General features: G+C 41.9%; 1 protein-coding gene across 1 annotated transcript; it reads left to right on the top strand.

The window, feature by feature from the left end:
• Positions 1-50,512: 50,512 nt before the first annotated feature.
• On the top strand, positions 50,513-92,513 carry LOC126161831 (protein takeout-like). The gene is made up of 6 exons (XM_049917934.1): positions 50,513-50,637; positions 64,891-64,983; positions 70,025-70,172; positions 75,988-76,121; positions 82,014-82,166; positions 92,241-92,513. The coding sequence occupies exons 1-6, from the start codon at positions 50,544-50,546 to the stop codon at positions 92,396-92,398; spliced, it is 780 nt and encodes a 259-aa protein (XP_049773891.1). The 5' UTR covers positions 50,513-50,543; the 3' UTR covers positions 92,399-92,513.
• The last annotated feature ends 51,666 nt before the right edge of the window (positions 92,514-144,179 follow it).

Here is a 144,179-nt window from a genome sequence, read left to right on the forward strand (position 1 = left end):
TTCTTCTCGAGGTAACTACTGCAACCTACATGTTTCTGAAACTATGTACTGTATTCATCTCTTGGTCTCCCACCATGAATTTTACCCCGATTCCACCCCCATCCCCCCCGCTTCCTCCACCACTAAATTGGTGACCCCTTCATGTATCAGAATGTGTCCTACTAACCGAATCCTGCTTCTAGTCTGGTTGTGCCACAAATTTCCTGTCTCCCCAATTCTAATCAGTACCGCCTCATTAGTTAATTTAATCTTCAGCATATAATCTCCAGCATTCTTCTGCAACACCATATTTCAAAACTTCTATTCTCTTCTTGCCTAAACTGTTTGTCATCCATGTTTCACTTCCATACATGGCTACATTCCATACAAATACTTTCACAAAAGACTTCCTCACACTGAAATCTGTACTCGGTGTTAACAAATTTCTCTTCTTCAGAAATGCTTGTCTTTCCATTACTCTCTACTTCGACCATCGTCAGTTATTTTTCTGTTCAAATAGCAAAACGCATCTACTACTTTAAGCGTCTCATTCCCTAATCTAATTCCCTCAGCATCACCTCATTTAATTCGGGTACATTAAATTATCCTCGTTTTACTTTTGTTGATGCTCAGGTTATATCCAATCTGTTCAGCTGATTTTCAAAGTCCTTTGCTGTCTCTGACAGAGTAACAATGTCATCGGCGAACCTTATAGTTTTTCTTTTATACCTGGACTTAAATATCTGCTCCAAATTTTTCTATGGCTTCCTTTGCTATTTGCTCGATATACAGATTGATTAACATAGGGCATAAGATAAAACCCTATCTCACTCAATTCTCAACGATACTTTGCTTTCATTCCCCTCGACTGTTATTACTGTGACACCTGGTATCTTTTCAAATTGTAAATAGCCTTTCGCTCCCTATATTTTTTTAAACCCTGCCACCTTCAGAATTTGAAAGAGAGTATTCCAGTCAATATTGTCAAAAGCTTTCTCTAAGTCTACAAATGATAAAAACGTAGATTTGCCTTTCCTTAATCTACGAGGGTAATCCCGAAAGTAAAGTTTCCTATTTTTTAAGTACATAGACCTGTTTATTTCTATAATGGTTTACATCAGTTTACAGCTTGAACATTTAGATATTTTTCGACATAATAACAATTTCTGTTGATGAATTTTTGTAGACGCATGTCATACCAGCTCGCCGCCATGCTGTTCAGAACGTTATGAATCTCGTCGGAGCTGAATCGCTTTCCGGGCAAATTTTCTTTTAACCTAGGGAACAGGTGATAGTCACTTGGTGCCAAGTCAGGACTATAGGATGGGTGGGTGATTGATTATGTTCCACTGAAACTGTTGCAGGAGAGCAACGGTTTTCCAAGCGATGTGTGGGCTAGCGTTGTCATGGAGAATGTGAACGCCCTTGCTCAACATTCCTCTTCTCCGGTTCTGGATTGCCCGTTTGAGTTTTTTCAGAGTCTCACAATACCTTTCAGCGTTAATTGTGGTCCCAGCGATTCAGCTTCGACGACGAGGTGAAAGAAGCGGTTCATAACTTTCTGAACAGCATGGCGGCGAGCTGGTATGACATGGGCATACAAAAACTGCCACAGCGTCTACAAAAATATATATCGACGGAAAGGGTGATTATGTCGAAAAATAGCTAAATGTTCAAGCTGTAAACTGATGTAAACAACTGTAGAAATAAACAGGTCTACGTACTTATAAAAAACTAGGAGACCTTACTTTTGGGATTACTCTCGTATCTTCTAAGATTAGTCGTAGGGTCAGTATTGCCTCTAGTGTTCCAACATTCTTACTGAATCCAAACATATCTTCCCCGAGATTGGCTTCTACTAGTTTTCGCATTCATCTGTAAATAATTCGTGCTAGTATTTTGCAACTGTGACTTATTAAACTGATAGTTCGGTAATTTTCACAGCTGTCGACACCTGCTTTCTTTCGGATTGGAATTATTATATTCTTCTTGAAGTCTGTCGGGGTTACGTCAGTCTCATACATATTGCTCACCAGATGGAAGAGGTTCGTCATGGTTGGATACTCCGTTACTAAAATTTCGACTAATTAATAAACGGTGCACGGTACTTAAAATCTAATGGCCCAAATGATTAGAGGGTGCTTTCCAGATGGTTGAATTTATTCTTATAAATTTATTTTCGTTTTACAAAAAGCATATGTGAGCTCGAATTTCGTTTTATTTATATCTTTGCAACACTGTATTGCTAACGTCTTAACAGGTCGCAAAATTACCACAATAAATGTAAGATAATTTTAATATAATCGCACACAGTGTTGGACAAAACTGTGGAAACACCGCGAGAAATGTATGTTTGAACACAAATGCAGATGCCAACCAAGCTTGCAAGTTGCGCTTTCGTATTTGACCAATAAGGGAACCTGCACAATGCTCTCAATACGTCACAAGTGTCAGTAGAGGTCAAAGCAGTGTCCTGTGTAGCTGTGAGTGCACTGCGTGGGAGACGAGTGAATTCGAGAGCGGGCAAATGGTTGGACTCGTATGGTCAGAACTTCCGTACCCTGTGTAGCCGAAGTGTTTGGTGTTTCGAGAGGTACCGTGTCGAAGATTTATATGGCATACCTGGGAAGCGGAAAACCATCATACACTAACTCACAACGCGGATGAAAGTGCGTGATCGTGACAGACGGGCAATGCACAGGACTGTGGCAAAAAATGACAAGACGGGAGCTGCAAAAGTGAGCTGGAATTCCAAAACGACTCATCAGCGATGAAACGCCCGTAACAAGAAAACGCCGAAGCAATAACACCTAACACTAGTGTGGAGCAATGGCATAATGTTATTCCATCGGATGACTATTGCTTCACACCGGTTCCAACTTCTGGCCGAGTTTACATCTGAAGAGTGAAACATAGCGGGGCTTCGGTGACGATTACGTGGCCATTTTGGCTGATTAGATCCATCCCATGCTAGTGCGACAGTGGCGATGCTGTGTTCCAAGACAACGCAACCCCTGTTCAAACAGCTCGCATCGTCCTCGACTTGTTTTGTGAGCACGGGGATGAATGGTCGCGCCTCCTCTGGCCGTCACAGTTACCATATCTCAATATTGCTGAGCCGCTGTGACCTGCTTTGGAAAGAAGGATGCATGATCGTTATCCACGTCCACCAACCACCTCTAACGTTGTTACCTGAACTAGCGTCTATTTTACATTAAGAATGGTATCAGATTCGCTTGAAAACCATACAGGATCTGTGTTTGTTCGTTTAGAGACGAATGGAAGCTGTTTCGAATGCCAAAGTTTTTCCTACAGCGTGTAGAACATAATTATGTGGTGTGTGGTTTTGGTGTTTTCATTTTTTGTCCATCCCTGTACGTGATAATAGCCTTAACCTTGAACGGTGGTGATTACTTAACTTGGACTTTGTAGTATTTAAGTGTTCGAGTCGGCAGGCTTGTGGTGTGTTTGGTCTTTGGTGGGTCAGTGTGTGTTTGCAGGAGTTAGTACCTGGGGAGTGCGCTGCGCGATTTAATACTTTCACTGTTTCTGGATACACAGTGTTGAACTTTGCGTAATTACAACTGGAGGGGGCTCATGTTTTACCTTTTTGCAGGGCTTATAATATTCTATACGCAGCTTCTCTGATTTACTTTGGAATGCTTGTATGAACTTCATCATTGAGAACGTGATAACTTAAGCAGCAGGGAACTTACAACATTTTTTTACAGTTTACTTTAGTAATTGCGAGTCATAGATGTGATTGTTTCCGAGAGATTCTAGAGCAATGATCAATAACTGACTTCATGCTTAGTGATAGGTAACAGTTTGGGGAATCCAAAGGTTTGTTCGTGGGTTTCGATACTTAATATTTTCAGAAACACACTCAGCATGCACGAGTTTCACTTTTATGCTGTATATCGTTAGTTATTAGTATGTTATTAACTTTTATATAGATATGCTCTAATTTGAAGAGAGGTTTGGCTAATTTCTGATTAACATAAATAATTATTTACTTCATTTCAATAATAATTCTGTAGTATTGGTCAACATTATTGATCCTACGATATTCATTCTAACAATTTCTTTATCGAAGCACGATACCTATGTTCCAAAAAAAGAGCTCGTGAAAATGCGATTTTCCAGGTTTCTGGGGTTGTATCGATCATAGAGATAAGGTGTCAAATGGTTTGGACAGTTCTTGGCCTAACCACCATTTGTACAACCACCGGAAGAACGAGCATCATGAGCTAACCTACAGTACAGGGTCAAAATTTAAATATTACACACCTCCTCCAGCCCAGGCAAAATGGGCACATCGGTTCGTTCTTTTGCATTAGATGTGGTCTAGAGTGAATTTTATACAGCTTATAAAAGCGCCATTTGTTTATGGGCGTTTCTGGAGCAAACCCCGAAAAGCGATAGTTTCTGGGTATGAAAAGCACCAACCGTGGGGATGGCCACTTCTATAATTTCTGTTCATGGCAGACCGTCGAAATTCTTACTGTGTTATTAAGATGATAACTTTTGTCGGTATTATTCTCCGTTACCAAGATCCAGAATTTCAGATTTACCGTAATTATGCAGCAAAGCAGGAAAACCAGTTTGTGCCGTTATTGAATTGTGGGCCGTTGTTATCTAATCCGCTGACTATAGCAAATGGTTCAAATTTTAACTGTATATCTTCAGACATTCATAAACAAACGTCAATTTCATTTTTCGGAAATCTGTAGCCGTTACCAAGATACATACGAGAAATCACGATTTTAGGGTACTAAATGTATCAATTTTGGGTATGGCCACTGCTTAATTTATATTCATGGCAAATCGTCGAAATCCTTACCAGCTGTTATTAAGATGACGTTGTTAGGGAACCTTGAAACTTTTTCGATATCATTATCCGTTGCCGAAATCAGGAAGTTCAAAGCTACCGTAATTACGCACGTAAAATCCAGTCTGAGACGTAAATGTGGTTTTAAGTGACGCAATGAACGCATGGCAAGGGTTATACGGTTGCCGTAAGGTTTATAAGGTCACCACCAGCGTGACAAAGGGGATGCGAGGAGTGCGGTCAGCACTGGATACCCGCTCCATGGGGGTGACAAAACTTTCTACATTCTATGACAAGAGTTGTCAAAGTATTTTTTAAATAGCAGCCTTTGTATAGATCAATGGTCACAATCATGTACAAACACACGCAATTGTTTCAATCTTGGGTACACTTTATAATTCTAATTTGATAATGCATTTCGGCTAACTGTTCTCATCGGATTAAATACTAGAAAAAGTGTAAGCACCCACACTCCGTACGAGTACGTGCTAAGTGACGATATACGTTGTTCTTATGTTTTGTTTCGTCTTTTCACTCCTGACACTTACGGGAGCAGGCGGCCCAGATAGCTTATGGACGGGATGCACTTTACCGCTAAAATATCATGTAAACAAAACAGTGTATTTTCTTTTACTGTCCATATGTCCTGAACGGTGTAATCGGAGTCATTGCTGCTCTTATTGTTTCACATTTTGCGTCTGACCCGACTGTTTGCACTCTTCTATTATTGTGCGTGAGCGGATGCGACTACTTTCGTTGGAAAAATATAGCTCAGGGAAGGTCGAATAAATTATTTATTGATTTGTAAGCGAGTAAATGGAATTATTTACAAATATTTTTGTGCATTATTTTTTGTTCTCATAGTCGTAATGGAGGGACAAGGTTTTTTTTTCTCTCTGCAAAACGCCTTTAGGTTCTTTGGGAATCACTTTGCAGTGATGACGGTGATGATGATGATAATGATAATGATAATGAATCTGTGACATATTTCTAACCTTAAACATGATAAGGTTTAAAAAGGTGAATACGACAATTTTTTGTGATTACACTTCTGACTGATTCGATGTGGCCTGCCACGAATTCCTCTTTTCTGCCAAACTTTTAATCATAGTGTAGCAACTGCAACTTAAAGTCTTCAATTATTTACTGAAAGTATTCCAATCTCTGTCTTCCTCTACAGTTTTTACCCTCTACAGCTCCCTCTAGTGCCATGAAATATATTCCCTGATGTTTTAACAGATGTCCTATCATCCTGCCCCTTCTTCTTGTCAGTGATTTCCACATATTCCTTTCCTCACAGATTCTGCGAAGAACCTCATTCCTTACCCTGTCAGTTTATCTAGCTTTCAAAATTCTTCTGTCGCACTACTTCTCAAGAGCTTCAGATCTCTTCTGTTTCGGTTTTCCCACAATCCATGTCTCACCACCGTACGCCACTGTGCTCCAAACATACATTGTCAGAAATGTCTTCGTCAATAAGACCTGTGTTTGTTAGTGGCAGGCTTCTTTTGATCAGGAATACCTTATTTTCTAAGCTAGTCTCCTTTTGATGCCCTCCTTTCTCTGTCCGTCACGGGTTGGTGCCTAGGTGGCGGAATTCCTTAACTTCATCTTCTTCGTGATCCCCAATTCTGATGTTAAGTTTCTTACTGTTATCATTTCTGCTACTTCTCATTACTTTCGTCTTTCTTCTTTTTATTCTCAATCCATATCCTCTATTCAGTAGACTTCATTCCATTTTACACATCGTATAATCCTGTTTCTCTTTCACTGAGGATAGCAACGTTATCAACGAATCTTATTATTGATATACTTTCACCCTGAATTTTAATCCCACTCTTCAACCCTCCTTTTATTTCCGTCATTGCTTCTTCGATGTGTAGATTGAACAGCAGGGGCGAAAGATTAAAGTCCTGCCTTACACTCTTCTCAATCTGAGCACTTCGTTCTTGCTCTTCTAGTCTTATTGTTCCCACTTAGTTCTTGTACATAGAATATATTACCCATCTTTCGTTATAGCATTCCTCTATTTTCTAGAATTTCGAACATATTCCACTACATTACATCGTCGAGCGATTTTCCAGGTCGACAAATCCATTGAACGTGTCTTGATTTTTCTTCAGTCTTGCTTCCATTCTCAACCACATCGTCAACCTGCCTCATTGGTGCCTTTACCTTTCCTAAAGCCAAAATAATCATCATCTATAGTTCAATTCTTTTATCTTGGCGGTTCGCGCATGCCCGCCCAGACGCGGGAGATTGCTGCGTTGCCAGTTGTACGCGCCAAGAGAAGCAGCGCCATAGTATAGTTCGCAAACTTACGTTTAGGGGGGAGCGCGCAGTTCATGAAGTAAAGCCACCACGACCGCATTAACCCTTTCGCTGCTACAGAGACGTGCTCCCCGCATTCCGCGATGTGCACGATTTTGTCATCATCGCACTGCTCGCCTGCGCAGACACATGGTGTTTCGACTGCTTTGACACATTTTATCATTTGATTTCACAAAAACTATTTGGCCCAAAAATTTGATTTTTACACATCTTCATGACTGATACCTTCCCCCCATAAATGACTTAATTTTGTTTCGATGTTCAACACAGTTATTATGCAACATTAGATGTAGTAAACCATTGCACGAAATTTTGAAGAGTTTGCAGAAGTCCATAGCGTATACTTTCCACACGGTCGATTTTAGTTGCCACTAGAAATTTCAAAAAATTACGTTCAAACGAATAAAATTCATCTTGAAGTAAGACACTGCGATATTGTTTTCAAGTAAAGAAAATATTAAGCACCGAACTAGTATAGAACTCAGAACCTTTCGCTTTGCAGCCATACAGGTTAACCGTTACGCTAACGCAGCTCGTCATTCAATACATCGTCCAGAGGACTTTAAACTATCACGCAAAATGCCGACAAACACTGTTGGTAAGACTATGAATTACTCACGTTTCGTCGAAGTGCATTAGGAAATAAACAATTATCGCTGTTCTTTATTGCGAAAAAGCGGTTAGTGAGAATGATACAAACACCTTTCCTTGCTATCGCCTGAATTAGGAAGCTTATTGCTAGTTTGGTTTAATTAATTAATAGAATATGAAGTAATTGGTACAAAGAATGCTTTTTCCAAACTTTCTATAAAAGAAAGTCTGCTATCAAGACATTGCTTTTGTTCAGTTACTTTATTTATGACTGAACGTTTCTAAAACTGAAGACACTCGTCCATGCTCTGCACTGCAGTCGAGATCTGGCAACGTCGTTCTCTGTTCATTGGCTGACTGTGTTTTGTGACGTCAGATGCGCAGAACGAACCTAAACTCTGCCGCCGTCATAAATGATGCGCACTTTAACAGATCCTCAGTTTAATTGTCCATTCGTCAGTATATTAGTCTTGTCAGCAACCTCGATGCATGAGCTGTTGAGCTGATTGTGCTATAATTATCCATTTGTTGGCCATAGTTATCTTCTGAATTGTGGGGATGATATGTTTGCAGAAGTCTGGTGGTAGATAGCTAAGTCTCATTCACTCTACACATCTGCATGAATAGCCGTTCTGTTGTCACTTACCCCAATGATTACAGAAACTCCGATGGAATGCTATGTATCATTTCTGCCTTATTGCATCTTAAGTCTTCCAAAGCTCTTTTAAATTCTGATTCTAATACTGGATCCCCTATATTTCCTATATCGCCTCCTGTTCCTTCTTCTATCACTTGTCAGACAAGTCTTCGCCCTCACAGATACCTTCAATGTACTCTTTCCACCTATCCGCTCTCTTCTCTGCATTTAAGTTTGGAGTACCTGTTGCACTCTTAATGTTACCATCCTTGCTTTTAATTTTATCGAAGGTTATTTTAACTTTTCTATTGCTGAGTCTGTCCTTACAACTGTCATTCCTTTTTTAATTTCATCACATTTTTCATGGAGCCATTTCGCCTTAGATTCCCTCAACTTCCTATTTATTTCTGTACTCCTGAATTCCCCTGAACATTTTTGTACTTCCTCCTTTCGTCAATCGCCTGAAATATTTCTTTTGTTATCCACGGTTTCTTTGTTGTTACATTCCTTGTACCTACAGGTTTCTTTCTAATTTCTTTGACTGCTCTTTAAGGAGATGTCCACTTCTCTTCCACTGAACCGCCAACTGAGCTATTCATGATCGCAATATGTGTACCCTTAGACGACTAAAACCGCATCTCTTCATTCATTAGTAATTCCATATTCCACTTCTTTGCGCATTGATTATTCCTGACTAGTCTCTTAAACTTCAGCCTACTCTTCATCAGTACTAAATTCTGATGTGAGCCTATATCCGCTCCTGGCTAAGCCTTACAGTCCAGTATCTGATATGAGAATCTCTGCCTTACCATTATCTGAATTCTTGCCGTATCTCCCGAACTTTTCCGAGTATACATCCTCCTATTGTGGCTCTTGAACAGAGTATTCGTTATTACTAACTGATATTTAGTGTAAAACTCAATTAGTCTTATCCCTCTCTCGTTCCTACTACCAAGCCCATATTCTCCAGTAACACTTTGTCCTATTCCCTACCCTACAACCGCATTTCAATCTCCAGTTAGTACTAGATTTTCATCTCTGTTTACGTACTGAATTGCCCTTTCAGTATCTTCATATATTTCCGCCTGCGACGTCGGCATGTATACCTGAACTATTGTTGTCGGTTTGCTGTCGATTCTGATGAGATAATCCTGTCACTGAACTATTCACAGTAACACACTTCCTGCCCTAAATGGAAACAGCATCGTTAGCCGGGAGGCCCCTATTTGGGGGAAGTTCGGCCGCCAAGTGCAAGTCTTATTTCATTCGACGCCACATTGGGCGACTTGCGAGCCGTTGGTGAGGAGGAGATGATGATGATGGGAACAACACCCAGTCCCTGAGCGGAGAACCGCTTGCATGGAAGGCGAGCACATTACCATCCAGCTAAGCATGCGAACTGCCTGCCCTAACTTCTTATACATAACGAATCCTGCTCCTGTTGTACAGTTTTCTGCTGCTGCCGATATTACCCTATACTCGTCTGACCAGAAATCCTTATCTTCTTACCATTTAACTTCATTGACACCCACTATATTTTTACTGAACCTTTGCGTTTTTCTTTTCAGATTATCTAGCTTCCCTAGCATGTTCAAACTTCGGAAATTCCACGCCTCGACTCCTAGAACACTATTCCTTCCTGGGCCATTCAATTTTTTTCTCATGGTCACCTCCCCTTGGCAGTCCCGTCCCGGAGATCCGAATGGGGGCTTGTAAGGTATATTTTGTTAAAAGAGATATCATCATGACACTATTTCAATTACAGGCCACACGTTCTGTGGATATGTATTATGTGTCTTTAATGTAGTGCTGTCTATTGCCTTTTGTATCCTCATGCCGCTGATCATTGCTGATTCTCCTGCTTTTAGAGCCAGTTTCCCACCACAGTTGCAGGAGTGTGCCCTGAACCTCTGTTCTCCCTATTTGAGAAATTCGTCGGCAGAACGAGTGTGTCCTCTGAAGCTGGAAGTCATCGACTACCCTTGTTGCTGATTATTAACCAAAATATAAGCAATGGTGGGGTTCGAAACCGGGAGCGAGGACGTTCTTATTACTAGTCAAAGACTCTATACCTAGACTACAGGTGCAAATAATGTATCTATTCAGCATTTGTTGCTACTTTTAGTTCTGAAACGTTAGCTATGACTGATGGTTCCTTTTTTTACCGAAAGTAAAACCAAAGGAGCGAAGCAGCCATTTAACCACAGAAAGCCTGCTAAAAACATAATATTACTATCACACATTTACCTGGAGCCAGGGTGGCCATATCTCAGATGTGCAAAAGCAGGACCTTATCGTAAAAATAGTCCAGCATAAGACCAGAGCTGTTTACCGCCATAGCCACCAGCATGGTACATTGGGTTGTACAGTGATAGTAAGACATTAACAATTACAAAAAAAAATACAATATTTGACATCAGCTAGTGGTGTCACTCGATATTTACATATTAAATATGTGATTATAAGACGAAGAACTCCACCTATTGTTTGTTTTTCGTGGATCTCTGACCCTCATAGGAAAAAAAAAGTGAATCATTTTCTCCTACAAAATATATGATGTTTGACGAGTAACTGATTCCATTTAGGGTTTTTCCTCGTTTAAGCAGTACTGGAATAAAAATCAAAACAAATTCGGAAATTAGTTGCTGTTGTAGAATATAAAAATTTATATTTGCACACATTTGGCGTGTAATGCAGTCTGTCGGTTCGTTCAGGAAGTGTATAAACATCTTGTTACTCACATAGAGGACTAGGGGAGAAAAAAAAAAACATTGATGACTGGTATATCAGTGTCCCACTTGCAAGAACCTTAATCAACTTAAAGCTGACTTTAATGGGAATATCACGAAAAATTAACATGACATTCTTGCTGAGCACCAGCCAAAGAAACACAGAGGTGTTGATTTCAGGTTTGCTTGGTTGTACGAGACAAATATGTATGAGATTTCAGGTTCTGAGGACGTCCCGATGTTTAATTCTAAGATAAACTATGCAAACTGATGACAACATACATGAAGATACACGTAAAAATACTATTTTCTATAACTGCCCTGAGGTAAGATTGGACACGAATAAAGATCCCTGTAACAGGAACAGTGGTGGGCTCAAGATACGCATATGACCCCTTCCTATTTTCTATTTTTTGAACGCCTGCGCATTAAACACCTATAGCATTTACAAAATTAAGACCGTTAAAAAGACACAAAGACAGTTACTTCTCAAGGAACTTAAAACTAGCTTATCGTGGAGAACGTTGTCAAGAAACTTGTAATAGCAGTATAACCCGAATTATAAGAGAGAATGAAGGTGCTTGTGATACGTAGAGGAATAGAAGTACCAACTTAGCAGCAGTAGGAGGAGCAACGTTGCAGAAAATGAAGAGACGTCACATCTGCCCCAGCACAAACGTTAACTAGCATTCAACATAACGTGCTGCTTGCAAGAAAAGTGTGTGTCAAATCCTGTCCAGCGTTGTATGTACAAAATTTTTAGCTAACTGTAGTATTTCAATGCTGCAAAAAATGTTGTGCTATAACTATCTGCGGACTAAGTAATATTTCCCTTATTTTGTACGTAATAATTTCAGTGCCATTAAGTGACGATAAGTAAATGCTGCTGGTACTTAATGAATTACTAGTTTATGTAAATATTTAGTTTTTATCAATGCAAAATTGTTGTTACTGACTAAATTACATAAATTTTTAGGAATAAATGTTACTTTTTGCAGAAATATAATTTGAAATATATACATAAAAATGTCAAACATCGTCTGAGTGGAGCAGAGGAAAGGAAAAAACAGAAAGCGAAAATTTTGCAAGACCAGTCGCTGGTCAACTCGGGGATGAAATTTGTTAAGCCTTCAACGTCAGTACAAAGTATTCAAAAGACACCAAAGCAAAATGACATGGAAGAAGATGTCCATCTCACTCTGAGAGAGAATTTGTATATAACGAAAAAACTGCTAGAAGTAACAAAGTGAAGTACCAGTAAGAGAGGTAATTCTCGAAAAAACTGAAGAGCTAAAAGAAAATGTCGAAAATCTTGTCGATAATTGTGATGTAAATGAAAACATAGTCATCATTAGCAGCTGCGGCTAGCACATTGGAAATTCAGTGATGATCATATTTACAAGCAGCACTGGCTCATCGCGATGAATGTAATCACCTCTCCATAACATCACAATGAGGTTCCACCTGGGCCCTGGGTAAGGTACAGTTGCACAACAACTTCACTTCTGCTCCAAGCCTGATGAGCAGTCGCAGTTTAGAAGTTGCAAATTTGGGTCAGTTAACAATTATTTTCTTCAGGAGCTGAACTTTTCATCATATGCTACCTTGCACAAAATTTGTCAACCATAATTCATTTCAATTTTTTTAAAATAAATTATTAATGTTGTCACATTGGAGTAAGCTTTTACTGGATAACTTGACAATTTATGCTAATAAAGTTACGGATTTATCTTACCTCTGAATTCTGTTTACTCATACCTTTGCATAATTAAAGAAAATTTTCGATTACTGCTCACCCATTGATCCATTTCTAGGCCGAAAACTAGAGTTTATTAATCCGTTGTGTACAGCTTGGTTAGAGTTGTTCCTTAAGCAAGGGTATAGATATTCCAATACAAATGGGGGAAGGGGTTCACATAAATTTGGCATACCATGGCCAGATTTCGATTATTTCTGTGATCATTTATGAGGCAGTTACGTTAGAAAATTTCAACCGATAACATACATTTGATTGAAATAACTGAAAATTGTTTTTCATTGGAAAGTTTGAGATATATTAGAACCACATTCCTATCAGTTTAGATTAAGTTGCTGGGACCAGTACTTAACAGCCAAATCTTTCTTACAGCTTTTATTTTGTATTGTGGATTCTGTTCCACATATTGCGGTTATCGGTGTCGATAGCATTGTAGTAACTTTTGGGTGTGTTTATGTTGCATATGTGTGATAAGCATTGTTTTTATCCCTAGTTTTAATACGGTAGGTTTGCTCGAGCATATTTGAATAGTTCGTGGTTTGAATGAGAACGACAAGCCAGATGAAGTTAGCAAGGGATCAGGCTGAAGGTAATCAGGTAACAAACAGGCTCAGTATAAGGAAGATGTTGGTACTGGAGGGAGGAGCAAACAACTTTTTCCACCAAACACATGACTCACAGAGCATCCAAAAAGAAACATAAGGGGAGGAGAGAAAGCTTGAATTAGCAGACACTGTCAGTTATGATAATGAGGGAGAGTTCACTGTCGTTTCAGAAGAAGTTTACATTACATTAAAAATGATAACTCTGAGGTGGAGGAGAATGATAGGTCAGACATTCCAGCACAGATGTGTACTCTGTTCGGTTCGTGGGCATCAACCCCAAGTAGAACAGATGAGTGGGGAAGCACAGTTTGTACTACATTGGAATTTTTGTGGCAAATAGATGAGAGGAGCAGTAAGGCTTGGAAGGCGGGCATCAAGAAGCTGAGACAGAAACTGAGGTCAGAAAAGAAACTAAGAAAGAATAAAAATGGAGGGTGGAAGCAAAAGAAATTAGGAACACGAAGAAGGATGAGAAGAGAAACAAAGATAAGGGTAGAAGAAATATGAAAAGAATCTGCAGAAGAAGCTAAAACAGTTAGAAAAGAAATGGGGGAAACATGGATAATAGCAAACTGCAGAAACAGAGAACGTCAGAAAAGTAGCGAAGGGAGAAAAAGATGAAGATACAGAGACTTACAAAGAAGCGAAAGTGGGTAAGAAGATGACTAATGAGAAAAACAAGAGGAGGAAGAAAAAAATGTTCAATTAGAACAACTTCCAGTCATGGAGGAGATTAGCGATAAGCAGGAAGAGCAAGAGGAACTGATAGGCAGGACAGAAGAGTGGATAAACAGCGCAAAAGAATCCATCGTCAGCAAAGTAGAGGAGGACACCTTGTAACCTCCCAACAGAAAAATATAGCTATAATATTCACAGTTAGTGTAACCTCCCAACAGAAAAATCTCGTCTAAGTTCCCAATAGAAAAATTTATTTACAATAATAAAATTTCATTTTTTAATGTGACCTTCCATTAAAGACTGACGGCATGTCGAGATTAATAAGTTTTGACGTCAGCAGCGCTGCGTCTTGGCCCTGTGAAATCATCCTGAATAAACTGAAAAATTCTTACCTCACAATGATGTCGCTGGATAACGCTATCTATATATCTGCTCCTATAATAAATTTTTGGCACAGCCCACTGCAATGCTAGCCACTAGATTTTCATTTGTAGGAAAAGAACAGATTTCCTTTCGTTTAATCAATATGAGTATGCACAGGAAAAATTCGTAAAATCTTTAAACTCAGATAAATGACTGGCAAAATTTTTCTTCAGAACAAAAGTTATTTTTGAAACCTTACTGCAAGGAATTACATGGGACTGTGGTTAAATCAGTTGTGGCAATTAACATATGTGCACGGCAACAGAGAACAATAATATATATATATATATATATATATATATATATATATATATATATATATAATTTATAGTACATCGCTCAGGCACTGCCATAGTTCTGCACTACCGGCGCAACACAAGTCAACCACTGGACTGCCCTGTCTGAACTCCAGAACTCAAGTGTTCTGTGGGAGCTACAAAACACGACTGCTCTCTGCGAGCTACTAAACTCGACTTACTGCCAACACTGCTCTGACCTGCAATTCTATTGTAGCATAGATATTCCACATCGCTGGCAGCAAGTGAGCAATCCATCGAAATTACAGCTACTCAAGAACGCTAGCGGATAGTGATGAACCCCTTACAACCTAGAGTTGCGTAGTCAGGAAAATATGGAGAGAGAATTGTACAAGAGAGATATAGGGCCGGACAGCTTAAATGAAGATTTGTTTGCTAGAAGAAGTCCAACATCTACGCCAGTTCAAAGTGGCACAAGTGCAAAGATGAGATGTGCTGATGGTTAAGAGAACAAGTAACGCAAGTGCTAGGACTGGTGGCAAATCCGAGGGAAAAACACAACCATGCACCACTGAGAATGAACTGTAAAGGCGAAATGGATGAGTTTAACGGTAGAGCAAGTTGCAAATGCAAAATGAGAATAAATGAACATTGTTACCAGTAGCAACTAGGATGTGTAGCAGAGAAGATGAGGCATCTGATTAACAACAGTTCGTTTGTTTTGGATTTCACATGTATAAAGGCAGTGGGAATGTGCTCTGCTCCTAGGTGTGGACATCTCAGTTTTATTCGTCATGGAGAGGGGAGGGGAGTGGAGTGGAGTTCCTTGAGGGTGACCCACATGTTTTCTGACCCATAATTAATTGATCTATAAAGTAATTTGCAGAATTAACTTGATATTAAAATTAAGTCAGAACTTCCTTTGTCCCACTACTAGCGTATACGCCATGGAGGCGTTTGGATGAGGGATACTGAGGAACATAAATGGGTATTCTTTTGTCCATGCTGAGAGCATAAGGACCATATGATGCATAATGATGTTGGTATTTAGGGTTTTCACAGAAGGTGCAGGAAAATGTAGGTCTGATAGATCAACTTGAAATGACAACTGCCTAGTGTGCATGGCTGAGATTTCGACGCACACCAGTCGAGAGCCACAATTCAGAAAGACAGAACGTCAATTTTAGTAAGGGATAAGTTGCCTTAGTAAATTTTACCTATATAATGTTGTGACACCAGGAAAGCAGCGACAGAATTGATGAAAGACGTAAGACTAATTCAAGGATAGTATTGACACGACAAACAGGATACACCAAGAAGGAAGCTGTAAGAAGGGAATCAAAATCAGTATAACAAAGTACAGAAAATGATCAGGTAAGTGCACTGACAAGATATGGAGGCTTATATCAGATGATAAGTATATTTTTCGTTCCAAAAGAATAGATGTTACTAAGAATGAGAAGACAATATTACAAAATATGTGTGTCTCCTTTTTAATTTTGCTTTGGATAAGGATCTCCACAGATTCGAGCGATGCGCAGATGGAGCGGAAAAGCAGGAAAGATAAAAGGATGATAGTTAGAATATGATAACCCATGGAAAGTCGTACGATAGATGAGGATAGAAAGACGCATAGGGGAGTAATGCTAAGGATACGACGAAGGTTTCCTATTCCTGTACAGTGTATTATGTTACCGGTAATTAGTATAGATTAAAGTACGAATTGCACGATATGAAGCATGTACTTGAACTTAAAATATCGCATGACAAAAGAAAATGATGATGCATGGTCACTAAGAAGGTGAAAGGACTAGCTTTAAATACTCAATCATATATACATAAATTTAATTTGTTTGAGTAAATATCTGGTAAATAAATGATAATACAAGTCACATTCGTCATTAGGTCACTTAGGATTAACTCACCTCATACTCATGGAGCACTGTTCAAATTAAAAGCTAATTTCGTTCTGTGAAGATTTAATTTTCTTTCGAGAGGAAACTGTTCTCATTGTAAAACATTTGTAAACCTTTCTAAAGTTGTCACGTTTACTTAACGTTGAAACTTCCTGGCAGATTAAAACTGTGTGCCGGACCGAGACTCGAACTCGGGAGCTTTGCCTTTCGCGGGCAAGTGCTCTACCAACTGAGCTACCCAAGCACGACTCACGCCCCGTCCTCACAGCTTTACTTCTGCCAGTACCTCGTCTCGTACCTTCCAAACTTAACAGAATCAGGAGAGCTTCTGTTAAGTAGTAACTGGAGGACGTAAGCAATGGATGGATTGAGATTCATGCAGAAGCTCCTGATAACGGAAGGTTCTCTCAATTTTTTGACTACTTTGTGGATAACTGGTTAGAGAATGAGGATATCGCAATAGAAATGTGGGATTGTTACGGAAAAAGGCACCGAACGACGAATGCTGTTGAAGGGTGGCACAAAAAAATAAATAGTATTATTGGAAACCCTCACCCTAAAATCAACTATTTGGTGCAGTGCTTGAAAAAGGAAGCAGAGCTCACAAACTGCATGTACATGAAATTGGAAATGAATCTTGAAGGTAAGAAGAGGAAGGAGAAGTACTTGAAGCTGGACGACAGGGTAGAGACAGTCGTAAAGAAGTATGAAGACACTGGCAACATTAGGCTTTGCTTGAAAGCCATTGCCCGTATTCAGAAACTGGACTAAAATACTTTAAAAATAATGTATTAAAAACTATGAAGACCACTGAGTCCTCGCAGGTTACTGAGATAAAATTATTAAAAGATTGAAGCAGCATTATCGGAGCTAATATTAAGTTGTAATTGTAAATAGAGTGTACATTAGTTCAGCGTGTTTAGGTTGATTTTACACACGCCAGAATGGTAGATGGTCATTTATCATTTTCACGATCCAAAGCCTGTGCAAAGTGCGATGCGAATCAGCCTTTACTGTAAAAATTAAAAAGTGTTTCAAGCCTCACAAAAGTATCCCTATTGTTGTCACGTTAAGATAACTTTTTTCTACCTTCCAATATTATGGCCATACTATTAAATAATCGAGAGTTCTGAGATAATTTTTTGAAGCTTCAGAATCGCAACTATCACCTAAAATATCATGGTTTGTTAAACTGATAGTATACGTTTCCGTAAAAGAAAATGGGAACTGAATCTTTGAATTGCACCTAAAATTGACATCCCAAAACTGATCTGATGCTAAGGTTGACAATTTTGGCACCTCAAATATTTTTTATGTAAGTTTAGCTGCAAACATTTATAGCAGATGTAAATCTACTTAAGTACATTTAGATATAGTCCTTTAAAAATTAAAGTTTCTTACTAAATTGTTGATTATCTTCAAACAGGTCAGTAAAAGCAAGGAGCTTACTACTGAAAATTAATTATTACTAAAGAACATCAGAAACAAATGTATTAGACCTACTTTTCTTATCATTAGACACTTTTTGAAAAGATATTTGATCATTTCCTCTGTCACTGACAGTGTAATTTCAGTTGCTTTGCAACACCAGGGATATCTACTTCTAAATTACGTTTGCAGCTGTTCTTATTTCGAATTCTGGAATATTTACTTCGTCTTCTTTGGTAGCGGAATTTCGGAAAGTGCATTTACTAACTCCACTTTAGTGGCATTGTCATCAGTAACATTATCGTCGCTGTCGCGCAGTAAAGGTACTTACTGAGCCTTTCCGCTGGTTTACTTAACATGGGACCAGTATCTCTTTGGATTTTCCGCCACATTTATAGAGCGAGTTTCGTTGTGGAAACTATTAAAGGCATCTCGCATTGAAATCCGCAGAAAATTTCGTGCCTCAGTAAAACTTCACCAATCTTGGAGATTTTGCGTTTGTCTAAATTATACGTGCCTTTTGCGGTGCTCTTGCAACAGCTTTCTGTCGTGTTTTGTGTACCATGGGGGATCAGTTCCGTCTCTTATCAATTTATTTGATATGAATATCTCGAGTACTGTTGATATTATTTCTTTTAACTTAAGCTACATATGGTCTTCATTTACATAGTTTGGAAGGATTGGAGACTATCTCTTAGAAAGACGTCACCCGAAGTTTTAGCTGCTTTTATAAATAGATATATTTCGCGTTTAGTTTTGGTGAATTTCTTTGTTACCGAAGTGAGCCTCTCTACGACTGCGTGTTCACTAATCCCTATATCCGTCGTGATGCTCAGGATTATTTGTGGCTAAGAGGTCAAGTGTGTTTTCGTAACCATTTACAATTTGAATGGCCTCGTCAACTAATTGTTAAAATAATAAAAAAATTATAACAATTACGGAAGTTGTTTTCTATTTACAATAGGGTATGAAAACGTATTTTTGTCAATATGCGGAAGGTAGATTAAAGTAACTGCCAACTATAATTGTATGAGCAGGGTACCTATTTGTGATGAGACTCAAGTTTTCTTTTCTTTGAACTGTTCAGCAACTGTTTCATCTGAGACAGGGGTCGGTAAAAGGAGCCAGTTATTAATTTACTCCGGTTGTCAAATTTAACCTCTGCCCATACTAAATTACAGGAACTATCTGCTTCAAATTCGATTGTGAGCTTACATTATTTTTCCTTAAGTTGTCTTTCTTGTTTCTGTTGTAGTGCAGTTAATTACAATTACGGCTTTTTCCTCCAGAACCTAAGATGCTTTCTCTGTGACCCTGTAAATATCAGAGCTAAACAATGTAGAACAACAACGTACGTTACAATCGTAGCATTCTGTATTACTTCATTTCTTTATTTCCAACATTTTAAAATTGTAAGTTGACTTTAGATGACATGTCAATCATAGATGTTCTTATCTCTATTTAGTGAACGTGTTTTCAGTTATGTTTTGAACATTGTCCCGCAACACTTTATTAACTAATATTTTTAGAGAGTAAATTAATAAGGAGTACGTCGTTCTTCTCTTCAAACATTCACAAACCCATTTATTCTTTCCCTATTGACTTTTGGGTATGCAGTTGTAGTAATTAAAGTAGGCATAAATGCAGTGATAAAAAACAAATGATTAGCGTACATTTGCACTCTCGTTCCATCGTTCCTTTCTTGCTCCCATGCCGATGGACTGTTTCTATCGCACTCAGTAAGCATGAAAGGAAGCTACCGTACAGACAGAGGAATCTATATTTATACTTGGCAGGACTAATTACATACTGACATAATCGTCGGTATTGGTTTAGTTTCCCAAAAGTTATAAATATTTCGATTTCGGAAAAGAAGCTCTGTATTTGGCCAAGATGTCGAAGAAGAAGGTCCCATTCGTACTGGTTGTATCGAGTAAGATGTGGAGACGGCGGTTTGAAAGCGGACGGAGGTAGTGCGGGGAAGGGCGTCCCTCACCTGAGGGATCGCTACTCAAGCTACCTGGCGAAGGGGCAAGTGTGGCAAATGTCCGGCATGGCAAATGTCCGGCGTGGCAAATGTCCGGCTTTCGGTGGAACCAGTAGGAGGTGTCTGCCAGGTTAATAGCCCAGTCAAATTAAGAAAAAAGGGTCATCAACTTAGACAAAATATATTCACAAGCAACTGAAGTAGTATCCAGCTCAACAAATGTTGTTTTTAAACGTATCCAAAATCAAACGAATTTGGGCAATGGGAAAGTAGCGGAAAATCAAATAAAAATTTCGTGCTATTTTCTCAAAAACTGTCATTTTGAGCCCGTGGCAGTGTACGAAACATAGGTTCATTCTTACACAGAAGATGACAGCAACCAGGCATTTTTTGCAAAGCTATTTTATTTAAAGAGCACCGTTACCGGTTTCGAACCGACAGGTTCATCTTCAGACCGCTTACATACACAAAAAAGTGCATTATACAGTTTTTGCTGCCGCAAGATTATGAACAACCTGCACTGGAACGTAATGGCGCGGGTTCTTCATCGTAAGTAACCGAGACATGTTCCCTTTAATAATAATTATTTGTTTATATCAATTAAAATTGTTGTGAGTCACAATTACAGTTAAAAAGACGTTGCATCACATCTTGTTCTGGTCGTAGGGCACCACAACCCCAAGGAAATTTCGTCAGGTGGGCAAACAAAAGGCGAAATCTAACGTACAACTTCAACTAGCCGTCTGAAGATGAACCTGTCGGTTTGAAACTGGTAACGGCGCTGTTTAAATAAATAAAGAGCATTGAAAAAAGTGGCTGGCTGCTGTAATCTTCTGTGTGAGAGTCAACCTATGTCAGAAATTTCATCTGTTTTTGCAACTACTGATTCCTTAAATTGAAGATTTTTGTAATATGTAAGGTAATAAAAGTAATTCCTTTAAACGTTAGAGTACATATTTAAACATAGAAATTATACAAGACTGAAACAACAGAATTTGTATCAACAACATAGAAATAATTATAATTGTTTGGTAATAAGTATAAATGACTTTTTTCATTGTATACAGGTATGAACACATTCCGTAAGAATTCAATAAACTTGGTATCTAAATCACTGTGACTGTTTTAAATTATAACGCTGTTGTCACATCCACTGTTATGGCACTCCTTACAAGAGTCTGAACAAGACAGCACCTTCTGCTTGCATCCATATCGCATTGTTGCACATTCCGTCTTATAGGAACAATGGATTGTTTTTAGCAACCACTCTGATGCTGGTGGCATAATAGATTCTGTAGGGTAAAATGAGTTTTCTATATCAAACCAAACCAATCCAGTAGCATTTCAAAGAATTTCTCTTGATTTCCAGACAAAGATTTAGTAGTAGTGAATGACAGAAAGCAATGGTATTTCGTTCCTGATTCTGTAGGTGGCCAACGTGCAGATGCGTCAAATGGTTTAGCTGCTGCAACGTTTCCTACAACATTCGATGACGAAGTGTTTGTGAAGAATCCCCATCTTTTCGTCATATAGTAATAACATAGACTTATGTCCTGCTGATTCAGTTTCAAATTGTTGGCTTCCGTCTGAGGAAAATACATTAGCAGGCACTCGTAGTTGTTTAGTAAGTTTTTCGAATGCAGTGGCTTTTCCAATCCCAAAGATCATGGGATTTGTAACACCACCAGTAAAAGCATGTAACAATCAAATGTTGTTACAAATATCACTTTCTTTCAGATACTTGTTCATTTTTTAAAAATAAGTTCCGCGGCTAACAATCGTTTCTCGTCATTAGATCCATGGTTGTACATGACTTTAAGAAAGGTACTTCTCGTTCTTCACTGATTCGTCACCCATGTTTCTGCCTTTTTGAGAACTGTTCGATTCGTGCATATTCTTGGGGAATATTTTTCCCGCTATGGAATTCACAAAATGTGTGCTGTGGTAGACACAGTCAGCAGCATGCAGGTCTGAAAGAAAATATCCTATGCGTATTTTTACCACATAAAACCATTGGTCGAATGTTTTTCATGTGATTTTTTGATGGTTTCCACAAATATGGAGCTGATTACTCTGAGCAAAAATTCACATTAGTTTCTCAAAATAAGCAGTCAGTTGGGACGAAAAATGGTCCTTCAGCTAAACGGACACTTCTCTATCGAATGCATGTACTACTTGTAGATTCTTATTTATTTCATATATGAAAGCTTTTCTTTACATTGTGTGTTTTTTGGCGTGCTACATAGACTCTATTTCCAGCACTTAACAAGATGTCGCATCCACCGAGTTTACTGGCTGCGTTCACGCCATCAGCGCCCTTTTGCGCAAGAGTGATTGCCTCTTGACCGTTTTCGAAATTTTCTTTGCAAATACTGCAATTCTGCCGAGCAGAAGCCATTTTTAGTAAATTTTACTTGAAACAGAAAAATTTTGTTTAAACATTATCCCCATTTAAATATCAGATTAGAAAACACTTATTCTTATATTAGAAATAAAATAATTTTGATAAATGGATGCTATTTTGAATTAGTTTTTTAGATGCTTCCCCATGGTTCGGTTTTTTTCTGATTTTGGGTATGCAAAAAGGTAATAATTGTTGAATTGCATACGACTTCAGTCACTTGTGAAGCAATGTTGTCCAGGCCAAAATTAAATCTGACTACTCCCTAACGTCAAGGATTTCCACGCATTAGAGTAAAGGCGGTACATCACGCAGCGTGCGTGTGCCCTTCACCACAGCAGCGGAGGGACATTATCTTGTTTGATATCTGCACGCAACACGGGAAGGAACCAACAAAAACGTGAAGTGATGCAGTACCTGGTTCGAAGGACACAACGCGAACAGCCTGCGCCACACGCTGAGGTGCAGAAAAAGTCAATCCAGAATACCTGTCACATACGTCTTTCCCAAACATTAAATGCCATGTCATGGAAGTATCGTTAAAAGGCACTTGCCTATCCTTGCACCGCCACCCCGGTGAACCTTGTAATGTATCAACTCTTTTCCACTGACTAGGTTTTGCTATTTTAAATTCGTTCATGAACGTCACGGCTGCAAGATTTGCTCGGCTGTTGTAAACGTGTGTGACGCTTATGTTCAATATATTGGTCAGACAACCAGGACTGTGGAAGACCGGTGTATAGAACATAAGCGTCACACACGCTTACAACAGCCGAGCAGATCCGCTATTGCAGAACATTGCCTTGACACCGGTCATCCTACGGAATACAACAACACGGAGATTCTGACTTGCACGTCAAGCTAAGGGATAGTGTTATTAAGGAAGCTGTTGAAATCAGACTATCAAGCAACCTTATTAACAGAGATGATGGATTTTGTTTAAATGCTGCTTGGAATCCGGCTCTGTCTCTCATCAGAAAACAGAGGGACAGAATTAGTGCTACCTCACCTGTTGATTAATAGTAACCATCGATATTTCTGATGTCAGTTATCTTTGGCTGTGTTGACACTTCTTCTGTGTGTGGTGTCTTCCTTGTTTATCCTCTATGAACCGAGGTATTAAATTTGCTTGTACATTTTTTCTTCCTTGCATTTGTGCATTGAGAATGGCAGGGTGGGCTCCTGTCGAAATATCGGCGGTGTTCGACGACGTCACCCGGCAGCAAACCCGTAAGTTATTTGGAATGGAGAGTGTTTTGAAAGGAGGATATAAGATAAACATCAACAAAAGCAAAAGGAGGGTAATGGAATGTGGTCGAATTAAGTCGGGTGATACTGAGGGAATTAGATTAGGAAATGAGACACTTAAAGGAGATTTGCTATTTGGTGAGCAAAATAACTGATGATGGTCGAAGTAGAGAGGATGTAAAATGTACACTCCTGGAAATGGAAAAAAGAACACATTGACACCAGTGTGTCAGACCCACCATACTTGCTCCGGACACTGCGAGAGGGCTGTACAAGCAATGATCACACGCACGGCACAGCGGACACACCAGGAACCGCGGTGTTGGCCGTCGAATGGCGCTAGCTGCGCAGCATTTGTGCACCGCCGCCGTCAGTGTCAGCCAGTTTGCCGTGGCATACGGAGCTCCATCGCAGTCTTTAACACTGGTAGCATGCCGCGACAGCGTGGACGTGAACCGTATGTGCAGTTGACGGACTTTGAGCGAGGGCGTATAGTGGGCATGCGGGAGGCCGGGTGGACGTACCGCCGAATTGCTCAACACGTGGGGCGTGAGGTCTCCACAGTACATCGATGTTGTCGCCAGTGGTCGGCGGAAGGTGCACGTGCCCGTCGACCTGGGACCGGGCCGCAGCGACGCACGGATGCACGCCAAGACGGTAGGATTCTACGCAGTGCCGTAGGGGACCGCACCGCCACTTCCCAGCAAATTAGGGACACTGTTGCTCCTGGGGTATCGGCGAGGACCATTCGCAACCGTCTCCATGAAGCTGGGCTACGGTCCCGCACACCGTTAGGCCGTCTTCCGCTCACGCCCCAACATCGTGCAGCCCGCCTCCAGTGGTGTCGCGACAGGCGTGAATGGAGGGACGAATGGAGACGTGTCGTCTTCGGCGATGAGAGTCGCTTCTGCCTTGGTGCCAATGATGGTCGTATGCGTGTTTGGCGCTGTGCAGGTGAGCGCCACAATCAGGACTGCGTACGACCGAGGCACACAGGGCCAACACCCGGCATTATGGTGTGGCGAGCGATCTCCTACACTGGCCGTACACCACTGGTGATCGTCGAGGGGACACTGAATAGTGCACGGTACATCCAAACCGTCATCGAACCAATCGTTCTACCATTCCTAGACCGGCAAGGGAACTTGCTGTTCCAACAGGACAATGCACGTCCGCATGTATCCCGTGCCACCCAACGTGCTCTAGAAGGTGTAAGTCAACTACCCTGGCCAGCAAGATCTCCGGATCTGTCCGCCATTGAGCATGTTTGGGACTGGATGAAGCGTCGTCTCACGCGGTCTGCACGTCCAGCACGAACGCTGGTCCAACTGAGGCGCCAGGTGGAAATGGCATGGCAAGCCGTTCCACAGGACTACATCCAGCATCTCTACGATCGTCTCCATGGGAGAATAGCAGCCTGCATTGCTGCGAAAGGTGGATATACACTTTACTAGTGCCGACATTGTGCATGCTCTGTTGCCTGTGTCTATGTGCCTGTGGTTCTGTCAGTGTGATCATGTGATGTACCTTACCCCAGGAATGTGTCAATAAAGTTTCCCCTTCCTGGGACAATGAATTCACGGTGTTCTTATTTCAATTTCCAGGAGTGTAGAATGGCAATGGCAAGGAAAGTATTTCTGAAGAAGAGAAATTTGTTAACATCGAGTATAGATTTCAGTGTGAGGAACTCCTTTCTGAAAGTATTCATGTAGAGCGTAGCCATCTATGGAAGTGAAACATGGATGAGAAATAGTTTAGACAAGAAGAGAATAGAAGCTTTCAAAATGTGGTGCTACAGAAGTATGCTGAAGATCAGATCACATAATTAATGAGGAGGAACTGAATAGGATTGGGGAGAAGAGAAATTTGTGGTTACAACTCGACTAGAAGAAGGGATCACTTGGTAGGACGTGTTCTGAGACATCAAGGGCTGACCAATTTAGTATTGGACGGTAGCGTGGAGGGTAAAAATCGTAGAGGGAGACCAAGAGATGATTACAGTAAGCAGATTCAGAAGGATGTAGCTTGGAGTAGGTACTGGGAGATGAAGAAGCTTGCACAGGATAGAATAGCGTTGAGAGGTGCATCAAACCAGTCTCTGGACTGAAGACCACAACAACATGTAGAAAATAACAGCGGTCCTGCCACACTTCCCTGGGGCACTTCCAACGATACCCTTGTGTCTGATGTTGTATAACTTGAGATGTAATTTTTAAAGCCTTGCTGATTCGTGGACATAAGCTTCTCGGTCTCAAGAAAATTTATTATATTCGAAGTAAGAGTATGTTCAAGGGTTCTGCAGAAAACCGATGTTAGGAATATTGGTTTGTAATTTTGAGGATGCATTCTTTTGCCTTTCTGATAGACAGCAGTGACCTGCCCTTTTTTCCAGTCTTTTGGGACTTGGCTGTGGGCAAGAGATTCACGATGAATGCAAGCTAAGCAAGGGGTCAATGCCGTAGAGTACTTTTTGAAAAACCTAAATTGGATTCTATCAGCACCTGATCACTTATTTGTTTTCAACTCCTTCAGTTGTTTCTTTATGCCAGGGATGCTTATTATTATATCGTTCATACGAGAGTCTGTTCGATGGTCAAACGAAAGTATGTCTATAGTTATTTCTGATTGTTTGATTTTGTCTACTCTAAATATTTTGTTTGTTTTCGCGTAATGTAAATATGTTTTTTCTTCTGTGGAAAGGATACAGTCTGTAATGTCATTATCAACTAAACTCTGTCATGCAGCTATGCATTTACAAATAACTAGCAGTGTTTCTTGTCCACAACTCATTTGTCGATGTCTAATAAGTTTCTCAGACTTTCTTCTCTCAAAATAAATAAAATAAGCCTTGTGAGTGAATTAAGGATCGAAAAGACCCATCATAGTTTAATAACGAGATTCGGAAAATACTGAGGAAGCAGAGGCTATTGTACTCTCGGTTAAAAAGAGAATGCACAAATAACGACAAACAAATGTTATCAGAGATTCGCGTGTCTTTGATCCACGCGCAAATAATACAATTAATACGACCGTCCTACCTTAGCAAAAGATCTGGTAGAGAACCAGAGAAAATTTTGGTCCTATGTAAAATCACTAAGTGGGTCTAAGGTTTTCATCCAGTCATTTTTTGACCAGTCTGCTGTGGCAGTTGAAGATAGCAAAACTAAAGCCGGAGTTCTAAAAATCACGTTCAAGAAATCGTTCACACAGAAAAATCGAACGCACATACTGTCGTTTGACCATCGAGCACACCCTCGTATGGACGACATAGTAATAAGCGTCCCTTCCGTCGAGAAACAACTGAAAGAGTTGAAAGCAAATAATGCATCAGTTCCGGATGGGAACCTATTTCGGTTTCCCAAAGAGTACTATATGCCACTGGCCCCTTACTTGTCTTGCATTTATCAGGAATATCTCACCCAGAGCAATGGCGCAAGTCACAGGCAAAAGGCGCAGGTGACTCCTCTATACAGGGTGTTACAAAAAGGTACGGCCAAAGTTTCAGGAAACATTCCTCACACACAAATAAAGAAAAGATGTTATGTGGACATGTGCCCTGAAACGCTTAATTTCCATTTTAGAGCTCATTTTAGTTTCGTCCACCTACGCTCAATGGAGCACGTTATCATGATTTCATACGGGATACTCTACCTGTGCTGCTAGAACATGTCTCTTTACAACATGTGGTTCATGCACGATGGAGCTCCTGCACATTTCAGTCGAAGTGTTCGTACGCTTCTCAACAACAGATTCGCTGACCGATGGATTGGTAGAGGCGGACCAATTCCATGGCTTCCACGCTCTCCTGACCTCAACCCTCTTGACTTTCATTTATGGGGGCATTTGAAAGCTCTTGTCTATGCAACTCCGGTACCAAATGTAGAGACTCTTCGTGCTCGTATTGTGGACGGCTGTGATACAATACGCCATTCTCCAGGGCTGCATCAGCGCATCAGGGATTCCATGCGACGGAGGGTGGGTGCATGTATCCTAGCTAACGGAGGACATTTTGAACATTTCCTATAACAAAGTGTTTGAAGTCACGCTGGTACGTTCTGTTACTGTGTGTTTTCATTCCACGATTAATGTGATTTGAAGAGAAGTAATAAAATGAGCTCTAAGATGGAAAGTAAGCGTTTCCGGTCACACGTCCACATAACATATTTTCTTTCTTTGTGTGTGAGGAATGTTTCCTGAAAGTTTGGCCGTACCTTTTTGTAACACCCTGTGTAAAAAGAGTAAACGAACAGACCTACAAAATTACAGACCAATACCGTTAACATCGGTTTGCTGCCGAATTCTAGAGAATATTCTGAGTTCAAATGTAACAAATTTCCTAGAGATCGTAAAGCTTATGTCCACGAATCAGTACGGTTTTAGAAAGCATCCCTCGTATATAACCCAGCTTGTCCTTTTCTCACATGATATTCTGCCAACTATGAATGAAGGGTGACAGGCAGATTCCATGGCAACATTCCATCCGGATTTCTGGAATCGTTGGGGGATGTTGTAATAACACGACTATTCACGTTGGTGTGTAGAATATATGAATCTAGCGATATAGTGCCTGACTTTTCAAAGGCAGCAAGAGCTCGTATGTGTGAGAATTATTGCACAATCAGATTAACAACTCATGTATCCAAGTTGGTGACAAGAATAACATACCCAAGACTGGAAAATAAAATAGATTATGTGTTAGATGACGATCAGTTTGGCTCTAGGAAAGGTAATGGCAACAAAGAAGCAGCTCTGACGTTGATGTTGGTAATGGACGCAAGACTGAAGAAAAACCAAGTCCCTCTCATTGTCTATGTCGACCTGAAAAGAACTTTCGAGAATGTCAAATGGTGAAATATGTTCGAAATCCTGCCTAAAACAGAGGTAAGCTATAGGGAAAGAAAGGTAATATACAATATATATAAGAGCCGGAAGGGAAAATAAGACTATAGGGCAAGAACGAAATGCTCGAATAATAAAAGCTGTAAGACTGAGGTGCAGTATTTCGCCCCTAATGCTAAATCTGTACATCGAATAAACAATGACGGCGACGGAAATAAGAGAATGGTTCTAGAGTGGGATTAAAATTCAAGGTGAAAAAAGATACCAATGATAAGATCGTTGAATGGAATGAATAGGCTAATGAGTACAGAATATCGAATAAGACTAAATCGGGAAAGACGAAAGTAATGAATAACAGCAGAAATGAGATCAGCGAGAGACTTAACATCAGGATTGGTAAATACGAAGTAGATAAAGTTAAGGAATTCTGCTACCTAGGCAGTAAAAATAAGCTTTCACGGTCGCAGCAAAGAGGAGATGAAACGCAGAAAGTAATTGAAGTTATATCTTGTAAGTGCTACTCTGAGATTAAGAGGTAGTCACGGGGCAGGAATTCATGGCGGACCGTAGCGAAACAGTCACAAGACTGATGACTGAAAAAAATAGTGACCTCGGTGGCTAGAGTTCATCAGAGACGTGGGTGTCGTCAGGCCTGCCCCAAGGAAATGTGATGGGACCGCTGTTACTTTCTGGGTACGTAAATGATCCGGCGAAAGGAGTGGGTGGCAATCTGCAGTTGTCTGCTGACGCTGATGTGGTGTGAGGAAATGTGTCGAAGATGAGTGGCTGTAGGCTGATACAAGGTGACTTAGACAAAATATCTTGATGGTGGGATAAATAACAGCTCACTCTAAATGTGGATGGCTCTGAGCACTATGGGACTCAACTGCTGAGGTCATTAGTCCCCTAGAACTTAGAACTAGTTAAACCTAACTAACCTAAGGACATCACAAACATCCATGCCTGAGGCAGGATTCGAACCTGCGACCGTAGCGGTCTTGCGGTTCCAGACTGCAGCGCCTTTAACCGCACGGCCACTTCGGCCGGCTCTAAATGTAGAAAAATAATGTAACCTAATACGGGTGAGTAGGAAAAACAAAGTCGTAGTGTCTGGGTGCTTGACGCATTCACGCATTCGAATATCTTGACGTAACGTTTCAAAGCCATATGAAATGAAACGAACATGTGAATGAACAGAATAGAATGCTTCAAGCTGAGGACAATATTAGTTATGAATTTTACGCACATGTTAAAGCTTTTAGACAGAAACTGATGATTTAAGGACAACAGTCAAACAGAAAATTTTCTTACACTTCCCTAATTACCAATCTTGAACATGGTTGAAGTTTCCCACTATTGTTTACAGTTGAATTTCTTAGTGATCTGAAGAAAGTTTTCTTCCAGGTTCTCAGATTTAGCTGGTCATTCCAAGAGGATCCAGATATTCGAGAAACATTTTTCTTATGAATTTGCAGATGTTCAGGCAACACTGCAAATAGAAATCATTGATTTGCAAGCTTATTACACCATGGAGGACAAATTTAAAGAAGGAAGACTTGTTAAATTTTACAAATCCCTTCCAGAATAAATCCACCCAAAGAACGACGGTATTATCTGCATTTGGTACTACTTGCAGGCGTGAAGAAACTTTTTTCCTCTTGAAAATTACTGAATCTAAATACATAAGTAGACTGAGCGACATACTTTTACAAGACATTTACATCACATAACAAAGTATGTTAAAGCCATAGTTCAGTAAATTTATTAATTAAAAAACGAGCTTCATACCTTATAATAAAGAGAAATAAAGTTTACTTTCGGTTTTCACTGAATATTGTGCTTCTGTTAAACAGCAATAAATACCGTTATAACTCTCTTTCTTTAATTTCTGAGGAAACACATTATTCGGTCTTCAGTGAGATGTAAAGTTGATTTTTAGCCCTTGACGATCCCAGTGCTAACGACGCTGCACCTGCAGCACAGTAGTAAGGTATCTCCTTTCTCGTGTTTCTAGGATAAATACTGTAATCATAAATCGAAACTTAAAACACAAACTAGATCAACCAAATGCTGCGACATGTGATACAATAGCGTCCCGATTTCCTCGTTAAACAATTCAAACTATAGATGGGTAGACAACACACTGGTTCTTTTTCTTAAGACCTACGATCCGATTCGACTAGTAGACGTAGCATCCTGAGGAGCAAAAGTAGAAATGTATGTATGCAGTGACAGGCTTAGACTTGCAGACATGGGAGTTCAATCGAATATTTGAAGGTGGGCACTGAAGACACTGTAAGGCGTGTTTCCTCATAGCAATGGCTTCGATCTCGATACTCACATCCTAATCTAATCCTCTCACTACAAAGCACGAAACTAGAATTGAGGGGAAATTGCCTAAAAACAGTGGACCACAACAGCTGTTGGCTGAAAGTCAAAAAAAGGCTCTGAGCACTATGGGGCTTAACTTTTAGGTCATAAGTCCCCTAGAACATAGAACTACTTAAACATAACGAACCTAAGGACATCACACACACCCATGCTTGAGGCAGGATTCGAATCTGCGACCGTAGCGGTCGCGCGGTTCCAGACTGCGGCGCTTAGAACCGCTCGGCCATCCCGGCCGGCCTGAAAGTAACAGTGCATGACTGTAGACTGGTAGACGATAGGCAGGTAGATGATAGTTTACTTTTGATAGGAGGCTTTTTTTCTTAAGAGCTACAACAAAGTAATATTACTTGACGGTATTGTGGTGGTATTTAGTCAATACTTCTAGCAATGGCGTAAATGTGGTATATATGCTGATGTATTAAGTTACGTCGATGTTATGTCAGCGTATATGCCACAATTACGCCAGGAGTGTGTGTGTGTGTGTGTGTGTGTGTGTGTGTGTGTGTGTGTGTGTGTATGTGACTGTGTGTGTGTATTTGTGCTGTTATTGGTTAGTAGGGTTGAAATTTCATTGCCATGCCATCGCCAGGGTCTTGGAAGCGAAACTCATCACGAAGGAAGTGGCGTTCAAGGCCCTTGTTCGACCGATTCTTGAGTATCCTTCATCAGTCTGGGTCCCTTACTAAGTAGGACTGACAGAAGAGAAGGCCACACGAAGAGCAGCGCGTTTCGTCATGGGATCGTTTAGTCAGCGAGAGAGCATTACAGAGATGCCCAACGAACTCCAGTGGCAGACGCTTCAAGAGAAGCGTAGTGCATCCGACAAATCTGAACTAATACGGAGCCTTGCCGACAACCATTCTTCTCAAGTGCCATTCAGAATCAAACAGAGATGGAGGGATCAGTTAGTGGTACCAGCAGTGCCGTCCATCTCACATAGTCAGATGGTTTGCGGAGTGTGATGTAGATGCAAACGTAGAACACCTCCATGTCCTGGTCCAGCGGTTCTGCCAGCATTGGATTAGGCGTACTTTGAGCTGCAGGCAGTTGCTGCTATTGTAATGCACAAGTTAAAAATTAAGCTGGATGTTATTGAAACTGTACCAAGCAAAAATAAAACAACAGTTGTTTTCTGTGTGTAAATTTATATGCAGTATTTAATAACGATTTTGTATAAAGCATTTGGTTTTGTATTCTCTATCCTGCTAAAAAGTCCTAAGTAAGTCTCTCATTTACGATTATCTTCATGATGCAAAGTAGGCAGTTGTGTGACCCTGAAAAGTAATCGAAACAGATAGCTGAAAGTATATATTTATAAGCACATTTCTCTGATGGACATTTACAACAAATAGAGTTGTTAAACTTTTCTTTGCACAGCGCATCATCTTGTCAATTGGACACATGAGCCGTAGAGGTACGTGCACATGGCAAATGATGGTGCTTCTGCAATCGAAATATAGAAGTTAAAATTTGTCCAAGGGCGGGGAAGCCGAAAAAGCATGTCGTTGGTGCCCTGGGCCCTCTGTGTTTTCGCACCATGTGTAATGCTATTGGCCATAGGTGGGATTGGGTGGAGAGGGGGGAGGGGGGGGGAAGAAATTCCAGGAATAATGTCATTGCCTGAGTGTCGAACGCTGGCATCAGTGATTCTGGGAAAAGCTGATGGTGATGTCATCAGTTTCAGAAATGTTGATGGCGATTTAGGCCAAAACATACCTTGCCCCTCTACTCTCAGGGAGTATCAGTTTGGATCCTATAGAAACATAATAACATAGGAACACACAAGGCAATATTGACCGTACAACTGATCCTAGAAAACAGGTGAAAGAGAGGAAAACCTACGTTTATATCATTTATAGATGTAGGGAAAGCACTTGACAGCGTTGGCGGACTACCATCTTTGAAATTTTGATGGTAGCTGGGATAAAATACAGGGAAGGAAGGGTTATTTACAACTTGTACAGAAGCCAGACTGAAGTTGTAAGAGTTGAAGGAAATGAAAAGGAATCCCTGAAGCCCTTGATGAGAAGGGAGTTCGACAGGATTGTAGCCTGTCCTTGACGTTATTAAGTATGTTCATGAAGCAAGCTATGGAAAAAATGAGGAGAAATCCAGAAAGGGAATTAAAGATGAGGTAGAAGAAATAAAACTATAAGGATTGCCACTGACACTGTGATTCCATCAAAGATAGCAAAGGACTTGGAAGTGCAGCTGAACAGAAGGGGTAGGATCTTGAAAATCGGTTGTAAGATAAACATTAACAGAAGTAAAACAAGGGTAACGGAATTTGACCAGGTGATGGTCAGGGAATTTACTAAGAAAAAGACACTAAACGTTGTGTGTGTGGTATGCAGCTTAGGTTGAAAATAAACTGATGGTGGGCGAAGCAGGAAGCTTTTATGAAAAAGAAGAATTTGATGACATTTAACATAAATTTAAATGTATGAAGCAGAGTTGTTCGAATTTACGATATAATTTTTAAATCTCCAATCACTGTTTACTAAAATTTTTATCACAACTTGACCTGCCTTTATCTGGTGCATTAGTTACATGTACATTAACAAGAAGTGTGGTGAGGATTATTTGCTAAATGAGCCATTAAGTTTATGTCGTGAAATTTAATTCTCTACAGAAAGATTAATTTATTTTAGTTTACACTTTGAGCTGTATGTTTAAAAATTGTATTAATGTGTCTACTACAGTTTTTCTGGAAATTTATTTGCCAGGCACATAGGATGTAGTAATAAGCAGAACAACATTACTTATAACATTCACATTGAGATGTGTATATTTCAAAGACTCTCAACTAGTACGGTAAACTATATATATATATATAGTGAAGCAAAATTCGCGTACTTGGGCTTTGCAGCGTGACACCTCACATGCCAGCAATAAAAAAAGTCTCTCACAAAATTTCGTCCGGTGAGTACATCCGGCAGAAAAAGGATGTTAAAGAGTGGCAATCTGGCAATACTGTTACAACATGTATAGTAACTAGCTCTGTCAGTCCGGTTTGCTTGTGTTGTACAGTTGGTGCAGTGGATAGAGCGTTGGGTTGGCATGCAGGAAGTCGAGGTTTCGATCCTGGGTTCAACTATAAGTTTTTCATTTCATAAATGTAGTCCAAGTGATACGGTATCAGACATCTTAATCGTCAACAGCGATTGCAGAGGGTCCTGTGGAAAACATTTACACTTACATACGACAATCGTAGAAAGAGAACATTGGTCAGCTTTGAAAGATGCCCTTTCCAAGTCATGGGCTCGAATTTATTCGTACCACTTCCTCTACTAAAAGCGAAACCTGCTTTCTTTGCACTCTCCTCTAACGGTCACATAGATTAGTACGAACGTTCAGATCCATTACATTTCGTTAGGGCCGTACGTTACCAGTAGGATTAGCAATGTGATTTGCAAATAATGTCCAAACTCGGTTACTATTTGTATGTGTTATCACCATGGTCCCATTAATTGTTTGAACTGTCTATTTCTTATTTGTCTAACCACGTATTTGCTGTGTTCAGCGTTACAAAATGTTATAAATTTAGGGTCCATGTGACATAAGAAACAGTGTATATTACAGTATGAAATTTCAGAATGAAATTGGGAAATAAAAAAAATGCACCCCAACCCAGGATATTACCCTCAGCCTCCTACATAGTAACCCAAAACTCTATCCACTGCACCCACTGTGCAGCAGGGTTAAAACGTCCTGTCAGGTGTAGTTACCATACGTGTTGTTACAGTGTTGCCAGATTGCCACTCTTTAACATCCTTTTTCTGCCAGATATAATCGCCAGACGAAATTTTGGCACAGAGTTTTTTTTTATCGCTGGCATGTGAGGAGTCGCTCTGCGAAGCCTGAGTGCGCGAATTTCGGTTCACCCTATATATAGGGTGATGTATATCATATCATCATATATATATATATATATATATATATATGTGTGTGTGTGTGTGTGTGTGTGTGTGACTGGCCGGTCAGTGTGGCCGAGTGGTTCTAGGCGCTTCAGTCTGGAACCGCGCGACCGCTACAGTCGCAGGTTTGAATCCTGCCTCGGGCATGGATGTGTGTGATGTCCTTAGGTTAGTTAGGTTGAAGTAGTTCTAAGTTCTAGGGGACTGATGACCTCAGATGTTAAGTCCCATAGTGCTCAGAGCCATTTGAACCATTTGCGCGCGCGCGCGCGCGTGTGTGTGTGTGTGTGTCTGTGTGTCTACCACCTGGGGAAAAGAACCTTGCAAAAAATCAACCTCCTTGAATAAAGTTATTTACTGTAAACGCTATACAGGGTGTCTCAAACCTTTTCAGTCAAACGGAAACAGGCGATTATATTGAGATGGGTACCAATGGTCGTAAATGCATATTTATTGTGTTATGGACATACATACCATGCACTGCATAACAACAACGTAACTCATACTAATCGTTCAAAGTGACAATAAGCGATTTCAATGCGTGTGAGGCTATAGCGCACAAAGTTCTGGTGCATTCACCCAGAGATCCCTAGTGTCTGATATACCTGGAGACGGTAGCTTGGGCGATAACAAGCAGATCTTCATCTATTTATACAGGGGTTTCTTACACCAAGCTCTTGATGTAATCTCTGTTAACCCCAGAGGAAAAAGTCCAGAGGTGTGAGATTCGGCGATTGCCCTGGTCATGGGACACAAACTCCCCTTCCAATCAAACAATGCGGGTATGTGTTGTTCACGTGCTCGTGGAAATTAAGATCAAAGCAGGCTGGTATACCATTGTGTTGAAACCACATCCTTTCACACACAACGAGGGGTACAGTCTCCAACAACTGTAGCAGCAGGTCTCACATGGACACCAGGTAACGTGGACCAGTCAAATGGGGGGCAGCAAATAAAGTTCTATTAGGTGAACTTGGACACTGCCCAGCCATACACTGACAGAGAATCGTTGCTGGTAGCCACTGATGTGCGTGGCGTGGCTACTGTCATCACTCCAGACATGGCTGTTGGAACTGTTGAAAACACCATCATGGGTGAATAAGGTCTCATATGTGAACAGCATAAACTGTATGAAGTTCGGCACTGCAGCACTGTCGTGGATAATCCCTGACAGAAGTGAACGTGGGGCTCAAATCCGTTGGTCCCAGTGCTTGCACATATGGTAGGGGTGTAACACCTGTTCTAACACTACTCTTCGCACAGTATCCTTCAAAGTGTTAATTTCACAGCCACTTGAAGTGTGCATATTGCTTTGTGGTCGACCACACGGAACAGTACCATCTCCTCAGTCTGGTGTTCAGACATGTCTTTGGTGGGAACCATGGCCAGGTGTCTGGCATGAACGATCCTGGCTCTCATAAGTTGGTGTCCATAGAGATAAACTTCTTCCATTTGGGTGACGCCTGCTGCTTTACAGGCACCACATCCAGCCCCACCATACATTAAATACATGACTGCTAACTCTCGTGCCGAGCAACGGTTCATGTTTGACTACACATCATGCACTGTACACAGTAATGCACCATACCATAAACACATCACAAGTTGTTAGATGCAAAGGACAACTGACAGAAGGGATATTCGTGCGTGTGAAGCACAGGTTAACGTGCTCGTGTAGTTAATTCGGTCGTCACAAGAAACAAGTTGTATGAGTTAAATTCTGTGCAGCATGACTGTTTGGTAGCCAGGGATATACGCTGATTATCACTCACTGCCTGTTTCAGTATACAATAGACACATGCGATCTTTGTGAGAGTGCGGCAGAACTGTATGCTACACTGCAACACGTGCTTTGAGACTGGTGGTCATCACTTTGAACAATTACTGTGAGCTACGTTATTGTTATACGGTGTATGTTGTGCATGTCCATAACACAATAAATATGATATCCGACCATTGGTTCCCTATCTCAATATAATCGGCTGCGGACACACTACCACCTGATTCAATTTGACCCGAAGGGTACCTACTATACTTGAATCCATTGTGAGACCTTTATGTTGAATGTAAATTTTATTGTTAAATGAGGAATAGTGTTAGGGTAGTAGCAGTTCAAGTAGGTCCTTGAAGCGAACAATTTAAGGCAATTACAGAAGTTTATGTTTCATGAGGATTGACCTGATGACTTTGAATCACGCTCAAATGGGTGTGTTTGTGTATAGGTTTGTAATGTCAACTAATACACTCGTCTGAAAGAAAAAATAAAGTCTTAACGTTACTGAATGACTAAGAAATACCAACCATCATACTATTTAATATGTGTCATGACATAAGTATGCATTTATGAAAACATCACATTTCCATCATATTTCATCAATCGATATAAGTTTATCATAGCAGCTAAGAGTCTTCGGAATAAAACAGCTGAATGTGAAAATGTTAAGCGATGATGTTGTGTTTATTACTGTGCTCTGTGTGGCAGGCAAACAAATTTTCAGTAACAACGTAAAATAAGATACTAATGAAACATTATAAACATATAAACACCAATCCAAATCTAGTTCACGGCGTGAAAAAAGAACTGAATGGCACACGACCAAATTTATCTCATCCACGAAAAAGTTATATCCGGTTATTATTAGCGTCGCAATTGTAAAAGAATTAATCATGGAAAAATGAGATCTAAATTTTGGTTTCTGATTTCAAAGGTGCAAAATGTCTGTGTGAGGGTTATGATGACAAAGCTTCTTACTAGTCAATAAGATGATTTAAACAATCATCTTAGCACACAGGAGAAACATTATTAAATCTGACAAAACAATCAATAGTTTTCCATAAACATTTCTGAATTCATTTCACGCAACTCCGGTCTCTAACATCGATCCCATGTACCATGCGAACTCGGCGGTAAAAGGGATCCACAGACACAAATTCTTGATGTAATGAATGTTGTCTTTTGCGATCGCTAGCTAAGGAGGCTGCTTTCATTTTTAATTTAATGAACAATATCTTTACCCAGGAATTAAGAGACACATTTTCAAATTTAGAGGCAATATCTGTTTATTAGAATAGTTCTGTATGGTGATGACTTAACCGTTCGCATATGAAATTTCTCGCCTGAACTTTCTAAATGTAACTGTTTGTATGAACATTTGGAAGCGAAGCAACAACTTCGTACTACCATATATATTTTTTGGTTCAAAAAGTATAAGGTAACTTTGAAACGACGTGGAGCTACACTCACGTGCAACTGAATTAAAAACACTTGTCTGATAGCGTGCGGTGACCCCCCTCTCGCTGATGACGATGGTGACGTTTTGTAGCAAGGGCTCCACGCGGTACGGAAGCAGTCAGGAAGATATCTTGGTTACAGAATACTCTTCCTCCATTGAGAACTCCAGACTGGGAAGAGCTGTGTCCAAGACGTCTGAAATAGTCTCAGCAGGTCTAGAGTCAAATGACATGGGATGGGGGTGCAAGTGCTCAGCTTCGTGGAGTCTGTTCACAACGTTCGGAGGCAGGGGGTGATGGATTTTTGCGTCTTGCGAGATACTGTAACTGAACACAGGGATGTACGTGGTCAACATCATAAGATCTCGTTGTCGTTCACGCCGATTTTAACTAATATAAGTATCCACGTTACGAGCTGGATAAGATCGTCTAAACTGCGCCAAGTTTCCCATCATCTTTTAGCGACGTAACATGAGGAAGTAAAAGTCACCGAAACCTCACGTCATCTCGACCAACTCATCCTGCTGGACACCCGAGAAGTGTGTGTTAGTTCTAGTATAGTTTGTCACTAAGTGACGTTCACAAACTTACAAGGGTTTCATTATCTCCCAAATAAACATACCTTATGGGAGGATACCACCACCATCTCTCTAAACGATGCCTTGTTAGGCGCCAGGGCGAATCGCCTCAAGTGATTTTCATAGTACCTACTTGCACCCTGTAAACAGTGTGTATCAATTTGTATCGACACTCAACATTCTGGAGACCTTTTCCAATGCTTCTAGAGCCCAATCGCGATGTTCTTGCTCTAATGTTAACCTCCGCACCCTGTGGAGCACGGTGGGCAGAAACAAACGGATGGGGCGATGGACTGTATATCCAACACAGGTGAGGTAGTTGTGGATGATATGGAAGCTCATCAGTTGATTTAGTGAAATACTGAAGCGGCTAATAATTGCTGCGTTATTGCGTGTATTTGCACGATCTGGTACACAGAACGCCCCAGCCCTCTTTCAGCTCACCATTAAGTCACGGGTAAATGTGCTAACAAGACGCATCTGCTACATCTATATACATACTCTACGAGTCACTGCACAGTGTATGGCATATGGTACAAAGTAGCAATATTATCTGTTTTATTTCCTATTCAATTCACATGTAAGGCAAGCTTAACATAACTGTCTATATGCCTTTTATGTGCCACGAACTTTCTTACCTCATTGGCAAGATCCTACGCGAGATGTACGGTGGAAGCACCTGTCTTTTTCGAATACAGTTTCTCTAAAATTTCCCATTTATGTTCCCCAGTCATCTTCTATTGCACTTTCGCATGTGCTGTGCCAACCAGTTACGAGCCGAGAAGCTCGTCCCTGAATTCGTTCATGCCCTCTTCATAAGGATTCAAAAACCTGGAACAATACATAAAAATACGTCAAACTAATGTCTTTTGTTCTATTTCCTACACAGATGCGTTACATTTTCCCATAACCCTTCCAACAAATATGAGTCTCCCATTCACGTGCCCTAATACTGATCTCATTTCGTTATGCTTCATGTGTCATAAAAATTTAGTAATGAACATATAACAGCGTAATTAGTACAGATCGTAGCCGACACTGTGCTATACACATCACTACCGTCTACATAGTCACCGTGGATTTGTACTAATCTGTGCCATCGTTGAACTCAAACATCAAAAACAATTTGGAAAATTCAGAGTTTTGTTTGTTGAGCCATTATTTAAAAGCTGTTTTAACCTTATCCGTGAAGAAAGTGTACGGAAATGCTGTAATAGACATCAGGATTGTGCGGCGTTGGGTGAAGAAGGTTGGTAACGGAGAAACGGACGTTGCAGATACACCACGCAGCGAGCGGCCGGCCTACAACGTCTGTAACTGATGATAGTCGAGCACGTGCTGATCCAGTGATGTGAGGAGACAGGCGCTTCTGTGTTCACAATCAACAGCGAAACATGGGTTTTAAAAATCTTGGGTAGAGAAGCAAAATCCCGACTTATTGCAAACTGATTTTCATGCCTGCGTTCAACTATGGCACAAATGTGTGTAAATGCTTGGTGCCTATCTTAAACGGAGAGGAGAGTTCACGCTATGATCCATATTAATCTTCAGTACTAAATTTTTATGACACACGAGGCATTACTTTTGACCTAATCTCGTATTACTTGTAAACGCCTCTTCTGTTTGACGCGCTCATGATTTTCACCAAGAATCCCGATGTTAACAGTCACGGCGACATCTGTCTGCAGCCCGTGGTCGTGCGGTAGCGTTCTCGCTTCCCGCACCCGGGTTCCCGGGTTCGATTCCCGGTGGGTTTTCTCTGTCTCGTGATGACTGGGTGTTGTGTGATGTCCTTAGGTTAAGTTAGGTTTAAGTAGTTTTAAGTTATAGGGGACTGATGACAATAGATGTTAAGTCCCATAGTGCTCAGAGCCATTTGAACCACGGCGACATCTAGTACAAGACATGACGATACCTCAGTTGCATGGTACTCTGAAATATCCTTTCTCAAATACAGTTGTTCTTAAATATTTTTTGGGGGTATATACTTCAGCGTTTAGAAAGGGGAAACATAATTGTGTTTAAAAAAAAAGACATATGAATATGGAAGTCAACTGGTGCAGAAAACCGCAGTGTTTTGAAATTGGTGAGCAAAAAATTCGTGATTAGCTTTCTGAGGCCATGAAGGCAATAAGTTTCATATTGAGAGGGATTTTATTTTGATGCGCTAGCAGGAGGGCCAACAAGTTTCTCGCTATTGGCCCTAAATGCAAATTATCAGTATATTATTGTTCTGCTTACAGGAAGATACGTGGTAACTAATTTCAAAACAACGGTGAATACTAAAAAAGGGAGTGGCATCAGAACAATGGTAGGCGAAAACAAAATGTAATGTTTAGTGGTTTGGTGGGGCACGGGAAATACAAGTGGAGTAAGGAATGCCGGTTGAAGAAGGACAGACGTACAGCTCTTTGCATGAGGACAGGACAGTACTCCATTCACCTATCCAGAGCGCATGGCGGACGCAGAGCAGCACCACTCATATGAATTATGCTGACAGTTTTTATGCTCTTAAACCATTAGCTCTACCTTTTTTCTCAATAGGAAAAAATTCCACATAAAGGTTGTATTGCAATTTTTCAGATGACTTTATCTCCGAACTCGCCGTCTGCCTACGCTCGGAGACTCGACTTGCCGGTCTCCTCAGCTGCCCGTTTAGCAAAAAACTCGTCACGTTAAGCTGTTGCCGGGCACAAGTGGACTTTGCCAGCATAGAAACAAGAGCGAGGACCAGCGACATTGCCGCTACATTCGCATCCGTGGTCGATTTTTATACACCAATACAATGACCAAACGATTAGCAGCAAATGTTGTTCTTTTCGTACTTTATTATAGTTTTTTATACTTCATTACATTATTAGGTGCGTGTATCTACATACAGACAGAATAAAAAATGCCGCACTTTGCGGTCAACATGCGGTTCCTCATCGCAGTTCAATACAAAAACGTATATACCAAAATCAGGTTACTCAGAAACTTTTTCTCTTCTTTTGTTACTAATAATTACTTGTTTTCTCAATTTGCCGATCATATTACATGATGATTTTGACTATGATCGTCTGAATGTTCATGAAAATACCAAGTCAGTTTGATGATAAAACAAAAACGGGGGACGAGGCAATGCCGTGGAGAACTGATATGCAGACAGTCCGATGTTCGAGTCACGTTCACGCTGATTTTTTTCCAGTTAAAGCGTCAAAATTTACCCAATTTAAACCTCCTCAATTCGATATCTTGCGTACTTCTTTCTCTTACTGGTACATGTTTTTAAACATTAAGACATAATATGAACTTCATGCAGACGTAAACGACCACATTGTTCCATCAAACACAACAGGTAGGCTACACTAGATTACAAATTTACGCTACACACAATAATTCCGTTCTGTACGTTTGATGTCCAACCTAATCTTCACAGAGCCTATATGCACACGTACGACCAATGTTCACCTCAGAGAAGATGTTCAAAGCGACCACCTGGCACTCGATTATACTTTGTGTCACCATACGTAACACACCTGCGTTCACTATTGCCAAACCGACATGCACGCGAGCTATTAGGTCGTGTATAGCCATAGATGGAGTACTAGAAGCACGTTTATTTAAGTGTCCCCACAAATGACAATCTAGTGAATTAAGATCTGGAGAAAGTGGAGGCCAGAAAACTGGACATCCATGACCAATCCGTTTTCCTGGAAACGTTTCATTTATACAGTTACGCATATTCATTCCAATGTGTGGCTGTGCACCATCATGCTAAAACCATAGCCATCGCTGAACGCCAAGTGAACGTTTTATAATGTGTCAGGAAAAGTACTGCAAAGAAACATTCGATACAGGAGTGCATTCAGCTTGTCCGGCAACAGGTGTGGGCGCATAAACACCCCTCCGACGGTTTCAGCCCAAAGGTTTATGCCAAAGCGTGCCCTAAAGCAACATTCAGTGGTTGTTTTCTGACCAATAATGACTGTTGTGGACATTGAAAATATCTTCACGTTCTTTATGAAATATTTCTTAACTTCCACCTGGTACAAAAGCCATTCACAAAACTGTACTTGTCGAATGTTGCCTTCTGGCCACTGGTGTTGAGTTAACGTGTAGTGACATGGATGCAGTTCTTCATAGTGGAATACTTCAGTACTCAGTCTCTGAGATACTTGGAACTGCCTTGAAATGTCACGGCTACTTTATCGAGGTGAATGGTGAACGGTTTCAAGAACCGCCTCCTCTGTTTGTGGAGTACGTCTAGACCTTGAACGACCTGTGTCGATTACTTGTGGACGAAGATTACCCGTTTCCCGAGGGCGTTGCTTCAGGCGACAAAAATCAGTCTTATCAGGGTGGCGCTTTGAGGGTGCCGTGCAGCACACGCACAAGTAGCAGGAGGAGATTGGTTATCGGATGCATCCAGCACCAAAAGCATATCGACTTATTCATCATTTGTGTACTCCATCGGGAAGCAGCCCTACATGAACAAACATGACAGAACCAGTGTGTATTGTGCACTGCGTGGTTAGCAGACGCATGCACGCAGTTTAATGTATCTCGTTGTCATCTGATAGGTTATTATGTGTCATGTGACAAAATGATGACTTGCTTATGAATGACGAGAACTAGGGAACGGACGTCTAAAATCTGAAGAAGGAATCTGACGAGGATTCGTACCGTATTTCCATTGAGGATGTGGGTTTGATGTCCCAGCAGTCTACTCAGTGAGCTGATATAAGTGTGTGTGTGTGTGTGCGTGGGGTGGGGGTGAAATTGTGGACGCGAATCAAAGGACGAGCGCAGTAAGCAGGTTGAATTAGAGGTGGTTTTCTATAGTTATGCAGAAACGAAGAGAGACATGGTAGTCAAGCATGGAGAGCTGTATTCTTCAGACTGAAGCTACATGTGTTTTCAAAATGCATCCGATCAGATTTTGTTAGGAAATCATGTCTAGAACCTTGGTGAGAAATGGCTTATTAGCCTCCAAGTGCTGCATGTTTTCTTCGCCCTTTTGTGTGTATGAGTGTACGTCTCTATATGCGTATCTATGTATGTATATCTAGGTGAAACCCTCGAACCTACAGGAGAAAAACAAAGATCAGACACTACAACATAGCAATAAAACCTGAAATACTGTATGTTAGTGAGACACCAAGATTCCATACGAAAAGCGACATGGAAAGGATAATGGATGAAGAACGCGAAATCATGAAAAAAATTCTCGGCCAAAAGCTGACTGGTGAAGAGTATAGATTATACTCTAGGAAAACCACATAGAAGTTGTTAAACATAGCAGATGTCAGAAAAAAGAAGATTAAAGCTCTAAGGGCACATCAGCAGCCTGCCTCCAAGGCTCACCGGCAGAATTCTGACATTCATACAAGGGGTCAAACACGGCCTAGGAAAAGCAGAAAACGATCCAACAGAAATTGAAGACACAGACATATACAAAGACAGAATATACAAGAAGAACGTTAAGGCAGGAATGAAGTTCCAAAGAAAGCAGGGACCAAGTGGACTGAGAATTGAAAGAGTTTCCATGGAGAAAAAAAAAAGAGAGATTCGTGAAAGATCCGAAAAAATGCTCAAATGAGGCAGAATGCTTTGCGTGATTCAACAGGGTCCCGATGCAAATAATAATAATAATAATGATAATAATAAAAAGTATATGTATAAATGCGTATATGATTGTATATGTAAACTTCGAAGACAGCTAGAGTATACATGCCATACTTTCTTGAACAGTCATTACAGACTTAGTTACATGTCGAAAATATGTGTATGTGAATGTAATTGTTAGACATTAACTACAAAGATAAAATATTAGATTAAATTTACAGCAAATTGAAACATACACACACACGTACTTATGTACATAAGGATACTTAGATACATACATAGAAACACACATGTTCCTCTTGGAAACTATTTTTATCAGGGACGACCAAGGATAAATCCTCTAACAAATGTGATCTGCGACGTGTTTTTAGTATGCTGCGCCACACTATAGGTACATCTACCATGTGGTCCATAGGTCAGAACAAATCTTGATTCACTAAAACTGGAGCAGTCCACAGTGCCGGTAGAAATGTGTGAGCCCACTAGTTCCCATGATGGTTTCAAATAACCCAATTTTCTTAACTACATAAGCAGTCTTTCGTTAGCGCAGCCCTTCACAGAATCACTCTGGTGAATGAGAAGACTTTTTACCACTGGCGCAACAGCTCTTAACTTTTGCAGAAAACATTTCTTCGCACTTTTTGGAACTAATGACAGTCAGTGGTGGAAAGGGGCAATGCTGGGAACATCAGGTGCTCTACGCGACTACTGTGACTCTCTGCACCAATTAGTGAAGATGAAAACATATTATGAACGACATTTGTGCTCCAAAGACGCCTCGTATTGATTGCTTAGGAATTCTAAAGTTCCCGCGCGCTGATAGACGGACAAACCCGACCCCTTCATTCACACCTTGGTCGTGGGTATGCCCGGACACAATAGATGCCGCTGCCACTCTGTAACGGCTCCACAGCGACCCATCCTATTGCGCTGATTCCATACGTCCGACTGCATACGCACCACTGCAACGACGTATGTGGCCTGTCTAGGGCTACATCACTACACGAGACAAGTTCCACACTGATGAGCCAAATATTACGACCAATGCTCATCGCAGGGCTGAATGCCTCCTGGTGGTGTTGAGTGCACTTGACGCAATAAGGGAGGAATGTAAGCGGAAGAGAGACAAATGGACAGTCATTATAGCAAAGATATGGGCCGCAAACGCGGAAATCAACTAATATAAGTAGTTCTGAAACCGGTTGAAGGTTGGTGAAATAACGAGTAGGCCGTGCAGTATTGGACCATTACGTCTCATAACAAAATGTAGGGGACGGAGGTTCACATCGCCCTCCCCCCCCTCCCCCCCCCTCCCCGGTGTAATCTAGGATAGGCAGAAATCTGTGACAAATCTGAAGACAGAGTACAATGCTGGTGCAGGCGCAAATGTTTTAGAGCACACCGTTCGAAGGCCGTTGTTAAATATGCAGCCCCACATCACACGACCCCTACATGTTCCCGTATTGACCCAACGATAATTTCATTTATGATTGCATTGGGCGCAGCATCACTAAATTTTCCCGGTGGAGTAATAGATACGTATTGCCTACCGAATGAATCGCATTTCTTGTTACACCAGGTCGATGGTTGTGTCATTGCACTCCGTCATCCTGGCGAATAGCTGCACGAAACATGCAACACTCCGCAGCTGCAGACCGATAAGGGTAGAATTATGCTGTGGGGTACATTGAGCTGAGCTTCCCATGGGATGTGTGGTGGTAACCAAAGCCATCATGACAATAGTGAACTACTTGAATATTATTGCGGAGCACCTGCATCGCTTCAAGCTTGAATTATCCCCCTACGGCGATGACATCTTCCAGCAGGATAACTGTCCACGTTCAAAGGTCAGAATCGTGCTACAGTGTTTCGAGGGGCATTATAATGAAGCCGGCCGCTGTGGCCGAGCGGTTCTAGGCGCTTCAGTCTGGAACCACGCTGCTGACGCAGTCGTTGGTTCGAATCCTGCCTCGGGCATGGATGTGTGTGATGTTCTTACGTTAGTTAGGTTTAAGTAATTCTAAGTTCTAGGGGACTGATGACCTCAGATGTTAAGTCCTATAGTGCTTAGAGCCATTTGAACCATTATAATCAACTCACATTGATGTCTCGGCCAGAAAATGTGTCTGATCTGCACCCACAGGAACACATATCGCGCCTGCTGCGTGCCCGTAAAGCACCACCCCGTAATTTTCGGGAATTACTTGGCCTGTGCGTAGACATCTGGTTCCACGTACCTCTGGAGTCCCGTCAAGGACTTCTAGGACCCATAGCGAGCAGAATCCCTGCTGCATTATGTTTGAATGGTGCACCAACACGCTATTAAACAGACAGTGATAATGTTTTAGATTATTGGTGTACACTACGTTCAACGCTCCAAAACTACCTGGTAAGGAGGTGACTAATGTTTGTCTGGTGAGCGTATGATCAAATGCGCTCTCTAGATATTGTGCCATTGTTATCAGAGAAGTTGAGTGGACTCGTCCTAGGAGTTTTGGAAGACGCAACTTTACAAATATCTTGCCTCTGTCACTGTAGAAATTCTTTACATAGATTTGGTGTTAACCCTTACATCCAAAAAACCAGTTTGGTAATATTTATACTTCAATGAATAATAGATCTTCTTTTGAATATTCATTGTCGAAAGTAAAAGTCGAAGCGGACTGTATGAAATGAGAACAAACCGCCTTGGCAGATAGTTTCCAATAGACAGAATAAATATTTCTTACTGGTTAGTAGTGAGCTCCCAGTTGTTCAGCGGAGTTGTTTCCATTTTCCGCACACTATTTTGTCGGACGATTCAGTTTCGCTGTTATGTGTACTCGGTGGCTGGACTTCGGACTGTGAGTTATTATTGACCTCGCGCCAATATTTATAACCGAGTTTGATACCCGACATCCACTGCGCCCTTAGATGCTCTTTTATTTTGCAGAGCACGCACTGATACTCCGTAAAACACATATTACCTCAGCGAGAGATTTGAATAAAGTGTGTGCCGGACCCCAAGGTTCACTGAAATTGAAAGCTTCATCCCTGGTTATTAGGTTTTCTTGCATCTTGCTGTTAGAAAACTTCTCGTTTGCAAGAAGATACTGGTCTCACTGTAATTCGTTTCTGTTATATATGATTGACATTGTTAAGTTAGGGAGAGATCTAGATTAATGCAGAAAGACAAGTACGCCTTCAAACAGAAAAGATAGCTATAGTACAGCATTTATTATGATGACCATTTCAGTAAACTACGTTGGCGTCATAAGATCTTCAGCAGTACATTTCACTGAGTCTTGACCAAATGCATCTTATATCCTATCATATCACAGAATGATCTTTTATGAACATGAGAACAACAGTACATCAGCAAGTGAAGCATAAAATAACTGTTACATAAAATAACGTTTGTATTGCATTGACTATAAAAGGTAATGTTCGTACATTAGCAGAATGAAGAATAATTAAGTTATAATCAATTTATCTCCCGAAAAGGTTTAATATTAATTAACTGTCCATCGTAACACCAGTGTAAGTGTTTTAACTCTCCGGTGAGGCTCTCTTTGTTTCAAAACGTTCAAGCTCTATGGACCAGAGTCTTCACCTGTACAGTAACGACCTTGGCTGTTTGAATCTGTAGTTCTCTTTCTGCTTTGTTGTTTTAGTCGGGTGCGTCGCTCACTGAGGTGCCTTGCATCTCCCCTCGACTGTTCTGATAAACTGTCCAATGTACGACATGCCACACTCGCAAGGAATGCGATACACAACTGGCTTTCGGAGACGTAGGTCGTCTTTAACATTACAATGAATACTTTTTATCTTAGTTGAAGGGAGCGAAATACACTGCATGCCATGTATCCGTTGAAGTCTACCGATCTTTCTGGGTATTGGGCCAGAATAAGGCAGATAAGCCATCTGTGGCTTCTTTTACCTCAGTCTCTGTCTCAATCTCTTTCTCAGCGTTCTTGATTGTGACTGCATCGCCCGTGCAGTTTGACGCTCTGAGAACCCATTCCATTGGAACGCCAGTGTAGTTGTTTTAGTTCTCCGGTGAGGTTCTTTTTTGTCTGAAGGTGTTCGATCTCTATGCACCAGAGTCTTTAGCACCGAATATGTTTGTGACGGTTGGTGAACGCTAGGGGCTTCCAGATAAGGGTCAGTCTGTGTAGGTTTTCTGTATGCACTATGACCTGGGGATCAGTCCGGTCTTAACTAACACGTCGAGGAACTCTTGAAGCTTTTACGCTCCATGCGGTCACAGCAGGAACGTGTCGTCCACGTAACTATAGAAACACTTGGGTTTCAACTTGGTGGATCCTAGTGCCTTTGCTTCAGAGTTTTCCGTGTGTAGGTCAGCCACGACAGGCGATAACGGACCCGTCGCCATACCATCGATTAGTTCACAATAAAACAGAAAATACTTGTGGAGAAAACCTGAGAGATTACATTACGTACTGTTCTTTGCCAAAATTGTATGGATCTAAACAGAAGGAGATTTTCATAGTATTATTGAAAAGTTTTCTGTGGTATCCTAAAATAAACAGCAGTGCAGCTGTTCACCATCTTCCAAGATGAGACTGTGGTGAGTCTTAAAGAAGTGGCGTGGTCATGGTGGCATCGCTCTGTCTAGGCCTTGTACCAGGGGCCACCAGTGCAACGCACAATGCAGCCTGAACGTCACGTGTTGGCCGCTGGTAAGAGCGATGAATCGCTGTGTATGATAGACACCATAAACCGTCTGCCTGCTAATTCAGAGCATTTTCCTCAGATAGATTACAAGGAGGTTCCCAATCCCAATTAAAGGAGAGTCCTTGTTTCTGTTAATTATATTATGCACCAAATCACTTTCAATCTATTCCTTGTGTACGAAAAAATGGTTCAAATGGCTCTGAACACTATGGGACTTAACAACTATGGTCGTCAGTCCCCTCGAACTTAGAACTACTTAAACCTAACTAACCTAAGGACATCACACAACACCCAGTCATCACGAGGCAGAGAAAATCCCTGACCCATCCGGGAATCGAACCCGGGAACCCGGGCGCGGGAAGCGAGAACGCTACCACACGACCACGTTGTGTACGAAGAATTAGCAATAGAACGTGGTTGCCGAATTCATCCCCTCAACCACTAAGCAGTGCTCCAATATAGACGATTTCTCAGGTGGTCGTAGTCTTTGGTGGCGACGGTGGATGGCAATTCTTAGCTTGGAAACATCAGTCGGTATGTGTTGGTCGTCACTGAACGCTGTACCCTAGGATCCAGGAATTCATTTTGTTTCATTTAATTTACGTCTATGGTCACAAACTTTTTGTTGACAGATTACCGGTTTCGGTCTAAAGTGACCATCATCAGATCTGTTTTATAAAAACAAAGTCCTGATGTGCTACTGACAACATGACTCGTGCATATATATGATGGTCATTATAGACCGAAACCGGTAATCTGTTAACAAAAAGTTTGTTACCATAGACGTAAATTAAAGGAAACTTATTGTATATACGGATCACTGTTTTGCTAGCGACAATATCGCAGCTTGTGATTAATTTTGTTGACAAGTAAATGCGAAACAGGTTCATTTTCATGCTTTCAAATTTGACAAAAAGCACTGAACTTTCCAAGAAACGGCTAAGACTAGATGATTCTTGTGTTCAGATCATTTAGTTTCAATCAATTTATCTCCCCAAAAAGATTAATTTCAGTCAACTGTCCTAAGAGCGGTATCCGTAAGATTTCCCACGAATAGCGGTTGAAGCTTAGAAATTTTGAACTGAATCGGTAGTACGTGAGAGAGTGTGAGGCTCTCCGAGGAAAGACAGAGGTGTGTTTCTTATGACTTCACTGTCACGTACAGGGAAAAAAAGAAGGTAGACACACGCAGGGCAGAGCGATGAGTGATGGAAGACAGAGCACCAGCAGCTATTCAGAGGCATTTGTTGACGCATTGCCCTCGGCAACGTGTACAGCGGTGTTGTCTTTTTGCAGCTTCCGGAGACTTTGTTCTGCGACAGCCGAGGACAGGCGGTCCGGACAAGTCAGGCGTCTCCCGTGACACTCCGATGGGCAGGGTGGCGCAACACGTGAGCACGCGTCCCGGTGATGGGCACGGGGTTCAAGACCCACACTCGCTATATAACGCCGGGCAGCCGCCTCTAAGCTCATCTCAGTGCAGCTGGCCCCCGCAGCGACTCCGACATGGCCGTCTCTGCCGCCGCCTGCCGCTTGCCGCCGCCGCTGCTTCTGGCGTTGGTCATCACCGTCGTCGCACCAGCTTCAGCCCTCCAGTTGCGTGAGTAGCCACATGACAGGGTGCGAAGACGGTTTAGTTTCGCTGCTTATCAGACATGTACTAGATGTGGTTGCCAAAACCTGCTTTGTTTGGTCTAAACTCGCACACACGCATACAGCGGTTGCGCAAAAGTGTGGAAACACCAAAAGAACAAACACATTACCGTGGCTAGTGAGGTGCAGAAAAGTTGTTGACATTCAAAACAGCTTCCACGTATGCCGGAATGAATATAGGTCCTGTGTGATTTCCAAGGAAATTTTATATCATTCTTCTTGAAAAACAGTCGCAAGTTTAGCTATCGAAGATGAACGTGCACAGCATTGAGTTCTGTTGACTGTGGGGGCCACGAGAGATGTGACGACTCATCCTCGAGCTCGTAAAACCAGTCCCGGACGATACGGGCTGTCTGAACACGGACCATTCGTCTTAGAACACAGCACCTGTTGTATCCCGCCTACACGTCAAATATGGGGTGCCTAAGAAACCTCCTTTCTCGGATAGCTAGACAATAATTCAAGTAAATCAAATTAGAGAAGTATACTATGGAAAGTAAATGATTAAAATACTCTGTGAGATACAGATGTGTCACGAGCAAAAGACAACAGACATACAAGAAATCTCTTCAGCATATACAAATCGTAATACAAGAAAAGTAATGCAGTTTCTAAGTCGCTGCTATACGAGTGCCTGTTCTTGATGTCGCTGTGGAAGTAGTGTAAGTAGGCTGTTTATGTTTTCTTATTGGCAACGTTACGTAGCGCTCTATATGAAAATCACTGGCTGTGCTGTGTGCAGTCTGTGGCTAGTTTGCATTGTTGTCTGCCATTGTAGTGTTAGGCAGCGGCAGCTGGATGTGAACAGCGCGTAGCGTTGCGCAGTTGGAGGTGAGCCGCCAGCAGTGGTGGATGTGGGGAGAGAGATGGCGGAGTTTTGAAATTTGTCATGAACTGCTATATATATTATGACTATTAAGGTAAATACATTGTTTGTTCTCTATTAATATCTTTCGTTTGCTAACTATCCCTATCAGTAGTAAGTGCCTTCTGCAGTTTGAATCTTTTATTTAGCTGGCAATAGTGGCGCTCGCTGTATTGCAGTAGTTCGAGTAACGAAGATTTTTGTGAGGTAAGTGATTTGTGAAAGGTATAGGTTAAAGTTACTCAGGGCCATTCTTTTGCAGGGATCTTTGATAGTCAGATTGCGTTGCGCTAAAAACATTGTGTGTCAGTTTAAGCACAATCTTGTATAATTTGTTCTAAGGGGACGTTTCAGTAGTAGAACTCGCAGAACTGGCTAGTCTTAAATTGTGCCACGGCCAGGCGCTTACGTCCTCTTCGCTAAATAGCGAAAATAGAAATAAAACGTAAACAGGTATATAAAATTTTCTGGCCGCATTAAAGTGTTTTTCATCGAATCTGAAAACAAACTGGAAGAGTAGATTCTTACACATGAAAGATGAGTTTCGGTTTAAGCATGCTGGACATAAGAAAAGTTCCGTTAAGCATTGCAGAACGAAACTGATTGCCCCGTAATATCAATGCCACCATGGCAGGCAAAAAGTGGGATGAACGTTTCCGTTCAATAGATATCGCGGAATCCGAAGAAAATGGTGAAAGCTCCAACCAAAACTTCAGGATGCAGCCAAGAAGCCTATAAGCTGATAAACAGCCCATGGTATAAAAGTAAACGAATCACAAGAGAAGAAATATAGAACCGCGGCCCCGCCTGAAAAAAAAAGAAAAGTTTTGGAGCCTCTGCGGGTAAGCCATCACAGAAACCCATTCATAAAAGGGTACAGCGAGTTGTGCGAGGAAGATCGAACGGAAAAATAATCATATTCATGAAAATCAAAACACGAATTCATGAAAAGTGCGGAGAAGGGGGGGGGGGATAAAGGAAAAATTTGTATTGCAATGCCTGTAGAGGGGTGAGAATTAATATATGCAACTTTCCTTATACTTAAGAGTAGTATATATCTTTGAGCTCAGAAAGATAGGTGTGGTACAATTTATGCGCCCACTGGAACAAATCGAGAAACCAGATTCCTAATTTGTACCGCTTGGGGATGTTTAGAAAATTAAGCACAGTGTGTTTATTTTTCTCGGAATTTCAATCCTTTACTTTACATGCGAAGAACGACATCCTGTAGATGAGAATGGCAGTGGTTAAATAATTTTGAAACTTAGTGTTTAGGCTACAATAAATGAAATCTCAAAAATGGTACAATTTAGGCATGTCTCCCCTACATTAGGCGAGAACCAGTCAGTGAATGGCCTCGTTAAAATGGCAGTATATATAAATGTGCAGAAATATTAAACTACGAAAACCAATCGCAAATAGTTTTAGTTACAGGTTTCGGTGGTGAACTGACAACAGACTTCATGTAACAAGTTGTTGTACCATCAGATGCGATCATCCGTTGCTTGCCAATTGCTTGAGAAATTCGGTTTATACGTCTTTCTAAACTAGTCGTGATGTACGTAAGACCTTGAAATCAGTACACCGGAATATGATGACGTTCTTTTTGTACGGTTTATAAAGAGTGTGCACCGTCAATTTCGGCATTTAAGCACTGGGTGGCTGATTGCAAAACTGCTGTATTGATTATGAAAATGATGCACACGAAGTATGTCTGTCTCAAAAATGAAACCACAGTCGAAACCAATGAGAACATGCACAATGTGTTATTGGATGATCAGCAAATGGGAGGTTCTTGTAAATGCGAAAACGGATTTCTCATCTATGTTTGAACAATTAAAAGTATTCAACTTCTTTTGTGCCCCAATTTGTACCGTACATGATACGTTGGTCTGCTACGTAAAGGCAGCAATAAAACAGCGTTTTATGTATTAGAAGGCTATGCACTTGCACCAGGAAGGCTAAGTTCCAACTTGTTACCTTCGAGCGCGTAACGCTATAACTGTGGGCTACTACACAAATTTCTCTATACTGAAAGCATTTTATATGTCCACCGCAGACTGCCAAGATTTTTATGAAGTTGGAGCATTTTGCAGGTGAAAAATAGGTCCGCAAATTTTCATATAAGTGAAATAAATGGTTGTAACTTCGTCATAAATTGCACTGAGAAGCAAACTGGTAAATAGTTTTAAAATACGATAACATTTCACCGACACAGCTGGATTTGAAAATGTCGATAGGCTGAAACTGGTCAGAAATGTAATTCATGTTGCAATAAAATTGATAAATAAAAAAAATCTGACAGCCTTTGGTGGGGCTTTAAAGTGGTTTTAGCATTTAGAAATTACTTTGAGGCCGTGGACTCACACATGAAGAAACTATTACTACGCAAATATTCTCAACCAGTTGTTTGAAAAAATATGCAATAGGTTTGTTTTGCAAAAGAAGAAGCATCTGCGTTTTGCCAGATTTAAAAAAAAAATGCTTGGGCAACGGGAAAGTTATGGTATTTGAAGTAACAGTTGTTAGATAATTCATACCATTGACCAGGAATGACACCTGCTTACTACTACTTATTTACATATCTGAAGACGTTTGTCGATGGAAAGTGCACTCAGCATAGTGAAGAGATAATAGCAGCCGCAAATAGGTAATTTGAGGATCTGCTAGACTTTCACTTAGTGGCAAAACAAATTGCATCTAAGCAACAGGCGACTGTGTTGGAAAAAAAAAGAAAAAAGAAATTATGATGTCAAATAGTTTCCCACATTGTCCTAATCTTTTCGCTAAACAAGCGACTTTGACGGGACGGATAAGAGTACCGCTTTAACAGATAGATGTATCCAGCGATGATTGACACGGCTACATTGTCGACAAGAAGGATGCCTCAGCGGCAAGTCGCTGGCAGACAATCAGTCGCAAGTAGCCGGCCGTACAGGCGTAGTCGCTGTTAACGCCCGATCATAATGAGCTTGTATGGGTGTCAAGCACTGCCGCCTATCCACGTAACATCAGCCTACCCCTGCATGCGTACTTGGAACTGGAAAATGTTATGTTAGACGACATCGTGTGGACTAAATTTGTGAATGTCTTTATTCATCCCTCTTGACGACTCACTTAGCTAACTAACGTTTTATGCTTAGAATTCGCTCTAAGATTTTCCTGTAAAAAGAACTTACACAGTTTTTGGACCATATTAAGGAAGCTCCGCGAGAAATGCATGACTGAACATAAACGCAGGTGCTAGCCAAGCCGGCAGGTTGGGCCGTTGCATTTCGCCACTAACGGCACCTGTGAAATGTCCTGGATACGTATAAAGTGTCAGTCGTGATTGGAACAGCGATGTGTCTAGTTGTAAGTGCGTCATGTCGGAGCTCAGTGCATACGAACGTGGTCAAATTGCTTGTATGGTGGATGCTTCCGTAAGCAAGTGTTTGTTGTTTCAAGAGTCACCGTGTGGAAGGTTTATACCGTATACAGGGACAGTGGAAAAGGTCACCTGGTAAGTCAGAACCAGGATGAACGTGTGTGTAGAGCGATCATGACAATCTGCCGTTGAAGAGGATTGTGACGGAAGGTAAAAGAACGAGAGCTGCAAGAACCACTGCAGGACTGAATGTCGCACTCGCAAATCGTCTCTGTGTCAAAGCAAGAAGAAGGCAGCTCCGTAAGTAGGGAATTGCAGGGCGAAGTGAATTCTGTAACTTCTCATCAGAGTTGCAAATGCTCGTAATAGGAAAAGTTGTTGCCGAAGCCATAAAACCTGGAATATGGAGCAATGGAAGAAAGTCTTTTGGTCAGATGAGTATTGTTTCACAGTGTTTCTAACTTCTAGCCGAGTTTACATCGCAAGAGTGAACCATGGCTGGGGTTCTGTGATGGTTTGCGTAGTCATATCGTGGTATTCCGTAGGCCCTATGATTACTCTGTGAGGTCGCATAACTGCGAAGAATTATGTGACCAGATGAAAACTGTGTGCCGGACCGAGACTCGAACTCGGAACCTTTGCCTTTCGCGGGCAAGTGCTCTACCAACTGAGCTACCCAAGCACGACTTATACCCCGTCCTCACAGCTTCAATTCCGCCAGTACCTCGTCTCCTACCTTCCAAACTTCACAGAAGCTCTCCTGCGAACCTTGCAGCTCCTATAAGAAAGGATATTATGGAGACATGGCTTAGCCACAGCCTGGGGGATGTTTCTAGAATGAGGAGAGCTTCTGTGAAGTTTGGAAGGTAAGAGACGAGGTACTGGCGGAATTGTAGCTGTGAGGACAGGGCGTGAGTCGTGCTTGGGCAGCTCAGTTGGTAGAGCACTTGCCCGCGAAAGGCAAAGGATCCCGAGGTCGAGTCTCGGTTCGGCACACAGTTTTAATCTGCCAGGAAGTTTCATATCAGCGCACACTCCGCTGTAGAGTGAAAATTTCATTCTATTATGTGACCAGCTTTCGAAATGTGGTGCTACAGAAGAATGCTGAAGATTAGATGGGTAGATCACATAACTAATGAGGAGGTATTGAATAGAATTGGGGAGAAGAGGAGTTTGTGGCACAACTTGACAAGAAGAAGGGACCGTTTGGTAGGACATGTTCTGAGGCATCAAGGGATCACAAATTTAGCATTGGAGGGCAGCGTGGAGGGTAAAAATCGTAGAGGGAGACCAAGAGATGAATACACTAAACATATTCAGAAGGATGTAGGTTGCAGTAGGTACTGGGAGATGAAGAAGCTTGCACAGGATAGATTAGCATGGAGAGCTGCATCAGACCAGTCTCAGGACTGAAGACCACAACAACAACATGTGACCAGTTTGGCTGATCAGGTCCCTCCCCTGTTACAATGTTTGTTCCTCAATAGTGATGCTGTTCCAGCGTAAAGTCAAGCGCCGGCACGCCGGTTTGGAAGGTCAGAGCAGAGAGGCCTATGAATAAGACGTCAGCCATTTGCACGCGGACCGACTCCTCCCTAGGACGACAACCCGACGGCAGCCAAATGCAATCTGTGCACCACTTCCCATAATGCCTTTCTGTGTCCTTGTTGTATTACAAAATATTTACTTAATTAACGGTTTTGGTATTCACCATACCATTTATAAACGTTTTGTGGCAATAATAATAGTAAACGCATTTTTAAAGCCTGCTATACGATCACGTTTATTAAACTGCACCTGTACAATATCTAAAACTTCCAGCGGTACATTTTGACAAAGACGTCATTTTCTGTTTTTCAGTTTGCTGCAAATCAACCAAACGTACATTCTCAGAAATTTCTTCCCCAAGGTGTAGATGTGATACTAGTGGACCTGTCTTGGCCAGGAATGCCCTGTTTGAGAGTGCTGGATTGCTTTTGATGTCGTCATTGCTCCATCCGTCATGAGTTATTCTGCTGCCTAGCTAGCAGAATTCCATAACTTCATTTTTTTAGTGATCATCAATTCTGATGTTAAGTTTCTCAGTATTCTCATTTCCGCTACTTCTGAGTACCTTCCTCGATTTACTCACTGTCCATATTCTCGACTGATTAGCTTATTCATTCCATTCAACAGATTCTGTAATTATTCCTCACTTTCAACACAAAAGTTTTGTCTCAAGTACTGATAGTGTTGAGGATCAGTGGACAAAGTTCAAAACCATCGTACAATATGCGTTAGATGAGTATGTGCCAAGCAAGATCGTAAGAGATGGAAAAGAGCCACCGTGGTTCAACAACCGAGTTAGAAAACTGCTGCGGAAGCAAAGGGAACTCCACAGCAAACATAAACATAGCCAAAGCCTTGCAGACAAACAAAAATTACGCGAAGCGAAATGTAGTGTGAAGAGAGCTATGCGAGAGGCGTTCAATGAATTCGAAAGTAAAGTTCTATGTACTGACTTGGCAGAAAATCCTAAGAAATTTTGGTCTTATGTCAAAGCGGTAGGTGGATCAAAACAAAATGTCCAGACACTCTGTGACCAAAATGGTACTGAAACAGAGGATGACAGACTAAAGGCCGAGATACTAAATGTCTTTTTCCAAAGTTGTTTCACAGAGGAAGATTGCACTGTAGTTCCTTCTCTAGATTGTCGCACAGATGACAAAATGGTAGATATCGAAATAGACGACAGAGGGATAGAGAAGCAATTAAAATCGCTCAAAAGAGGAAAGGCCTCTGGACCTGATGGGATACCAGTTCAATTTTACACAGAGTACGCGAAGGATCTTGCCCCCCTTCTTGCAGCGGTGTACCGTAGGTCTCTAGAAGAGCGTAGCGTTCCAAAGGATTGGAAAAGGGCACAGGTCATCCCCGTTTTCAAGAAGGGACGTCGAACAGATGTGCAGAACTATAGACCTATATCTCTAACGTCGATCAGTTGTAGAATTTTGGAACACGTATTGTGTTCGAGTATAATGACTTTTCTGGAGACTAGAAATCTACTCTGTAGGAATCAGCATGGGTTTCGAAAAAGACGGTCATGTGAAACCCAGCTCGCGCTATTCGTCCACGAGACTCAGAGGGCCATAGACACGGGTTCACAGGTAGATGCCGTGTTTCTTGACTTCCGCAAGGCGTTCGATACAGTTCCCCACAGTCGTTTATTGAACAAAGTAAGAGCATATGGACTATCAGACCAATTGTGTGATTGGATTGAGGAGTTCCTAGATAACAGGACGCAGCATGTTATTCTCAATGGAGAGAAGTCTTCCGAAGTAAGAGTAATTTCAGGTGTGCCGCAGGGGAGTGTCATAGGACCGTTGCTGTTCACAATATACATAAATGACCTGGTGGATGACATCGGAAGTTCACTGAGGCTTTTTGCAGATGATGCTGCGGTGTATCGAGAGGTTGTAACAATGGAAAATTGTACTGAAATGCAGGAGGATCTGCAGCGAATTGACGCATGGTGCAGGGAATGGCAACTGAATCTCAATGTAGACAAGTGTAATGTGCTGCGGATACACAGAAAGATAGATCCATTATCATTTAGCTACAAAATAGCAGGTCAGCAACTGGAAGCAGTTAATACCATAAATTATCTGGGAGTATGCATTAGGAGTGATTTAAAATGGAATGATCATATAATGTTGATTGTCGGTAAAGCAGATGCCAGACTGAGATTCATTGGAAGAATCCTAAGGAAATGCAATCCGAAAACAAAGGAAGTAGGTTACAGTACGCTTGTTCGCCCACTGCTTGAATACTGCTCAGCAGTGTGGGATCCGTACCAGATAGGGTTGATACAAGACATAGAGAAGATCCAACGGAGAGCAGCGCGCTTTGTTACAGGATCACTTAGTAATCGCGAAAGCGTTACGGAGATGATAGATAAACTCCAGTGGAAGACTCTGCAGGAGAGACGCTCAGTAGCTCGGTACGGGCTTTTGTCAAAGTTTCGAGAACATACCTTCACCGAAGAGTCAAGCAGTATATTGCTCCCTCCTACGTATATCTCGCGAAGAGACCATGAGGATAAAATCAGAGAGATTAGAGCCCACACAGAGGCATACCGACAATCCTTCTTTCCACGAACAATACGAGACTGGAATAGAAGGGAGAACCGATAGAGGTACTGAAGGTACCCTCCGCCACACACCGTCAGGTGGCTTGCGGAGTATGGATGTAGATGTAGATGAATGTCATCAGCGAATCTTATCATTAATATCCTTTCACCTTGATTTTAATCCCACACTTGATACTTCCTTTTACTTCTGTCATTGCTTCTGTGATATATAGATTGAACACTAGGGGTGGAAACCTACATCTCTGTCTTACACCGTTTTAATCCGAGCACTTCGTTCTTGGTCTCTCACTCTTATTGTTCCCTTCAGGTTCTTGTACATACTATATATTACCCGTCTCTCCATACATCTTATTCCTACTTTTCTCAGAATTTCGGACATCCTCCGTCATTTTACACTGTCGAAAGCGTTTTCCACGTTGACAATTGCTAGGAACGTGTCTTTCTTTTTCTTCAGTCTTGCTTCGTTTACCAGGCTCAACATCAGAAGTGCCTCTCTTGTGCCCCTACCTCTCCTAAAGCCAAACTGACCGTCATCTAAAAGATACTAACTTTGCTTTTCTATACCTCTCTATGTTTTTCTTTCAGCAACTTGGGTGCATGAACTGTTAAGCTGATTGTGCGATGATTTTCGCACTTCTCGGCTCTTGCTATCTTCGGAATTGTATGGATGCTGTTCTTCCGGAAGTCTTACGCTATATCGTCAGTCTCATACAATCTACACACTGACGTGAATAGCCGTTTTGTTGCTACTTCCCCCAATGGTTTTTAGAAATTCCGATGGAATCTCATCTATCCTTTCTGCCTTATTGCGTCTTAAGTCATCCAAAGCTCTTAAATTCGGATTCTAATGCTGTGTTCCCCTCTCTCTTCCCTATCGACTACTATTTCTTTTTCTATTACGTCATCAGACAAGTCTTCTCTCTCATAGAGGCTTCCAGTGTAATCCCTCCACCTATCCGCTCTGTCCGCCGCATTTTACAGTTAATTTTCCATTGAACTCTTAAGGTTACAGCCCTTGCCTTTAATTTCACCGAAGGTTCCTTTGACTTTCGTATATATGCAAGTCAGTCCTGCAAGTCATTTCACTTTCGATTATTTCACATACACTGAAGCGCCAAAGGAACTGGTATAGGAAACTGGTACAAGCATGCGCACTCAACTACAGAGATATGTAAACAGGCAGAAGACGGCGCTGCGGTCGGGAACGACTATTTAAGACAAGTGTCTGGCGCAGATCATAGATCGGTTACTGCTGCTGCAATGGCAACTTATCAAGATTTAGGTGACTCTGAACGTGGTGTTGTGGTCGGCGCACGAGCGACGGGACACAGCATCTCCGGGTAGCGATGAAGTGGAAATTTTCCCGTACGACCATTTCACGTGTGAATCGTGAATATCAGGAAACCGGCAAAACAGCAAACTTCCGACATGGCCGCGGCTCAAAAAAAAAAAAAATCCCTATAGAACGGGACCAACGACGACCGAAGAGAATCGTTCAACCCAGGAGAAGTGCAACCCTTCCTCAAATTGCTGCAGATTTCGATGCTGGGCCATCAAGAAGGGCCACTCTAAGAACGATTCAACGAAACATCATCGATATGGGCCTTGGGAGCCTACGGCCCACTCGTGTACCCTTGACGAATGCACGACACAAAGCACTGCACCTCGCCTGGGCCCGTCAACACCGACGTTGGACTGTTGATGACTGGAAACATGTTGCCTGGTCAGGAGAGTCGCGTTTCAAATTGTATCGAGCGGATGGACGTGTACGGGTATGGAGACAACCTCATGAATCCATGGATCCTGCGTGTCAGCAGGGGACTGTTCAAGCTGTGGAGGCTCTGTAATGGCGTGGGACGTGTGGAGCTAGAGTGACATGAGACCCCTGGTACGTCTAGATACAACTCTGACAGGTCATCCGTATGTGAGCATCCTGTCTGATCACTTGCATCGAGTCATGTCCATTGTGTATTCCGACGGACTTGTGTAATTCCAGCAGCAAAATGCGACACCCCATACGTCCAGAATTGCTACAGAGTGCGCCAGGAAGACTTTCTGAATTTCAACATTTGCGCTGGTCCCCAAACTTCCCAGACATGATCATCATTGAGTATATCTTGGATGCCTTGCAACGTGCTGTTCAGAAGAGACCTCCAACCCCTCGTACTCTTAAGAATTTATGGACAGCCCTGCAGGATTAGTGGTATCAATTCCCTCTCGCATTACTTGAGACATTAGTCGATTCCATGCCATATCGTATTGCGGCACTTCTGCGTGATCTCGGGGACCCTTCAGGATATTAGGCAGGTGTGCCAGTTTCTTTCGCTCTTCAGTGTATTTGCTGTACCCATTTCGCATTGGCTTCGATCCACTTCCCATTTGTTCCAATCTTAAGTGACTTGTATCTCTGTATTTCTGAATTGCCCGGAACATTTTTGTACTTCCTTCTTTCGTCGATCAGCTGAAGTATTTCTTCTTGTACTCGCGGTTTTTACACAGTTCCTTTCTCTGTACATATGTTTTTCTCTCCACCATCTGTGACTGCCGTTTTAAAGATGTCCATTTCTCTTTACTTGAACTCTATGATATGCTGTTCATTATTGCAGTATCTATAGCCTCAGAGAGCTTCAAGTGTATCTCTTCATTCCTTAGCATTTTCGTACCACATTTCCCTGCTCTCTGATTCTGCCTGACTAGTCTCTTCAACTTCATCCTATTTTTCATTATTCCCAAATAGTGATCGAAAGTCTGTATCTGCTCTTGGATACGCCTTACAGTCCAGTGTCTGATTTCGGAATCTGCGTGACCCTGATGTACTCTAACTGGAACGTTCCCGTATTTCCCTGCTTTTTTCAGGTGTACCTCTACATCTTGTGGCTTTTGAACAAAGTATTCGCTATTACCAGAGAAAATTTATTACAGAACTCAATTAGTCTTTCGTTTCTCTCCTTCCTACTACCAAGCCCATATTCTCCAGTCACCCTTTCCTCTATTCCTTCCCCTCCGACCACATTCCAATCCCCTATGACTATCGGATTTCCCCTTTACGTATTGAATTACATGTTCTATATCTTCATATACTTTTTTCATCGCTTCTTCTTCTGCTTGTGACGTCGGTATGCATACCTGAACTATTGTCGGTGATGGTTTGCTGTCAATTCTTATGAGAACAATTAACTCCCCTATTCATTCTATTTTATTCATATCGACTCCTACTGTCGTGGTACCACTTTTCCATGGTATAAATTAGGAAACGCTACAATATAAGCAACTCATCCCAATGTTGCATTAATCTGTACCTCTCGACATTTACATCCACACCTTCATTGTAATAACCTGCAAGTTCTCAACCGTTTATACGTTATGGTGCTAAAAATACCATTGGAAATGGCTTAATAACATTTACATAACGCAATGGAATTTCATTACTTGTAGATTTACAAAAAGTATTCCAAGTACTATTACGATTGCAACAAGGATGTGGTTTCTTCGAAGTAAAAGTTCTTCCTTGATTTTAATTTGCTTAAGGAAGGGAGAGACAAATCTGAACGAGGACGACTATGCACAGACCAGCATCGCAACTATTGCACTACGTCGTTTGGTTCTCATTTTCAGTTCGTTGTGAGAGCAACAATGAAACAAGTTAATGGAGCCTGCATACTATTTATCCACGTCCAGATAGAAGGCCACACGTTACTGTGACGGAAGCGCGCTGCGCACCATGGTGCCCGTCACTCAACATGAGAGCCATCTGAATACTCATCGGAATGACGCAGAGATGGCTATCAACAAAATATTTCCTTTTTGCGTCAGTAAATGTTTTTTCAGTAACGTATGTTAATACTAAACTTGGTCTGTGAAACTGTCTCACTTAAACAGCATTTCAAATCAGTAGTCCAAATGGATTACCTCGAATAGTATGCCCGACGCAGTCTCTTTCCAGAAACTGCATTAATAGTGAAATTGTAGCCAAACTTCGTGAAGGTTAATGAGGAATGTGTTTCTCAGTTTGTAGCTACGTGTATGAATTAAAACGTGTCCGATTTCATTTGAAGGTGACACACTAATAAGGGTTTCTCAAAACCGCAACGGCAAGTGAAAATGGGAAAGAGTGCAGTATGTTTTTAGTAATCAGGGGTTGAAGGTGTATGAAATAGACGGCGCCTACGACATAACACAAGAGAGATTGCGGGATCAGTTTGCGACATGGGTATCGCAACAACTGAACGCGGAAAAAAAGTAAAAAAGTGTTTATCATCACAATTTGAAGACTTTAAGAAAAATGTAAGTGATGCTGTGTGCCGATTAATTACTAAGAGGGCAATCACCAGATTTAGCATCGTTGGACTTCCTGTTATTTTCACGTCTTAGCATACCTGTGCCTGGAATATACTTTGCACATTTTGAAAAAATTGTCACTGTTACTGATGGGAATGCAGCACACGTCAAGGAATCAGACGTTAGAGATAGTATTCACTAATTAGAAAGACGGTGGGCATAGTGCGTTAATTTAGAAGGCGAACTACAGTGACGAATGGGTACCTTTTTACTTAAGAAAACGGAGTGCTTAACTGCCAGACAGAGATTTTCAAACTTTCATCCTATGGTGAACAACAGATTGGAGCTGCATAGAGCGAACAATTACATCTTCACATCCATACTATGCAAGCCGTCTTGATTACAGGTGTCTTCGCGCAGCATTGTCACTTCGCTCTTCTCCTGATTTGGCCGTGCGGTTCAGTCCGGAACCGCGTGACTGCTACGGTCGCAGGTTCGAATCCTGCCTCGGGCATGGTTGTGTGTAATGTCCTTAGGTTAGTTAGGTTTAAGTAGTTCTAAGTCTAGGGGACTGACGACCTCAGAAGTTAAGTCCCGTAGTGCTCAGAGCCATTTGAACCATTTCTTTTCTTCTCCTGTTCCAGATGTGAATGATGGTATGCGGATAAACGAATATTGGTTACTCTGTGTGTGAGCCCGAATCTCTAACTTTACCTTTATTACCTCTATTGAGATATGTGTAGGCAGAATCAATATATTGATAGACTCGTTTGGGAATATACTTCTGTGGAAACGGATCAGTAGCCCATACCTTGATGACACTCTCCTCTCTAGCAGCCTGCGTCAATAGAGAAAGCTGAGAATCTCTGTGACGCTTTCACGCTTACTGCAACAAACCGTGTCCAAATGTCCTGTTCTTCTTTCTAGTTTCAATGTTTGCTATATCAATGATATCTCGTAACGCTCTCACGCTGTAGAGAAACTCTCACGTGTCGGTCGAACGAAAACACTGTAAGCTACGGAACGTCGTTAGAATGCCCATAGTCAGTGTAATATCTGCCTCCCCTACGATCAGTTTATTTGGTAGTCTCACTTTAAGACGGTCCGTACGTGTACTCCTAGATATTTAATGGAAATGACTGTCTGCAGCGATTGTTCGGCAATCGTGTAATTAGACAATAGCGGGAGTATTTCAGTTTATTTACAGGAAGTACGTTACATTTGTTTACGTTGAGCGTCAAGTGCCAGCTCTACAATCTATGTCGAGTCTCTGTAGGTCTGTCTACATTTCGCTACATTGGTGGACTATATGACACATTTGGCCGTCAATAACAGCAATTCGAAAAGCACTGCTCATTTCAGAGGTATTGACCATTATCATATTTCACTATCCCTGCTACGTCGCTTATAGCATTTGACTTTTTCAGATTCCCCGAGTTAAAAGACTTGTGTTAATCCTTCAGTGATCTTGTCTGTAGCTTTAAGATTTTTCGCCGGCATTCCTGTTCTAAGGTTCTAGAAATAATCACCAGTTTAACTTTTCTCTCTTTCTTGCTTTCAGCCGAATACATCAAAGCGTGTTCCAGAAACGATCCGGATCTCAATGCTTGTGCATACAAGAACGCTCTGGAAGCTATACCGAACCTTATAAAAGGTGAGTACTAATTCTTAATGGAATGCATATCGATAAATATAAATGTGCGAAGATATAAAAGGGTCTCGAGGATTACTTTCTAAAAACGAATCAATTAATTTTAGTGAGCTAACAGAGTATCTAAGCGACAAACTGCTTGTGGGAATCACAGACCGTACCATGATAAAGGTTGTTGTTGTTGTGGTCTTCAGTCCTGAGACTGGTTTGATGCAGCTCTCCATGCTACTGTATCCTGTGCTAGCTTCTTCATCTCCCAGTACCTACTGCAACCTACATCCTTCTGAATCTGCTTAGTGTATTCATCTCTTGGTCTCCCCCTACGATTTTTACCCTCCACGCTGCCCTCCAATACTAAATTGGTGATCCCTTGATGCCTCAGAACATGTCCTACCAACCGATTCCTTCTTCTGGTCAAGTTGTGCCACAAACTTCTCTTCTCCCCAATTCTATTCAATACTTCCTCATTAGTTATGTGATCTACCCATCTAACCTTCAGCATTCTTCTGTAGCACCACATTTCGAAAGCTTCTGTTCTCTTCTTGTCCAAACTATTTACCGTCCATGTTTCACTTCCATACATGGCTACACTCCATACAAATACTTTCAGAAATGACTTCCTGACACTTAACTCTATACTCGATGTTAACAAATTTCTCTTCTTCAGAAACGCTTTCCTTGCCATTGCTAGTCTACATTTTATATCCTCTCTACTTCGACCATCATCAGTTATTTTGCTCCCCAAATAGCAAAACTCCTTTACTACTTTAAGTGTCTTATTTCCTAATGTAATACCCTCAACCTCACCCGACTTAATTCGACTACATTCCATTATCCTCGTTTTGCTTTTGTTGATGTTCATCTTATATCCTCCCTTCAAGACACCATCCATTCCGTTCAACTGCTCTTCCAAGTCCTTTGCTGTCTCTGACAGAATTACAATGTCATCGGCGAACCTCAAAGTTTTTATTTCTTCTCCATGGATTTTAATACCTACTCCGAATTTTTCTTTTGTTTCCTTTACTGCTTGCTCAATATACAGATTGAATAACATCGGGGAGAGGCTACAACCCTGTCTTACTCCCTTCCCAACCGCTGCTTCCCTTTCATGCCCCTCGACGGTTATGGTACGGTATTTTTCGCGCAGAGAATTATTTAATTTATTCAGCTGTTCTTATTTACGTTTTAACATGTTTAGAATCTAAAATGTTGTCTGCAAGAGCGGCATATCTTTTTCACTCACCTTATGGAGAGTTTGTGAGGCATCGTCTCTGATCTTGAGAAATTGCAGATTTATGTTATGAAGGGGGTTTCTTTTAATCGTCAGTCTTCTCACTGGTTTGGCGCTGCCAGCCACGAGTTCCTCTCCAGTGCTAACCTTTTCATATCAGAGTGGCACTTGCAACCTACGTCCTCAATTATTTGTTGGATGTATTCGAATCTCTGTCTACATCCACAGGGTTTATCCTCTGCGGCAACCTGTAGTACCATGGAAGTCATTCTTTGAAGTCTTAACAGATGTCCTATCATCCTGCCCTTCCTTGTTCGAGGCAGTTTTTTCATTTTTTCCTTTCCTCGCAGATTCCGCGGAGAACCGCTTCATTCGTTACCTTTTCAGTCCATCTGATTTTCAACATTCTTCTGTAGCGCCTCATCTAAAGGGCTTCGATTCTCTTCTGTTCCGGTTTTCTAACAGTCCATGCCTCACTACCATACAATGTCATACTCCAAAGGTACACTCTCAGAAATTTCTTCATCAAATTAAAGCCTACGTTAGTAGAATTCTCTTGACCAGGAATGCCCTTTTTACCGGTGCCAGGCCGGTTTTGAGGTCTTCCTTGCTTCTTTCGTCAACAGCTTCTTTGCTGCCTAGGAAACAGAATTCTTTAACTGAGTGACCGCAGCCCTACAGTCAGAGAGATACGCTGTAGTCGCCAGCCGGGAACCAGCACCGGCAGAGGAAGCTCGTACTTCTATCTCGTGGCGGCATCGGCTGCTCTGGAACCTACGGGCTGAGGTCGTGCGATTCGGATGATGATTGTTCTCACGCGATTCTTCGACATCACCTTGCTACAACTACAAACGTATAGTGGACATCAGGCGCTGCAGACAACGGACTGCTCCTTTTCCTCACAGTCTCATACATTGTCCTTTCTTTTACTGTATAAATATTTCTCTCAACACTGCATAGTATTCTGTTTCGTTAAAATAAACAATTAATATCTGAATTTCTAAGTTACAGTGAATGCAGTAATATAACTGTTCTCGAATGAAGAACAAAGGAACTTCAGTTCTATAGAAAATGGGTCCCATTAGTCTCGTTAGTTTCAAGTGTTGTTGACTGTGTGGTAGAAGTTATTTACAGGATAAATTTAACGTAAAAATGAAATCAGTAACATCTTCATCTGTCTTTATTTGCAGTTTCATTTAATAATCGGTATTACCCGACGCCATCTTCAAGCCCCTGACAGACGTGTAGTTAGAACCCCACCTCTCTAAAAATTGAAATAGGGGCAATCTTACAGTCACTAGTATCCGTATACTTCTTTTTAACAACTGGAACTCGTTATTTTGGATGTACAAGGATTGACATTCGTCCTACACGTCAGTCAGTGTGCCTGAAGATGGCGTAAGGCAACGCAGAAACTGGCAGCAAAATAAAATAAAATTGTAATATAGACTACTGAAGGTGACTTTGATTCGACATTTTATAGTGAGGTCCCGCAACCATCGCGTATAGAGATATAATTATAGAAATTTAACATAGGCTTCGCAAAAAATACCTGCACTCGCACGCTAGTTCGAAATGGTACGGGGTTGTAACACCACACTGTTGTGTCAGTACAGCTGGATGTTCGTAGGCAGCTCGCCAATCCACTTCCAGCTCGGTTCCGTTGGGGAGAGTTTCAGACGCTACGATCCTAACAAACTAAATACTGGGTGTCTTCTCATTTCTAGGCCAGTAAATGTAAATAAATTAATTAAGTGGAGTAACTAGAACAGAAAGTAAGAAGGACGAGGATTTTTAATTACGTCCAGCAATTATATTTGAAGCTAAGTGTACAGCTAATGTTCCTGGTCGAATAAAATCTCTAATTTTTTCAATTGAAACGATAAATAATATGCTACTGAAGTGACATCGGGACGCAGTCTGTAATAAGTGCAACAAAAAGATTCAGGGTTCGGGATTGGGCTTATTTGTCTGTTACGATGACTCGTTTCTTTCCGCAGAGATGAGTTGTGATATTTCAGTCTTGCCTCCACTTTGTCATATTTGTTATTCATTGCGGAAACGTGGAGTAAATCCGTTTAAAGATAAAACAAGTCATCTATTAAATGCCTCACTATCATTTACGCAGGCCACAACAAATACTGTATCACTTTAACCAAAATCTTTAGCCGGAATACATTATTTATCATTTGAGGGACTGGTGAGCTGTATATTGTACGTTTCTTCGAACTCGGAGCTAATAAAGTTACACAAATACGTTCCATGGCTGTCAGATAACACAACAGTCTTTTCCTTGTGTGTCTCGCACGTTTTCGTTGATTATTCCACGAAGCTGGAAGATTCTACAACGTGCGCGCCTTTTGCTCGGTGGGTTTTGCGCTGCCCATTATGAGGTTTCGTAGCAATACGGATTTGGAAAGCAGTCACTTCTACACAAAACGGGTGGATGCCTTCATTTTCAAACAGAGAGGTACTGTCATCACTTAGCACTTCCTATTTATTAGAAGAAAGTCTGGATTTACTATATTCTTTCCTCTATTAAATTTTCATTTGTTCAAAGCATTTTCATCTTCTTTAATTTAAGGGTCTACCTTCCCATCTCGAAAATGAAGTTTATTTCGCGCTTAAAACACAACGCCATTTTCATCATTTTCCTACATTTTTCTTAAAGATTATCAATTACATTTTCTGAGATCGAGTGCTTAGTGCTTCGCTGAGGTCTATGTGTTTCACTTTTCTACTGTTTTGTCGTCTCAGAGCGTATTTCAAAGAACGTACCACTTCCAATAGCACCGCAATAACTTCAGCGTTACATTCATTTGTGTTTTGACTTCTATTTAAATCGTCATTGTTACGTCTTGTGCGGAACCACTCTCTCATGATGGACTTACTACCAAACATTTGAACTGGTACACAGGTTCACGAGTTTTACGTGGCACGAATCCATGTTGAACATTTCGTATAACTATTAACACGAAGTACTCGTCCATGTGCGACTTCGTTATCACGTTGACGTGACGACATATTTTTTTCCGCTACATTTGTTAAAATATAGCGTACCACACTCTCGAAATTCCACAAGTGACCTCATTTCCTCGTTGCTTTTAAGTTTATTTCTGGAGTTAGTGTACTCCTAATCTTGACTGCAAAAGGAAAAGATTGATGCAATAGATAGAGGGCCTCACGGATTAGTGTATTTGGTTGTAGAGGGAAGCGTGGGATAGGGGGAAAAGAGGCAGGTAAACTTTGTGAATGTAGGCCTGAACTTGGTTCAATAAGCAGTATTAGGAGGAAGTAGGGTGGAGTAATTATGCAGATGAGGAGAGAGGTTATCGTGGAGATCTGCATCAAACCGGCCTTCAGACTGATAACTAAAACATCAATCATTAGCTATTGAGAATCCCCATCAATCGTACATTTGTGAAGGTAGTTCGTTTTATGTTGACTTGGTTAAGGTATGGTACAATGTCCTGTATTTGGGTTCACCATTTGAGAGATTTTATATGTGAAAAAAGGGAATTGTGTTGGACACAGTGGTTGATTGAGGGAAGCCTTTTTTCCCTCGAGAAATGACTTCGATCTTGGTGCTTCCTTCTCCTGCTCGTAGACCAATGAAAGTATGAAGGATGTTTGTCTGTAATATTTCCTGTATTTGCAAAGTAAACACACATTTCCGCAAAAAGCAATCATGGATAATGTGTATAAATCTTACTGTGGTGTTTGAGACGTATGGCCTCGGTATTGGCTTCGGGGAGACACAATTATGAAACGTGCCGAAGAGGCCTGTATGATAACAGTTGCTCCGTTTCTCAGGTGACCGCCAGTACAACGTTCCGCCGCTGAACCCGCTCAAGGTGACTGAGATCAAGGTGAGCGGCGGCGAAGGCAGCGTGGGACTAGACATCACTTTCCGTGACGTCAGCTTCCACGGCTTCACTGAGGCGGTCGTCAAGGAGACTAAGTGAGTACTGGTTCAAACTACTTTCACGAGGTACGGGAAACCTCAACCGTGATAACCCACTGCGGAAGTGTGGCTGAGCTGTCTGGCGGTACGTTTGCATGTGCCGCCAGTTTATAACACACTGTTTTAAGTTCATTTCTAAGCTTTGAGATGCCCAATCATTTACGCAGTACAACACCGTAAAACACCGTGACAATGAGATTCTTAGAGGTGCTGCAGATTTAGGTTACCTGCTGATTTGTACTTTCTGCCCAATAAAGTTTGCAATATGAAATTAATTAGTTTACGATGTTTAGCAGATTTGCGAAGCTACGATCGTAAATCAGTGTGCAACAGCAGGTTGATTCAGATCTCCGCAACGCTGTCGTTTTAAGCTGTTAGCTGTTCTTTAGAAACCAAGCGCGAGATTTTCGTGTTCTCTCAATCGCTACGAGCGTAAATTACTAGTCCTATAGAAAAAGTGTGCAGGACGGTTTCGTAGGTCATTTAATTTAAAATTTTGCACTGGGATACGTTTTCTTTAGAGGCCCTAGTTTTCAATCTATTAAGAGAAACGTACAAATGGCGACCTTCAAACGCACCTCTGCTCTCATACTTCACCCCCACAGGTGAGGATTTCTAGTACGTTGTTCGTAGACCTCCCTCCTACTACTGTACTGACATTTTCTGGTCTTCAATTATAGGTCGTATTATGCCACTGGTTTAGTCGAACAAATACAGATTGTAAAATTGATGTTTGTGTAAATTTTACTTAACAATTTTGTGAATTTTACCAGTATAAAACAACAGTTACATCGTTGTATTTGTCAGGGCTTATGACCACAAAACTAATGTATTGTAAGGATTAAGTTTGGATAGAATTGTCAACGTAATTAGTTTCAATTTAATGCTTACGAAAGGTGTTTTGCGTACTTTACCCTCACGGGTACAATTAAATTAACACTGTTAACGAAGTAGTAGATTATGCTGGTGGCTTAATGGCGCAATCAATAGAGACCATAAAAGGTCGAATATCGGGAATAGTTTGTCTAGTCGGGAATTTTTTACAGTAGTAGGAAGGAGTATCACGAAAAACATACTAGAAATCCTAACTCATGAGAATAAGAGTGGAGTGGAGGTGCGTTTGAAGGTCACGTTTGTACGTTTTCCTAGAATATCTCGCAAAACATGGTCACTAGAGAAAATTTATCCTAGAACAAAATTGTAACTGCAATAAATGTTCTAGAAAAAAGTGCTGCTCATTGTTTTCCGGTACCACTAGTAGTCTGCGCGTAGCGAGCGAGAGAATTTGAAAATCTCGGTCATGGTTTATGAAGGCCAGCTACAACGTTGCGGGTTTCATAAAACGACAGCGATAGGAACACCTGAGTCACCCTGTCCATATATAATTCCTGATACGAGTCACCATACAAGAAACAGTGAGACATAGTTTTGGATCTAAAGCGATGTAGACAGTTCCATCTATTAATCAATATTTCAATAACTGACCTAAGCATTTTGGTAAGGGACTGCTCGGACTTGTACGTTGGTAGGCCTTTTAAGTAGGCTGACCAGCGCTAGTCAACTGGGATCATACTTCACGATAGTTCCTTCAAATTCGGCTCTGCGTTATTTAAGACCAATTTGATGCTGTTTAAGGTCTTGGTATATGAAAGATAGTCATGCGTATTTACTGTAACGTTATGGACTTTGGAAACATGTAGCAGAAAGTTGAAATGGTTTCCAAATGATATTTTGCCTTTTCTTCCTGTAATTAAGCTCTGGGAGACCAAAACCGCTGAAGATAAAGCTTTACTTGCTGTACGGCTGATGGTTAAAAGTACATATCCTTAAGTATCTGACGGCTGTCTAGAGCATTAATTTAAAAATTGTCTTCGATGGGTGATGCATATAGCTTCTGGCCGGGTTTCAGCTGTTGCCGTCCCCGTTTTCGTGCGATCTTCTCGTGGTGTAGTCCTTGCGGAAAGACCCGTGCCTACTATCTTTGCGAAACTGTTGCCCTCAGCCCAGCTAGTCACCACTTGTTCTGCCGTTATGCCAGATAACTGGCAGTGCAATATGCCGATATGATGCTCTCCTTTTCTTCATGCGAATGGCTCGACTTTTGTCAATGTGAAATACGGTGATAAGCTGCACGTGATCATCCTCTTGGCGTGCTGTGTAGCGATCTCTTGTTGAAAAGTTCCAGTGACGTGAGATACACCCAGTAGCCATCATGTGCTCACACTATTTCTTATGTATAGGAAAGGCTTTCTTCCCCAATCAAAATATGCTCGCAAATGGATGGAAATACTGAACTATAAGTTTGGTAGTGTTCGGTGAAGATGTTCTTGGTATATTCTGTCTTTTTCGTCTGCTTATGACGCCGACATGTTCGTTTCCTGTCGAGTCTGATGTCAATGATCCTACCACTGAAGTGTACGCACCAACTCTTTGCCCTTCCTACCTGCTCATTTCTATCTCTACTACCGTTAAAAATTTCTTATGTTGCTGACATTCCTTCCATTTGATGTATAATATACAAAAATACGTATCAGAAAGAAATAACACTTTTCTATACGGAGGAAACGATACGGATAAGGAGAAGTACAATATACCTAAGGAAGTCTTACTTCCCTGAGTCACCTGCTGTTAGTATGATTTATTGGAGAGACATTCACTGTGTTCGGCAGTAGTTGGTGCTTTGGTATCACCCAACTATTCAATTGTGACCAATGGTTTATTAACATCAGTAAGGATGCTTGAATCACTACCAATTTTTTCAGTGATTACTAAAAATTAGATAGCGGATAAAAACAAAACTTTCCTCCATGTCAGTACCAATTCCGTCACTGTGGATGTTTTTTGGCAAATATCCAAAACACATTTCCCCTCAACGAAAAAAAAACGGTGCTTGCTTTTTTTAACGAGTTAAATGGTTCAAATGGCTCTGAGCACTATGAGACTTAACATCTGAGGTCATTAGTCCCCTAGAACTTACAACTACTTAAACCTAACTAAACTAAGGACATCACAAACATCCATGCCCGAGGGAGGATTCGAACCCTGTGACCGTAGCAGTCGCGCGGTTCCAGACTGACGCGCCTAGAACCGCTCGGCCACACCGGCCGGCTTAGCAAGTTAACATGGAGCTAATAAACTATTTAGTACATCTAAAAACTAATAATATGTTTACCGAGTGGGGCGGCGCCGTCGGGAGGACGATGGTTCAAACCAGCGTCCGGCCAGCCTGATTCAGGTTTTCAGTGATTTCTCTAAATCGCTTCAGGCAAATGTCGGGATGGTTCATTTGAAATGGCACGGCCGACTTTCTTCCCGGTCATTCCCTAAACCGATGGGACCGATGACCTCGCTGTCTTGTCCCCTCCGGCAAATCAACCAACCAACGAATAAATATGTTTGTGTCACTGCAGTTACTACACTCATGAGGATATAGTTTGCAAATATAAATTCATACGTTCGTACTACATTCCGTGAACTACTTTGTTTAACATGTGTGATATCATGTTAGGGAACTGATATTTGCGCCATTTCCTCCTAGTTATTCATTTAAGGCCACTGATATAAATTTCTATTACCTCTAAATGGTCTTTTTACAGTCATTCTGCAAAATGTATATCATTTTTGGGTCAGCTACTGTGACACTGTGGTCTCCTTCACTGGCATTTTTCTCTATTGCTGATATGTTACATTTGTTGGGTCTGAAACGGTTTGCTTGTAGAAAAATATTATGTAACTCCTACGCATTTCTGCTATAGAATTTATTGCAGTGACAGGAAGACACTTCACATTTACTACTACTGCTAAAACAGTCGGTTGACGGGTGTTGTGACGCACTATTTCCATTTCTTATAATTTTTATTCTTTTATTTATTTTTTGTCATTGGTGGTGGCAAACGTAATTTTAATCGTAAACAGGGCTTAGATATGTTCTTTGGTCTTCAGTCCATGTTATATGTTATTTTATGTACTTAGGGTAACTTATTTCATAACTTCCTATTTCCTATGTTAGTTCCAAAGGTATTAGTGTATTTAGTTCTGGTTGAGCTCGAGAATATGAGAACATCCTTGAATGCAGAAGGCAGCCCCATATCGCCTGTTTCTTCACTTTGGTCTCACTTTTCCTTTGTGGCCGTGCAATCTAGATCTTGCTCTTATTACAGTTTATTGGCGTATCTACCTCCTTACTCTTTTAACCTTAACTGTGGTTCCTATTTGTATTTCTGATGATAGTACTTATAGGCCTGACTAACCAAACATGCATTTAATGTAGGGTGTGCTTGTATATCTTGAGTTTGTTCGCATTTCTAGTTGAGATATCTTTTCATTTTCATTTACTCTTTCTCTTCATATCGTTCGTAAGCGTGATGTGCTACAGATATAATGCCAAGTCCTGTATTTTCATTCTATTGCCCTTAAAGTTTAGTATCTCTTATTTAACCAGAAATTAATCTGCTTGTACTTTTCTAATTCCTGTAAGATTTATTTCTAAAAATAAATGTTTCCTTCTTCATACTTTACCAAATTTTTGGTTCCTGCCTGTGAGAATACTCCTATTATTATTACTAGGGTTCTCAGTTTCTTACTTCTTGAGATCTTTTCATTTGTTTTCTTATTCTTCAGCTCTTCTTTTTTTTAGCTAATATTTGTTTTCTTTTTTACCGTAGAATCCAGAATCTTGTCCTCGAATCAGTAAACTATCAGGAAGAAGTTCTTTATAACCTGGTGTGCAAAATTTAAAGACGAAAGTAGCTTTCGCATGATATGTCATTGTCAAGTATTACAGCTCAATAAATTTGGTAGTCCAGGTATGGGGAGACATGGTGTTGAATGGACGTACTGACCACCAAATTCTGAACACGGTATGCTCACAGGTCAACGGTATCATGACGCGGTACACCATCTCCATATATGTCTCTTCAGTAGTTTCGGCTCTGACACCATTTTATAGATCGAACATCGCAGGTGAAGGAGCTCTTGGAATAGGTATGTATTTGGCAAATGGACTGGTCTACCCGTTCCCTCAACTTAATTCCCGCCGAGAACGTGTTGGACGAGTTGGAGAGACGTATTACAGCACGTCCTCATACACCAACGACCATCCAGCAATTTTCTATTGCGTTAGTGGAGGAGTAGGACGCCCTACCACAAGAGTACCTTACCAAAATACATGGAAGCACGTTGTAGAGGGTGCATGGCCATCTGTGGTGACCTTTCGTCACACATCCTATTAAGAACAGTGTACCGCCGTTTGTAATGTCCAGTGGACCATTATGAACCGCGGTGACTATAGTACAATCACAGTTCTTAACAAAAAAGGATCATTTCTGTTTGTCTCATTGCGTATGTCTTTGCGCTATTTTCTCTACTACACTGTAGCATTTCATATTATTTATAATCCAAGTTTCCTCGACCTCTGTTACGTGGCAGTGACACATCTTGCGAAAGTTACTTTCGTCCGTAAGCTCTACACCCCAGTGAGTCTAATAGTTATACCTCAGTCTCGTCTGATTCTTTAGGAATGTAGCTCATAGCATGATAAAGTGAATTTTGATTTACAAATAACAGTAACGAATATTTTTACTGTCAAATGATGACCAAGGTCGACAATTTCTTCCAAATCGTGATTTGTATTTTGTGATGTGGCCGTAGGCACAAATCACTCCTTAAGATCCATGAAACCTGTTCAAGTATGAGATCTCTTAAATCTTTGCGTTATTTCCGCCTTAATTAAAGTTATGTGCCTAAGTAGTATCATTATTTGGATTCGTGTGGCTGTAAATTTTAATGGCAAGTGTTTCCGCCTTCGTTACAGCTTCGACCTCGCCAACAACAAAGCGGAAATTAAGGCATCCGTCCCGGTGGGCCAACTGCTGGGGAAATACGAGGTGGACGGCAAAGTCCTCCTGCTACCGATCAAGGGCAGCGGAGATGCCAACATCACACTCAGTAAGTTCGCCGGCGCTTATCAACTACTCGACGTACCTGTTAGTCTTGCTACAGTCGTGAGTCGGTCACAGTCATATCAGACCTACTGAACACAGACATTTTTCAACTTTCACAGGTTTCTCGGTGCAGATATGTTCTGTATCCATTTCAAAATTGACTGAAACCTCATTAAGCATAGTTTTGAACTAATTGGTTTTACCTTGCTGGTTTATTCAGTTTTTGTATGAAATTGTTATTCACGTAGAGACATGCTCACATCTATATAGACGGCGCAGAGTTTTCAGTACGCTGTATGGTGACATGCATTTTACCACTAGTCGTCTGAAGATGGTTGCTTAGTCAAGGGAAACTAGTCATTATATTTTAATGTGTTATAATGTACGCGATAGAGATAATGATATATATATTTTTAAGAAATCTGTATGCGATCGCTTTCTCCTTCTCTGACAATGTTAGATATAACTATTAAAGCCGTGCACTAAACAGGGAATTCAAAATTCAAAGCAAACCCTTGTTCTGTTTGGCAAGTACTCTCACCTCTGGTGTTATGAGGAAGTGTTATAATAGCATAAGTTTCACTGCTGTTTAGCCTTCTGACATTCCACGCTCCGACTTGCAGAATGTTACCCTTTCGTTGGTTATTCAATCTTTTTCTCTTGGCACTCCACCCTCTGAAATCCGAATGTGGAAGTAATTCGAACATTTCCTCCAATGGACAGATCATTATGGTACTTCTTCTGGTACAGGTCGTGAGTATCCTCTGAATACATACTACATGTCTTTAATCCAGAGGTTTTCTTTGCCCTCTGCATTTCTGATTCTTTTTCTTTAAGGCGCATTTTTTCACGATAAGGGTAAGAGGTTGCCCTTGACCGCTATCCACTCCACCACTATCTTTCACAAGACCGTTGTTACTATGTTAGTGACACCTTGTACAGGAAAACTTCGACTACCATTGCTAATAGTTTTAATTCAAAATCTAATCAGTAACTTAGAAGCTTATAACTGCAGTAGCTGCGAACTTGTACACTTGTCTAATGTTATAGTCTTATACTAACAACAAGACAACGATCCAATATTAGTGTAGCCCCCATCCATGTGTAAACACTCCATATCCTCTCTTAGGAAATATTTAACGCCCTTCAAAGCCCCCTCCCCACCCTGGACCGAAAAATCACGCTTGGTTTCTGTACATTTTATTAGCTGTAGATTATACACTGAACTCTCCCCTTTTCTAGAAAGCTGTAATTCTGGTCATCTCATAATTTCAGAAAACATCATCTTGAACAGCATCCCCATACAATCGGTTACCTACATATCTCAACACAAAGAACTCCATAGGAGAAAGTATTAGGCATATCAGTTCTGAAGCTATCGTTTTTAAACTTAGTATAGTTTTATATCTATTGATTATTTTTTAAATTAAAAGATCAAAAGAAGCCAAGTGGTCGGTAACATCGTGCCGATAAATAGGAGGTAATGTATGTAATATTTATGTGATGAAATTCTAACGCGAATCAGTAAAAATACGGAATTGAGAAAGATGACGAACAACGTGGCTACAAAATCTGAGAGAGTGGTTTGGATGCACGTCCCTAACACTGATTAGATATGCACAGTTAAAAACAATATTAACCGCTTCTCTGAAGGAAGGCGACACCTTGAGAAGAGAAAGAAGATCAAGACCATGAAAAAGTATATAACAATTAAATAAAATATAATACTTTTATATAGATGAGACATGAGGCAGGCAATCACGGTTATATTGTAATGTGGTACTATATTGGAACTGAATAGATCGCTTCAAAAAATTAATGCAGCCGGTGGAAAATGCTTTATAACTCAGATTGCTCCCCTGATACCTTTCGGATTTATTTGCGTAATCATAGACCGAACAGAGTTTCTGGGAGAGCATAAGGGAACAACTGACAGGAATGGGGGAAAGAAATACAGTAGAAGAAGAATGGGTAACTTTGAGGGATGAAATAGTAAAGGCAGCAGAGGATCAAATTGGTAAAAAGACGAGGGCTAGTAGAACCCCTTGGGTAACAGAAGAAATATTGAATTTAATTGATGAAAGGAGAAAATATAAAAATGCAGCAAATGAAGCAGGCAAAAAGGAATACAAACGTCTCAAAAATGAGATCGACAGGAAGTGCAAAATGGCTATGCAGGGATGGCTAGAGGACAAATGTAAGGATGTAGAAGCTTATCTCACTAGGGGTAAGATAGATACTGCGTATAGGAAAATTAAAGAGACCTTTGGAGAAAGGAGAACCACTTGTATGAACATCAAGAGCTCAGATGGAAACCCAGTTCTAAGCAAAGAAGGGAAAGCAGAAAGGTGGAAGGAGTATATAGAGGGTCTATACAAGGGCGATGTACTTGAGGACAATATTATGGAAATGGAAGAGGATGTAGATGAAGATGAAATGGGAGATACGATACTGCATGAAGAGTTTGACAGAGCACTGAAAGACCTGAGTCGAAACAAGGCCCGCGGAGAAGACAACATTCCATTAGAACTACTGACGGCCTTGGGAGAGCCAGTCCTGACAAAACTCTACCGTCTGGTGAGCAAGATGTATGAGACAGGCGAAATACCCTCAGACTTCAAGAAGAAGATAATAATTCCAATTCCAAAGAAAGCAGGTATTGACAGATGTGAAAATTACCGAACTATCAGTTTAATAAGCCACAGCTGCAAAATACTAACGCGAATTCTTTACAGACGAATGGAAAAACTGATAGAAGCCGACCTCGGGGAAGATCAGTTTGGATTCCGTAGAAATGTTGGAACACTTGAGGCAATACTGACCCTACAACGTATCTTAGAAGAAAGATTAAGGAAAGGCAAACCTACGTTTCTAGCATTTGTAGACTTAGAGAAAGCTTTTGACAATGTTGATTGGAATACTCTCTTTCAAATTCTGAAGGTGGCAGGGGTAAAATACAGGGAGCGAAAGGCTATGTACAATTTGTATAGAAAGCAGATGGCAGTTATAAGAGTCGAGGGGTATGAAAGGGAAGCAGTGGTTGGGAAGGGAGTGAGACAGGGTTGCAGCCTATCCCCGATGTTATTCAATCTGTATATTGAGCAAGCAATAAAGGAAATAAAAGAAAAGTTCGAAGTAGGAATTAAAATCCATGGAGAAGAAATAAAAACTTTGAGGTTCGCCGATGACATTGTAATTCTGTCAGAGACAGCTATGGACTCGGAAGAGCAGTTGAACGGAATGGACAGTGTCTTGAAAGGAGGGTATAAGATGAACATCAACAAAAGCAAAACTGGGATAATGGAATGTAGTCGAATTAAGTCGGGTGATGCTGAGGGAATTAGATTAGGAAATGTGATACTTAAAATGGTAAAGGAGTTTTGCTATTTGGGGAGCAAAATAGCTGATGATGGTGGAAGTAGAGAGGATATAAAATGTAGACTGGCAATGGCAAAGGAAAGCGTTTCTGTATGGAGTGTAGCCATGTATGGAAGTGAGACGTGGACGATAAATACACTCCTGGAAATGGAAAAAAGAACACATTGACACCGGTGTGTTAGACCCACGATACTTGCTCCGGACACTGCGAGAGGGCTGTGCAAGCAATGATCACACGCACGGCACAGCGGACACACCAGGAACCGCGGTGTTGGCCGTCGAATGGCGCTAGCTGCGCAGCATTTGTGCACCGCCGCCGTCAGTGTCAACCAGTTTGCCGTGTCATACGGAGCTCCATCGCAGTCTTTAACACTGGTAGCATGCCGCGACAGCGTGGACGTGAACCGTATGTGCAGTTGACGGACTTTGAGCGAGGGCGTATAGTGGGCATGCGGGAGGCCGGGTGGACGTACCGCCGAATTGCTCAACACGTGGGGCGTGAGGTCTCCACAGTACATCGATGTTGTCGCCAGTAGTCGGCGGAAGGTGCACGTGCCCGTCGACCTGGGACCGGACCGCAGCGACGCACGGATGCACGCCAAGACCGTAGGATCCTACGCAGTGCCGTAGGGGACCGCACCGCCACTTCCCAGCAAATTAGGGACACTGTTGCTCCTGGGGTATCGGCGAGGACCATTCGCAACCGTCTCCATGAAGCTGGGCTACGGTCCCGCACACCGTTAGGCCGTCTTCACGCCCCAACATCGTGCAGCCCGCCTCCAGTGGTGTCGCGACAGGCGTGAATGGAGGGACGAATGGAGACGTGTCGTCTTCAGCGATGAGAGTCGCTTCTGCCTTGGTGCCAATGATGGTCGTATGCGTGTTTGGCGCCGTGCAGGTGAGCGCCACAATCAGGACTGCATACGACCGAGGCACACAGGGCCAACACCCGGCATCATGGTGTGGGGAGCGATCTCCTACACTGGCCGTACACCACTGGTGATCGTCGAGGGGACACTGAATAGTGCTCGGTACATCCAAACCGTCATCGAACCCATCGTTCTACCATTCCTAGACCGGCAAGGGAACTTGCTGTTCCAACAGGACAACGCACGTCCGCATGTATCCCGTGCCACCCAACGTGCTCTAGAAGGTGTAAGTCAACTACCCTGGCCAGCAAGATCTCCGGATCTGTCCCCCATTGAGCATGTTTGGGACTGGATGAAGCGTCGTCTCACGCGGTCTGCACGTCCAGCACGAACGCTGGTCCAACTGAGGCGCCAGGTGGAAATGGCATGGCAAGCCGTTCCACAGGACTACATCCAGAATCTCTACGATTGTCTCCATGGGAGAATAGCAGCCTGCATTGCTGCGAAAGGTGGATATACACTGTACTAGTGCCGACATTGTGCATGCTCTGTTGCCTGTGTCTATGTGCCTGTGGTTCTGTCAGTGTGATCATGTGATGCATCTGACCCCAGGAATGTGTCAATAAAGTTTCCCCTTCCTGGGACAATGAATTCACGGTGTTCTTATTTCAATTTCCAGGAGTGTAGTTTAGACAAGAAGAGAATAGCAGCTTTGGAAATGTGGTGCTACAGAAGAATTCTGAAGATTAGATGGGTAGATCACATAACTAATGAGGAGGTATTGAATAGAATTGGGGAGAAAAGGAGATTGTGGCACAACTTGACTAGAAGAAGGGATCGGTTGGTAGGACATGTTCTGAGACATCGAGGGATCACCAATTTAGTATTGGAGGGCAGCGTGGAGGGTAAAAATCGTAGAGGGAGACCAAGAGATGAATACATTAAGCAGATTCAGAAGGATGTAGGCTGCAGTAGGTACTGGGAGATGAAGAAGCTTGCACAGGATAGAGTAGCATGGAGAGCTGCATCAAACCAGTCTCAGGACTGAAGACCACAACAACAACAACAACAGACCCGAGTGCACTGAGGGTCATTACTACACGTATATGCAACATAAGCCGACAGTCTAATCAAGTAATCTGTTAACTTATGTTACATACACCTACATCTAGCAGCGCTCGTATCCTTTGATCCTCTGTGCGCTTGGATACTTGATGATGGAAATAAATCCGAAACACGTTAAGTGAGCAATTTGAGTTATGAAGTAAGTTTTCATCGGCTGCATGACTTTTTTTGAAGCGACCTGTTCAGCTCCAGTACTGTACTACATTGCAATAATACCTCCAAATAGGTATTTTTAGCTCATACATAAGTGGCTACACTAAACTTCCACAGTAAAGCATTCTGACAGGTCATAGCTGCAGTGCATTTTGTTCACTTTGATTTGTTCACACCTCTTCATCATCTAGCATAGATCTAATCATTTTAGACTGCTCTTTGTTTCACGTCAATAGTTATATTTATTTTCAGTGATCATCAGGGAATCGTATTATACTCATATTTATACACTGTAAGAAGTAGTTCAACACTGGACACACGGATTACCAGTAGATGTAGTACACACGCCTAAATCTGCTTATTTTTCTTAGCTGACTTAGATGTCGACATCACGGTGCAGTGGGAACTGGAGACGAAGGACGACGGGAAGGAGTACATCAAGCCCGTGGACTCGGACATCAAGTACGAGATGAGCCGCGCTTACATGTACCTGGAGAATCTGTTCGACGGGGACAAGCTTCTCGGTAAGTGGCATCAGACTTCTGTGAGGAAAGAATTTACTGTCAGAGCACAAGCTATTGAGTAAAGCCTTCTGTTACTCGTTACGGGCATTGTTCAAGCCCAATTCTAAGAAACAAAATTCATATCTTTCCTTGATTTTATATGTAACTTTGGATCAACATTGGCACAGCAGCTCTCCTAAGTGGAATGACAGTGAAACAAATTATAGGAATCGGTGAGTCGGCTGTCATTAGTCGATTACAAAATTAAGACAGGCTATTGAGCGGTAAAGACGGCACCAAACGTCCTGAATCTTTTTGTGTCCATGTTCTTATTACAGCGTTCTTTTAATGTGTGCGTTTAGTTATAAGATGCAAAAGTATTTATTATTAATTAACCGTGAAGATCTCGAAATGCTCTACGGTGTATAGACCATAGCGGATTAAAGCGTACAGCTGTGTAAAACATAAAAGGTGCAGAAGAGTGAATAATGACAAAGTCATCAATTTCTTTGGGTTCAATGAATTTTTGGATAAATCTGTTATTTTATTAGTTCTGCGAATGAGAGGTTTATAAATCAGTGTCTCTGAGCAGCAAAATCAGCTGTCAGCTAACAACAGATAACACCGCAAGCTGCTACTCGTGTGGTGGTGATTTTCAGTTCTAAGAATGGTTTGATAGGGCTTTCAACGCTAGTCTGTCCTATGAACCTCTGTCTCCTCGTAACTACCTCAACCTATACCCATTTGAACCTGCGTATTGTACTCATCCAGCCCTTAGTGTCTTTATACATTTCTTCAGAATTCAAATTGATCTTCCCCGAGGTCAGCGTATACCAGTTTCTCATTCTTCTAAATGTAATTCGTATCATTATGTAGGAGCTACTGGTTGTTCTGTAATATTACAATTATCAGCTCGTGTCTTCGCTTGAATCGTAAAAGTTACATACTGAGGTTAGTTCACCTAGCAGATATATCTTGCAAACAACGTGAAATAGTTCTGTCATGGCAGGCTCTCTCAAGAATCTCAATGATACTGGAGGAAAGTCGTCTACACCAGGTCTCTTGTTTCGTCTTACATCCTTCAATGCTGTCTTAAATTCTTCTAGCAGTAGCATGACCCCTGCTTTTCATCATCTACTTTCTCTTTCCTTTCTATAGTACTGTCTTCTAGTTCACTTCCCTTGTGCATTCCTCCTATCAGCTTTCCCTTATTTGTCTAAAACGGTTTGCCTTCTGAGCTCTTGATACTTACGCAGCTGCTTCTGTTCTCCCCAAGAGTTTCTTTAATTTGCCTATAGGCAGCATCGGTCTTTCCCACAGTCATGTATGCTTTTATATCCTTGTTTTTGCCATATAGCCATTCCTTATTTTTAGACGTCCGTTTATTGCATTTTTATACATTCGCCTTACATCAGTTAAATTCAGTGCCTCGTGTGTCATCAAGGTTTTCCACTAGGCATTGCCTTTTTGCCAGTTTAAATCTATGCTGCCTTAACTATTTCATATTTCAATATTGTGATTCAATTTTTACTGTATTCCTTTCCTCTGTTTTAGTCAATCATTGGGTAAGGGTCCCTTTGAAACTATCAACAACCTTTAGCTCTTTCGGTTTATCCAGATCGCATCTCTTTAATTTCCTGCCTTTCAGTAATATCTCTTTTTCAATCTATAGTTCATAACAAAAATAACGGTCAGAGTTCGCATCAGCCCCTGTAAATGTTTTGAAATTTAATGTCTGGTTTCTAAATCTCTGTCTTCTGGAACCTCTCTGTGTCTGCAAGCCTCTTCTTTTTTCATGATTCTTAAAGCAAGTGTTGGCAATGATTGAAACATATTCTGTGGAAAATTGTACCAGGCGGCTTACGCATTCATTCCTACCCCTGTCCCACTCTCCCACGTCCATATTTCATCTTCACTTCCTTTCTCTACTATCTAATTCCAGTCCTCTATCGCCATTAAATTTTCGTGTCACGGAGAAGGCCTACTGTAATTTATTTTTATTCTAAATTTTTTATGCTAGATTGACCTTGCGTCGATGCCACACAAAAGTATAGAAGCGCATTTCAAAGACAAACGTTCTTAAAGAAGCTTTTGGTTGAACAAACCATCTTTGGGGTAACAGCAGAAAGAGCCATTCGGACAAGGATTGAATTAAGAGGATGCATATAAAATAGTCTTTATAGCAAATGTATTTTCTAAGCTCAAGAGCCTTAAGTATACTGCATTGACAGTCTTTGCAGAGGTGGAGAGCGTGTGCTCTCCAGATACGTACTGGTGTACAGCTGCTGACAACAGAAGATTATAATTCGTCGCTACAGATACAAAGATGTAGTTCGTGTGCCTCGCTTTGTCTCCCTGTTTCGTGTTGTACTGCAGGGCTGGGCATGAGAGCAGACCCCGGAAGGCTGATGGGCAACGCGGATGGCTCGTTACGGAAGTGCAGCTTGTCTGCAGGGAAAGTTTCAGCAGAGACCAAGACTGGGTTAAGGTGCAAGCGACGCCCGTGGGGCCTTGCGTATCATTGACACGGTTGAAAGTGTATGACGGAAAACGGGTTGGGGAGGGGGAGGGGGGGCGCCAAATGAGAAGTTGCTTGTGTGGAAAAACGTTCCCAAACCGGCGCTGACGGAGTCTGTAGCTGTCCTGCCCATCGCATGCTGAAAACACGATCCTATTTCGGACCGCAGTTTAGGTCCAGTCAATTTCGAAACGTGCCAAAATATTTTAAAATTCATGGTCGTCCATATGTAAAGTAACAAGCAAATTACATATGCTTTTTATTAAACGTTTCCTAAATTCGTTCATTTAATCTTACACAGAAACTCTAACTTGGAAGCAGGCCTACTCCATGCGAGAAAGAAACGCTCCTTTACAGCAATCATTATATTTTCATCTCTTTTTCTGATACCTCGATGTTCAGTGTTAAACTATTTGTCATTGCTCCAGTAGCATTTGCATCAGAGAGACTACTTCCATTGTTTAAGTTAATTTTGATGTTGATAAACCTCTCTTACAGTAGTGATGCAAGCTGCCGTGTTATACAACTACAGGAACTTTTCAGGAGGATAATTTTTGTAAGAGATTTCCAAACTTTCTGTAGTATTAAACTCTACCTTACCGTGAGATTGCACTGAAAGTCAGTGAGCTCCTAGAGAAATTCAGGAGGAACCTTTTCTCCGTCCATTGCAAAAGAAGATGCAAAATATTAAAATCAAATAAAACCAATTTAAATGTGTAAATCTATTATTAAAATTTTCTCTCAGAAGTTATAGCGCAGTAAAAAAATTAATTGCAACGTCATTTCCATGTTTCCTTTCTCAGAGTTATTCACTTAACAGCTAGTCAAACGTTTCGAGAGTACACACACTAGCTTTCTGAAAGAAATTTTCTCTTGAAACTCAAAACGATGTAAAATGATTCCGTGCAAAGATGTATTCAAGAAGTGCAGGTTCTTGGTTGGGTCTGTTAGAAAGGCAAAATCTTATGCCTTCTGAGGGTCTCAGACTCTTTCACTGGCCTTTGTTTCATATCCATCAATAGCGCTCTGTCCTTAAGGAAATGCGAAAAACGCTCGAAACAAATCCTTCTGGTCTACCAGCGTACTTCACAAAAATAAGACACACCGCCATTTTCACTGAGGAGATGTGTCAGTAAAGATGTGACTTTCAGACGCCCGCAACTAATTCGTATTTCAGAATGAATTTATCGTCTTCCCACGGCGAATTAAAGCATAAAGATTTTAATTCTTCTTCGGGCATTTTACTTTCAGTTGTTCTGTCTAATTACCACCAATTAGACTTTAACACTGCATCGACACAATGTCAACTGTCCCTGGTGCCGCGCGTTTCGGTTTGCAGTGAGCGTTGCCACAAGATTTGGGGAAGTGGAGGAGGAATTTCTGTCTGGTAGAAAGAACGGGGCGTGGGGGGGGGGGGGGGGTGGATGCAGGGACAGCAGAGGGCAAGCAAGCTGGGCCTCTGTGGGCGCCCGAGCCCACAATATCACATTTTCCCAACCTTGTATTGTGTAGTGAACAACTAGTTCACTAAAGATGCAATACGAACGCTGTTTGATAAGATGAAATCGACTGTAACATTTCGTTGATTAAATATTAAACTGATCTGACTTCGTTGCAATATAAATTGCGTCTAATTGTCAAAGACATTCCCTTATGTGTCTTTAACACAATGATTCCTATAAGGAACCATTGTTCGTCTGGTGAAGTTTGTGAATGCCATACATAAACGTCTGCAGCCAGTACTCAAAATCAGGGAATTGAGACGAAATACTTAAAAAGCTAAGAAGCGGAAATTCTCGTCCAATTCAAATTGTTATACACATAAATTACAGAAATATCGAAGTATCGAACGTAGGCAGTTCATAGGCCCCATCACGTAAAAACCTGTAACCCCGCATTTAGCGATGGCCGTGTATCCTGGGAACGACAGGCTGCAGACCGACGGCTGAACATCGTCCTGGAGCATTAAGGCAACAAGTAGGAGGGGAGGAGACTATTATTGGCGATGATACTTCAAGCTTTCAGATAGGATCGTTTTTAGTCTCTTGAGACACCGAAACACTGTCCGTGGTTGATATACAAGGTGATCAAAAAGTCAGTATAAATTTGAAAACTGAACAAATCACGGAATAATGTAGATAGAGAGGTACAGATTGACACACAAAAAATGTCCGACAGATGGCGCTTCATCTGATCAGAATAGCAATAATTAGCATAACAAAGTAAGACAAAGCGAAGACGATGTTCTTTACAGAAAATTCTCAATATGTCCACCATCATTCCTCAACAATAGCTGTAGTCTAGGAATAATGTTGTGAACAGCACTGTAAAGCATGTCCGGAGTTATGGTGAGGCATTGGCGTCGGATGTTGACTTTCAGCTGTCGGTCGATCACGATACACTTCCGACTTCAGGCAACCCCAAAGCCAATAATCGCACGGACTGAGGTCTGGGGACCTGGAAGGCCAAGCATGACGAAAGTGGCGGCTGAGCACACCATCATCACCAAACGACGCGCGCAAGAGATCTGTCGGACATTTTGTGAACTTTGTTGTTTTTTTTTTTTTTGCTTCTAATAAAACCCCATGTCATTCCAAGCATGTCTGTCAATTTTCACCTCTCTATCTACATTATTCCGTGGTTTATTAAGTTTTCAAATTCATACTGACTTCTTGATCACCCGGTATTATTTCAACGTTTTCGATACTAGCGCAATATTTTTTATATCTTGGACAGACAGTTTGTGACAACCCACTGTTTATGCTCGTTGTACGTTGATCGGAGGATGGCCGGTGATGATGCAAACCAATCAAACTCTTGTTCATGTTCATGGGGATGTGCAGCCAGATTGATCTTAAGTACCATCTATGACGATAGCCGTTTTATTTCCTCTCAGATAATCACAGGACACTATTTGCAAATACATTCGAGTGAAATTCTAAATAGTATACAAAAAAGGTCTTGCAGCAAACTAAACCGTCACTGGGAAGCAAATTTTGCACTTCATTTTTCATGTTATTCCACTTGATAAAGAGAGAGGCCTAGAGTCATTTATCAAAATTCCATCCTTTTGTAATAATTATTGTTGCAATCTGTGCTACTTCGACATTGAAATTATTTTATTACTACATAAGAGAGGGCTGTTCAAAAGATGATAACTTTCTGAACGCCTGCTTACCCATAAGCGAGCGTTGGTGTCTCTGAGGATGGTGTTTATAAGCGTCAATGTTCCACAGAAAAAATCCTACAAGTTACAAAAACTGTCGTTTAACTCCAGTGAGTATAGTAGTATTCGGTGAAACATGAGAATTTCATCTACCTATTTCCTCTAACTTATTCCCTCAGAGTAGTTTCAAGATACTCTACAGAACGCTCACACATACCAGAACAAATGTTTCCGTTGATAAATTTTGTAAACTACTACTCAGCTGAGGCTTCTACCTCAATTGCGTTCGACGCTGCACTATAATCACTGTACGCTTAAGCCGGTTAGATCAGTAGCTTTGGTCACTATGAACTGACTCACGCTTACTTGTCTTCACTTGCAGAAAAAAAAACATGTTTCGTCTAGAATAAAAAGAAAGTATTGTAGACGAGTTTGTAGGGGAATACTTCAGGACAGACAGTTTTTCATTTCAAGGGATATAGGAACCAAATCAAATGACGTCTCCTGAGGACCTTCTAATAAACATACTTTCCTTTGTTCCTCTGCATGGCAATCTCTCGATACGTCTAAAGTAGGTCAAGGGTTTGCGCACTGGGGAAACATCGGAGAAGAGATGATGAATAACTGTAGGACTATTGGGTTCTGGTTTCCATATTTGTTATAAAATCCACAGTCTGTAACTTCAGTGTGTATACTCTCTGCACCCAGAGACAATCTGTAAAATTGTGGCCAATGTTCAGGCGGGATAGTATCTAAAATATCCCCTGCCTGCGCCAAGTACTGAATAGAAATAGGAAACTTCCTGCCAGAACGGTGATATTCCAAAGGCTCTCATTTGTTTTCATACTGTAAGGGTGATTTTGTGCCTAGTCTTTCTGACCAGTCACATATGACTCGATTATGAATACGTGTTAAAATGCAGTAAAAGAAAGGTATTATACAAACACTGTTCAGAGGATGGTCTTCAAACGTACAGACAATTACGGACTAAATCATTGTATCTCGAAAAGATGGCAGAGAGTGCGTAAACCAACTGAAATATAAAAACAGTCTCTTCTTCCATGGCTCGGGTAAAGGTAAAGTAGATCTGCACTGGTTAAGGAAGGTCAGGTAATGAGCCGAGTGAGGGAGAGAGGTAGAGATTGATGGGCCATTGTTCAGCGGCTCTAGAGCAGTTTTGACTGAGCGGAAGCTTGGTTGATTTTATGGCTCTGCCATGTTTTTCCATTTCTGCCACTCTCATTAAATTAATACGAGGTATCGTAATCGTGAACCGCAAAACGAATGGAATAATTGGCCCTTTTTGCATCAAATTCTAAAGCAACCGCTTTATGACATTAGGTCTTTAGGTCATGGAGATTTTTTTAATGTGAATTTCACGTTGCAGGCCCTTCATTACAAGTGAACGCGCGCTTCTCCTTGAAACGGGCTCCTGTTTAACAGAAACCACCACCTTGGCAATAATTGATAATGTATGAAAGCCAATACATATCAAAAATCGGGTAATGTACCCTTATCTCTTTCTATCCGAGCCCTCTAGATCACACAGGTTTAATTTTTATTTCAATCGACCTACAACGTTTGTGCACGCTCTACGCTAGGTATTTCTCTTTTTATGCTGCCCCTCAGTGCTAATAGACCGCAGTGCATGAAACTGAGTTTTCTAAAGACGCACCTTGCTATCGCGAGGTGAGTAATTGCTATTACGTTAAATTGAGCTGTTTCGGCGATCTTCTATCTATGATTGCTAGGAAAGGAGTATTTAATGTTGTACTATCGGCTATTATTGGAAATTTCGTGTCTATGTATAGTAATTTTAGGCTACATTTCTACTATCATGGTTATGCGAGTTAAGTGTTTAAATTATAACTTTAACCTTTAATGGACACAGTCGTGTGCTCGCTCTGTCACAGCATTTTGTACGGTTTTTATGGGAAAGCTTTGATGCACAACAATTTTTTTGTACATCGGTCTAACAAATCAGATTTCTTCATTGTGTAATTGATTCTGATTTAAGTGATTTGGGCCAACGTTTACTGTATTTCGCAGAGCACTTGCCGTGAAAATCAGCCTGCGGAAAAGATCATTACGGATCTTTTCAAATTTGGATGTCTCTGTCACAGAGACTCTTTTAGCTGTACAGACTCAAAGAGTAGGGCAGAAGTGTATGTTGCTGTTAATGAATTATGCTCTTTAAAAAAAGCAAAAATATACAAATCTAATCCAAAACCACGCATCGAAAACCGATGTGATGGATGTGGTTAGTACCCTAAAGTGGATGACATTTTGTCACCGCGAAGATGTCAATACACGCACTATGCTGTCGGAACAAAAAGTGAATAAAATTCAACCAATACCTTGGCTTCGCAAACGGAATGGATTGTTTTACCTCTTTCACAAAATGTGAAGCAGTTTGCACCATGTCTCTGTGCTACAAAAGACACGAATTTTTTGTGATTATCACATTTTACACCGTTAGAAACGAGTTACAAACTGCGTAATATTTCGCTAGCATTAATATGAAACAAAAGCAAAATAAGAAGAAACTTTTATTGATTATTGTTTCGAATAATACCAGATACGTAGCAGCGAGTCAGAGGTTAATTAAGCTTAAATGAAACGTGACTTGCATGATCATGATAGCACTTTTCTCAATTTTTTATTACTGTTTTCATCGACTGATGTGCCGAGATATTCAGCGAATTCAACTTATCTCACAATTTTCTGTAAAGGAACCGTTGAATGCGTAAAAGGCTTTAGCCTATTTGTGAAATACCATCATTACACTATCTTAATTTCTCGGCAATCTTGGAAACATACATAAAATTAACATTGAAATTTCTGTACGTAAGGGCTAATAAATGTTTTAGATTTTTCAAAATCTTAGCTAAGTTGTTCTTGTTTTCACTTGAATTTTAAACAGAAACCTGGTATTATTTCCCCTGCTGTGTGTGTTGCATTACAAATGTTCACATTGGTTTATATTGCACACGAATCTTCGGTAAGCGTAACCCTCGCCTTTCTTGTGACGTATCCTTCCCTGCCCTGCCAGCTTTCTTCCCTCGCTGTTCCTCTCATCTATACATTGAAGTGGCAAAAGTCATGAGGTACCGTCTAATATCGTGTCGGACCTCCTGTTTCCGGCATACTGCAGAAACTCGACAAGGAATGGTCTCAACAAGTCTTTGGAAACCCCTCCAAAAATATTGAGCCATGGTGCCTCCATAGGCAAAGTGTTACCGCTGCAGGATTTTGTGCACGAACCTACCTGTCGATTATGTCCCATAAATGTTCTATGAGATTCATGTCGGGCGATATGGGTGCCAAGTAATTCGTCGAACAAAAAATTGTTGGCATGGCGTATTGTCATTCGTAAATGTTCCATCGTTGTTTGGGACCGGTTCAGTTGGACCAGAGGACCCTGTCCATTCCAGATAAACAGTGCCCGCACCATTATGGAGCCACCACCAGCTTCCACCTTGCTTTGTTGTCAACCTGACTCCATGGGTTCGTGGGGCCCGCGCCTCTCTCGAACCCTACCATCGACTCCTACCAGGTGAAATCTGGAATCATGAATGTATGTATGTGTGTGAATTCCTAAGGGACTAAAGCGCTGAGGTCATCGGTCCCTAGACTTACACACTACTTAAACTAAATTAAACTAACTAAGAACAACACACACACCCATGCCCGAGCGAGGACTCGAACCTCCGGCGGGAGGGGCCGCACAATCCATGACATGGCGCCTCAAACCACGCGGTCACTCCACGCGTCCAAATCGGGTTCATCTGACCAGTCGTATAGGGTCCCATCGATATGGTCACGAGCTCGAGGCACTTCAGTCGATGTCATGCTGTTAGCAAAGGTACTCGCGTCTGTCGTCAGCTGCCATAGCCGATTAACTCTAAATATCAGTGCACTGTTATAATGGGTACGTTCGTCGTACATCGCACACTGATTTCTGCGGCTATTTCATGCAGTGTTACTTGTGTATTAGCGCTGACAACTCTACGCAAACGCCGCTGCTTTCGGTCGTTAAGTGAGGGCTGTTGCCCACTTCCTGTTCCTGAACACATCCTTGACACTTTGGATCTCGGAATACTGAATTCCCTAAAAATTTTCGAAGTAACGTCTTATACATCCAGCTCCAGCTACCACTCCGCGATCAAAGTCTGTTAATTCTCATTGTGCGGCCATAATCACGTCGGAAACCTTTCCACATGAATCACCTGAGTGCAAATGACAGCTCTACCGATGCACTGCCCTTTTATACCTTGTGTACCCGATACTACCGCCACCTGCATGTGCACATATTACTTTCCCATGACTTCTGTCACCTCAGTGTACTTTGTCCTTTTCGGAAACAAAGCGTGATAATGTGTTGTTGAGAGACGCCTCTTGTGTTGGACAGGAGACAACACGAACCAGTTCCTGAACGAGAACTGGCAGGAGGTGGTGAAGGAGATCGGCCCCGCCCTGGCCGAGGCGCTGTCCCAGGTGGTGACGCTGGTGCTGTCCGGCATCGCCGGCCTCGTGCCCTACGACGAGGTCTTCCCGGAGGCGGTGTAGTCCGCCGCCGGTCACCACGGAACGAGCGACATTTTTGATTCTGTTATTGACATGATGTAGACACTGTTAAGTTCTTGTGTAGTGGTGAAATTAAATCCAAAATAGTTCTTGCTTATGTCTTCGATTATTTACTTGAAACCCGTTTAATACCGTGAACTCTGCGTTTGAAGTAGCATCACCTAACGTCAGCAGATTAGTTACCAATGGTAGCTGACAGTTATCAAATAGTTTTTAGTTTACTTGCAATCCGTTTAAGCGTAATGCTTCTTCAGCCCTCTATATTGGTGTGACACAGCTACAACATTTTCCTGCTGCCGCAAAAAAAAGTAAAGGCACATTTGTCCATTATATCACTGGTCTGTACCCTTTTCTTTCGGGTCCTCTAGCCGCGTCCTGAAGTATTATGGCACCGGCGTTCTAACGTGTACTAAATTTGGAGATCTGTAAACACAGAAAAAATTAATTACTTAACTCTATTTTTCGTGGTGATAATTGAAACTTAATGATTACCTCTCGTACACCACAGATTTATACAGAATAATTTATCTCATTTATTAAGGTGGCATATTACAATTCAGTTGTAATATTACTCATGTTGGAGCACTCTTTGACCTTTACATCGCCTTCAAGGTGACCATGTGATCATGAAGGTCATGCGTGATGTTATCGATGACCTCGTACTCAAGCTGTCATCACACTTGTCAGTGATGTCACCAATCAATAACGTCAGTCAGTCTATAGATCAATCAGTCACTCAATAAAATAAATAATATGCATATAGTAGAACCTAGCTATCTGAGTTGTGCTTTATACCACATTCCCTCTCTTCACCTCCCCTCTCTTCCCACACCCATATCTCCAACCAATCACAGTGAAGCATTAAAAATGAAAGAGCCAATAAAATAAATTCAACGTGACAGAACTAACGAAACTGTGTCAATGGAAAATTAAAAACTTATCACCCTCTGTACTCCAACAGTCTTAAAATGAGACAACCAATGAAAAATTCGAGATGTTGGAAATACTACATTTCCATCAATGGTACCTTAAAAACCACCTTCTCTTTCCAACCAGTCAGAGCATAGTATTAATCCGAGACACAGAAAAACCGCCAAAAATTTAGTAAAAAGTTGTTTAACCTCCATGAAAGTCAAAGATATACATTACTTCTGGAGTAAAAACGGTGACAAGTTACATTATTTATGTACACATAGATATCTCTGAAGTAATGTTAAAGTGATGCTAACGTCAAAGTTATGCATTAGTTACGCACACATAGCTGCTTATCTCTGGCATAATATTCAGAAGTCAACGGTATATCTTATGTATGTAAAATGACATACACAAACACACAAACATCACACAAACATGTGATCTCTCTGTATTTCATATGGCAAATACTACGCCCTCTCTCCCTCCCTCCCTCTCTCTCTCTCTCTCTCTCTCTCTCTCTCTCTCTCTCACACACATACACACACACACGTACACAAATGTCTGAAATTACCTTATCATTATATTCCGGAGTGAATAAAATGGGAAACAACCAATTTTCAGACATTACTTTTACAATATAACTGTCACACACAGTGGGAATATATGAATTCAAAGCACATTCTACATCGTCTTCTACACTTTTTATAACATCATATATTGCAAATAGCAGTTCCTTGCAATTTAAGAAGATATGTTGAACAAATCCATTGTACAGCCAAGATTTCACTTCTGTATCAGCCTCAATGAAACCGAATGGCATTCAATGGGATGAACAAACACTGTACAGTATGAATAATGTATATTTAATTTAGCAATTTACCAGCTTGTACTGGAACAGGAACAGTTCTGTGTAGTAAATACTTTCATATATATTGTATACGTCAGCAACAGCACAGTGTTCAGAAACAATAAAGCTCTTTCTCTGAAACGAGTGTATTATCGTCTCATTCACTTCTGTAAAGCTTTTAAATCACCACTCACTTTATACATGAGAACTAAACACTCCTGCGAATAATATAAAGAATCGTAACTGTATTCTTTTAGAGATCTAATACTAGTATCGCCTATTCTTCGACTATATGATACTTAGTGAATAGAAACTGAATTTTTATATACAAACAATTACGTATGAATGTCTTCAAAATCGTTATTCACTCTTCTGCGATATATTTTGCACATGCTACCACTGTTGAAGAAGTAGAGTTTGGCAGGACTGATGGTCAAGCATCTTGATGATAGATATACGAGCCGTGTTTTTTAAGTAAGTACCGATTTGAAATTAAAAAAAGACGTGCTAAGATATCCCATTAATTTTATTTTTACATGAAAGCCTGTACTTTAATCTACTTTTCTACATAATTTCCGTCAATACTGAGGCACTCTTCATAACGTTGTACCAGTTTTTGAATACCCTCCTCATTGAAGTCTGCCGCCTGACTCGTTAACCCCTGCATCACCACTGTTTTGACTTCGTCATCGTCTTGAAGACGCTGACCGCCCAGGTGTTTCTTCAAGTGCAGGAACAGATGGTAGTCACTGGGCGCAAGATCGGGGCTGTACGGAGGATGATCTAAAGTTTCGCATCAAAAAGATATGATGAGATCTTTGGTCTGATTCACCAGATGCGGACGGGCATTGTCTTTCAGCAAAACGATGCCCTTGCTCAACTTCCATGGACTAGTACTTTGATTCTGGTGTGATGTAGGCCACCCATGTTTCAACGCCCGTAACAATTTGGCTTAAGAAATCATCACCGTCGTTGTGGTACCGCTCAAGGAAGGTCAATGCGCTGTCCAAACGAAATTACAATTAAATGAACACCCTCAGCTGCTTACAGGCGTTGACATACGTCAACGGGGACAGATGAAAATGTGTGCCCCTAACGGGACTCGAACCCGGGATCTCCTGCTTACATGGCAGACGCTCCATCCATCCGAGCCACCGAGGAAACAGAGGATAGCGCGACTGCAGGGATTTATCTCTGGCACGCCTCCCGCGAAACCCACATTCTCAACGTATTGTCCCGCACTACATTCGTAGTGCCCCGCCCATTATACTCATTACTCGCGGCGCGTTGCCGATTCCCGTAAGAGTTCGGCCACTGTTTGTGCATTCGCACAGAAGAAGAAGATGGTCAAGTGGCCGCTGAGCCTTAACTATATGTATACTAAGATGGTATCTGTTCATTCGGACATGTCCGAAAGAACAGATGCCATCTTAGTATATATACTGTCTAAACGTTTGGTTTTGTGCACATCCGTCAACATTTTCGATACCCAACGTGCGCACAAATTTCGGTAATTCAAGTGCTTGGTCACAGTGCCATACAAAACACTACGAGAAACATAAGGAAAGTCATCCCGCAAGGAGGAAATCGTAAAGCTCTGTTTTCTCTTAACTTATTGTCCACTTCCTGCACCAAACTTTCATTAACGACCGAAGGACGCCCACTCCGTTGTTGATCATGCACATTTGTGCGGCCATCTTTAAATGCTCTCACCCACTTTCTTACCATTCCATCACTCATTACAATTTCTCCGTAAACTGCACAGATCTCACGATGAATATCGATCACTTTTAGGCCTTTAGCACTGAGAAATCTTATAACAGCCCGTACTTCACAGTCGGCGGGACTCACGATTACCGGAGGCATCTTAAACACTCAGTACACAACGTAAAGAAGGAAGAATGAGAGTGTAATAGGGTCAGTGCATAGATTAAGATACAGGCTTTCATGTAAAAATAAAATTATTAAGATATCTTAGCACGTCTTTTTTAAATTTCAAAACGGCACTTACTTAAAAAACACGCCTCGTATCTTGCGGTCCTTCAGATAAATCAACAGCATTGATACAGATTTGGAGGTGACATCGTTACTGGCTAGGGCCGCTCCTCGTTCAACATCGACAATCTTACAGTGCGTATAATAATCAGATTCTTCAAGTTCTGTAATACAAAATGCATGCTTTAATGTGTTACAGCACGTACTTCATATGTAAAATATATCTATAGATTCGTATTAGTAGCAGCGCAAGTTGTACTTAGATTTTCTCCGAAGTGTTGTCTCTTTTGTGGTACAGCATCAACTGTAGGCTTTTTAGCGACTCTTCCGGCTTTTATACCCGCACCTCCCTGCTGAGTCAGCAGAAAAAATGTGATTTGTAACCATTAGCAAGGTTTTTTCACATCATCTTCTCCTTTATAACACAAATATCCCAAGGAAGAGAATCTCTCTCTCTCCCAGAGAATTCCCGGAAACATAATCACTTCCCAGGTGTACGTATTAAGTCTCTTGGAGACGAAACACATTGTGCACACATCGCTTCTCCGAAACACGTCTTTGCATAAGGGAAGAAAATGTGATAAAAATATTTTTAATGTGCACACACAATATTTCAACAAGATACTACACATATATGTTTCTTGCCTGTCTCGCAATTGGTATACACTATAAACGAAAACCTGGCTTTATTATTTGGCTAATACACTCCTGGAAATTGAAATAAGAACACCGTGAATTCATTGCCCCAGGAAGGGGAAACTTTATTGACACATTCCTGGGGTCAGATACATCACATGATCACACTGACAGAACCACAGGCACATAGACACAGGCAACAGAGCATGCACAATGTCGGCACTAGTACAGTGTATATCCACCTTTCGCAGCAATGCAGGCTGCTATTCTCCCATGGAGACGATCGTAGAGATGCTGGATGTAGTCCTGTGGAACGGCTTGCCATGCCATTTCCACCTGGCGCCTCAGCTGGACCAGCGTTCGTGCTGGACGTGCAGACCGCGTGAGACGACGCTTCATCCAGTCCCAAACATGCTCAAGGGGGGACAGATCCGGAGATCTTGCTGGCCAGGGTAGTTGACTTACACCTTCTAGAGCACGTTGGGTGGCACGGGATACATGCGGACGTGCATTGTCCTGTTGGAACAGCAAGTTCCCTTGCCGGTCTAGGAATAGTAGAACGATGGGTTCGATGACGGTTTGGATGTACCGTGCACTATTCAGTGTCCCCTCGACGATCACCAGTGGTGTACGGCCAGTGTAGGAGATCGCTCCCCACACCATGATGCCGGGTGTTGGCCCTGTGTGCCTCGGTCGTATGCAGTCCTGATTGTGGCGCTCACCTGCACGGCGCCAAACACGCATACGACCATCATTGGCACCAAGGCAGAAGCGACTCTCATCGCTGAAGACGACACGTCTCCATTCGTCCCTCCATTCACGCCTGTCGCGACCCCACTGGAGGCGGGCTGCACGATGTTGGGGCGTGAGCGGAAGACGGCCTAACGGTGTGCGGGACCGTAGCCCAGCTTCATGGAGACGGTTGCGAATGGTCCTCGCCGATACCCCAGGAGCAACAGTGTCCCTAATTTGCTGGGAAGTGGCGGTGCGGTCCCCTACGGCACTGCGTAGGATCCTACGGTCTTGGCGTGCATCCGTGCGTCGCTGCGGTCCGGTCCCAGGTCGACGGGCACGTGCACTTTCCGCCGACCACTGGCGACAACATCGATGTACTGTGGACACCTCACGCCCCACGTGTTGAGCAATTCGGTGGTACGTCACCCGGCCTCCCGCATGCCCACTATACGCCCTCGCTCAAAGTCCGTCAACTGCACATACGGTTCACGTCCACGCTGTCGCGGCATGCTACCAGTGTTAAAGACTGCGATGGAGCTCCGTATGCCACGGCAAACTGGCTGACACTGACGACGGCGGTGCACAAATGCTGCGCAGCTAGCGCCATTCGACGGCCAACACCGCGGTTCCTGGTGTGTCCGCTGTGCCGTGCGTGTGATCATTGCTTGTACAGCCCTCTCGCAGTGTCCGGAGCAAGTATGGTGGGTCTGACACACCGGTGTCAATGTGTTCTTTTTTCCATTTCCAGGAGTGTATTTTCAGTTCCTCTGCAGAAGTGAGTATGATGTCTCACCATACGTTGCGATAATCCTACGTGTGCAGTTCCCTATGCAAAAATCTAATTCAGTTATTTCATGAACTGTTTCCGGATCTCAAAAATGAACTTCTGGGGGCCATCTCCCAAATGAAGTAATTTCTCCATCATCCTGCTCTTTCATTTTAGTATTTTCTCCAGATATTATAAATCTGTAGGCAATAACCAAATGCTTTTCAAAGTTCTTCAGTAGATATTATTTCATTAAAATGTGAATTACTGCCAAGCTAACCATGTTTTCACCGCTGTAATAAAATCTAACTGGCACTAAATTTCATTTTGCGGACAATTGCAGCTTCGCATTGTTTTTGTTCCACTCTTTAATCTCATTTGCAGTATGCTACGAGATATTTTAAAAATTTTGACACCTTTATTTGCCTTTTTCAAATCTTTATCTTATTTACCTTACGTTTCAGCTGCCTTCGTAATTGGTAAACCTTGATTCTGCATAATCAACAGTGTCGTGCACCGAAACATTCCATAAAGTTCTGGTATTTTTCGACTTTGTGCCTCTCTTTGCCAGGGAGGCTTGTGACGGGATTGTGATCCGCGAGGCGGCGTGAGGCAGGCAGCGACGGAGGGCTAGTGTTAGCAGTGGCACGAGGAAGGTGGCAGCTCGTAAATGTGCCGGAAAGCGACTTGGCCGCACTTGGAGTGATGGCGCGGCCTAGTTGTAGTTGAGAGCCATTGTTTGGAAAGCTTTAATTTGGAAAGGAGCTCCCTTTTGCATGCAGGAGCGATTCGAGTGCACAATGCTGGTGTTGCCCGAATGAGATCGGCGTTTCAACCAACGGCTGGAAGTATGTACAGTCGTCACTGTAGTGTCTCTGCACCCTGCTTACATTTACAGACGAATGTTGGTTAACTACACGTGAAGTTGAGTAACCTTATAATTGAGTATTTGCCCATCTGTATGTGTCAGTTGTTCGTCTTGCTATACTGAAAGTGAATCGCCCTTGTGAGGCGCCATTAGTTCGTTTTAACTGTACACGTTATATGGCTGTCATTGAGTTTGCCCTCGCGGGGGTCATTATTTTGCACACATCTGTGGGACCAGTGGTAACTGATTTATGTTTCAGGTATTATCATACCAATTTAATGATGTGTGTAATGCATTGACAGGAACTGTGTGCGAAACTGACGTGTGAAATAAAAAAAAGACTGCAGGATTACGGCTCTGTAAATGCATTGAGGTAGCAGCGGATGAATTATAATGCTGCAGATCTGTTCTTGAGATAAGTGATTATATTTTGAAATTGAACATTTCGTGTCTCTTAATTTGATGTTCATACGAAGGATTTTTGCTGTCATTTTTTCAAATTGTTGGGTAAATGAACAAATTTTAAATTGTGGCATTAGAAAAACTGTTGTGTACAGAACATGTGATAAGGGGGTCCCACTGTAAATTGTTGTTGTGTATTTAAAGTGTTTTTGCTAAATTGGATTTGTCTGACTACTGTTTTTAGTTTTGAATTGCTGTTAGTTTGTTTTTATAAATTTATTTAAGAGTTATTGCATGCATTTTAAGATAAAATTGGCGATTTTAAATTTTTTATCATAAGCAGTTACCGAGTTTGGCATGCCAGCTTAGCACAAACAAAGTCAGTCACACTCACACCTTATCAATAATAAGATCACCATGTGTTCAGTGGCGCATACAAAATCAATCACGCTCATACTGTGTAAATAACCAAATCAGTAAGGATCTCACTGTTAAAGGAAACACCCACACGACCAGCATGTCATCACACAACAGCCATAACGTGCCATACTGTACCCATGGACTCCCCGTGTGTAACATTACTGATCATTCGATACACTCAATACAGCGGCTTTATTCTACTCTGTACACTATGTTGCAGCCCTGGAACGACCAGCGACTACATTAGTCACTGCAAAAGTTTCAAAATATACACAGTGGTTTAGTTATTTAGGAACTATCACAACAACTATCGACAATAACGAAAATAAAGCTAGTTCAATATCTAACTGTGCTGTCAGACTATAAGACATCGAAAAATCTTTTTCTATTTTCATTGCTGAATAGTTTCCTCAAAACCGCATAAAGAAAGACACGCATGGATCGCAAAACAGTGGTTTTTCATTTTTTACAGGAAAAGTAGGAGTTCTACTGGGAAACTATCCACAGGACGGATGCAACTGTTCTTCATCTACATATTAAAAAAAAAAAATTTTTAAGATGCATCGGGTGCCTTCAGATTAATGAAGGCAGCAGCATCCCATTTGGACGCCTCTGCCACGCGTCCCTTCGGTGCGCTACTCGTGGCAACAAACAGACGTGGCGCGGACCACGTAGCGAAACGCACGCGCCTCGCCCCTTCTGTGTGAATTGCTTCATTTGTTAACACGGAGGTGGGGCGAAACAGTGCCAAGTCGGCGCCAGGCATTCGCAGCACGCTATTTGTGTTTGAATTGTCCCTAGGACTCCGGCCTGAGTGCTGATCAGCTTCAAGTCACTCTTTTTCCGAACCCCATCCATGTTCGAAACGGCGCCAGCTGCGCCACATTCGCCGCCAACAGCGCCCCCTATGCAAGTACTAGCGCGAGAGCAGCGCTGATGCGGACAGCTAGGCTGGAGAGGAATCAAGACGTGTTGCTAATTACAAATCCACTGCACAATACTAAAACTTTGTTGAAGGAAATAACAGTAAATGTAGCTTCCTTCATATACTACACTCATGCTCATAAATTAAGGATAATGCTGATACATGGCGAAACAACGCTCTGGTGGGCGGTTTGCGGATTTAAATCACCTCGGAGTATGACCATGCGGAGCATTTGAGCTGCGGTCGTCGCACGGTGGCGCTAGCAGCAGTCCACATACTCAGAAGTGTGTTGATGCATGTCAGAGTACGGTGCAGCGAGTAAGTGTGCAGACGTTTCCAGACGTGCTAATGGTGACTGTATGTTGAAAATGGCTCAAAGAACACATGTTGATGATGCTATTAGGGGTAGAATACTAGGGCGACTGGAGGTTCGTCAAACACAGCAGTGTGATCTCAGGATTATGGCAACGATTCCAGCAGACAGGAAACGTGTACAGGCGCTACACTACGGGGCGTCCACAGTGTACAACACCACAAGAAAACGCGATATCTCACCATCAGTGCCCGCTGACGGCCACGGAGTACTGCAGGTAGCCTTGCTCGGGATCTTACCGCAGCCACTGGAACAGTTGTCTCCAGACACACTGTCTACAGACGACTGAACACAGACATGGTTTATTCGCCCGGAGACCTGCAAGGTGCATTCCACTGACCCCTGGTCACAGGAGAGGCCGTAAAGCCTGGTGTCAAGAACACAGAATATGGTCATTGGAACAGTGGTCCCAGGTTATGTTCACGGACGAGTCCAGGTATAGTCCGAACAGTGATTCTCGCCGGTTTTTCATCTGACGTGAACCAGGAACCAGATACCAGCCCCTTAATGTCCTTGAAAGGGACCTGGAAGGAAGTCGTGGTTTGATGGTGTGGGGTGCGATTATGAATTTGTGCAGGTACACCCCTGCATGTCTTTGACACAGGAACTGTAACAGGTCAGGTGTATCGGGACGTAATTTTGCACCAATATGTCCGCCTTTTCAGGGGTGCAGTGGGTCCCACCTTCCTCCTGATGGATGATAATGCACGGCCCACCAAGCTGCCATCGTTGAGGAGTACCTTGAAACAGAAGATATCATGCGAATGGAGTGGCCTGCCTGTTCTCCAAACTTAAACACCATCGAGCACGTCGACGTATCTCGGTCGACGTATCGTTGTACGTAAGCAAACCCTTACGACACGTCAGGAGCTCCGACAGGCACTGGTGCAAGAATGGGAGGTTATACCCCAGCAGCTGATCCAGAGTATGCCAACCCGTTGTGCGGCCTGTGTACGTGTGCATGGTGATCATGTCCCACACTCATGTCGGGGTACATGCGCAGGAAACAGTGGCGTTTTGTAGCACACGTGTTTCGGGACGGTTTTCTCAACTTATCACCAATACCGTGGACTTACAGGTCTGTGTCGTGTGTTCCCTATGTATGTGCCTATGCTATTAGTGTCAGTTGTGTGTGGCACCACATTCTGTGGCACCACATTCTACAATTATCCTTAACTTACGAGCATGAGTGTAGATATTTCTCACAATGGAAAAAAATCCCAACACCAAAAAGTAATTATGTAGAGTGATGAACTTTAGGAATTTCATTTTTCTAGGTAACATATTTAAGCGATTAACGATTGCAGGTAAACAGGCTAACATAGGCGCGAGAAAAGCCACTGCAAATGTGAAAAAAAATGGTTAAAATGGCTCTGAGCACTATGGGACTTTACATCTTAGGTCATCAGTCCCCTAGAACTTAGAACTACTTAAAACTAACTAACCTAAGGACATCACACACATCCATGCCCGAGGCAGGATTCGAACCTGCGACCGTAGCAGTCCCGCGGTCCCGGACTGCAGCGCCTAGAACCGCACGGCCACCGCGGCCGGCGCAAATGTGAAATTCTGGTACCTTAATAACTGATGAAAGCGCCCGAACGTGGAACTCAAGCATGCAAACGTGCATCAATTGTGTCGTACAGGTGCCGGATGGTCTGTGGGATGGAGTTCCGTGCCTGATGCACTTGGTCGGTCAATATAGGGATTGTTAATGCTGTTTGTTGATGACGCTGGAATTGTCCGATGATGTCCGATATGTGCTTTATTGGAGACAGATGTGGTGATCAAGTAGGCGAAGGCAATATTTCTACACTCTTTAAGTATGGTGGGTTACAACAGCGGTACGTGGACGAGCGTTGTTCTTTTCGAAAACACCCTATGGAATGCTGTTGATGAATAGCAGCACAACAAGTCGAATCACCACATTGACGCACAATTTTGCAATTAGGGTATGTTGCGTAACCACGAGAGTGTCCCTGCTATCATACGAAATGGCACCTAAGACCATAACTGCAAGTTTAGGTCCAGTGTGTCTAGCACGATGAAAGCTTGGCTGCAGGTGCTCACTTGGTCCCCTTCTAACCAACACGCTGCCATCACTGGCGCCGAGCCAGAACCAGCTTTCATAAAATAACAGAGCTCCACCCTGCCATCCAATGAGCTCCCGCTTAACGCCACCGAAGACGCAAATAGTGGTGGTTTAGGGCCAGTGGAACGCACGCTACAGGACAATCGGCTCGGAGCTATCCTTGAAGTAACAGATCTGTAACAGTTCGTAGTGTCAGCGAGGTGCCAACTACGGACCACATTGCTGCTGCAGATGCAGTGCGATGCGACAGAGCCATGCGCCGAACACGATGGTCTTCCCTTCCGGTAGTGCCATGTAGGACTCAAGAGCCCGGTCTTCTTGCGACTGTACGTACTCGCGACCACCACTGCCAGCAACCATGTACAATGGCTACATTCCTGCCAATCCTTTCTGCAGTATCGCAAAAGGAACATCCTCCTCTCGTAGCCCTACTACACTATCTCGTTCAAACTCAGTAAGGTGTTAATAATGGGGTCCTTGTCACCTTAAAAGCATTATTGACTAACATCAACTCACCTCATCCAATTACAAAGGTAATTAACGGTCACGACCTTTGCAGCTTGCGTTTAAAACAAATCTGATTTGATCCTCATGGTGGCGCTACTAGTGCTACGCTTCTGCGACTGGCTTGAAATTGGAGTAGACACCACCTTTCAGATCTAAAAACACCCCTACCAACTTTCGTTTATGTTACACAACTCCTTCTTCCTGTTGAAATTCTTCATTATTCTACAAAGAGACTAGAAACTACGCTGGATTTCAAGTACTCGGTGAAGTGCCAGTGGGATCTACAGAACCGTTTCCTAGCTCTAGTGGAAATGGAGCCTTCTTATGCACGAAAACAGTCAGTTACAAGCCAGACAAACTGGAGAAAAAAGAACGATATCATTTTATATTTACCAGCAGCAGTCTCCCCAAGATGAATAAAAAAGGAAGCACTTTGGAAATATCATAAAATCAAAGACGAAGCAATTGATTTCATATAACACGAAGGCTGTTAGTGTCACTAACTAAGTGATATATGGAATCTCGTGAGATGTCTCAACGTCTAACTACATAATAAACAAGGAAAGCGCACGACGCTCATAGAAAGAACTGCATCTAGGTATACATAAATTCGACTATAGATTTCATACCCGTTTGGTCAGTCTGCTTGAAAATAAAGTGATATGTCTTCTGAATTGTTTAGGAAACGGTTTTTGAGGTTGTTTATACAAGCAAGAGCTGCAAAATAAATAACTAGCAAAAAAGTTGCTGTAAGGGATATCTTAAATTTATGTATAGTACATGGTAATACTACATGAAACAGTCCTAAGCTTTATCACCACCTGAAAGGCGGGTATCTTAATTTTCTGCTTAGGTACTATTGATAATAAAGTAACTCTAAGCGGCTGTCACCACACGGAAACGGATTTATGTTCATTGGTCAATCGTGAACGTTGTTTGCTGTCACAGCGGGGGCAATACACAGGAAAAGATTTCTTTCAGTCTGGGTAGCTCGCCTCATAGGCAGATGGAACGTTCACTGCAAGTGCAAGGGTTGTACTGCATAACGACTTTTTACAATACAACATTTAAGCTATACGTTGTTTGAATGATATGATAAAGGAAAAACAAACGCTACAGATACGATGAGATCCAGCACGACCGTGCAGCGAGGAAGCTATTTTCTTTCATTTACTATGCATTCTATTTGGTAGACTATGCAAATACTCTCTGAAGGAAAGGGAAGTGGAATAATCTCGAATGACAGTTAACTATCGTTGGGAAGTCTCTCTCTCTCTCTCTCTCTCTCTCTCTCTCTCTCTTTCACACACACACACACACACACACACACACACATACACACACACACACACACACACACACACACACACAGGGAAACCAGACAGACGGATATTAGCGAGATGCGAAACTTTCATTCCTGACTGCGCTAAATTCTAGAAGGTCACAAATGATTCATTTAATACAGTGAGTATTGCTGCTCGTTCGGCTTTTGTACCTTAGTTCAATCCAGCTAAGGAGTTACTGTTAGACTTGGAGTGGCCTGTGACCACATGGTGACTGACACCATGCTAAGAAAAATTGCACGTATACTCAACACTGTATCTAGAACTAAAAGTAACTACTGTTTTGCCCAGGAGCTGTATTTGATAATCTTGGCGAAATAATTAGTGGTAAACTAGTCATGAATTTCATAGTGCGACCTTACGAACTGTTAAAAACAAGCACAACGATCTGAATATAGAATCTTAAATCCCTCTCGAGATAATTAAACTTCACATACAAAAGTTAATGTAAATAAAGTCAGTCACTCCCTACTACTGATGTTGCTGATACTAAGCGATTTAAACGCTACCTAAGTAATAAATCTCAACCCTACTTAACATCTAATCCCATGTCCCATCAGAAGGTGGGTACTCATCGGCTGCTTTGGCCCGAATGTCACACTCGAAGCTTCACTGGCTTCCTCCGAACGCTGTGTTTGGGATCAGTTTTCTATGGAGGGTCGGCAAATGAGCAATCCTCTGTGCCCACTAAAAAGGATGCGCCGTTTTGCTAACCAGAGCGTTCGGGAAAAAGAAGGTCTTTCCAGAAGATTCTAGGAAGTTCTACACTGAATTCTACGTGGACAATCAAAGGACTCGATTTCTAAAAACGGTAGGAATGTATTCCTCTGCCGGTGAGACTCTCACGCGACATCCAGGTTTAAATAAAGCGAAGAACTCTTCCGCACCTTCCAGAGAAAGAGAGGATCTTCCTCTAACTTGAAGATACGCCGCCATGTTCCCATCTCATGAAGATGAGAATACTGGGGCTTGGTATCTGAAAAGGAGTGAAGCTGCTGCTCCCAATAATGAAATGAAAAATAAAATAAAGCCAGATGTCCAGCAGAATACCTCCTCCATGTATCTGGATTTGACAGTAACACATGAGTCTGAAAGAAATACATACAATAGTAAACGCATCACATCCTGTCTGGAAGGATGCACTGTGGGGGGTACGGTCTAACGCTCTATCACAGGTGTGGGGATGGTTTGAAATGCAGTGTAGCCCATGACGCCTGAAATCCCATATTTTATTCATTCAGTATTTGAGAATGGGGGCACATAGAGACTTCAACCAAGTTTACACATAATTCAAACCTTTAAGAAACTTTATTTTGCTGGCGATCCTCACAAAATGATGACACCAAAGAAGTTTGTCGCTGTTTATGCAGTAAAACTGCCGCATGGAGCATGACGCCTTAATTTATTACTTTTTTACTACTAATTGTATTCATGACATTTTGCGGACAGTATTGACATATACCACTGAATGCAATAGATACAGTACATCATTGACGTCAATTTTAGTAGATACGACGTCATAACTACTGAGATACCTGCAAGACTACCGTATCATGCAAGACGTTTAAATTTATTACGTAACTCCTGCTATATTTGCAAAAAATTTCGCAGACATTATCCACAGATACCGCTGCATGTACCTGCAGAAACATATCACTGCACGCCACATAGTTCAAGAGATATGATGTCATTAACATTGACATGAGTGAGAAGCAAATTTTGCAGACAGAAGCCATATACACATATCAAAAAAAGTTTTGAATCACCTTGGTTCCCAGAACTCCTGAAGACAAACGTTGACTGTGGATACTGTACCACAGACACAGCGCCTTTGACTGTTCAGAGATGTCACTAAACCAGCCCAATCATGTAAACAACGATGCAAAAGCAGCTCTTATTCGACGGAGGGGGTCCGACCGCCGATCAGTTCCAGTCAGTCCACCAGGAAGGAGGTACACGGCTCGTGTTGTCTGTAGTTCAACCATGTCTAGAAGGTCAATACCGCGGTTCGATCGCGTCCGCATTGTTACTTTGTGCCGGGAAGGGCTCTCAACAAGTGTCCACGGATCTCGGATAGAACCACCGCGCGGGATTAGGCAACACCGGCTCAAAGGAAGGCCTCGGCGCTTGTTGTTGACGTCAAGTCAGCTAGGCACGGCGAGCGCCAGGTCTGTTGCAGGCAGAAACGCCTGGGCGTGCTTATCACTATAAATCTCTTATTTTTGGACAAAATGTTTGGTATTTTTTTGGATTCTGCAGTTTTATTTAAATGAAAGATTTTCTTAATATCGTAAAACTACAAATGAAGATCATAGTTCAGTATTACTGAATCCTGTCGAAACAAACGTAGATCAATATGAGTAGATGCTTTGCCCCATTGCAAGCTTCGGAAATTTTACATTCAAGTAATTATATTTACTTGATCCATTTTGTTATCGAAACTTACCCCAACCCCCTTACAATGAACCCATTTCTTTTATTTATTTATTTATTTTCGTTTGACATTGTCACTGAAATGTGAACTAATTTACATGTGTAAATGTCCAACTGTTGCCAGTCATTAGATTACAGTCGTTTTCAACGAAAGGAATTCTAAACAGGAAACAAAATAGCTTCATACATCGAAAATACTGCTGAGCTTAAACTTTTTTAAACATGCACATTAGAAAAGATAAGTATTCCCCCCTTGCAAATGAAAGGAGAAGCTTTATAAGATAAAAAAAATTTGTTTGATAAAAAAAGTATCTCTCTTTTGCCTCTTCTTCTGTCCCCTACCCCATCCCCAAACGTGTACAATCGCAAGATATTTCATTAACATTCAGTGCTCCTCACCCCATAGTCAACCAAGATACCTAAAGAAGAGCATCAGTATGTTCACAGTTTCTTGTAACAGCAACCCAGTACAAATGTAACTTCCTCAGATTTACAAACAAGGTAAAGAAGCACGAATTCTGTTGGTGCTGGACCATGAAGTTGTTTTTGTATGTCAATCCTTAAAACAGGTGGAAATTTAAGTTCAGGAGTACACTATTTGTTAAGAAGTGTAATGAATTGCACAATTAATTGATAGCAGAATCCTCTCAGAACAATGTGTGTTGGTCAACTACCGCCAATAGTTTCACATTTTCCTGTGTCAGAGAGGGAGACACCACCATTATGAGTATGCCTGCAACAGACCTGGCATTGGCCGTGCCTAGCTGACGTGACGTCACGAACAAGCGCCGAGGCCTTCCTTTGAGTCGGTGTTGGATCAGCCCAGCGGTGTAAGGCGCTGCGGTCATGGACTGTGCGGCTGGTCCTGGCGGAAGTTCGAGTCCTCCCTCGGGCATGGGTGTGTGTGTTTTTCCTTAGGATAATTTAGGTTAAGTAGTGTGTAAGCTTAGGGAATGATGACCTTAGCAGTTGAGTCCCACAGGATTTCAAACAAATCGGAGTGAACTAAAGCGATGTTGTTCGGACATGGACGTGATACAGAGAGACAGGAAATGTCGATGACATGCCGCGCTCAGGCCGCCCAAGAGCTACTGCAGCGAATGACTGATCCCTACGGAATATGGTTCGGAGGAACCATGACAGCAACACCACCATGTTGAATTATACTTTTCGTGTAGTCCAGGACGTCCAGTTACGACTCAAACTGTGCGCAATAGGCTGCATGATGTCCACTTCACTACCGACGTCCATGGCAAGGTCCATCTTTGGAACAACGACACCACGTTACAGATGATCCAATAACATGCCGAATGGACCGTTCCGGGTTGGCATCACGTTCTCTTTACCGATGAGTGTCGCGTATGATTGGCCAGGGTGGCCGAGCGGCTCTAGGCGCTACAGTCTGGAACCGTACGACCGCTACGGTCGCAGGTTCGATTCCTGCCTCGGGCATGGATGTGTTTTATGGCCTTAGGTTAAAGTAGTTCTAAGTTTTAGGGGACTGAATACCTCAGAAGTTAAGTCCTACAATGCTCAGAGCCATGTGAACCATTTTTTGACGCATATTCCTTCAACCAGACAATCGTCGGAGACGTGTTTCTAGGCAAGGTCTGGCTGAACGCCTTGTACACACTGTCCAGCGAGTGCAGCAAGGTGGAGATTCTCTGCTCTTTTGGGGTGGCGTTATGTGGGACCGACGTGCGCCACTGGTGGTCATTGAAGGCGCCGTAACGGCTGTAGGATACGTAAATGCCATGCACCTACCGCTACTGGAACCAAATCGACAGCATACTGGCGAGGCATTCGTCTTCATGGACGACATTTCGCGCCCCCAGCGTGCACATCTTGCGAATGACTTCCTTTAGGATAACGACATCCCTCGACTATAGTGGCCAGCACGTTCTCCAGATATGAAGCCTATCGAACATGCCTGGGATAGATTGAGAAGGGCTATTTACTAACGATGTGACCCAGCAACCATTCTGAGGGATCTACGCCTAATCACCGTTCAGGAGTGGCACAATCTGAAGCAACAGTGCCTTGATGAACTTGTGGATAGTATGCCACGACGAATACAGGCGTGCATCAATGCAAGAGGACGTGGTACTGGGTATTAGAGGTACCTGTGTGTACTGCAATCTGGACCACCACGTCTGAAGGTCTCGCTGTATGGTGGTACAACATGTAATGTGTGGTTTTCATGAGCAATAAAAGGGCGGATCTATATTCCAATTTTCTGTGCAGGCTCCGGATATCTCGGAACCGATGTGATGCAAAATTTTTTTGATTTTGTGTAACACTGAACGTACCTGCAAAATTATGTCACTGTACAGCACATAGTTCATGAGATACGACGTCATGAGTATTAAGCTGCCTGAAAATTAAACTGCAGGGCGAAATTCGGAAGACGTACAGGTGAAATTTGCGTAAAAATACGTGTGAAATGTGTTAAATATATGCCGAATACATTTGACACACGGGAAAAGTCATGATTAAAAAATTGTTCCTTAACCTCTGGAACGATTTTAGTCAAATTTGATACATATATTATTTCTATCTACATCTACATCTACATTTATACTCCGCAAGCCACCCACCGGTGTGTGGCGGAGGGTACTTTACGTGCCACTGTCATTACCTTCATTTCCTCTCCAGTCGCGTATGGTTCGCGGGAAGAACGACTGCCGGAAAGCCTCCGTGTGCCCTCAAATTTCTCTGATTTTACATTCGTGATCTCCTCAGGAGGTATAAGTAGGGGGAAGCAATATATTCGATACCTCATCCAGAAACGCACCCTCTCGAACCCTGGACAGCAAGCTACACCGCGATGCAGAGCGCCTTTGTTGCAGAGTCTGCCACTTGAGTTTGCTAAACATCTCCGTAACGCTATCACGCTTACCAAATAACTCTGTGACGAAACGCACCGCTCGTCTTTGGATCTTCTCTATCTCCTCCGTCAACCCGACCTGGTACGGATCCCACACTGATGAGCAATACTCAAGTATAGGTCGAACGAGTGTTTTGTAAGCCACCTCCATTGTTGATGGACTACATTTTCTAAGGACTCTCTCAATGAATCTCAACCTGGTACCCTCCTTACCAACAATTAATTTTATATGATCATTCAACTTCAAGTCGTTCCGCACGCATTCTCCCAGATATTTTACAGAAGAAACTGCTGCCGTGTTTGTTCCGCTATCATATAATCATACAATAAAGGATCCTTCTTTCTATGTATTCGAAATACATTACATTTGTCTATGTTAAGTGTCAGTTGTCACTCCCTGCACCAAGTGCCTATCCGCTGCAGATCTTCCTGCATTTCGCTGCAATTTTCTAATGCTGCAACTTCTCAGTATACTACAGCATCATCCGCGAAAAGCCGCATGGAACTTCCGACACTATCTACTAGGTCATTTGCACACAGGGTGAGTCACCTAACGTTACCGCTGGATATATTTCGTAAACCACATCAAAAACTGACGAACCGATTCCACAGACCGAACGTGAGGAGAGGGGCTAGTGTAACTGTTTAATACAAACCATACAAAAGTGCACGGAAGTATGTTTTTTAACACAAACCTACGTTTTTTTAAATGGAACCACGTTAGTTTTGTTAGCACATCTAAAAATATAAACAAATACGTAATCAGTGCCGTTTGTTGCATTGTAAAATGTTAATTACATCCGGAGATATTGTAACCTAATGTTGACGCTTGAAACCTCAGACAGCTGCAACATACATCGCGTTTCTACAGAATGATCTGCCAACGTTGCTCGAAAATGTCCCACTGGAAACGCGTCGACGTATGTGGTATCAGCATGATGGTGCACCTGCACATTCCGCAATTAACACTAGGCTGACCCTTGACAGGATGTTCGACGGGCGTTTCATAGGACTTGGAGGACGCATAAATTGGCCAGCCCGTTATCCTGATCTTATACCTCTGGACTTCTTTCTGTGGGGTACGTTAAAGGAGAATATGTACCATGATGTGCATACAACCCCAGAGGATATGATACAACGTATTGTGGCAGCCTGCGGCGACATTACACCAGATGTACTGCGGCGTGTACGACATTCATTACGCCAGAGATTGCAATTGTGTGCAGCAAATGATGGCCACCGCATTGATCATCTATTGGCCTGACATGTCGGGACACACTCTATTCCACTCCGTAATTGAAAACGGAAACCACGTGTGTACGTGTACCTCACCCTTCATGGTACTGTACATGTGCGTCAGTGAAAAAGACCAATAAAAAGGTGTTAGCATGTGGACGTAATGTGCTGTTCCAGTCTCTTCTGTACCTAAGGTCCATCACCGTTCCCTTTGTATCCCTACGTAATTCGGTGCTCTCCGATACACACGATCGAACAGCGGAGGAGTGGTGCTCAAGCGTCAAATTTAGGTTACAATATCTCCGGATGTAATTAACATTTTACAATGCAACAAACGGCACTGATTACGTATTTGTTTATATGTTCAGATGTGCTAACAAAACTAACGGGGTTTCATTTTAAAAAAGTGTAGGTTTGTGTTAAAAAACATACTTCCGTGCATTTTTTTTATGGTTTGTATTAAACAATTACAATAGCCCCTCTCCTCACGTTCGATCTGTGGAATCGATTCGTCAGTATTTGATGTGGTTTACAATATATCCAGCGGTAATGTTAGGTGACTCACCCTGTATATTGTGAAAAGCAATGGTCCCATAACACTCCCCTGTGGCACGCCAGAGGTTACCTTAACGTCTGTAGACGTCTCTCCATTGAGAACAACATGCTGTGTTCGGTTTGCTAAAAACTCTTCAATCCAGCCACACAGCTGGTCTGATATTCCGTAGGCACTTACTTTGTTTATCAGGCGACAGTGCGGAACTGTATCGAACGACTTCCGAAAGTCAAGGAAAATGGGATCTACCTGCGTGCCTGTATCTAATATTTTCTGGGTCTCATGAACAAATAAGGCGAGTTGGGTCTCACACGATCGCTGTTTCCGGAATCCAGTCTGGAAAGAAATTCTGTAGTGGTAAGAACCACCAGACTTTTTTCGGTGTGAGCGTGATAAGGTGGTGAGAGGGAAGGGGGAGGAGGAAATGGACAGAGAGCGAAGGTGACGGAGGGGATGGGCACAGACAGCAGGAGGAGGAGACGGACAAAGAGTGAGGGAAGTTGGGGGAGGACACAGAGGAGATGAAGGAGATGGACATAGAGGGGGGCAAGGCCGAGTACTCAGCTGGTATTAAATAAAACAACAGTAAGTCAGGAAAGTTGAAATTACGAAGGGAGTCGAAAACGACGGATCCCTTTCAGTACTACATGTGATTTACATTACATAACAATGAATCATCTCTTGCTATTAAATGAGGTGCCCACTATAGAAGAAAGTGGCTACTACCTCACAGAATAAAAAACAACTATCTTCATCTCAGGCGAAAAAAATATCTTCAGTCTCTTAAATCAAGTATTTGGATGTCGCTTACAGTTAGTAACGGGGAGCAGAAAACGGCGCAGAGAAGCACGCGACGCTGATGGGGTTGTACACCACGGTAACTAGCAGCAGAAGCTGCGGTTAAGAACCATTAAAACGCTTATCAGGCGGAAATGAATGCGTTGATTGTGTGCCGCGATCGCTATGATCGTCACTAAGTGTGAAAGTTTGCTGAACATATAAGACGACTGTTTCTGGACATATTGTGGGAATTGGTAAATGCAGAATTATGGCTTCATTTCTGATGCTTTGGATCGGCAGAGTACTTAACATGACTAACTGCCAAGAGGCAAAGTGGATGGGAATTGCTGGAAATTTCATTGACACGTTTGACAGAAATGCGATTATTCTGCACACCATACGATTTGCCACCAAGTTCCACCAGTTAGATACAGGCAAGGATATGCAATCCTTGTGGAAGCAGGGCACAGTTCTCTGCGTCACATTTCGACTGAAATCCTCAGACGGGGTAAATCAATTTTTCCATCGGTCCCAAATAGATGCTTTCTCTGACATTTTGCGGCATATTTATAAACACTGATGATACCGTCTGTAATGTAGCGATTGGAAGTTATATGGAAGGCTACTAAGGTTGATTTCTTTTTATCAGTTGTGTTCTTTATTTTATGGTAACATTCCTTGAAATTTTAGAAGCTCCTTCTTCATCAATTAAAGCAATAGAAACATTATTACGATAACACGTAGTGTTAGTAACCACTATGATTGTTACTTAGCTTCATTGTTTCTGAGAACTGCTCCCGTTTGGCAAGTGAAGAAAATGGAACGCCAACCGCGAGAAAAATGAGAGGTTTCCATGTGTGCGAGATAGGTTCAGTCTGGGGAGACCCTGCTGACCTCTGCTGTACTAGGTAGAGCAAGGTTACAAGTACATATGAAGAACATCTAATTGTTTTCCTGTGATTCTCCTGCCCACAGTTATCCGAGACACAGTATACAAACGCCTGAGCGGCAGTAATAACGATTTTGTGGATAAAAGCCTGCACCGATGGGGATATCTGCGGATATCCGCAGTGATAATCAATTCGTGAGTTCAAGTTAAGTCAGTGTCAGTATAACAATTTTCGTCTGTTTTCATTACATGTGATGGATAACAGTAAGCGTTACTAAATTATCTATTATTACCCATCTCGGACGGACTGTCACTCACTCGGCATCAAAGCATGAAAGTCTGAAAGGGACAGATGCGTTTTCGACCTCTTCCTGAAACAAATGTCATTAGGGGCAGCCAAATGAAAACGAGACTCATGGAAAAAAGTAAGTTAACTTTTTATTATTTCAAAAGTAATCGCTGTAACAATCTTGGCAACATGTGGACTGGTATTACCCTGCAAAAGAATGATGCTGTCCGTCAACAAGTCCAAACGGACTTGATTTAGCGCGCTTCAATTTATGCAAAGTGATCGCGTACCGCTGTTCATTAATTGTGGTACGGTGTTACAGAAAGCCAATAAGCAGCAGACCAGTCAAACAAAAGATCATCACGACTTTGCCGGCCGCTGTGGTCGAGCGTATCTAGGCGCTTCAGTCAGGAACCACGCGGCTGCTACGGTCGCAGGTTCGAATCCTGCCTCGGGAATGGATGTGTGTGATGTCTAGGGGACTGATTACCTCAGACGTTAAGTTCAAAATGGCTCTGAGCACTAATGGACTTAACATCTGAGGTCATCAGTCCGCTAGAACTTGTTGTTGTTGTTGTGGTCTTCAGTCCTGAGACTGGTTTGATGCAGCTCTCCATGCTACTCTATCCTGTGCAAGCTTCTTCATCTCCCAGTATCTACTGCAACCTACATCCTTCTGAATCTGCTTAGTGTATTCATCTCTTGGTCTCCCTCTACGATTTTTACCCTCCACACTGCCCTCCAATGCTAAATTTGTGATCCCTTGATGCCTCAAAACATGTCCTACCAACCGATCCCTTCTTCTAGTTAAGTTGTGCCACAAACTTCTCTTCTCCCCAATCCTATTCAATACCTCCTCATTAGTTACGTGGTCTACCCACCTTATCTTCAGCATTCTTCTGTAGCACCACATTTCGAAAGCTTCTATTCTCTTCTTGTCCAAACTAGTTATCGTCCATGTTTCACTTCCATACATGGCTACACTCCATACAAATACTTTCAGAAACGACTTCCTGACATTTAAATCTATACTCGATGTTAACAAATTCCTCTTCTTGAGAAACGCTTTCCTTGCCATTGCCAGTCTACATTTTATATCCTCTCTACTTCGACCATCATCGGTTATTTTACTCCCTAAATAGCAAAACTCCTTTACTACTTTAAGTGTCTCATTTCCTAATCTAATTCCCTCAGCATCACCTGACTTAATTTGACTACATTCCATTATCCTCGTTTTGCTTTTGTTGATGTTCATCTTATATCCTCCTTTCAAGACACTGTCCATTCCGTTCAACTGCTCTTCCAAGTCCTTTGCTGTCTCTGACAGAATTACAATGTCATCGGCGAACCTCAAAGTTTTTACTTCTTCTCCATGAATTTTAATACCTACTCCGAATTTTTCTTTTGTTTCCTTTACTGCTTGCTCAATATACAGATTGAATAACATCGGGGAGAGGCTACAACCCTGTCTTACTCCTTTCCCAACCACTGCTTCCCTTTCATGCCCCTCGACTCTTATAACTGCCATCTGGTTTCTGTACAAACTGTAGATAGCCTTTCGCTCCCTGTATTTTACCCCTGCCACCTTCAGAATTTGAAAGAGAGTATTCCAGTTAACATTGTCAAAAGCTTTCTCTAAGTCTACAAATGCTAGAAACGTAGGTTTGCCTTTTCTTAATCTTTCTTCTAAGATAAGTCGTAAGGTCAGTGTTGCCTCACGTGTTCCAACATTTCTACGGAATCCAAACTGATCTTCCCCGAGGTCGGCTTCTACCAGTTTTTCCATTCGTCTGTAAAGAATTCGCGTTAGTATTTTGCAGCTGTGACTTATTAAACTGATAGTTCGGTAATTTTCACATCTGTCAACACCTGCTTTCTTTGGGATTGGAATTATTATATTCTTCTTGAAGTCTGAGGGTATTTCGCCTGTCTCATACATCGTGCTCACTAGATGGTAGAGTTTTGTCATGACTGGCTCTCCCGAGGCCATCAGTAGTTCAAATGGAATGTTGTCTACTCCCGGGGCCTTGTTTCGACTCAGGTCTTTCAGTGCTCTGTCAAACTCTTCACGCAGTATCTTATCTCCCATTTCGTCTTCATCTACATCCTCTTCCATTTCCATAATATTGTCCTCAAGTACATCGCCCTTGTATAAACCCTCTATATACTCCTTCCACCTTTCTGCCTTCCCTTCTTTGCTTAGAACTGGGTTGCCATCTGAGCTCCTGATATTCATACAAGTGGTTCTCTTCTCTCCAAAGGTCTCTTTAATTTTCCTGTAGGCAGTATCTATCTTACCCCTAGTGAGACAAGCCTCTACATCCTTACATTTGTCCTCTAGCCATCCCTGCTTAGCCATTTTGCACTTCCTGTCGATATCATTTTTGAGACGTCTGTATTCCTTTTTGCCTGCTTCATTTACTGCATTTTTGTATTTTCTCCTTTCATCAATTAAATTCAATATTTCTTCTGTTACCCAAGGATTTCTATTAGCCCTCGTCTTTTTACCTACTTGATCCTCTGCTGCCTTCACTACTTCATCCCTCAGAGCTACCCATTCTTCTTCTACTGTATTTCTTTCCCCCATTCCTGTCAATTGTTCCCTTATGCTCTCCCTGAAACTCTCTACAACCTCTGGTTCTTTCAGTTTATCCAGGTCCCATCTCCTTAAATTCCCACCTTTTTGCAGTTTCTTCAGTTTCAATCTGCAGTTCATAACCAATAGATTGTGGTCAGAATCGACATCTGCCCCAGGAAATGTCTTACAATTTAAAACCTGGTTCCTAAATCTCTGTCTTACCATTATATAATCTATCTGATACCTACTAGTATCTCCAGGATTCTTCCAGGTATACAACCTTCTTTTATGATTCTTGAACCAAGTGTTGGCTATGATTAAGTTATGCTCTGTGCAAAATTCTACAAGGCGGCTTCCTCTTTCATTCCTTCCCCCCAATCCATATTCACCTACTATGTTTCCTTCTCTCCCTTTTCCTACTGACGAATTCCAGTCACCCATGACTATTAAATTTTCGTCTCCTTTCACTACCTGAATAATTTCTTTTATCTCGTCATACATTTCATCTATTTCTTCATCATCTGCAGAGGTAGTTGGCATATAAACTTGTACTACTGTAGTAGGCATGGGCTTTGTGTCTATCTTGGCCACAATAATGCGTTCACTATGCTGTTTGTAGTAGCTAACCCGCACTCCTATTTTTTTATTCATTATTAAACCTACTCCTGCATTACCCCTATTTGATTTTGTATTTATAACCCTGTAATCACCTGACCAAAAGTCTTGTTCCTCCTGCCACCGAACTTCACTAATTCCCACTATATCTAACTTTAACCTATCCATCTCCCTCTTTAAATTTTCTAACCTACCTGCCCGATTAAGGGATCTGACATTCCACGCTCCGATCCGTAGAACGCCAGTTTTCTTTCTCCTGATAACGACGTCCTCCTGAGTAGTCCCCGCCCGGAGATCCGAATGGGGGACTATTTTACCTCCGGAATATTTTACCCAAGAGGACGCCATCATCATTTAATCATACAGTAGAGCTGCATGTCCTCGGGAAAAATTACGGCTGTAGTTTCCCCTTGCTTTCAGCCGTTCGCAGTACCAGCACAGCAAGGCCGTTTTGGTTAATGTTACACGGCCAGATCAGTCAATCATCCAGACTGTTGCCCCTGCAACTACTGAAAAGGCTGCTGCCCCTCTTCAGGAACCACATGTTTGTCTGGCCTCTCAACAGATACCCCTCCGTTGTGGTTGCACCTACGGTACGGCCATCTGTATCGCTGAGGCACGCAAGCCTCCCCACCAGCGGCAAGGTCCATGGTTCATGGGGGGGCGCTAGAACTTACAACTACTTAAACCTAACTAACCTAAGGACATCACACATATCCATGCCCGCACAGAGAGGAAATCGTGTGGTATTGTTCTGGATATCTTATCCGAAAATTACCTTGAGCAGATCGTTAGATAACCAACTCGCGAGGTTAACGTCTTAGACCTCCTGGCAACAAACAGACCTGAACTTACCGAATCAGTTAACGTAGAGGAAGGTATCAGTCATCATAAGGCTGTTACAGCATCTATGACGGCGGGCCCTACAAGGAATGTTAAGAAAGGTAGGAAGAAGTATCTCAGCAGCCAGCATCAAAATTCGGTGATGAGGACAAAGATGTCTAGAACAAATGGAAAAAATTCAAAGGCAGCCCTAGACAAGTATGTTTCGAGTAAGGTTTTAAGGGAGGGGAAAGATCCACAATGGTTTAATAGACATGTCAAAAAAGCGCTACGTAAACCAAAAGCACTTCAGCTCTGATTCAAGAGAAGTGAAAACCTAGCTAGCGAACAAAAGCTGAACGAAGCGAAAATGAGCGCAAGGAGAGCAATCAGAGAAGCTTTCTATGATTTTGAAAGAAAGACGTTCTCAACCGACATGAGTAAATACACTGAGAGATTTTTGTCGTATGTAAAATCATTAAGTGGGCCAAATTTATCTATTCATTCTCTCAAAGACCACATAGACACCGAAAGGGAGGATAACAACGAGAAGGCCGAAATACTGAATTCAGTCTTCCGAAGTTGTTTCACCGCGGAATATCGTCGTACGAGCGATGAAATGGCAGATATTGAGAGAACAGCAGCTACAATCGCTTAGTAGTGGAAAGGCATCAGGACCAGATGTGATACCTATAAGATTGTATAAAGATTATGTGAAAGAACTTGCTCCCTTCCGGCAGTAATTTATCGTAGATCGTTTGAGCAACGAAGGGTACCTAACGACTGGAAAAATGCGCAGGTCATTCACGTTTTTAAGAAAGGCTGTAAGACAGATCCACACAATTGAAGACCTACACCATTGACGTCAATCTATTATAGTATTATCTAAGATGTTTTGTGCTCAAGAAGTAAGACGTGTTTGGACAATGAACATCTCCTCTATAAAAATCAACATGGATTTCGCATACAGAGGTCCTGCGAAACACAGCTTGCTGGGTTTCTCCATGAGGTCCACAGCGCAGGTTGATGCCGTGTTCCACTTCAGTAAGGCATTTACACCGTCCCGCACTGCCGTTTAATGAAAAAAAATTCGAGCTTACAGAGTATCGTAGCAGACTTGTGATTGGATTTAAGACTTTCTTGCAGATAGAACTCAACACGTCGCTCTTAACGGAACAAAATCAACAGATGTAGAGGTAACATCCGGAATACCACATGAACGTGTGACATTACCGTTGCTGTTTACAATATATATAAATGATTTAGTAGAAAGCGTCAGATGCTCTTTAAGGCTATTCGCGGATGATGCAGTTGTCTTTACCAAGATAGCAACACCAGAAGATAGTAAGAATTTGCAGAACGTCCCGCAGAGAATTAATGAATGGTGCAGGCTCTGGGAGTTGACCTTAAACGTAAATAAATGTAACATATTACGCATACATAGGAGAGGAAATCCATTACTGTACAGCTACACTGTTTATGGTAAACATCTGAAGACAGCGTCTGCCGCAAAATATCTAGGCCTAACTATCCAGAATGACCTTAAGTGGAATGACCACAGACTCAGATTCATCGGAAGAATCTTAAGGAAATGTAACTCATCCACGAAAGTAGTGACTTAGAGGCACTTGTTTGCCCGATTCTTGAGTATTGTTCGTCTATGTGGCATCCCTATCGAGTAGGACTGATAGAGGAGATAGAGAAGATCCAACGAACAGCGGCTATTTTCGTCACTGGATCGTTTAGCTGCCGAGAGAGAGTTACGGAGGTGCTAAACAAAACAAACTCCACTGGCAGACGTTACAAGAGGAGCGTTGTGCATGACAGAGAGTTTTACTATTGAAATTTCGGGACAGCACCTTTCAGGAGAAGTCAGACAACGTATTACTTCGCCTTACATACATCTCGCATATTGATCACGAGGAGAAATTTCGAGAAAGTAGAGCCAATGCAAAGGCTTGCCGACAGCCATTCTCCCCACGCACGATTCGCGAGTGGAACAGGGATGGAGGGATCAGATAATGGTACCGAAAGTCCCCTTTGCTGCACACCGTTAGGTGTGTAGAAGGAAAGGAATGTCACTTTAACGGGACCCACTAAATCGTGAAACGATTTCAGAAAAAGAAATAAGGAATACAGAGTGCGAGTTTGTAAAAAAATTAAAGGTGAGAAATTGATCTAAAATGAACTTTATAGTAAAATGTGAAAGTCATAAGTAATAAGTAGTACTACATACACAATAAAACTTAAAACCTCACAGATATGTTCATTTTTTAGCTAACGTTACAGAGTTCAAATTCAGGTTTTGTATTTAACTAAAATCGAGTACATAAATTGGATAACGGCAAATCAACGTCTCCTACGACAAAGAAATTGAAATCTGCCTCGGAAAAAAGCAGAGAATGACGCGGTAAAATCGGTGAATAGCACACACAGACTGACTTAACAGATTTAAGAAATAATCACTAGTATGGATCCCTCTTATTAAGGATTCAGTCATACGTAAAGTAAATAACAAGCACAACCACCACAATGAAGGGAGCCTAGAAAAAATTTAGTTAAGAAATTCATTAATGAATATGAATTCCGTGATACGTACGATCACAAGTTTAACAACTGATCTGTACTGCGTGGAATACGAATAAACTTGGAGCTTCTGTGTAGTGAATTGAAAAGAATAACGACCACACGTAGAAGAGGCTTTTTTCAGATTTTCTGTTTGGAAATACGGCAGCCTCATACAGGGGGCAGGTTAGTGATTTCCGTATATTTAGCTCTACGGATTATGAAAGAGAGATTTAAAAGACAATTGTTTAAATGGAAACACTTACTGTGTTCAGTAAAATAGAAGACTTTGCCGTTCATTGAAAAAGTTAAGAACACAAAGATTTGGCTTGTCAAGTACACTTTATTCATACCTCTACGTACGATACGCTTTTCTGATTTACAAGTTACTTTCTTGTAGGTAGATACCTATGACGTGACGGATCCTGATGTCATTAGTATTTAAGAGGATAATAATGGATGTAAGAAAAAAGACATTCAGATGGCTTTATTTGCAGCATAATTTTTTTCGTTGAATTCAGTATTTAGTTTATGCTAATATTAGGTGTGCGTTTTAAATCAACTTTTTGTTCATTATCATGACCGCACACTTGAAATCCTACAACTTTAATTTTATAAACGCAACTGGGGTAACAGCCATGTCCTAACTGCATTAGTATTATGTGGCTCTGGTGCTGTGTACTTGTTCTGATGTCCTTGACATTTCCGGCTGAATACGGCCATAAAATCCTCCTTTGCTTCTTTGGGTTACTGGCCACTCCATGTCCCTTTCCTCCTATATTTGTTGCTGTTCTTTCCGTATGAAGTCGTCAGATGTGAGTCTGATCCCTTGGAATTCACTTTGAGTAACAGTGTCTTTAGCATATCTGTCTGCTGATGTTTCAGCGTTCTTTGATCGGTATGATGTGTATGTCGATGTCAACTTTACTTTCAGAATGAGTCGAACACAGTGTGTCTTGTGCATAATCAGCGATTTTCACATTCCGACTCTGCAGAGTGCGTTTAAAATCTGTTACGATTACCACTTTTTCGAGTTCGTTCCTTATTCCAAAGGTCACACCTCCTAGCGTTGCTAAAATTTCAGAAGTGTAATTAGGTGCTTCATAATAAATAGAAGCGTTTATTACTGGACAGTAAAAAGCATATCCCGTTTCTTCTGGTGTCTTACAGCTTTCGGTGTAGATCTGGGTGTAAGTCGACGAACCCTATTCTATGATAGACATTGTTTTCCGTTTGTCTTCTGAACTGTTTGTCAATGAGAACGAATAAATCACCTTGTTTCCCAAGGAAGTTAATTCGTAGGGATAGCTGTATTCTGTTATACCGTTGCCTTGTAGGACTGATGGTAATAATCCTCGGAGCTAATGGCAGCTTGTTATAATAACAGAAGTTATATGTGAATGGTTATTATTTTTTTGCTGCAGAATCTGACGTAACTGCTACGGCTGTGTCTTCCCTCACAAAGGCCTGCTACACCATGAGCACGCACGCTCTCGTAAGGCTTCGTGTGTAAAGGAAACAATTTATCTAGAATCGTAGATGTTGAAACGTCCAACGTACAGCGCTGATTCGGCGATATCAGATTTTAATTTCTTTGTGGTCTGCGAAGAACATTTGAGACGCCCAAAGTTTATGTTGACGGTGGGGTCACGGAAGAAAGATGATAACGAGCGCATTCCTTTTGTTGTGAAAGAAATGTTGAACTTTACAACACAAAAAGACTGCGGATTCTCCACATTTTAAAGCGTATCTCGTGCACACGATGAATTCGTGACTAATTACTAGTATTTGGAAATTATGGAATATTTAATTATCTGAATAATTATATTCAGATAGTGTTTTGGTAGTTCAGGTTTGCTGAGTGCGAGTTGTCTTTAATGGATGTGTTTATGAGAGTACATTCTACAGTTCAAATTAGAATAAGACGGTAATAAGGTTTAGGTCAATACGAGATTTCAGAAGATTCCACTGGAGAATACAATTGAGTACAAGCTCCGTTTAAACCTAGCGTGCTCTATCGTTATGAATATAATTTCTCATACTAAATTCGGCTTCGGAAAGATATGAAATTGCTGTTGACTGTAATTATACTGGTCATTATCCGATTGACATTTATCAATATGTCGTGCCATGTCCATTGCCAACAGTAACTAACTGTTTTTAATTGAGGAAATAATTCCGATCTCAAAGACGCTCGGAATTTATATTTTTAATGAATGGATAGTATAATAATGGTATCGGAAACGGGTGAGACTCTTGTGACTCAAGTTATTCGCTAATACGGAGCAGAGAGAAACCTTGGATTTTGACTAATGATTTTCGGGCCTTTGAACTGTAGGCAATACTGTATACTTTAGTTAAAAGTTTTTAGTTACAGAGGTTTATTTATATAATGAAATCAATTATTAATTCTAAATGTATTATTAAAAGATTGGGCGTTTTGTTCAACAGATTATACCGCAGTTATATTCGAACTACTGAAATAGAAATTATGAATAATCTGCTTTGTGCAAAACGGGATATATAACAATGAGTCATTGACAAGTGCTACTATCGCTGGAATTTTAAGCTTCTATTGAGATTGACAGTTAAAAGCAGTATTTAAAATTTTAACACAAGCTACAATTTAAACATAAAAAATATAGAAATTTGGAAACGTTTGTCTCGAAGCAAACTGAAGACGTCGTCACACAGACTTTTCTACGAACGGAGAGTAAGAAAGAGAAATGATTAACAATTTTTCAAGGAAGATGATATAATTTATCTCGATCCGAACGTCTGTGGTAGATCGTAGCATTACATAAGCATTAGTAACCTGTATTTTAAAGTAGCGTTCATATGATTCAAATGGCTCTGAGCATTATGGGACTTAACTTCTGAGGTCATCAGTTCCCTAGAACTTAGAACTACTTAAACCTAACTAACCTAAGGACATCACACCCATCCATGCCCGAGGCAGGATTCGAACCTGCGACCGTAGCGGTCGCGCGGTTCCAGACTGTAGCGCCGAGAACCGCACGGCCACCCTGGCCGGCTAGCGTTCATAGCAATTACATTATTCCAATCGACTAAATGAAAACCTTTATGGACGAATTATTTATTTTATAGTGACATCTAATGACATATTTCATTCATTTAAAAATAACGGAATATTTTTCATACGGGAGCGTCAGTTGACTTTGGGGGCAGGTGGAGGAACAGCAGAAGTGCCGCTAGCGCACGCACCTACGCGCGAACCTAGGATGGAACACTGGCTCTGCGGGAGCAGTGGAGCTAGGGATGCTGGGCGCGGAAGGCCGACGGAGCCGCCGGGCAGAGGGGGAGGGGGAGGAGGAGATGAAAGCGGGGCGCTGGCCACTCGTCAGCCGCGGGAGATCAGCTGGGGCAGGCGCAGTGTGCACATGACTGTCAGTGAGCGCTGCGCTGCTGCTGTGCGCAACTGGGGAGAAAGAGCGCACACACTGTGCTGCGCGCCGGACTGCAAAGTATCGTGCTGCTGTTCTCACAGCAAGGGCAAGTGGTCATGTAATCTGGCGCGCAGCATGGCGAAGCAGGGGCTGGTTAAATGCCATAACAACGAAGACGACAAGATAAAATCGATAGCCCAGGCTGCCGAAAACACCGACGAGTGAGTGCAGCAACAGGAGGAAGACGACCACAGTGTAACCATTCCTCCTCTGTACATCCAATACGAAGGAGACGAGTAGACAGAGCTGTACGTTCAGGCATGACAGGATTGCAAGTCCGAAGTTGTCGTCGGGTCGGTATACTCCGGCACCATGATCGAGCTGCAAACGGCGAAAACGGGAACTACAAGACGCTGAAGAGCACAATAGCCGCCCACATCCCTAACGCACCCGACGAGAAGACGGCGCCCCAACCCCGTCGTGTGAAAACGACTGAGGCACTTCTGAGGGACCTTGGATCGTCAGCGAGAAGGCAGTTCAGCGCCGAGCAGAAGAACACTTATATCCCATTTTAAAATAAAACAGCGTTGTCCGCAATCACGTCATTATCACCTACTCTACGTAACCTAAATCGTGGTGACTGCAATCTGTTTTCCCCCCAAGAGACGCAGAGTGACTACTGACTCGTGAGCCCCTGCGTCCACCATAAATTGTTCCATACAGTTTAATTTGCTTACCAAACAACACTCTGTCTCTGCATACGTTTCTGCTGTCTCGTGTTCTACTGGGAATGCCGCCTGACGGATGAGGCGTCCGCTTTCCCGTTTAATGGTTGATTATTAGGAAGCTGGTTCTCCTGTACTTCATTCCGATAATCACTCGCATTATGGCTCACCTCCATCCATTAATGACATTTGGGCTGACGACATTGTTTACTGATGTGGTCCATGCCAGAAGAAAAACACCACGATCCTTCTGTCTTTGCGTAGCGATGTCAGTCTCCTCCAATTGCGTAGATATCTTAAGGGCAGCAACCAGCAACCACTTGGGTTCTCCATTCCGATCCTCCTTGACATTTGTTTTTTTGGTCATCAGTCTACTGACTTGTTTGCTGCGGCCCGCCACGAATTCCTTTCCTGTGCTAACCTCTTCATCTCAGAGTAGCACTTGCAACCTACGTCCTCAATTATTTGCTTGACGTATTCCAATCTCTGTCTTCCTCTACAGTTTTTGCCCTCTACAGCTCCCTCTAGTACCATGGAAGTCATTCCCTCATGTCTTAGCAGATGTCCTATCATCCTGTCCCTTCTCCTTATCAGTGTTTTCCACATATTCCTTTCCTCTCCGATTCTGCGTAGAACCTTCTCATTCCTTACCTTATCAGTCCACCTAATTTTCAACATTCGTCCATAGCACCACATCTCAAATGCTTCGATTCTCTTCTGTTCCGGTTTTCACACAGTCCAAGTTTCACTACCATACAATGGTGTACTCCAGACGTACATCCGCAGAAATTTCTTCGTCAAATTAAGGCCGGTATTAGTAGACTTCTCTTGGCCAGAAATGCATTTTTTGCCATAGCGAGTCTGGTTTTGATGTCCTCCTTGCTCCGTCCGTCATTGGTTATTTTACTGCCTAGGTAGCAGAATTCCTTAACTTCATTGACTTCGTGACCATCAATCCCGATGTTAAGTTTCTTGCTGTTCTCATTTCTACTACTTCTCATTACCTTCGTCTTTCTCTGATTTACTCTCAAACCATACTGTGTACTCATTAGACTGTTCATTCCGTTTAGCAGATCATTGAATTCTTCTTCACTTTCACTCAGGATAGCAATGTCATCAGCGAATCGTATCATTGATATCCTTTCACCTTGTATTTTAATTCCACTCCTGAACCTTTCTTACATTTCCATCATTGCTTCCTCGATGTACAGATTGAAGAGTAGGGGCGAAAGGCTACAGCCTTGTCTTACACCCTTCTTAATACGAGCACTTCGTTCTTGATCGTCCACTCTTATTATTCCCTCTTGGTTGTTGTACATATTATATATGACCCGTCTCTCCCTATAGCTTACCCCTACTTTTTTCAGAATCTCGAACAGCTTGCACCATTTTATATTGTCGAACACTTTTTCCAGGTCGACAAATCCTATGAAAGTGTCTTGATTTTTCTTTAGCCTTGCTTCCATTATTATCCTTAACGTCAAAATTGCCTCTCTCGTTCCTTTACTTTTCCTAAAGCCAAACTGATCGTCACCTAGCGCATTCTCAATTTTCTTTTCCATTCTTCTGTATATTATTCTTGTAAGCAGCTTCGATGCATGAGCTGTTAAGCTGATTGTGCGATTATTCTCGCACTTGTCAGCTCTTGCCGTCTTCGGAATTGTGTGGAAGATGCTTTTCCGAAAGTCAGATGGTATATCGCCAGAATATATATTCTACACATCAACGTGAATAGTCGTTTTGTTGCCACTTCCCCCAATGATTTTAGAAATTCTGATGGAATGTTATCTATCCCTTCTGCCTTATTTGACCGTAAGTCCTCCAAAGCTCTTTTAAATTCCGATTCTAATACTGGATCCCCTATCTCTTCTAAATCGATTCCTGTTTCTTCTTCTATCACATCAGACAAATCTTCACCCTCATAGAGGCTTTCAATGTATTCTTTACACCTATCTGCTCTCTCCTCTGCATTTAACAGTGGTTTTCCCGTGCACTCTTAATGTTACCACCGTTGCTTTTAATGTCACCAAAGGTTGTTTTGACTTTCCTATATGCTGAGTCTGTCCTTCCGACAATCATATCTTTATCGATGTCTTCACATTTTTCCTGCAGCCATTTCGTCTTAGCTTCCCTGCACTTCCTATTTATTTCATTCCTCAGCGACTTGTATTTCTGTATTCCTGATTTTCCCGGAACATGTTTGTACTTCCTCCTTTCATCAATCAACTGAAGTTACCCATGGTTTCTTCGCAACTACCTTCTTTGTACCTATGTTTTCCTTCCCAACTTCTGTGATGGCCCTTTTTAGAGATGTCCATTCCTCTTTCAACTGTACTGCCTACTGCGCTATTCCTTATTGCTGTATCTATAGCGTTAGAGAACTTCAAACGTATCTCGTCATTCCTTAGTACTTCCGTATCCCACTTCTTTGCGTATTGATTCTTCCTGACTAATGTCTTGAACTTCAACCTACTCTTCATCACTACTATATCGTGATCTGAGTCTATATCTGCTCTTGGGTACGCCTTACAATCCAGTATCTGATTTCGGAATCTCTGTCTGACCATGATGTAATCTAATTGAAATCTTCCCGTATCTCCCGGCCTTTTCCAAGTATACCTCCTCCTCTTGTGATTCTTGAACAGGGTATTCGCTATTACTAGCTGAAACTTGTTACAGAACTCAATTAGTCTTTCTCCTCTTTCATTCCTTGTCCCAAACCCATATCCTCCTGTTAACTTTTCTTCTGCTCCTTCCCCTACAACTTCATTCCAGTCGCCCATGACTATTAGATTTTCGTCCCCCTTTACATACTGCATTACCCTTTCAATATCCTCATACACTTTCTCTAGCTGTTCGTCTTCAGCTTGCGACGTCGGCATGTATGCCTGAACTATCGTTGTCGGTGTCGGTCTGCTGTCGATTCTGATTAGAACAACCCGGTCACTGAACTATTCACAGTAACACACCCTCTGCCCTACCTTCCTATTCATAACGTATCCTACACCTGTTATACCATTTTCTGCTGCTGTTGATATTACCCGATATTCATCTGACCAGAAATCCTTGTCTTCCTTCCACTTCACTTCACTGACCCCTACTATATCTAGATTGAGCCTTTGCATTTCCCTTTTCAGATTTTCTAGTTTCCCTACCACGTTCAAGCTTCTGACATTCCACGCCCCGACTCGTAGAACGTTATCCTTTCGTTGATTATCTTTTTCTCATAACCTCCCCCTTGGCAGTCCCCTCCCGGAGATCCGAATGGGGGACTATTTCGGATTCTTTTGCCAATGGAGAGATCATCATGACAGTTCTTCAATTACAGGCCACATGTCCTGTGGATACACGTTACGTGTCTTTAATGCAGTGGTTTCCATTGCCTTCTGCATCCTCATGTCGTTGATCATTGCTGATTCTTCCGCCTTTAGGAGCAATTTCCCACCCCTAGGACAAGAGAGTGCCCTGAACCTCTATCCGCTTCTCCGCCCTCTTTGACAAGGCAGTTGGCAGAATGAGGCTGACATATCAGCAGAAATACCTCTTAGAAAGACATCCAGAGCCCTATTCTCACCTTCACGCAAAATAACTCCTCCTTTCCCTCCACATTCTGGATTAGTTCATTCATTTGCGGGTTCACTTTACAAACCCTGTCAGAGAAAGATTCCACTGATTCGCCATGCTTCTGCGATAGTCCATTGAGATTTTCCTTAAGGAACCTCGCACTGTTCTGCTATCGTTAGTGCTACATTGTACGGTCAGCCACTTCATCAAACGTTAGCACCTTACCGGAGATCTCCTGGTCCATAAGATATATTTTCGCGTCACCCATTAACCTTAATCTAGCCATATTCAGGGACGTTTCTTCTGTCCATTCTCCCAATTTAGCGGCAGCCTTTACATCACTAATAAAAACAGATACATCCTCAGTTGCTTTCCCCAAAAATGGTGCTATGAGGTTATTTTTGTGGAAAGATTCTATGGGGCCAAACTGCTGAGGTCATCGGTCCCTAGGCTAACACACTACTTAAACAAACTTACGCTAAGGACAACAGACACACCCAGGCCCGAGAGAGGACTCAAATGTCCGGCGGGGGCAGCCCTGCTATGAGGTTAGTCGCTGCGGGTTCGAAGCAGTTCTCAGGTACACTCAATACGGTCCATTTCCTCCTGAACCAAGGGCTTCTTGGCCTTCAGCGGCTTCCCATTGCTCTATTCACCTATCAATGGTTCATTGTCTTGTCCCTGTTGCGTTGTAGTTTGTAACAATGCGGCTATTTGCACCATAAAAAGCTTCCACCCTTTCGTTTTGAGTTGCTGCTCGTGTGTCTGGTATTTGTGTATAATCCATTTTCCGTTTTACCATAAAAGCGGGAAACTGCACACAACAGACAAAAAATGAAGGAATTCAACTATACTTAACCATTACACCATATCATAGCCCAGGGAGATTCTGTGCACTGATGTGCTTCGTGACAAACCCTTCTACAAATACTACAGGTTTCTGACACATCTTGAACGCATGGCAAGTTATCAAGTCATGCTCAGATAAATTACAATATGGACGCCTCACTGGCTCCAAGTAAATTTGTCTAGTGTTCCCACAGAACTGGGACAGGTCTGCAGATACTTTCTGTGGGACAAACGACACGTTTATCACACTATGAAGGTCCCTATGACTCAACATGGCTCCAACAAAATACACAGCAAGTTAGCAAATAAATTTGGCTTACCACACTGCTCCTAGCTGTTGGCCTCTAATTGGAGCTTCGCTGACAGTCGGCTGCTGTTGTCGTAGATACGTGGATGGTGCACCAGGTGTAGACATCTCTATCACTGGCAACCACTTGCTGACACCAGATGTTGAGTCCAGTCCCAGACTCCTACAGTCATCAGGAGAGAGGCAGATGGGATGAGGTGATGAGGACCTAGTTACTCTCAATAGTACCAAGAAAAAACATCAACAATAACACATTTATTAGGCAGTAACCCATGATCATCCTCCAACGTGCTGCGTCACAGATGGGGTGGTGGAGCTTCGAGCACTGTGTGTCAATCTCCAAGTGCTCTCACTGAAATCGAAGATTTATAGTTAGGAGTCTAGCCCCATGTCCACGTGAAGTACTTGCTGGTTCACAGGGGTCCTCTCTCAGCCTTCGTTTAGGAAACAGGAAGTAGCAACATTCGTGTCTGCTACTGGAATGGTATGAGCATCTCCAGTGCCTACGCTCTGGAAGGCAGATGACAGACGGGTCATGTTGGTCAAGCCTCCAACGTGCTTGCAGGGAGATGGTGGCCTCAGCGCCCCACCAGCTTGGCCCTGACAGCGTAGCGGGCAGTAGCAGTTCTTCCAGCGAGACATTTGAGTACAGTTAGGTGTGCCGAGGGTCGACCTCCATAGCCTGGTCTCTTAATGGCTAGCTGCAACTAACACAAGGTCTGAGACTGCGCAGTGGACACCCAGTAATAAGCACTAAGCAGTCAACCATTTGTTAAGAAGAGTGAGGTATTTCTGTTGGCACTTCCCATTTGCTCTTTAGCGGTGGGAATTGCCGTGACATGTTGTATCCTCGTTTTTTCTCGCCGTCAGCTCTCGTAGTGACTTCAGACTTTCGCAACTTCACCTTTCAGAGTCTCTTTTCTGCTCAGTTATTCAAAACCAGTCTTAATCGCATTTATTATTATTATTATACCGCCAACCGGTTTCAACCCGACGTAGGGGTCATCTTCTGGGTGTTTACGCTGTGAAATTATAGATATCTGTCAGAAAGACTCCATTATACAACAACTAAAATTACGTAAATTTTAAAATATGTTACCCATTGGTCGATTGCTGGTGTTGTCACTCCTGTCTACGTAACAGAATGAAATTATGCGAGACTAACCCTTCGTATGCCAGACCGTACGGCTTTCCGGGCGATAAGGAGCGCCTGGTCCCCGGCACGAATCCGGCCGGCGGATTTGTGTCGAGTTCCGGTGAGCCGGCCAGTCTGTGAATGGTTTTTAGCCGGTTTTCCATCTATCTCTGCGAATACGGGCTGGTTCCCCTTATTCCGCCTCAGTTACACTATGTCGGCGACTGCTGCGCAAACAAGTTCTCCACGTACGCGTACACCACCATTACTCTGCCACGCAGTGAGACGTTCCCCGGGGGGTCCACCGGGGGCCAAACCGCACAATAATCCTGGGTTCAGTGTGGGGCGGCGGAGGGGTTAAGTGGACTGCGGTAGTCGTCGTGGGGTTGTGGACCACTGCGGCTGCGGCGGGGACGGAACCTCTCCGTCATTTCTAGGTCCCCGGTTAACATACAATACAATACAACCATTCGTATGGGTTTAAATAGCGTGCTGAGATCACGTGAATAGACGGCAACAACCCCAGCAGCGATCAACGACATTTAATACAATTTATTATATGTAACTACTAGTCACCTTGGTTTAACATAAATTTAAGTGACACTACATAACAGAAAGCGGAACTATTCCATTTAAAAAGAGTTACAGTTGTAGTGTTAATTATAAAGTAATAACAAATGTTCCGTAGTGAACTCGTAAAATTCGTAAAAGTATATTACATTATGTGCCATAATATAAAGTAAAACAATATGTGACACACAAAAACTGTTGTCGTCTTGTATTATAATATATCTATTCGTACATTTAAGTAGAAAACATATGAGTTAATTTACTAAAACGGCTAATATGGAAGGACTGCAGAGCCCTCTACTCCTTGTGGAGAGGACGCTGTTGCCATGGCTTATAAAGCATATATCAGGCGCCCTCTAGTCTGTGTAGGGAGAACGCCGTCGTCATGGTAGTAGCTGGTGTGTTCGGATGGTGTTATCTTTGCCCTAGCCATGACGTCCGTTGCCGTGGTAGCGGTATGTCATGGCTCTTCATCCACAGAGATGTTGTCACTTATTTGAGGTTATGGAAATATCGACAGTCAAGGATAACCTAAAAAATCTAAAGATAGGATAAAAGTTTACGACACGTTTGTAGTTCCCATTAAAGGAATTAAACTATTAAAATAATAAAAGGAAAAGTAGCATCATTGTGTACAAATAATATTTTCGAATAGCTCGAAGAAATTTTTATCATGACTCTCTATTTGTTCATTCAGCATCGCTGCCGGATTTCGTTTATTATATATAAAAATTTCCAGGCTCTCTAGAATATCCATCATAGATCCTTTTTGGGTTACATGCAGTATCTTCAGATCTTCCTTTATACTTATTTCTGCATATTTTTCCGTATCTAAATGCTGTTCAAAGAGTGATTTATTACATGCTGTTCCAGTAGTATGTTCTTTAAATTTGGTATTAAAACTTCTCCCTGTTTGCTCGATGTAAATTTTGCTACAATCTTTACAAGACAATTTATAAATTCCTGATTTCGCAAGCATCTTGTCTTTAACATCTCCTACACTATGCCTAAGATGGTATTTGTAGAGAAAGCAATCGTAACATCAGGATTCTTGAACAGTTTATTTATCTTATCTGATATAGTCCCCATATACAGCATCTTCGCTAAAGTTCTCTTTTCGGGTATTTTCGCCTGTCTGACGTGTATTTTCTGTTGTATCGTCTCTACGATATTTGCGTTATATCCATTAGATATCGCAATTTGCTTTAATATGTTAAACTCCTTCTGTCTCTGTTCCGTTATTAGTGGTATTCTGTTCAACTTATGTATCATTGTGAAGAAGAAAGCTTTTTTGTATCTATTTGGGTGGCATGACTTTGCAGGGATAGTGGTATCTGTAGTTGTAGGTTTCCGATAGATGCCAAAGTTGTGGTGTCCATTATCGTTAAAAATAGTTAGGTCTAAATAATTTATAGATTTATGTTGTTCATGTTCAACCGTGAAAGTAAATTTTCGGTGTATGCTGTTCAGCATTTCCTCCAAATTATTTATCTCCTCTATTGTGCCATCAAATAATATTAGAATGTCATCAACATATCACTTATTGTATATAATTTTCTGGTGTATGCACGGATGATCTTTCAAAAACATAACTTCTTTATTATGGAATAACTTTGAACTTCTGTATCTCAGAAACGAATAGAGATATCAAGAAAATTTTCGAGATTGTTCGAGATCGGGATCTCAGGAGCATATCGTAAATATTTCAGCCATTTTCTCGGCGTAGCAGTTTTGAAACCCACGGCTTTGTTTTCGTACCCAGAAAACATGTTTTCGGGTTGCTTCTCAATAACGGACACAGGTTTATGAAAACGGAAAGATGACACTTCTAGATAAAATCTGAGCAATTTTCTGCGGTTAGGTACTTTGAAATTCGCTGCTGACGGGGAACAAATGTTCAGAAACTGTTTTTTCACGTTTTCTCAGGAACTGTTCACAAATTAAAGAGTGCCTCCATAAGTCCCTTAATGAGCGCTGCAGATCACATCCATATGGGCGGCGTTGTGGAACAGATTGGCGCATGCATAGCGATTGATAATAACCAAATTAACATTGGTTGGAGATATCTTAAGCAAATGTAACTCATTTACGTGGTGCTTTACGAAAATCTCGTTTGAGTATTGTTTGTTCCTCGTAGCAAGTTAGACTAACGGAAGAGATGGCTGAGAATTGAAAGAAGAACTACTTGGTTCGTCATGGGTTCGCTTGAAAATGTGTGAAATTTTATGAGACTTAACTGCTAAGGTCATCAGTCCCTAAGCATACACACTACTTAACCTAAATTATCCTAAGGACAAACACACACACTCACGCCCGAGGGAGGACTCGAACCTCCGCCGGGGCCAGCCACACAGTCCATGACTGCAGCACCAAGACCGCTCGGCTAATCCCGCATGGCGGTTCGCTTGACCGTGATAAGAGCGATAGAGACATGCGCAGCAATTTCTAGTGGTGGACGCTGCAAGAAAGCCATTTTTCATCTCGTAAAGGCGCTCCGTATTTCTCTAACTCTGGGAGCGTACTCTCGATGACCAATTAAGAAATGTATTTCTGTGCCCAAACAACTTCTCGAGGAATTACCGTGACATTGAAGTTAGTGAGGTTAGTGGTTATATTAAGGTATACGAAAAATTGACTTATAATCCTAAGAATAACCGGTAAACTGTGAACCCTCCGAAAAGCATCATGTTATGGGTGTGTAGTGTAGATGTGTAGATATAGATGTAAAGATATAGCATTATTGATATTTTCTCATTTACCTTCCATATGACCTTTTCTGAAAGTATTCACTTGCTACTGAACAGGCAAGGGCTCTAGTTTCTAGGTACATATATTTGCTAGTGACGCACTACCCTTGCAGGCCTTGCCCCTATAGAACAGTTCAACGATACATTACCAGCCTTTCGATCCTTGTAGAAAGTCTGCAGTCTCGAAAGAAGAAACACTCTTTAGCTTCGCTGGATGCAGTGCGTCATCAAGTACGTGCAGTGATTTTAAGAAAAGCAACAAAAATAGAAAATATTAAAAAGAAACATTTGAGATTGTGTGACTCAGTCGTTAACTTTAAACTTGAGAACGGAGTTAAGAGATATATTATTACACTCACCAGCTTCAATTAGCTTAACTGCGGTTAAGATATATATGACAGGAATTTACAGTTCCCAGTAGTAGCTAAACCGCAGTTCCCGAGTCGCTGTCCTTGAAAAGCACACTGAAAAATTCTCATTAACGCGAAAAATGTTTCAGCCGTTCTAACTCATCTAACCGCTCACAACTTGATATCCTGCAATGGGAATATCGTCATCATCTCTAGGGACATAGCTGTACGACTGTTTCGCACAATGCATCCCTCCTCCGTCTTCCAAATTTCGGAGTATAGTGCCTTTTCCACAACTGAAAATTACGGTACTGAACTAGAGACGTAAAACATGATCCCTGGTTTCCGTTAGTAGTTATATATTCACTGAAAACGCTCTTCTCATAAGAGATACGAATGTGAATGTTTCATAGCCTTAAAAGGGATTCTACCGTTGCATATCTACTTATGAAGTACAGCTAGGTGTCACCCCTTAGCACCTAGTAAGTCCAGTTTACGATTATGCTTAGCGTTATTAGAGGGGAGGAATTCGAAACTCCCAAAGCTTGTAACAGGTGCAGTTTTACATAACTCTTTGAATGAGTAATATTTTCCTAAAAAAGTTAATCCTAAATGATAATTTATTGAATGTCGGAATTTTATAGTTGCCAATGCGGTCATAAACCCAGAAGAATTTTAGTGACTGTGACAACGGCCGCGAAAGTGTCCGTTTACAATTATGATAATATTACTGAGGTTAAAATATTTTTGTGTGGCTATAAGCTGTTAACAAAAAAAAAATATTCAAATGTTTGTGAATGCCTGAGGGACCAAACTGCTGAGTTCATCGGTGCCTAGACTTACACACTACCTAAACTAACTTAAACTAACTTACGGCATGAACAACACACACACCCATGTCCGAGGGAGGACTCGAAACTCCGACGGGAGGGGCTGCGAAATCCATGACATGGCGCCTCAAACAGCGCGGCCACTCGACGTGTCAGCTGTTAATATTTTGTGGCAAGTACATGCAATATTCTTAAATAAAAAGACTACAGCTTACTTCAGGGTGGAACAAGAGTTCATTAATTTCTCAGGAGATTATATATACAATTTTTAATAGCTTTTTAAAAGTCGCTTTAAAAATTATGTGTGTGTTTAGGGATTCGTTTTATGAATGGTCATAGGCGGTTCTAGTTGAAAACTGAATGAAGTACTTAGCAACAGTTGAATTAACTAGATCGCCAGATATTCCATAAAATAATAAGAAGCGCCGAAAACCAGATGTATCACGAATTCAGTTTTTTCTAATACTGAGGTATTGGTTGCAGTGATCATTTTGTGAGTAGATTACAACGATCCTGTTCAGGCAGGAGTTCAGAAGCTGAGATGTCTACAATGGACTCGTTGGAGCGGTCTGTAAGACCACTGTATGCAGACAGTTTATAGAGACACGAGCCTTGTGAGACGAGCGTTATTCTGTTGAAAAATGGCAGCACAGTACAGCTGCATGAGAGGTAAAATGTGAGGGACTTAGAATAGCTGTGACTTGCTGTTGCGCTCTCAATCACTACCAACAGTGATCTGAAGTCATACTCAATGGCATCCCATACAATGATGCCAGGAGCAACACAGATATGCCACTCCAAAACATTGGAAGAACAGGACCTGTCCCCAGGTCACCGCCTTGTATTGTATTGTATGGAACTGGGGACCCAGAAACGACGGAGAGGCCTCGTCGCCGCGGTAGCCCTCAGTGGTTCACAACCCCACAACAGGCTACAGCAGTCCACTACACCCCACCGCTGCCCCACACTGAACCCAGGGTTATTGTGCGGTTCGGCCGCCAGTGAACCCCCATGGGAGAGTCTCACACCAGACGAGTGTAATCCCAATGTTAGCGTGGTAGAGTAATTATGGTGTACGCGTACATGGAGACAGTGTTTGCTCGGCAATCGCCGACATAGTGTGACTGAGGCGGAATAAGAGGAACCAGCCCGCATTCGCCGAGGCAGATGGAAAACCGCCTTCAAAACCATCCACAGACTGGCCGGCACACTGGTCCCCGACACTTATCAGCTGGGTGGATTCGTGCCCGTCTCCCGGAAGGTAGTGCGTTCGACAGCACGCCTAACCGGGCGGGCTAGGTGGATGACACGCACTGATGAGAAGGGGTTATGATGTGCTTGATGTACAATACGGTGATCAGATGTGGTCAACTGGATTCCTGACGGCGAATATGGCTGCACTAGCTGTCCCATTGTGATGGAATGAACTACGTCAGCGCTTGGACCCAAGGACGGAGCACGAGAAAACGGGCATCAGGCACCGCTTATCGACGACATGCCTCCTTTACACCCTTAGCAACAGAAAGGTGTCTCTGTGACACTGTTATGCGTATCACTGCACATCCCCAAGCCTTTGGGGAGCCACTCTGGTTTGATTCACTTCCATGTAACGACAGCCATTTCGATCATTGCATCCGTCCCAGAACATTTGCGCGTAACACATAAACACGGACACATCTGCAAAGTCAACTGGGAGTGGCTGCATTGAAACCACTCATGGTTCAGCTGTCATTGTCAAACAGTTGAGCAACAAAGTGACGTCCAGTCTGTGTCGGTCAGTGCCGTACCGATGACGTGGCAATCTCCACCATCACCAGGCCTTGAATCTCTGTCCGACGCCTGAGCATCCGGACACGCGAGCAGTCAAGCACTTCGCTATCTCCTTGGGACTACAACGCAGGGATCCAGTAGTCTCCACCTTTTCCAAGGAATCAACGAAGGACCTCCTCACCCTGTGCTATTGAGAGGCGAGATGCAGCCTAATGTATTACAACGGCGGCCGTCTCCGCTGGGCCTACCACGCAACATGCCAGCGCAACACGAGACTTCTTTGACACAGCAGCAGCCACCGAGGGAGTGCACACTCAGTGATATCACCTGTGGGCCCCACTGGAGGTCGGCGTTCTGGGAGAAGCCGTGACAGTTTCGTTGGCTCACTTGCCATTGACTCTAGTAACATCAGAGTCTGATGAATGTAAACAAACAGCAATAGATGGGTTCTTGTTTCTAGGAACTCATTTATTCACCTGCACCTACATCTATCTACGGCAAAAAATCGCTACCCACAACCAGCTATCCCAGAAACGCTGTTGTAATTGCTGTTCAGAGTGTGTCTGCTGCTACACCATCACGATTGGTGTCAGAAGATCTACTGAAGATGAAGGTGGACGACAACCAGAAGAAATCAGCCCATTCCAAGGTTTTGAAGCAGAACATCCCATGCAGGAGTATGAGTAAGTGTAGATTTTAGAGTTCCTTGGGTGTATATGGTTGTTCCTTATCCTTTCTTCTGCCTTACTGTTTTGTTTGTATTGTGTACAAATGGCTCTAAGCACTGTGGGACTTAACATCTGAGGTCATCAGTCCCCTAGAACTTAGAAATACTTAAACCTAACTACCCTAAGGACATCAAACACATCCATGCCCGAGGCAAGATACGAACCTGCGACCGTAGCAGCAGCCCGGTGTTTGTACTGTGTATTTGTGTTGGCAGTGAGTAGGCAATACGGACAAACAAGTTTTGGCTCAGGATATATTCGGTATCTGATAGATCAAGCAGCTCAATTGCAGACTGAATTAGGACAAGAAAGAGTGGAATGGAGGCAAAAAAGACGTTCTAGTGCACCTGTCCTTGATACTAACACCGCTTTGTTGATCACGCCATTTTCTGGAAAATTAGGGTAAGGATCTTTGGTTTTTTGACGATTTGGATGGATTTGGTAGTTTGGGAAATTGGAGCAGAGAGCAATTATTAAGTGTAACTAAACAAAACAGGAGATGATAGAGCGTACATAATGTCTTAATGAGATATTGAAAGAAGCAGTCTTTCAATGATTGAGGGCATAGTTAGCAGAAAGATCTAGGAGGAAAAATATATATCGAGAGATTACCATGGGCAGTTTAACAAGATATTCCAGAGAGATGGGGAACCAGTAGAGAATCTTGTAGACTGCATTCCGAAATTTAATATCAGTACACATGAGCTCACTGAGAATGCCAATGCCAATAAGGCCTCATTATAAGAAACAGAGCAAACAGTACCTGGTGCATATTTACAGGGATTAGTGCCGGATACGCCACATAGGGTTCGTATGGAATTCCCAAAGACTCTGAGTGAAGTAGTAGAAACTGAGACAGCACAAGCTGAAACTAATATATGGTCACCAGACCACGGAAAAAGAAAGTAATATTTAATGCGGGCATCAAACACGACTATTTTGTTTATGTCTGTACAAGTCATATGAAGCGCAACTGCAGCTAATATCTGTGTCAGACATGTATACGTTTTGTACATTTCGAGTGGGATTTTACAAACAAAAGTTCGAAGGACCAGGGAAGGTACTCTGTCGTTAAAATGGGGCAGCGGCTGGTGTGTCCACTGTACAATTATCCCAGTGAGAGTTAGCACACATAACCTGCGTGCAGAATACATGGCAGACTTTTTTGGTTGGTTGATTTGGTGGGAGGGGACTAAACAGAAAGGTCATCGGTCCTATTGGATGAGGGAAAGATGGGGAAGAAAATCAGCCACACCCCTTCAAAGCAACTATCCTGCCATTTGCCTGAAACGATTTAGCGAAATCACGGGAACCCTAAATCAGGATAGCCGGACTCGGGCTTGAACCGTCGTCCTCCCCAATACGAGTCCAGTGTGCTAACCACTGCACCCCATCGTTCAGTCTAGACTTATTTCTGATCAGTTACATAAAAGGAAATATGTGCAAATTCTTATTAGATACTGGATTTTAAGAACTGGCGGTAAGTAGTGAAAGGTGGCTACACTGAGCCACAGCGCCAAAAATCGCGCCAGAGAGAGTATTGTTCCGCCGCCTCCACTGGCAGTGCGTGTTGAGAGGTAGCGGCAGGCAGTTCTTGCCGAGCAGTTGTGGTGGACACTGCTTGTATTTGAAGTTAGAGTGAGATGTGGTAGTGCAGAGTGTTGTTCCATGTTTTATGCAGGGGTTTGATGGGAGAGATAGCAGATGTTGATCCAATGGAGATATTGTAATGATCTGAGTGCTTTTCGTCAATATAAATTAAGGTAACTAACGACTGTTCTTTATTTCTTATTATTTGTGTGTCCTGAATAATGTGTCATTACAGGTTCAGTCAACAAAGCATCTGGCTTGTGTTCTTTTATTAGAGTGTAATTCTGATTTTCTTGCGCAATTATAGTATTTCTAATTTTCTTTTATCACGTCAGTATAATTGGTATTTAAAAATTCTTGTTTTGTTGAAGAAGAACCGTGCCAGATGTGCGTTGAGTCACACTACCACACACAGAACAGCTACACTTGTGCTTTGGTTTCGTAGATTTTATAGTTGCTGGGGACTTAATTAATTAACTGTGTTAACGAAAATTTTCTTACATTCTTTGTTGTCATTCTATGCAGTCAGATAGCGTAACAATTAGTTGTCAGGGCCAGCCGTTTACGAGACTTGCGTGATCGGACAGACAGCTACTAAAAGTAATTGCATTACATTTTATTAAGCCCCCATGCACGTGGCGACCGCTGCTTCGGATCGTCCCTTGGAATTCTTCTGATTGTAAAAAATAGATAGTAGTATTGTTGTAGTAATTTGTAGTTTAGTAATTGTAGTCTATTTTGCATGTGTAGATTTGGTGATTGTCATTCTTCTATTGTTCGTTAATCGTGTTTGAAGGAAGCATTTCGTGTGATTGATATTGTTGGTGATAAAGTGTCATTGTGTGTAATTTTCGTACAGTGACGAGTTTTGTATGTTTTGTAAATGATTACACGATCGATGAAACAGGCAAAAATGATGAATAGTCAGAATAACGAAATTGTTAACATGGCGAACTCGCCAACACAGGAGAACAGTGTGAAGAATAATGGTGTTGAAAACAATGTAATAAGTCGGGAAAATAGTCCGGAACCATTTCAAAATTTTTCACAATCGAAAAATTCTCAGAATACGAGATTAACGACAGAAGATATGCAGCGGTTGATGAGTGCTATATTAAATATGGGATCACAGTTACGATCTGAAATTAAAACTGATATGGCAACACGGTTAGACTCACAAAGGGAAACAATGGAAACACGGTTAGACTCACTTGGATCGCAGTTAGGATCTGAATTAAAAACAGAGATGGAAGCAATGGCAACACGGTTAAGTTCACGAATAGGGACATATTTCAACATGAAAGATGAATCAAACAAAGAAATTAGAGAAGTGCAACCAATTTTGAATGCTCACAATAATAGTTTAATTTCAACAGAAATCGGACAAGAGGAACAGGACAGAGAACAGGAAGAAAAAGATCGCGTGATAGTACAAAATTTTTCAGAGTTAAATTCAAAACGTGCAATCGATAAGGAAGAAATACTTGAAAGAATCGAGGAATCCGTACCAAATGACAGAATAAGTAACTTAACGCAACAGTGTGAACAGTTAACTACTAAATGTGACAATACCGAAACCCGAGTCGCGACACTTACGGAAGACGTAAACTTATCGGAGAGAGTGGAGGAGATTTCAGATAAATTGTCAAATCTTAGTTTAAATGGGGACACAGATTCAGATGATACAACTCCATTGCCATTTTCAGAAACCGAAGAGTACCAGAGCATAAATAAACATGTTGAAAATTACGGAAAATTTAATGAACGCGTCAAAAAGGAATCTGAGGCATTAGAAAAGCAAGTCAAACAAATTGAAAGCAAAATCGTAGGAAAGGACGGTAGAAGAAATTTGGAATCACCGATAGCAGCGGGTTTTGAAGAAAGTAATTTATTTCATTTACGAGAAGCAACAAGAGAGCGCCAGGCGCGCGAGCTTGACAATAATCGACATTCGGACTGGGACAGACGCGGTAGGTCTTTGTCGTCACGAGGCGAAAACTTTGACTATAAACACTTTTTAACTGTTCGGAAATTTAAGATCTTTCGTAATTCTAACACTGACATACATCCATGTTCATGGTTAGATCAATTTACGTACGCAGTTCCGCTAAATTGGCCACTAAGTCACAAACTGAAATTAATGTGCAGCTATTAAGGTCCTCAGGGGATTCACTACTCTTAAGTGAATATGTGCCGTAGCGAGCATAGGGCCCCGAGCTGTAGTGGTGCTATTTCTCTTTTAGTTTTCTGTACCGCTGCCTACTCTTTCACTATTCTTTGCATCTGTCGAAACAACTCTTCGACTATCAATCTATCTAGAGAGTAAGTAAACAATAACCGGATATGACTGTTTTACCCAAAAGTGACTTCAGAATTTACCGTTTGGACTTACTGTACCTTCAGCAGCATTCATTCCTAGTTTAAACGAAATTTTGCCTGTTTATCTTCGTGACAATATTACTTCATATGTTGACGACATTCTTATTGCTAAAAATTCTTGGAGTGAGCACAACAAAATTTTGGATTCATTGTTACGTATCCTTGCAAGAGTTGGCATTACAGTGAACTTAGAAAAATCTGAATTTGGTCGTTCTCAGGTGAAATTTCTCGGTCACATTATTTCTACAGAAGGTATTCTTCCTGATCCAGAAAAACTTGACGCTATTCGTAATTATGCTGTTCCTACCACAAAACGTGATGTTCGTAGTTTCCTTGGTGTCTGTAATTTTCTTAGACGCTTTGTTAGATTGGACGATTTGGCCACACCTCGTTTATGTGAACTATCCGGAAAGAAATCTAATTGGTGTTGGGATGAGGAAGCTCAGTCAGAATTTGAACAACTTCGTGATGCTTTAGTTGCTGCTCCACTTCTTTCACACCCGGATTTATCTAAAGATTTTTGTTTGGCGACGGACTCATCATACAAAGGTCTAGGTGCACATTTATTTCAAGAGATAGAAGAAAACGGCGTTGTAGTGCAAAAGACTATTGCATTTGGAAGTCGTGTTCTTTCTAAATCAGAAAAGAATTATTCGATTACGGAACTTGAAGCTTTGGCTGTTGTTTGGGCTTTTACAAAATTTCGCACATTTTTGTTTGGCAGACATACTAAGGTTTACACCGATCATCGAGCTCTTGAGTTTCTTCTGTCGACAAAATTAACTCATGGCAGATTGTCACGATGGGCGTTGTACTTACAGGAATTTGACTTTAGTATTGTTTACATACAGGGTTCTTCAAATATTGTTGCTGATGCTTTATCACGTGCACCTATGGGTTTGAAACAAAGTGCTGAAGAGGACTGCAAGGAAAACAATTATTGTTTGATGTATATTCAAGGTGTTGCGTTTGAGAACTTTATTTCGTCTTCGCTCCAGGACATTGCTAAGGAGCAAAATAAGGATCCAATCTGGAAGGACATTAAGGAGAAGTGGAAGAGAAAGGAAAGCGTAGCGATTAGACAGCATTATTTAATTCGCAATGACATTCTTTTCAAACGAAAATCGGTCGACAACTCTGTTTGGTTAGTTTGTATTCCTGATGAGTGGGTTAATAAGCTGATTTGGTATACGCATTTCAGTTATGCGCACTTTGGTCCCAGAAAATGCTTTCATAAATTACGAGAAAATTGCTACTTCAATAATATGGAAAAACGTATTCGATTTGTTCTTGCCAAATGCAAATTATGTCAAAAGGCTAAACCGCCGACAGTTTCTCACAGAGCACCGTTGTTTCCTATCATTCCAGCAAAATTAAAGGACATGGCTGCAGTTGATTTGTTCGGTCCAGTGGTTCGATCTACTAATGGTTTTGCGTACATTTTCGTAGCAGTGGAGTTGACATCAAAATATGTGTGTTTTACACCGTTACGCAAAGCAACAGCTCGTTCAGTATCTAATGCTTTCATCAAACATTTTCTTAAAGAAGTGGGTCATGTTGATAAGGTTATATCAGATAATGGACCACAGTTTCGTTCTAAAATTTGGCTTCGTACTCTACAGCGTCGTAAAATTAAACCAATTTTCATTTCACTTTTTCACCCTCAATCTAACGCTTCAGAGAGATGGATGAAGGAAATCAATAAATTGTGTCGTCTTTATTGTCATCAGAATCACAGAACTTGGGATCAGTATCTTCATATTTTTCAAAACATTCTGAATGAACTTCCTAACGACTCAACTTCTTTACCACCTATACTGATATTAAAAAACAAAGCACCGACAAATCGCATTTCTGAAATCGTTCCTTTTCCGCCTACACGGAAACTGCGGCATTCTGAAGTTGTCAACCTGGCTCTACAAAATATTGCATCTGCGGCTGCTAGAAGAGAGAAATCAGCTAAGCGTCCTGGTCGTTTAAAATTCTTGTCAGTTGGTCAGAAGGTGTTAATTAAGGCTCACCGTCTGTCTCACAAAGGAAAGGGCTTGTGTCGCAAATTTTTTCTGCTTTATAACGGTCCATATAGAATTCGCAAAATTATTCATGATAACACTGTCGAAGTAGAAACTCTTAAATCACGACGCTCTAAGGGAATACATCATATATCTAACGTTAAAATTTTTGTGGAATGATATACTTTTGAAAAATTTTTTGTAGAATGACATACTTTTGAGGAACTAACAGCTACATGTAAACATGCGGAGAGTACAAGGATACCGCGCTGTGTTTTGGCGGCGGCACATACTCAAAGCAACAGTCAAGTCTGCGCGCCGCACAGGGC

The sequence above is a fragment of the Schistocerca cancellata genome, chromosome 2 (genome assembly GCF_023864275.1).
Source record: "Schistocerca cancellata isolate TAMUIC-IGC-003103 chromosome 2, iqSchCanc2.1, whole genome shotgun sequence".
NCBI classification, from domain to species: domain Eukaryota; kingdom Metazoa; phylum Arthropoda; class Insecta; order Orthoptera; family Acrididae; genus Schistocerca; species Schistocerca cancellata.

Bases quoted from the DNA above. Each gene is read 5' to 3' on its own strand.
- LOC126161831 (XM_049917934.1), top strand. From the start codon at position 50,544: ATGGCCGTCTCTGCCGCCGCCTGCCGCTTGCCGCCGCCGCTGCTTCTG. The intron at 50,638-64,890 runs GTGAGTAGCCAC...TCTTGCTTTCAG, and splicing joins AGCTTCAGCCCTCCAGTTGC to CCGAATACATCAAAGCGTGT. The intron at 64,984-70,024 runs GTGAGTACTAAT...TCCGTTTCTCAG, and splicing joins TATACCGAACCTTATAAAAG to GTGACCGCCAGTACAACGTT.